At 37.9% G+C, this 128680-nt stretch overlaps 3 protein-coding genes and 2 long non-coding RNA genes across 6 annotated transcripts; 2 read left to right on the top strand and 3 right to left on the bottom strand.

Annotated features, from left to right (window-relative positions):
- Window positions 1–8310: 8310 nt before the first annotated feature.
- Window positions 8311–100366, bottom strand: LOC129726504 (protein tipE). Of its 2 annotated transcripts, none has more exons than XM_055683296.1 (4): window positions 99928–100366; window positions 61728–62430; window positions 44081–45488; window positions 8311–10701 (listed from the first exon to the last, which is right to left on the bottom strand). In XM_055683296.1, the coding sequence occupies exons 3-4, from the start codon at window positions 44851–44853 to the stop codon at window positions 10632–10634; spliced, it is 843 nt and encodes a 280-aa protein (XP_055539271.1). In that variant the 5' UTR covers window positions 44854–45488; window positions 61728–62430; window positions 99928–100366; the 3' UTR covers window positions 8311–10631. The 2 variants fall into 2 exon arrangements, with proteins under 2 accessions (XP_055539271.1, XP_055539272.1); XM_055683297.1 differs by having other exon boundaries at window positions 61902–62430.
- Window positions 72221–75022, bottom strand: LOC129729179 (uncharacterized). Its single transcript, XM_055687670.1, has 3 exons — window positions 74781–75022; window positions 72640–73018; window positions 72221–72571 (listed from the first exon to the last, which is right to left on the bottom strand). Exons 1-3 carry the CDS (start codon window positions 75020–75022, stop codon window positions 72221–72223), a joined length of 972 nt encoding a protein of 323 aa, XP_055543645.1.
- LOC129729178 (uncharacterized) lies at window positions 75056–75580 on the bottom strand. Its single transcript, XM_055687669.1, has one exon. It carries the CDS (start codon window positions 75578–75580, stop codon window positions 75056–75058), a length of 525 nt encoding a protein of 174 aa, XP_055543644.1.
- Window positions 99692–100700, top strand: LOC129726505 (uncharacterized). Its single transcript, XR_008728350.1, has 3 exons — window positions 99692–99821; window positions 99965–100080; window positions 100221–100700. It is a non-coding gene; the product is annotated as an uncharacterized LOC129726505 (long non-coding RNA).
- A 13029-nt stretch (window positions 100701–113729) lies between these two features.
- LOC129730910 (uncharacterized) lies at window positions 113730–115215 on the top strand. Its single transcript, XR_008728940.1, has 3 exons — window positions 113730–114708; window positions 114779–115009; window positions 115075–115215. It is a non-coding gene; the product is annotated as an uncharacterized LOC129730910 (long non-coding RNA).
- The last annotated feature ends 13465 nt before the right edge of the window (window positions 115216–128680 follow it).

Below are 128680 nucleotides of genomic sequence, written 5' to 3'. Positions count from 1 at the left end.
TGAACTTGCAACATTACAATGTCAGCTGATCACACACGTAAACATGAAGTATTTCATTGTTTTGACAAAAATCTTTCGACAGTTATCTCAGAAATCAAAGCAACTGTAAAATTCATCGTGAGGAAACTTGTACGGGAAAAAGTGATCAGAAAATTATCACCTGCCCGAAAAAAACACTTTGTGCCAAATTTCAGCTCAATCGCACTTAAAACGATGTGGCGCAAAGCGATTGATAGTAGTAGTTAAACTCGTGGTTTCACTATTTGTGGATGCATGGGAAGTATTATAATTTTTCGAGACTAATGTAATTTGCATTGTGGGAGAAAGTTGTTAATAAAACATTTTGATAGAATGCCGGTAACCACCAGCTCTACTGTTGCAGAATATCTTGTCGATAGAGACGTACGTTGCAAATTGTTTAAAGGATTTAAAAAGTTTAGATTCTTTTGAAAATTACTGGGTTTTAAGAACGCTTTGTTCAGAATTTGATACAATCCTTCGTATTTATAACGTAGTTATTAATTTGTATCATTCGAGCCTTCACGTTTTTCTCTAAAACAGATTTGTTCAAAATCTTGATCAATAATAATTTGTTACGACCAAATAGTAGTTGATCTCATTCTCGCCTGACGATTCTCAATTGAAAATGACAATGAGCGCTGACGGAGGCAGGGGGATCCCATACAGTACTTCACACATATAAAGGGAAGTGGAAGAAAGGAAAACCATGACGATATGAAACGGAGAACGGGAGAGCTCCGAAGCCGCAAGGTTCAAGAGCGAGTGGTCGTGGGTTCGAATCTTAGTAGAATCAGGTCATTTACAGTACCCCTGTTGACTCTTCTCCTAACAAAAATAAGTCCCTCTTATAATAAAACTTGACTGAGTAACGTAGGATAGTTCTCTTTAGCGAATTGTAATAAGGGGACATTGGTAGGATGGAAAGAGGCTCGATATGGTAACTAAATTAACAGTGGCCATGATAAAATAAAAAAAGCCGAAATATTTATCGGAACTCACGTGACGTATTTATTGGACGCCATTGCCGTTCTAACTGCGGCTTGCGGTATTGGAAAACTATCATCAAACGACCCTATGCGGTGGTAATTTCAATTGACACGCTGAAGGAAAGGAGAGAGTCTCTCTCTCCATCAATTGAAACAGTCATCACTTTCATTTTAAATGATCCGATGAACAGACGGGAAGAAACTCCGTGATCACAGACATCATGGGCGCATCTAAGAAAATCATCAGAGGGGGGGGGGGGGTTTATTAAAGTTGCTATGCTACGTTGCAAATTTTTTATGTTTTTCACTCTGTTACTGCGATTGAAACAACCCGACCTACAGAAAACGTCAAAATGGGCTGCGTGCACTGTCCGCCATTACCGCACGTGGAAAGCTGGATACAATATACTTTAAGAACGGGGACAGTCCGTACCAACCGATCCGTATGTAAGAAGTAATATAATTCGTTGGGAGTCTACAAGATATCGCGGAAATCATGTTCGAAAACCAATAGAAACATGACTTGCAGCAGTTGGCAACACGGCCAAAAGACATTTGACGCAACCCTACAAAATCCGTAATACGCGTTGTATGCGAAAAAGAAGGAAGGAAATATTTTGGCTTTTTTGTGTCTTGTTTTTGCTTTGACCTGTTTTTGTTTTCTCTTCTTTTCAATTACCAAAGCAAATGTCAAACCATATCATCCCACTGCAGTGTGAACACCCGATGAATATCATCCGGCGATATCAGGTAATATGCGGCGTGGCCTGAAAAAGGGATTATACATGTATTTATTTATATATTAGAGACCTGGTGTTTGGGACTCACTATTTCTTAACGCGATGAACGTGAGTCATCAAATAAGGAAAACGCAAACCATTCGCCTCGTTAGCTGCTACTGAATTTCGAGAAATCAGTTCAGCTGATTTTGTTGAAAAAAAAAAACAGATACATTATGCAAAGCGTCAATAGATGGACAAACTGCTCGTATTTGTTTGCTTTGTTGCCGTATGCACAAATCATGATGTGTACAGATAGCGACAAAATAATGCTGTAGTATGTATGTATTTAAATCTGTAGAGGTGAATTTCTTCCATCGCTGTTCGGCAGTTCCATTCTGAACTGACGATTAACGCACCATAACAATGAAGTCCCCCCGCCCGTAGTTGCGCCCATGAAGAACGTAAACAGATTTGTTTGACAGCGAAAATGTTCATCTTGATTCGATTACAGTAGCCGAAAGAAATCAAATGAAAATAAGACTATTCGAAATCGAAACGACTGCACGAAATCTTTGGTTTGTATTGTTATGTTTCGAAAATGTAGAACCCTATTGAGCCATAACAACGTATTGTAACAACAAATAGAGAGAAGTCGCACACTTTCCCAGTGTAATCAATATTTTTAGAGTAACATTTAGAGTAACATATCGTTCAGAGGACTAGTGTGGCTGTCAAACTGCTTACATTTTCCGTCTACCATTCATTGATTCTGGTGCCAGTTTTGTTAGTTCTCTGATGCGTTTATCAAAACGGGCTAACTTAATAAATTTGCAATGCCGTTATCCGTTTTGATGTTGACAGTTACCTTAACGGTGAGTGACTTGTCATTTCTCTAATATTCAGGCTCGATAGCAGCGAATAAAGCATTTCGTTACTTTCATTTACGCGATTTACGCAAACAATTACACCGTTTCCTTGGCGATGGTTAGCAGTTTCAAGATAAAGCGTTCCGCTACCGGATGGAATGGCTCCTTCCAGGAGCTATCATCACTATGCAACTCCACTGGAATATGTCTGGCACAACGTTGACCAGTCTACACTCGTTCATGATTGCTGGCTCCAATAAGAAAAAACCTCTTTAAAGTCTCGTTTTTCCTCACTTGGCACCGGTTTGCAGGTTCTATCCAGAACTGCATAATAATATTCACAACTAAATAGCAAAGTTCTTTCCTGCAGATGCAACTTAACGGTCCAGAAACTGATGAACAAAAAAAATCCACGCACAATAGCGAAAAAAATGGGGATTGGAATTCTCTCCGAGTTCTTAAGCACTTGAGCACGATAAACCCGAAAACATTTGCGAATTTTCCAGAAATATGTACACAAAAAAAATCGTATGCGAAAACTTTTTCACATCCTCTCGTGGTCACAGCTTGCTACGTTCCGTTTTTAGTTGAAAAATATTGTGTGCCAAAACTTATAATAACCATACTTTTAATTACACAAGCTATATTCTTTCGATTTTACTCTGAAGTGTTCGAAGTTTGAATCAAAAGTATTTATGGTGATTTCATATCTAGGCTGACCAGATTTTACGAAATGGAAAATGAATTTCTAAGCTGCTAGGAATTCATAGACATTATTGAGAACCTTTTGTGCACTTCTACCACGTCATGGTAAGTGCATTCTCTATTATGAACGGTATATGGACTGATGAAAAGTCACGAGTTGAGACCATGAGAACCATGATATTTATTATGCAAAATATGGATCTTCTTTGTTCCAAATTTCGCGTCCTTCGTTCCTGACGTTGATCTGACGTTAATCTGACGAGTGTTCCACTATAGGAAAGGGACCCACTATAGTTAAATTTACCTTATGTCAAGAGAATAAACAGGGCACCGCACCACCTCTGCAAAATGTGGCAGATTCAGCTCATTTCGACCGGTTTCTCGCGAGAAACTGTCACGATCGCGATGTTTATTATCATAAAAACAAAAGCGTACAAAATTGGTTGGTAAATGACTGGGCACGTGTCACTTCAGACCCTATTGTGGTCATTCACCTCTGTTTAGCAACTCCTATCCCAACCTCCACGAGGTACCGACCGGGACCTTAGCGGAGATCGGATAACCAACACCCGCCCCGGTGGAAACTTTGGTCGTATGCTGACAGGGAAGGGAGATCGTACGTATCCACATGTTAGGGGCGGCGTACAACAGCGTCTGACTCGGAGCGGGCGGCTGAATCACGAAACGCGATGCCTCGTCATCTGTATCCAAGACGGCAGCCCCGTCGCGGGACTAGGTATCGCAGCCCTAGTAAGGCAGCATACCGAATATAAAATGCTACGAACGATTCAGATATAAATACGGAACGGAATAATCGGCGTGGACCTGGGCGAACGAAAACGGACAACGATTATTGGAAATTCGGTACTTGTAATGTAAAGACTCTACTCGAACCGGCACGTGCAGGTGTCCTTGCTAGAGAGCTGCAGAAGGTGAATGTGGAGGTTGCTGCCATACAGGAGGTAAGGTAAGGTGGTCGAAAACGGGAGAATGCGAATTCCGGGCAGTAGATCCTATTGCGGGCGCTTCATTCAAGTACCACATCTACTACAGTGGCGGCGTGAAAGCAGAAAGGGGAGTCGGTTTCGTGCTCATAGGGAATCAGATGAAGCGTGTAATTAAATGGAGACCGATCAGTGACCGTATATGCGTGTTGAGAATTGAGGGCAAATTTTTCAATTACAGCCTGATAAATGTGTACACACCGACCAACGATAAATCCGATGAAGAGAAGGAGGAGTTCTATGAGCTCCTGGAAAAAACGTATAATGAGTGCCCAGGACACGACATCAAAATCGTCATCAGGGATGCAAAAGCGCAGGTCAGGCAGGAGAACTTCTTCCGCCCCGTGATTGGTAAAGAAAGCCTCCACTCTACTGCGAACAACAACGACCTGAGGCTTGTCAATTTCGCTGCAGCCAGAGGTATGGCTATCTGTAGCACTCATTTTGCATGCCGGAACATACGTGAGCACACTCAGATCGACTATGTTCTGATTGATGGTTGGCACTTTTGAGACGTTACAGACGTGAGGTCGTTTAGAGGACCAAACGTTGACTCGAATCATTATTTCGTGTTGAAATCCAGAACCAAAAGGAGAATACAGTTGAACATCCAGCGGCTATCAACTGGAGAAGTAGCTACAAAGTACCTGCAGAAGGTTGATGTGAACAGTGGAGGCATATCCACAGTGCAATCAGCACCAAAGTGGGAGAAGTGTTGGGTACATCTTCTACAGCCACGTACAATGAGTGATATGGATCATGTCATGCTGAGAGTGTGGTCCGATGAAGAATTACCCTCGGACTGGTTGGAGGGTCTCAGATACCCGAACAAAATTCTCCCCTGTGTCCTGTTCCATAGACTGAGGCCGTTGTCAGAGACCTTTGTTGGCGATTACCAATGCGGTTTTCGAAGGTAACGCTCCACTCCGGACCAAAGGTTCACCTTGCGACAGCTCCTCGATAAATTTCGACAATTCAACTTGCAGACTCACCATCTGTTCGTAGATTTCAGGGCAGCGTACGATACAGTTAAAAGAAATGAGTTATGACGAATTATGGTCGAACATGGTTTCCGAACAAAACTAATTAGGTTGATACGTGCCACCCTTGAAGGCTCTACATCATGCGTCAGGATAGCCGGTGAGATATCGGACTCCTTCGTGACGTTAGATGGTTCGAAACAGGGAGACGGGCTGTCAAATTTCTTGTTCAACATCGCATTGGAGGGTGCTATACGGAGGGCTGGCGTGCAAAGAAGCCATTATAACGATGTCTCACATGCTTCTAGGTTATGCGGACGATACCGACATCATTGGTATCAACCGTAGAGTAGTGAAAGAGGCCTTCGGACCTCTCCAAAGGAAAGCTGCGAGAATAGGGCTCATCATTAACTCTGCCAAAACGACATATATGGTGGTTGGTAGAAAGCGTGGTAGTCCGACGGATGTTAGTGCTGAGGTGTTAGATGGGGAAACTTTTGAAGTAGTCGTCGAATTTATTTACCTGGGTGCATTAGTGACTAGTGACAACGAGGTTAGCCGTGAGATAAAAAGGTAGATAGCAGTTGCAAATCCGTACTAAACTTGCACTCTACAAAACACAAATCCTTCCCGTGGCCCTTTACGGCCATGAAAACACGGCAGGTTGCAGCGGGCTGGGCATGCAGCTAGAATGCCGGAAGAACGACTAGCGAAGACTATATTTAGCAGAAATCCTGATAGAGGCCGTCGTCTTCGAGGCCCCGCACTCGTTGGATCTGTGATGTCTACCCTTACTAACACGCAGAGAATCCTGAGTAAGAATCACCAAGATACCGATTAACACGGTGACGGAATCGTGAAAGGAATCGCAAACACGGTCCGGAGGATTCCCACTCACGATTCTTATTCAAGAATCCTTGAGCCATATGCAGGGAATTCCTGAGGATTCTTTTTTCAGGAATTTTTTTCAAGGATGCTCACGAATCCAATGTGAGGAATCCTAGAGAATCTATGCGAATCGTATGTGTTCGTCCGGGTACGAGGATGCCAGCGAAGTAGGTGTTAGGATTAGGATAGCAGCTCAAGACCGAGTGACATGACGAAGTATCCTGGATTCGGCATTGGATCGATAATCGATCTGTCGCCGTGAAAGTAAGTAAAGTAAGAACATACTTTATATTCTAGTGGTTAACGGCGTGAAAATGTAAACAAAAACAAGATAACAATATCAAGTCGGAAGCGTTTTGAAGATTCAAACTAATTAAAGTAGGTGCTCTGGTGCTGGTTTAACAGTTTGGTAATAAATAATTGCGAGTCGAAAAATTTACGATATTTTATGCGGCATTTCCGAATGGCGGTAGTAGGTATTGAGAAGCCATGGATCCTCCCAAGCTTGAATTCCGTACCGTTTCACCTTGAAACCAGTTCGGTACTAATTTCTGATGATCTGAATCGAAACTATATTTAATAACATAACATTAACTCCAAAAAAGTATCAAATGGCTGTGTAAAATTCCGAAAAGTTCTCCAGATTCAGCAATTTATAAAACTGTGACCTCGTTTTCGAACACATTTAGGTACAACCAGTTGGATTGAGAAAGATAAAATACACCGAAAAGACAAATTCATACAATAACCTCAAATCATTTGTGCCGTAAAAGCACTTAATTACGAACCGTGATGTGAAACTCCTCTTCCTCTGTACAGTTTCGACGCGCTCTGCACGCTTTAGCCGAGGACTGAAGCTCAATTCAAATTACGATTATATTGTTATTTATCTATTCCCACCCCACCTCAGTCCGGTGGGAATCCCGAGTGACTAGGCTAGCACTACCCTCGGGCAGAATGTCGTTTCAGTAGAACATATATCAACTCATATAAAACAAGTTATTTATCGATGCGGAGCCGTACGATTCACAGCTAATGACGGGAGGGAAATCGATTTTTGAATCGATGTTTTCGAGCTGAGAACATGTTATTTCTGGTATTTATCAACTACACAAAGAAAGCATTCGATTTTAGTATGTCCAATTCGGTGTCAGTTATAGAGAAACTATAAACGTTTTTCGTCAAACTATTTTTTTGGCAGCTCTATACTGGGGAGAATACTATTTCAGGAGTCCAAACAATATGAATTATTTCGATAAAGTTTTTGATAAAGCCAAATTGTGCGAAGACAGTCGAATTATGATGCCTATTTCCAGTGGTGGGCACCATTCCGCTAATTCGCTAATTCGCTAATTAGCGACGCTAAAATTCAGTTAGCGATTTAGCGATTTCGCTAATTTTTGAGCTGGTTATCGAAACTATTAGCGTCGCTAAAATTTTGGCATTCGAAACGCTAATCGCTAATTCGCTAAATTTTGTAGAGAAGCGACAATAGAAATATTTAGAAAAACTGTGAATTGCTGATGGCGTACGTAAATTGCTTCGAAAGATGAACATACTTTACTGCGAAAGTTACTTTTGTCAGTTTTTTTTTACTCTAGAATGGAGTTCCAGTTATCGTACAAGCCACAGGAGCATTTTGAAGAACAAGCACAAGGTCTAGATTGAATTTTCGGCACACCAAAACTTTGGTAAATTGCAATGCGCTTGAAATTATGACAACTTTGGTTCTACTTTTTCGATTCAGATAATAATTGAATTTTTATGAAAACATTCCTAAGAGTATCTATTTTCAATGCAAGCTAAATAACTTTTGTTATTCTTGTTTTTACAAAATCAAATATGAATACCGTTTCGTGAACCTCTTAGTGTAAATAGCTTTAAAAAGTAATTGCTTTCGTTTGTTTAACCAAAACAGATCAAAGTGGTCCAAATCTTACAAAACGTGAGCAATAAATATAGCGATATGACTATTTAGTATTTACATATTGAAAAGTTAGCGGTTAGCGATTAGCGAAAGTTCCGCTAATGTGGGTTTAGCGTTTAGCGTTTAGCGATTATCGAGCTAAATTTTCCGGTTAGCGACTTAGCGATTAGCGTCGCTAAATTTTCGGTTAGCGGTGCCCACCACTGCCTATTTCCCAAGGTTAATTTCGATTCACCCATGCAGTGCCTCCACCAGTGCTGTCTCATAAAAAAAAATGATTGACCATGTTCGCGTTTCATGATTAACAATACTCAAACAAGTAGCGATAAATTTAAAATGAAAATAGTACGTCAATTATGAAAAATATATTTCACACAATGAAAAATAAACTGCAAAATACTTACAGCCCAATGCTCAGCTGGCAGTTACAATTCGAAGGCTTCAAACCACAACATCGTTACGAAAGCCGTGTAGCACGTAGTAACAGCTACTTTCGCGGGGGGAGGCCGTTGGTTGGGGGGTGGATTAGGCAGCAAAGAAGCAAATCTAAGGCGCCAAACGTTAACGTCTAAACCCTCTCAACTCAGCAAGCAGCCGCCGCAAAAACGGAAGATACGACTAGCGGAACGGAACAACTCAGCGACTTTTAAAGCTATTTGTATTTAAAACTGTCCAATACTAAGTTAGGATTATTGCTGTTCTTCAGTGTTGATACTCTATACCCTCCAAAACGTCCGCCATTTGCAAGAAATACTTAGCGATTGCTCCTAATTTGCATACTTAGACCAAAGAAAAAACGTTACCTCTTAACTAATGGGGTTTTCATTTGTTCTAAACTTCTTTTCGCGTTTGTTTTTTCTTCTTCTTCAACTTGTGGAACCTTTTTCGCGTACTAAGTACATGGTAGTCATACTCTAGTTCTTAGACCCTAGTTTACCTTGTGTAATCCTACTTATGGCTAGAAGTTTTCCTTACCTATTAGACTGTTTGCTACATTTTGCATCATTCTTAGCTGTTTGACTCGGTGTATATAGATTTTTTTTAAGACGATTCTGTTTTTTTACGAGTTGGATTTCATTCTAGTCAATTAGTTTTAAACCTATTAGATCGATTTGCTGCTTAATTTGACACCCAAAAGAGACAGTTTCTTTAGTTTGTTCGATGACTACACCGAATCTGCTGCTGTTTCCATTGTTTTTCTTGTTTTTTTTTCTCATCTCAACATTAGTCCTCATTATTGTCCAGTGAACGACATCGGACCGGAAAATCCAGTCCGGAGTCCAATCGGAACGGAAACTTAAAAGTTTGCTTTTATTCCAGAACGAAGAGCTTTAAAATAACACGATTCAATTATGATACAAAAAAAAACAAATCATGATACAGCTCGCATTATTGCAGACAGCGGCAATTATTCAGTGAAAATCTATTCGTGAAAATTGATATCAATTTTGTACAAAATTATCGTAGAAAAAATAACCTGTAACATTTACGTTGTGCTAATTGATATATCAGACATTATTTTAATACATCTTAGAAGCGCTGTCAAGGATAACTTTTGTTCGCAAACTCCGAACCGGAATTCGAACCGAAACCAGGACTTAACCTTTCGTTCCGATGTCAATCACCATTATTGTCGTTCAATATAACGTACTAAATGTTACTGTCTGATTAGATATGGGTTGCATCTTTGAAGAAGCATCAGTCACAACAAAGTGTAAAATTAACAGTCGATTGTTATCAAAGATTATAGTTTTGTGCGAAACAAGTAAACCATATAGTCGAGGCTACTGAAGCAGAAAAAAAAATTGTAACCAAAAGTTTAAGTTTGTATCGGTTCTTTCGATTTCGATTATTGTCTATTGGACCGCATGCAAACCCGGGATGGCATCATTGGCCTGCCAATGAATACCAAGCATCCTGGTCCAGTATGAAAACTAAACTGCAATAAAGACAAAGTCCTCCCTATACCTACTGGCATACGCTTCGCTGTTGCTTCGCCAGCTTTTTATTGTGTTGAAATTCATAAGCAGTTGCTGCTTCCATTACCATGGATCGTGGACAGCATATTTGTGACAATTACGTGTGCGTTCATACGGAGTCTGTCTCTCGGTGACATCTCTACGGCAAGCATGCTTGTTGCCGTCCCGAGTGTGTGTGTGTTAATGTACGTGTGAATGTGTGTATATAGTTACAGTAATAGCAAACAACGCACGTTTCCGGGCCAACAAGTGTCTATCGTTTCGCAGTAGTGTGGCCATGAAACAGCAACAGCTTCGATGGTTAGTCACATATCACTTTGGCTGGGGACGCGTACGCGATTATCTCCTATACACTACGCACATACAAAACATCACCGAACCCTAGGCTTAGCTATCCCATTTGACCACTTCACGTCAGATGCGATAGGAGGAAAGCGATGTCCGATGTCTGCTCAGCAGATGAAGCGTACCACCAGCAACGGTGTGCACCTCGTCATAGATCGCTACTAGTCGACGGGTTGCCAAGGTTGCTCTCCAGGGTGTCGTCCTTGTGTCAGAGGGGTGGCTTGTATACTTCAATCGCAGGTGTCAGCATGTCCACCCGCGTCGATATCGATGAATCACTGCCGGAAAAGGAGAAGCAAAAAAAATGTTAGATCAGATTGGATTGTTAAACATAAATGCGATGGAATGCTGAAACGGACAAAGATTTAAACATTTCTTGAAAACTTGAGAACAGTTTATGAAATAAAACAAAACTGTTTCTATGTGTACACTCAAAAGAGAATTAGGTTTTTAAAATGCTTCTTAGCAACATAAAAAACGATAGATGTAAATATTTAAGTAAGATTAACTATATCAATCCAACTAATTATATTGTTAAATTATCATACTGATAAAGACATGTATGAAATTTGATGAATTAAATGTTGCCTTGTGAAATTAAATGCAAGCTGTAAATTTATAATTAAATTCATCCTGGGTTGTTGCTATTTTGAAAAAGAAGTATTGTTTTCTAATACAGTGCTTTTTCGTGTTTATCACGGCCAAAAAAAATTTACCGTGAATTTGGCGAAACCGTGAATTTAGCGAAATGATAAAAATTTAATTTTTTGTGTTGGATTCTTTTGTAATTTATGATATTTTGAGTAAAATGATGCACTTTCATGGTTGAATGGGATATAGGTTCAAGATAGAAATAAATACACAAGAAAAGGTTAGTTTATGATATTTTTCTCCATTGCATTTTTGTGGACTTTCTCCCGGCTATTATACATGCAATATAATAGCCATATGACTTGTACTGCCCATTCTTGATTTTTAAGTCCACGCTCTATGAGGACCAAACTGTAGGGCTATTTGAGTTGTTACCAGAACTTTTTTCTCAACTGCTCTAATAAAACGTAATTTTTGCTTCAATGTCAATGAAATACGTATTCCACGGTTCATTTTTCTCAAAATTATGACACAAATCATTTGCAACAGATATGACACTTGGTTGCTTCAGAAAATTGATCAAATAAATTGAGTTCATAAAACTATATACATGCAAAGACATAAGACACAAGTGAAAATGATGTTTCGAATGCATTTTATACAACTGGAAGTACTTTCTTCTTGATTTAAAGTTTTTTTTTAAAAAGTGTGATAAAAACGAAAAAAACCGTGAGAAAATCGAGCGTGAATTTGGCGAGTAGTGATAAAAACGACTGTTGATAAAAGGGAAAAAGCACTGTACTTGTAATATCATTATGTTAATCTAAATGCTTGCTTCTTGATTCTAGTGAAAAGAATGCATTTTTAGGGTATCTTTTAAAATATAAGAACTAATAGAATAGCGTCTCCATCGAACTTACAGTCGTCTAAGTTTTATTTCATTGATTTAATAATATTTTGGACGGCATTTGAATTTACTTTTCTTTAAGCATTTGAGGAATAATAAAGTTTTTTTTTTTATTTATTGTTTTGCAGTCTCTTAGTCATATGATGACAGCATAATAAATTCATTACTAAGTTAGTGCAATAGCAATTTCGCTAATTTTTGATTAGCCTCGAGATCACAGAGTCCGCTTTAATAAGCGAATGGTCATGGGTTCGAGTCTTAGTAGTAAGAATCAGACTTTTCGGTGTCAGAGGGACTTTTACGGTTTATTCTCAGGCTCCCTCCCATCCCCCTACTTGACCCTACCCTCATGCTAAATCCAAAAAAACTCGAACAGAGTTGAATGAAAAGCTGAATGAATACCTCTCCAGGCAGTGATAATTGCCGATAGTTTGCAGGGTAACTAAATGAGGCTCGGTAAAGAAGAGCAGTAGAATCCATAAAATAGGTGCGCAGAGGGAAAGGTAGCAGCTTAAAATCCGTCACTGACCACGGTGACACAAAGTAACCTTCCTGTCCGTTACTAGTCGTTAGAGATGCAAGGGTAAACTCGGTCTATGGCAACAACGGTTGTGACACTTCCTTCCAGAGTAAGCAGTGCGACTTTGCGTGTCTGTTGCAACCGTTTGTTGCATTGTCCTTTAAAAGCATAAATTCGATACAAAACAAAGGGGCCGTTCCTAAACCACGTGGTCATGAACAGGGAGACGGTGGGGTATGTCAAAAGACCAAGGTGGGGTGGGGGGTGGCGTAAACGGAATGACCACGTGGTCTTTTTTCTTGGCTTATAATTCATTGTTGCCACCAAGTGCATTTCAAAAATATAGATTGTACGGAAAGTTTATTAATAAAAATGTAAAAATATAAGTGAACGTATGGCACTTGACAAATGAAAAGACCACGTGGTTAAAGTTGCCAGGGGGGGAGGGGGTTGACCAAAAGACCACGAAAGACCACGGGGGATATAAAAAGTGATCAAAACATGACCACGTGGTTTAGGAAAAGCCCCGAAACCCATCGCGTCACACCATCGCCTGCATCGTTGAATACATCGTGTACTGCATGAATTGCACGCATTTAAACTCAATCGATCAGAGTGTGTGGTGTAAAAAAAAACTCAAACTATCGAGAGAAAGCAGATCCAAGTTGAATTTAAATCTGGAAAAGTGTTACCCAGTTCAACTTGCACGAATTCATGCCATCACTGCTTCCTTCTTCTCTTCCCTTAAGACCGTAAGGATGTACCCGGCGTCGTAATCGATCTTTACAAAGCGGAAGCTACTGAATTGTCTGAATATGGTAAATTAATTCCAAAAAGCCTATATCTATCTATATGTGGTTCTTTGTGCAATTTCACTGGCTGAGGCCCATCACGGATGAGCAACAACGAAATATGCAGTAGTAGGGGTAAAAGGGTGAATGCATTTTAGCATAGGTTTTATTCGAATTATTCTCGCTTATAAACCTTTGATTGTACGTAAAAGCTGTCTAAAATCGAATTGTAGGAACTGATGATGCTTTGTAAAAAAAATATACACGGAAAACATATTTTGCAACCTAAATAAACAAATAACAAACAAAAAATTTTAAGGTTGAATTACAGAGCTTTTTTTGTAAATCGATTACCTGGTATTTGATGAGAGCGTTCTTTTTTACTATTAATTGGTTATCTTTACGTTGATTGACTTTTAAATTGACCAATATACCCCATACACAAAAAAGCAAGACACACATGTGCGTGGCCTTAATAGCATTATATTGTCTGTTGGTTTGAGCCGATCTCAAATCAGAAAATAAACCAACATTGTGCTTAATTGAAGTAAACCACACAGATTTGTGCGTGGCCCCAACAGCATTCTTACTGTTTGTTGGTCTAAACCGGTACCAAATATAAATAGGCTAATTGTGCTTATCTAACCAGATAGCTGAACAGAAAATGAACCGGAGACGGGCGTTGTGGTATCCGGACGGAGCGCCCTCGCCGCCCTCACCACAATACACCACACAGTGAAAGCCGTTTCAGTATACAGGGTGTTAGGTTGCTCACTTAAAATCCTTCAAGGGGTGATAGAGGACCCTATTTGAATAAAAAAAAAAACAGGAGGGTTGTGTGCAAAGCCACGACCGCAAGGTTGAAGTAGAATACTTTTACAAGAAAGATAACCCGGCTGCTTGCGTGTCAGCCATTTTTTCTAATAAATAAACGTTGACTAATCAGATCAATCGAATTTTGCGCTTCAACAAGGATTGACCATTTTCAATAACATAGTAAGTTGCTTGTCATGGTTGGGGCTTGACAATTTCTAAATTTTAAGATGAAATTTCTTCGGATGTCGTGCTCATGACTGAAGGAAAAGATAATTCAGTACGTTTTGAGACACGGAGATGAAGTAAAATTTATAACTTTTACAAATTTAAAAATAGAATTAACTCATTAGCAAATTTTAACTCTTCAATCAAGTTTTTATTTTATCCTGAAAAGGATAATTTGTTGTTCATTTTAGTATCGGATAAGATGCCGATCCCATCTTTGCGTTATCACTGACAGGGCGAATAAAAAAATAAGTTGTGATAAAGTAAACAATGAAATGCTTATATAACACTCAAAACTAGACGGCTCACGTGTTGTCAAAATGAGTGAACTTTTCATTGAATGCATTTACTAGTGCCCACAGAGACTCGCACAGAGACTGCATTTCACTGAAGTGCCTCACTGCATCAGCCGCTATCGATGCTGAGATCCGCTGCAACTAGTGCGCTATCCATAGCCATGCCACAGTTCCCGATCAGAAAGACAAAACAAAAATGTAACAGAAGCAGTTAGTTTGTTATACAAAAAACCTTTCAGGTTGTGTTTCAAATTAGATCCCGTTAGGTGTTAAAATAACAGAAATTAAAACAATAAATATTCTACTAATATCAAACCCATATCAAGTTTTGTTACTAACGTATCAGCTTTCTAACGAAATGAGATAGCATATGGAACAGTATGATAACAACCATTTTTATAAACTACAGGTTTTGATAGAGACAAAAAAATGTGAGATTTGTCTCAAAACAACTTTGTTTCAGGATTTGTTTTTAAAACTCATTCAGATTATATTTTGATATCAAAAGCATATGGGAAAATACAAAATCGTATCAAATTATGTTATTTGTATCTCGTGTTGATAGAATTTTGTAATTTTTTTGTTATGCTCTTCTGATCGGGTTGTGGCCGCTATACTGCCGCACATGGCAAGTCCGTCCCAATTACATTTTTATCAATTTTGAGTTCATTTATGAAATCAATTTCTTTTTATACCTATCTACTTTCGATAAAACAAACATTTTTGAATACTTCGTTCTGAGGAACTATGAAAAAAATAGCAAGTCGGTTTGTCCCATAGCAAAAGTGATCGCAAGTCGGTCCCATTAAAAAAAATCTTCGCAATTTAATCCCACAGCCAATAATGATTATGTAAAAGTTATTAAGTTATATTTACCACAACTTATGGTCTTCAGGTTTAGAATTGGATGTACCAAGTGATATTCGACAGGTGATTTGATTGAATTTTACGCGTTCTACATCGTGTGGCTCTAGCTGATAGTAAAATGTTTTCTTCAAGACAAAGTTTCCACGCTTTAGGTGTGTCACTGTATTGTTAGTTCGAGCATTCGTTGGTAAATACTACTTTTCGTATTTTATCCGTATTTTATGTTAAGCCGTGGGTAAGAATTGATCAATTATTGTCGTGCATTTCGTTTTGAAAAATTTTGTCAGTCATATAAAATACTTCGGTACGCTACTTAGCTGTTTTTTAACGGAGCAAACATTTTCCTAAGCTATAGGTGTTTTTTCATATTTGCTTGCACTGCTACGTGGAAGCTGTCCGCCGTCACGAACGTGTGACCGCTCTCAGGAAAATTTAGAACAAGTTCCTACTCCTAAACTGGTTTTGAATTTATCAGTAGTATCAAATGCAAAAAGGAAATCTTATTTTATTTTGAGCGGCGCAGTTAGTACATTGTGTTATGCTTCTCACAAAAAGCTTGTTTAATGAAGCACTAGAGAAGGTCATTTATGAATTGATCATCGCTGGATTTATTCCAAACGCAAGCTATAGCACCGCCAACGGTTTGCAGTAGTTTGTTTTTCATCACCGGTCGTAGCTGGGGACTGACTTGCTATCATCCTGGCTACGTACCGTAAAAGTAATCGCATGTGAGTCCCAGCTTATGATTTTCAACAACTTTTAATCAAATTCCGGTGTGTATGCAAGTTTTATGATGCAAAAGTGTTAGATTGTCATTGCAGTACTAAATTCTGTTGATGGTCTGGATTGAAAAAGCGTTTGAGTGCAAAACTCCAACTAAAGCGTTACGATTTTTGATTGCTGTTTTCTCATTAGCACCAAAACGCAAATGGGACGGAATTGCTATGAGCGGCAGTATACGCTGCCATTGGTATCCACTGTCCCTGCATCAGCTGGCCCAGCTGCTATCGTTGCTGGAATCCGCTGCAACTAGTGCGCTATCCATTGCTACGCCACTGCACTGCTAGTGGTGCTGCTAAGGGAGGACGACTGCTGTTGTCGCTGTCTAGAACTATTATGAGCGGCTTCGGCTGAAACAGGTTCTTATATAGGCCAAATAGCATGTTTTAAATTGCAAGGTATATGATTCTGTCGACCGTGCTTGGGAAGCAATCATATAACGTCCAATCAGAGGTCGAATTTTTCGTTGTAACCAGGCTTGACTATTTTCAATAGTACAATAGTGTGAATAATGAAATTACAATTATCTTCTTTTGGGAAGAATCTTAGAAGATTTTCCAATCTATTGTCGCAAGAACGAAGGAAATCCATCGAAAACTAACCGATTTATTAGCATTTGAAATTGGACATATTTTTCACTTTTTTCGGTTTTAGATTTTCATTTCACATCCCTATGTAGCCGAACTTCCTGAGAGAAGTATTCTACTTCAAAATCGGTCATACGGTCGAAATTCAACTACTGCAGAGTTATACACTTTTTCAGTTTTCGGTTATGTTTGCCTTTAACGAGGTCTATCACAAGAAGTGTGATAGCTAGCTCATTTCTATTGATTTCGTTGGAAAGTCGCGAAAATTACGTAATCATGAGTATCTTTAAAACGTCCAACTATAATAAGGAGCACGTAGAAAGGAACATATGTGAAATCAAATGTTTTTTAAGAACTAAACTGCTTTTTTCTCTCTGAAGTGTGTGATAAACATCGATTTTTTTGTTAACTAAATTAAACATTGAAATCCACTCTACAAGTTATTCTTTGACATCAAGCATCTGACTCTATTAGTTTAGCTGCTATTTCACTTTAAAATCAATAAGTTGCGCCTAAACTAATTTTTGAGTTTTCAAGCTTCAAGCGCATTTAATCGAGATGACATATTCTACAAAGTTGTTGACAGCATCAAGATACACAATTTCTCTCAATATTCCAAAATCGTATATTGAATAATTTTGCTTTACAAACTAGTTTTACAGTTTGTGGCAGAAAAAAAATATGCGAAAATGTTCAAACGTTAGTATTGGGTTAGTTTGTGTATCTAATGACCTATTTTGTTAAACAGTGTATTTGTTTACATTTACTTTTAAGTGTTGCAACAGATCATCGAAATCGATTTATTGCAAATAAATTGGCCACAGTTTATCGCATCAAAAAGGCTCTACAGGAAGGCCCTAAATAGCGGAAGCCGGGGAATGGACGTCCTCGGTTTGCACGTACACAAATCGTGATCAAATCGGTCCGTTCAAAGATTGCTTGCAACCCGGTAACCGTTCTGTAAGGAAACTTGACAAGGATGCCGACATTTCTGCGAAATTTATGCGAAGAATCATCGAAGAAGACTTGCACGCTTCTTCCAGAGATAGAGTGAAACGTCACTTAAGTGGATGAAAGAACTACGAGTGACTCGTGCGAAGAAAGTGCTTTCTTTGCTGAAAAAGGAAAAGTGCTTATCCTGAGAAGCCACTTTGGTTTGCCCAGGAATTCTTGATGGGACACAGGTGGGGAACGTTGGGCGAATTCGCCGACTTGGATACCTCTTCGATGTACAGTCGCTCCATCTCCTCCAACGATCGCTTTGAATAGTGGGCCAACGCCTGTTATCTCTCAGGTCAGAAGAATCGGCTCAACTCACCTAGGGTCGTCGTACCTTTTTGATGGCTAGCGCGAGCGTGAGTGACACCAATCGGAAGCCAAAGACGGTTGTTTATTTTATGATTTTATTCTGACTTGTTGATGTGTGAGTGTATGATGTGTGTAGGCCTGTAGGGTACGCTGGGCCGGCCGGCTGATGCTGGATCTGGTTTGGGCTTGGGCTTGAGATTGAGTCTCGGCTTTGCGCGTCCCGGCGCTACGTCGTCGTATGGCTAGGAGTGAATTCTCATGGGCACACTATCCCGAGAACTGAGTTAGCTCAGTCTTTAGCTGATTTTTTGACCTTTGATGTAACAAAAATCCTCAAATGATAAGTCCTGATAATTGGAGGAGGAAAAGGTGGAACTTAACTCTGAACTTCGTGGTTTACTCCCACCTGTTTCGTAAATATTAGCCTTAGCTCAATAATCACTTTGTATTGTTCTCACACCGGACTTATAATTTTTTTATAAATTTTTTTCTAGGTGAATCCGTCACGTTTGAAGGTATATCAAGAAATGACGATGTTGCTCTATTTCTTAGTTTTTCTCTTCTCCCTTTTCCAACCCCCTTTTCACCTGTATCTTTTATCCTTTATCTACCCAAGTAACACACGTTGTTATAGAGCAGTTGAGATAACTCCTCTAATACAACCTTCAGTTATAGATTTCAGTTGACATTACCTTTTCCATGACATCTCTATCACTAGAAAAGCGCAAAACTTGAAAACTACTATAACAAGTACTGGTGCTAAATGAAGTATTATATAACTTCATGAAAGCAAGCCAACTTGTTAGACTGAAGCTGTAAAATACATCTCGAGTACCAATACGGTAGAAATACGTTGAAAATAGGTTATTTTTAAGTTGTAATTGCTAGCTAGAAAACTAATCGTTGACGCAAGCATAAAACGAATAATCAAATAAGAAACAATATTAAATCAACCACTTGATGCTTTTAATATAAAGTTTCACATGCGCGTTTAATTTCATGGTGAAACATTACGTTTTACTTCTGAAAAAAATATGCGCCATTCATTGGATATTGTTTTCTATTTGTCAATCAGTGGAAAATAGATTATACATTACAGGATGTTCACTGATTCATTTAATTGCGAAGAGTCAATTTAACTCACCACCGCATGGGCGTAGTTCGTAAACAACTATCTGGTATCTCTTTCTTACTTGCGTATTAAATCGCAATGTCGTTTCTTTCTTTCAGTGGAATAAAGTAAATCGCGCATTCGCGAGTCAGAACTTGCCAAACAAAGCACATGCGCGAATGTGTTGCTATGACAACACCTACCCAGCGCATGCACAAATGTGTCGTTAAGCGCAGTGCAACCAGTTCGATGACCGCTTCTGTCAGTGGCACTTTTAATCAATAATAAATTGATGATGAAAACCAATCAACCTTTCAAAATTAATTGTTTCTGTCGCTTGAATATTAAAATTCTTTTCGCATAGTTTCAACGTTATCTAGACATAAAATAATTTAAAACTAGAAAACGTTTTTGGAGTGATATTGGTTGCACTGTAAGCGTTTTGTTTACCTTTTCATGGCGCATTTTGACCCTCCTCGAATAGTTTTATTAGAATCGTTTAAATAATTTCATTAACAATTTGATCAAGTAATTTTACGTTGGTTTTCGAATACCAGTCATAGGAAAAGTACTTTACAGGCGTATTAGGCGTATAATATTGAACGCGCGCGCCTGCCCTGGCTGGGCATTTCATACACAGTTTTCTAATACATAATGAAAACATCTGGAAGACAACTTTAAGACAAGTGTCATTTGTGTCATAGTTTCTGTTTGTTCAACTCATGTTATTGAAAAATATCTCCAAAACTGGGAAAAAATGAGTTTGTGTTCGAATGTGGTTGAAATACTGATGAAAAACAACTTCTCACAAAGGTTGTATTTTAATTTGTTTTCTGTACTGTTTTGATAACATCATAAACACAAGTTACAGATAAGCAGTTTATATTCGATAATCTATCAAACACATTTATGCTATGAAACAACATCTCGAGAACAAGAATATAACAACACAAGTTTTGAATTGCACTTATAGTATTCTTAAATGACTACTGTCATTTAAAATTATTTTCTAACATGTTTTGTGTGTTACTTGGGTATATACCCAACAAGCGTTTCCGGTTTTCCAATCCAGCAATGTTTCAGTAGTGTTCTTGTGTCTAGTGTGTTAACAAACATTTATTTTACCTAACATCAATCTTAGACCGTACATAAAAAATTATCATGCCTTTTTTATTACTACCTTCTAACATAAGCAAAGCAAAGCCTTGGTGCTACATTCCGATTCGGAACTTGACCTTCTGTTTATGTATACACAGACTTCGCAGCCGACTATTTAGTGTACAGGACAATTGCGGGGCTAGCGCTACGATCCTACTGACACTAACAGTCTCTCCCGAGACGAGACTCGAACCTATGACGACTGGCTTCCCAAGTAACACACGTTGGTATAGAATAGTTGACGTTACCTATTCTATGACATCAATATCACCAGAAAAGCGCAAAACATGAAGGCTAGTAGAACAAGTACCGATAACTGCATGAAAGCAAGCCAACTTGATATAATTAAGTGGCAAAATACATCTCAAGTACTAATACGGCAATGCGCAAATCTGTTGCTATGACAACTGTTAACCAGCGCATGCGCAAATGTGTTGTGTCTGCGCAGTGCAACTGGATCGGCAGTTTCTTTTATCAGTGGCAGTTTTAATTGATTAAAAATGATGACAAAAAGTAATATTCAACCTTTCAAAAAGAGTTGTTTCTTTCGCTTGAATATTGAAATTGTTTTCGCATAGTTTCAACGTTATCTGGATATAAAATCTAAAACTAGAAAACGTTGTTAGATATACAATAACAAAAATCTGAAGTGATATTGGTTACACTGCAAGCGTTTTGTTTATCTTTTGATGGCGCGTTTTGACCCGCTTCGAATAAATATAGAAATCGTTCGTATAATTTAAAAAATAATTTGATCAAGTAATTTTAAGTTGGGTGTTGAATGCTACGACTATTGTACTTAGGAAAAGCATTTTACAGGTACGTAGTGTTGTTTTTAGATGGTGTAATGTCTTACTAAAAGACCAAGTGATAGTGATTGTCATTCTTGAACTCATGTTATTAAAAACATCTCCAAAACCAGAAGAAACGAGCTTGTTTTCGAAATGCGGTTGTATTACTGATGAAAAACAACTTCAAACACAATATAATAACACAAGTTTTCAATTGCGCTTGTAGTACACTTTTATAACTACTTTTGTTGTTACTTGATTTCTATCATGTTTTGTGTGTTACTTGGGTTGTTAGGCCAGCATCGTACCTCGAGACCATCTGGGAGATCCTTCTAACATAACTAACCTAATAACAGCTAAAACACATATGACGGAAGTTCAGACATTGATGACGTCATTTAATTCTAGTAGGGGTAAACAGGGTAAGACCGGTAACGCGATTCATTTTTGAAAAAAGCAAACTTGTGTAAAAATGGTATAAATGAACGAAAATAGTTTTAGAACCAGGACGGTTTGTTTGATCGGTATGACGTCTCCGGCAGAGTTGAAAATAGTAGTTTTTCACTTCCGAAAAAGTATACACTGTAAAAAAAATTCAAGAAATGATATGAAAAAAGAATTAAAAAAGTTTTTTCTAAATTTATTTCAAAAAATCATGTTTTTGCCTGCAAAATCTACAAAAGGTAAGCTAAAACTTGATGGTTGTTGGATCATGGAGTAATAGAAATATTAATAGGTCAAATTTTGTATAGAATTTTTTTATTGGCGGTTTGTTTGATGTATGGAGTAGTTGGTAATTTTGTTCTTAAAAAAAACAATAAAATTGAAAATATAAATAAAAAAATTAATAATTATTTTTATTACTCTATACATAATAAGTCTTCGAAAAAATCATACAGACAGGTTTAATGAGTTTTTAATCTTAGCTTAAAGACAGGTATATTATAAATTGAATATCTTGAAAACCCCCAATTCTGAAAAATCTATTTATTTTGAAAACTACAAAAAGTTACCTAAAGCTTGATTTGAACTAGGATAATCGAAAAACAAAAAAAGTTAAAACTTAGAAAAAAAAATTTCTGATTTTTCACAGTGTATATTTTATTAAAAAAAAAAAAACCAAAATACAACTTTGTCGAAGACACTATACCGATAAAATCAACCGTTTTGGCCCTAAAAATATTTGTTTTTCTCAAAAAATGGTGGGCGATCTTACCCCGCTGGTGGGCGGGCTTACCTCGCATGAAAAAGAACTGCACATTTTCAATGAATTTTTTAAATTGAAAAACAAAATGGAAAATAAACAAAAACATTTCAGTTCTTATTTTTTAAATGCGGTTATTGAATAGAAGAACCTCTTAGCGAAGAAAAAATGAAATTGCAGCCGCAACTTTTTTTTCTATAAATAGAATTGCTTAAGAGGGCGGTCTTACCCCGCTTACCCCTACAGACAAGCCTATCATACCGAACAGCAGTATGTCTTGTTTCTCGCCCTTGCTCTTATGTAGTATATGGGGCAAAATGCGTAAACGGTAACACGCCAGATCCAGCCAGAGCACTGCGTCTTCGTCCTTATGGTATTTCATGATGAACGACCCAACTTCTGGAAAGCACTTCGTACTATAAATTTTTCCCATTCACGGTCACTTTGGAACGAAAGAACAGCGACTTTGACGTCCCCTCCTGGCAGATTGTCAGCCACATCAGCACGTTCTTGAGAAACTTAGTGTGTAATGAACTTCACCTAGGAGCTCACTTCCTTCGTGAGAGAAGTAAAATACGAAGTGCTTTGCCAGTCGTTGCCATCCAGGGTGAGTCGTCCATCACCACCACCCTCGTCTTGTTATTCGCCGGGTAAATTGACTTGACCATCTTCAGCCGCTGCCGCTGCATCATTGCCTGCAGCTCTGAGACCAGTGGAAGGGAACTGCCGCTTCCTGACAGATATGTCCATGTTCACCAGGTATTTTTTCACTGTTTGGTTGTACCGTTCAAGCGCAGCCAGCGATATAGCCGCTTTTCCCTTTTCCCTTTTTCTTACTTCTTAGGTCTTCCTCTTCAACATCCTTTGGAGCTTCTTGTCGCTCAGGGTCGTCGGCCGCCCGGAACCGAGTTTTCTTTCGATGCTCTGATTGTTGTCCAATAGTGCCAAGATGTTATAGATGCCGGAAGGAAAACCCATGAAAAATCGGCAATTTGCGTCGATTTTTCCAATGCAAACGCTACGCAACAGTCTTTAAGCATAGCATAGCATAGCATAGCATATTTAATCTATAGTGTTAGTGAAAAGGAAATGATCTGGATCCATCGAGGTTGATGGTGCGATCTTTTCTACTCAAATTCCCGCACGATATGAGACTTCTCGGTCTCTGGGCAACCGCCCGCCAGGAGACGATATAAATAGAACCGCGCCACGATAGCTGTATCGGCATACACGAGAATCGAAGTTCCTAGTTATCTTCGGCAACCTACCAATCGTTAATAGTCTGTATCACACCCAACTTCGCGTTTCATCCCGTGAACGTTTTAAATTCACCTAAAAACGAATGGATTTCGTAAAACGCAACAACCGCACACCGAACGCAAACTACGCAAACTACTGGTACCAGTGGCAAATAACATACCGCGTTGTTTTGTGACATGATGGATAATGCACTCAAATAACCGTTAGAGCAAGTGAGAAAAAAAACCGCAAACGAAGTTTTGGACCAGAGAGCCACCACGAGGCACACCCGAGCATTATACGGTGTAATGGTCATTGATGCGTGGTCATTAAACTTCGAAACCGCTGTATTAAGATAGTCACACTGAGCGCAGTCAAAATACCGCTCGCGAAACTGCGCAACGCAACAGTCTTTAAGAATATTCAAATTAGACACTGGCAACTTTGTCACGTTTCACAGCATTCGAGCCTTATTTGATAGAACTGTTCAATGAAGTCTGTCTGAATTCTACGAAGACTATAATTTTTCGCTTTAATGATTTTTTTTCTCCCCTATTATTTTCACTTTTTTACCGCCAAACACAAATTACGCCGAATCACTTCTGATGTTAGATGCTCGTCTTTCATTCGATAAAGCTTGCTTCATTTAGAATCCGGAAATAATGTCAGTTGTAGAGCGGCGCCCCTAGTGGTCGGATTTGAAATATTTTGACAGCTATTTATTTGGAAACTATTCACCTTTAGTGCTGAAAGTTTCATCTCGATACGTGAAATTTGAAGAAAGTTGTGCTAAATGGAAGAAATGGAACTCGACGTGGTCCACATTGAAATTTGCCACATCAGCTCGAAATTTTTCGAGAATGGATGAGCGCTAACCCGGAAGGATCTGAGTAAGCGTCGAAGTGGATCGGAAGCTGACCTGGAAGGTATAAATGGCAATGTTTACATGACTCTCGGATCAAGATAACGCCAAAAGATATGGTGCTAACAATAGTGCTGTCCTCCGTCTATGAGGAGGCTATCGTTCTTTCCATGCTTATAAGCAACCCAACATGACGCTTGAGTGAAACGTGAAGCTTAAAGCCTAAACGTGAAGCCTAGAAGCTAAAACACGCGCTCGAAAGTTGTACGCTTGATGAAGTACAAGGGAAGGGATGCTTGGACGAAACATACGTGAAGATGAACTTTGGACATCACGGAGTAATTTCCCCGTCAAGTTCAAGTTTGTTTTTGCTTATAAATTTAAACGAAAACTATTAATCTGGCAAGGAATTGGCAACTGTGGACGGAAAACCAAGGTTTTTATCACACCAATTGCGAGAGCAAACAAGTCCCAACAATTAAAATTACGAATTTCTAACAGTGTTGGGGAGTCACTAATATTTATCATAAATAACTAAGCTACTACCCCCTTATAGGAAGGTTTTCACCACTAACAGGACGATGGACTCAACGGTATACACGCAAGTGTGCCTCAAAAAACGAATTACACCATTTAGTAAGACAAATAAGTCATTCTTAAAATTACTATACGATCAGGGGGGATCTATCTGTCAAACATCGTGTAACCAACATATTCGGCAACATGGCGTTTGTTTTGGTTTTTGTTCTTTTTGGTCATGAAATTGATCGATGTGAAATATTATAGATTGGAACGTTCTTTTATCAAAACTCGAGAAACTGCGGGAAACCTTCATGAATGTGTTGTGTAGTGATTTTTTTCCCCATTATTGTTCATAGTTACAAACATCATGGACCAACAAACGTAGGGGACCAAAGTTGATCTGCGATAACGCACACATATATGAAATTTGACAGCAGTGAATCCCCTCTGTATACGATAGAGCGAAACTTTTCTTCGGGGACTTGTAATCGATGATACTTCGTTTTTTATTTTGAATCATTAATTCATCAAACCTTATAGCACAGACAAACAGACTTGCCACTCGATGACGATTTCATCGACCAAACAAATGAAAAAAATAACATCATTATTATTCACGAGATATTGAAATCGCATGGATTCGATGCAAAAGTGATGTTTACCATTATAAAGTATATATTTATTTTTTTGTTTCATTTTTGAAGGGCACAAATTTTTAGTTAAGAGAGTTATACCATAGAATGATCGAAAATTTTATAACCAAATATTACACACCGGAGTTGAAATTAACTTTTCTAGGCAATTGAAATACCGGTTCCATGACATTCAGTTATCGCAAGCTCAAGCCTTCTCAGGTGGTGTAGCTTGGATTATTTTTTCCATCCGACAATATCAAAGTGATCAACTTCCCAGCTGGTTTGATTCCGCGGCCGAACAAGTTGATACATTGATTAGACTGTTAGTCTACTAAAGGCCATGAGCCATGAATGATATATGAATTACATGAGTTGTAAAGGGAAACATCGTGATTCCTAAAATCCCACCATTTCATTTTGCTGGCGTTCAACAACCGCTTCGAGCTCGAAAGAATTTCTGATTGTGCATGTACCCGAAATGTAGAATTAAATGTTGTATGTAAAATCGTTTAAAAAACTATCAACAGGTTATTTGCCTTCTTCTTTAAAATTTGGTATAATAATTTAAAACAACACAAGTGTGTAAATTTTCAGCCAAACTGGAATTTTCAACCGAATCACGATGCTTAGAAATTAACTTTTTTTACCACAAGCTCCTCTTATCACAGTTTCCATCCTTTGTGCCTCTCTCTCATGTCTCATTTCTCGCTCGTCAGCAAATCGTCTTCATCAGGATCATAGCCGTTGTTAAATATTTTGCTACCTAACGACCGTCACAATATCGCTTTTTTGCTGCCGGGGGTGCACTTCCTACACGGTTATCAGCATCAGCATGAACAAGATGATGACGTGTACGTGTACTGCGCTGCGGCGGCGGGGATCAGAGGGTAGAACCGTTGAAAACATTTTTCCTGCTATGATAACTCTGTACCGTAAAATTGATAACAGAGCACTTTCAGCATCCCTCGCTCGAGCTCGGGGAAACGACTCGATGCTGGGTACGTTGGGAAACGACGTGGGGGTGCAACTTCCTTCGTACAACCGATTTGGTTGGCCAGCACTTCTGACTCGAGTAGATTCGATAGAATGTGTGGTTTATCCTGGATTTGAGCGCGCATAAATTGCACATCCTGTGTAAGGTTAACGCTTGCAAAGCTATTAAATCGTTTCATAACAAAATATATTTTGATTTTATTTATCGTAATATGTAAAGTTAAACCTGCCACCGTAATTCGAATTGCATGCGTACCAGCCGAAAACAAAAACCTAGCAGCAATACATCGCTGCAAACTTCTCCTTGTAGGCGTTGTTAAATGCTTTGTTTTCCTCGCTAAACCACTACTTAAGCACGGAGTACTCGGCACAACTGAGTTCACCCGCAATCCAATCTTCACACCTGTTCCCTATTCGTGGTTACTTTATCGCAACCTTCAAAAGTTTGCTTACAACACTGACAACGCATAATTTCGGACTGAGTCGCAGGAGCTGGGGAGAGGAGGAGAGATGAAGTGGTTATGGTGAAAATGAAGTGAAATTATGCACTACCACGCCGAGTTTGCTTCCTTGTTCACTTCCCTCTAGCACTCGATTAGATTGTGCTGCCGAGGACCACCCCACAGTGGGGCGACTCCATACAAAGGCTGGCCAAGCAAAAAAAGTGTCGATAAATGCGACAAAAATTTGGTATTTACATAATTTTGGGGCGCTGAACACGAATTTGGCATCCATTTTTTGTTTGGGGCCAAAGCACGAAAGCCAATTTTTATATTTTTTTGGCCCATTTTTCCTTTTTTATAGAATTAATGATCTTTGACCACAAGTAGTGCCACCGGGCGTCCTTTCCATTGAAAAAAAAACGTAATTTATGGACGACCCCTCGAACTAAACAAATTTTGCCTAAATATATATAATTTTAATTTAAGGAGTAAATGTAGTAATGAAGATAGAAAATTAAACTAACTGAAAATATGATTGTAGAAACTACGAAAAATATAGTTCAGCAGGTGGGACTCGAACCCACAACTTCCAATCTCCGGTCAGATGTGTTCCCGTTACACCACCGCAGAACGTTAAAGACGTAGTTCTAGAATCGAGTTTTGTATCGCTTATCCAATTCTCGCACTTCGTACATTTACTCAGTAGAGACTATTATTTATAGCTGGCTATTGTTTCAACACCCTCAGTGGAAGTTGGAATGACTTCTCAGTGTGAGAGATAGAAACGTGCCAGTAAGTTGCCATCTCTACCAGCAGCAACATCGACTTGCGTCACAAACATTTTTACTTTTCTTTTTCCGACTCTAAGCAAAGTCATGCTATTTTTAATTTTAATTTAAGGAATAAATGTAGTAATGAAGATAGAAAATTAAACTAACTGAAAATATGATTGTAGAAACTACGAAAAATATAGTTCAGCAGGTGGGACTCGAACCCACAACTTCCAAACTCCGGTCAGATGTGTTCCCGTTACACCACCGCAGAACGTTAAAGACGTAGTTCTAGAATCGAGTTTTGGATCGCTTATCCAATTCTCGCACTTCGTACATTTACTCAGTAGAGACTATTATTTATAGCTGGCTATTGTTTCAACACCCTCAGTGGAAGTTGGAATGACTTCTCAGTGTGAGAGATAGAAACGTGCCAGTAAGTTGCCATCTCTACCAGCAGCAACATCGACTTGCGTCACAAACATTTTTACTTTTCTTTTTCCGACTCTAAGCAAAGTCATGCTATTTTTAATTTTAATTTAAGGAGTAAATGTAGTAATGAAGATAGAAAATTAAACTAACTGAAAATATGATTGTAGAAACTACGAAAAATATAGTTCAGCAGGTGGGACTCGAACCCACAACTTCCAATCTCCGGTCAGATGTGTTCCCGTTACACCACCGCAGAACGTTAAAGACGTAGTTCTAGAATCGAGTTTTGTATCGCTTATCCAATTCTCGCACTTCGTACATTTACTCAGTAGAGACTATTATTTATAGCTGGCTATTGTTTCAACACCCTCAGTGGAAGCAAGTCGATGTTGCTGCTGGTAGAGATGGCAACTTACTGGCACGTTTCTATCTCTCACACTGAGAAGTCATTCCAACTTCCACTGAGGGTGTTGAAACAATAGCCAGCTATAAATAATAGTCTCTACTGAGTAAATGTACGAAGTGCGAGAATTGGATAAGCGATACAAAACTCGATTCTAGAACTACGTCTTTAACGTTCTGCGGTGGTGTAACGGGAACACATCTGACCGGAGATTGGAAGTTGTGGGTTCGAGTCCCACCTGCTGAACTATATTTTTCGTAGTTTCTACAATCATATTTTCAGTTAGTGTAATTTTCTATCTTCATTACTACATTTACTCCTTAAATTAAAATTAAAAATAGCATAAGTTTGCTTAGAGTCGGAAAAAGAAAAGTATAAATATATATATTTTTTTAATAAACTAAAACAACATAAGTAATACAAACTAATTACAAATTGAAAAAATCATCAACAGCATCATCATCTTTCGCTATGAACGCTTAAATCTCGTGTTGAATTGTTTCCAGAAAATTTGAAGTTCATTATACTTATCAGCAGGAAAAATGTCTTTCGCTGCAATTTTTATTTCTTCTAGTAGTTTTCGATGTTCCATTGTTTCATATATATGTTATCTTCCTAATCCGGTTTCTATGGTTGAAAGAGGACATTTAAATACATGTTTAAAACACCATGAATTGATAACTTACTAGACATTGAATTAGGTGGTGCTGCTGAAGTTGAAGGCTCCATAATAAAATTCAACGAATTTATGAATTTGAAAACTAAGGCACTAGAATGACACAACGTTCTAAATGAATACGAAAAGATGCGGAGGGCGACGACTGTTCTTTGTTTTTTTCTCATAAAGCAAAATGTGTGCTTTACTTTTGTATGCAAACGAGTGCGAAGCAAAAGCAATCTTCAAACGAGCTATTGTTGGCCGGAGTTTGATGGTATGAATTTGCTGCTAATATTTGACACTTCAATCAGTTTAACGAATTTCATGATCATAAGTTGAAAAGGGTTGAATGTTTTTAGTATTGTTTTAAATTTGCAGAAAGTGATAAAGTTTGAGATAATTAACTTTTCAGAATCGTTTACTGTTTGCTTGTTTAACACTTATTTTATAACTTTTCATTGATAAATTTTGTGATTTTTGCCCAAATTTATATTTTATCCTTACGGATTGAGTACGATATCATAAACTTTCATTAATGGGGTATCATGATTATGATTAAAATTAATCCTGGATGAAATTTCAACTTCAAAAATAAAAACTAAAAAAATCTGATATCGCTTTTTCACTAAAGTGACAATTTGCGCAGTTTTGCGCAGCAGCGGGCAGTATGCATTTGAAAGCTTACGTTTTTACCTAAATTTTGAATGTAGTCACAACCGTGGCAAACTGCGGCAACTAATCTTTTAAGCTACTTTTCTACAAAAAATCACGTTTTTTTTAATTTTTTCTAGCGTCAGGCCTACTATGACCAAATTTTTCAATATCTAATGAAAAGGGTTTGTTTTGCACAATATTTACAACAACTTTTCCTCAGACGTCAAAAAAATCCAAGCTATCATTGAAGCTACAGAGCGTTTCAAAGTAAGGTACTTTTTTTCAAGAAAAAGACAAAAACCGTCAGTTCGCCAAGCTTTGAAAAGTCATAAAAAATTCAGATTTTATGATATTGCGCCAAGATTTTGGATTTAGACACTTGAATGTTATAGCAATAAAGGAAAAATATTACTAAAAACAGCTAACGAAAAAAAATTTTTTTTGGCTAATGGCCAGCGATTCCCCACTGTGCACCCCGCAGCACACTGATGGGGGAAAGCGAACAAACGAGCGTCGTCGTCTGCTCTGATGCTATTATAGTCGCGCACGCGAAAACACCAAAGGAGCTACGGCAATCTTGACCCGAAAATCTTTCCCATTCTATCAAAATGAACCGTGGCGTTCTGTTACGTTCCTTTTACGTATACGCACACATACATACACACACACACAAACCGTAACATGGAAAAATGCTTTGAGTGTCCAATTTTTACAAACTTCGTTCGAACTACGCTTCAAATGAAAATGAAACGATTCTCAATACCTACACTTTTTTATTTGATTCCTTGCGGGTGGTTCGAAAGAAGTGAAAGCTCCGTTGAAAAGAAAAGTATCAAAATGTTCAAATTGGCTTCTGTTTGGTGAGAGTAATGCTAACTAATATCCACGATTAGGTCAATAACTTGGGCGTATTTTGTGATAGGAATAGTTCTATCGAACTCACCAAAAGAACTTCTATTACATTTTAATCCAAAAGAATTAACGCCAGATTTTTGCTGTTTCCAGTAGTCCACCACTGGACAAAAAAGTGCGATAATGATAGAAGTTGACTTCTTTCCCGAAAACCTTTGAAATATTATTTCTGGGTAAAGTCCGAAATGTCTGTTCAGCCGTACGGTTTAATTTTCATTTCAAATTGAATGCAGACAGACTAGATCGGGTAATCCAAACGGAATCTTGAAAGCTCCCGTTAAATTTTGGTAACCAAACTGATCATAATGAGCGTCTCAGAATGAGAGTCTCAAAATATGTATGGCTTGCAATAACGTGTGTACGAAAAATGTTGTTATCGTCAAAATTTTCTACCGATACCGATTTTAAAAGGGCGCTCTGGTGATACGAAAACTTCCCGAACGAAATTTACTTAATACTAGCTGACCCGGCAAACTTCGTCCTGCCCTTTTTTTTTTAATTTGAATAATTTCAAACATATTTTAATGATTCCTCATACATTAAAAGATTGACTTTGCGATTTGTCTACAATTGCATGACGAATTGGATCATTACGATTCCGGAAGTTCTCATATTGGGCAGTATTTGGTAACTTCTGGTTGCTTTCCAGAAACCGGAAGTCGCCATCTTGGAATCTGGTTATAATCTGGTGTCGTAAATTGGGTGGTATTCCGCCATTTTCGGCTGTTTTCCAGAAACCTGAAGTTTCCATTTTAGATTAAAAAATTGGCGTCTGGAGTTAATTTTCAACTTTCGTGCATCATTCCATTCATTTAGGCTCTTCTCCGGAAAAATTGGTTGAAATATCTGTTTCAATTGTATGGGAGCTTTTAGAGTATGCAAGAGTCTCAAACCATCATAGAAACATTTCTTGCTCCTAAAACCCTGCACACACCAAATTTTGTTCCATTTACTTGATTATATTTTGAGTTGTGCAGAAATTTGAGTTTCATTTGTAGAGGACCTCCCCTTCAAGAAAAGGAAGGGATGTCGAACTGCCATGAAAAATTTCTTACCCCCAAAAACACATGACATGACCCACCTGACAAATTTGGTTCCATTTGCTTGTTTAGTTCTCGGTTTATGCAAAAACTTGTGTTTTATTTGTATAGGAACCCTCCCTTCCAGAGGAGGGAGTGGTTTCGAACCACCATGGAAATATTCCTTGTTTCCAAAAACCTGCAGATTTTTTTTGTAAGATTTGGACCACCATTGTGTTGATCTTTTGTGGTAAAAAAACCTGCAGATGCCAAATTTGGTTCTATAAGCTTGATTAGTCCTCGATTAATGTAAAAATTTGTATGTACCCCTTCCCCCCCCCCCCTTCAAGAATAGTGAGGGGTGTCATATCATTTAAGAAACATTTCTTGCCCCCAAAAACCTCAAAGTGCTAAATTTGGTTACTTTTGCTTGATTAGTTCCCGAGTTATACAGAAATTTGTGTTTCATTTGTATGGGAGCCCTACCTTTTAGTGGAGGGAGGGATGTCGATCTACCACAAAAATATTTGTTGCTCGGGTTAACCACCACACTCCAAATTTGATTCTTTATGCTTGATTAGCTCTCGAGTTATACAAATTTTCCTGTTCCGTTTGTATAGGAAACCTCCCTTCCAGAGGAGGGAGGGGCATCAAACTGCCATGGAAATATTTTTTGTTCAACAACTCATCCATTGATTCCATTTGCTTGATAAGTTCTTCAGTTTTACAGATGATTTATGTTCGTTAATAGCAAATTTGAATATTTTTTCTGTGATTCTGTGATTTTTCTGTGATTCGATTATATTAACTTTTTTTTGATGTTCCGGATAATCGAGTCCGACCTGTCTTTAACTTTTGTTAGTTGCCTTTGAAAAGCAACCTGGGTTTGGATTGTTGAAACACATAAAATACATCTTCTGCCCAAAACCTCACATCTCCAGGACTTTTCCTTACAAAGTTATAGCATATTTCAGCTTTAGTTTTTTAGCTAGATTCAATAAATTAAAGGGTAAAAAAGAATCATGATGTGAATACTTTACCTTAGAGTTTGGCTTCTTCCAAACAAAATTTTCTAGTAAAATGCGACTTACAAGAATTAAGTACAGAAACTAAATTTGAAGTAATATCCATATTATATACCTAATAACTTTGTGCTCAATGAAGATGGAAACTTAGTTTGTTCAGCAAAGTTTAATATTTTTAAATTTTCTAGAACTTTGCCAAATAAACCATTCCTCTATCTCTTAACATAAAAAAGTAGATTTCTATTTTTAGTATAGTGAACGTTTGACAATTTGAGATTATGTGAGTCATTCATACAAACAATTGCTTCGAAGATACCATTAATCCAGGGCCGGCTGTTGATGTGGGTATTATGGGTAATAGTACGCACTCGGAAAATATCCCTGTGGGTACTTACCCACACGGAATTATCGGACATTTTTCGTGGTTTTACCTTTACACGCACTGACGAAATTTCCCATGCAGCATAAACCATAGTAACCCATGAGTCAGCAGACAAAAATTGGTTCGAACTCTTAAGGCCCAGATACACGCACGGCGTAATGACGCCTTCTCCATACAAAATAGAGGCGTGATCGCCATCACGCCTTCTATTTTGTATGAAGAAGGCATTATTAAGTCGTGTGTGTAACTGGGTCTTTAACGTGATGCCGAAAACAGTGAAGCTACTTCGTTATGAAGTATGCGCGTTTAAGGAACGGTACCCCGCCGCGTCTTATACGAACATCGTACGGCACTTTGTAGACGCCGGAAACACCCGTTCCGGCATCTACAACATAGCACTATTAGACAGCAATCACAGCATCGGAACGAAGTCCGGTTCCGAACTGCTGACGACTCTGAGCGACAAAAAGCTCTGAAGGATGCTGAAGAGAAAGAACGAGGGACAAGTGGCTACATCGCTGCATGCGTTTGGTCGGGAGGTTGATGCAACCGGCCAAACAGTAAAAAAGTACCTGGCGAACATAAAAAAGTACCTGGCGGCAGTCCCACCCACTTTTCTCGGAGCTGCAGGCTATAACGCAACGGCAACGGCTGAATAAGATGGTCGCGTCGATTTTCCCAGCGAATGGCAACGTGGCGGTGGTGATAGACGACGAGACCTATCTTAACCTGGATGGCAACGACTGGCAGGGCACTTCGTATTTTACTTCCCCCACGAAGGAAGTGAAATCCGAGGTGAAAATCATTTCACATTCTACGTTCCCCATAAAGGTGCTGCTGTGGCTCGCAATCAGCGAGAAGAGGATGTCAAAGCCTCCCTTTTTTCGCTCCGGACTGCCTGCCGGAAGTTGCACCGTTCAGCAAGAAATACCATAAGGGCGAAGGCACCGTATTCTGATCTGATCTGCCGTCGGTTCACTTTCCGAAGCGATCGTTAAACGAGATGGAGCGGCTCAATATCGATAGGGTATATTCCAAAACCAAACTTTTCTTATACATTCCATTGACATACTATTGTTGATGTATAGCTTGCCACTCCCTGGCTACGCTTTTGTCACCCATGAACCTTCCCTATTTCTTACTACCCACTCGGGAAAATAGTGTGATGCTGGCCCTGCATTAAGCTAGGGCAAAAGGTAAAAGCCGCTATGATGGAGGTTAGTATTTTTTGTAGAATAGCATTGAAATCTAACAAAAAATAGTAGGAGGGTGGTATTCAAGACACGACCGCATGACGTTGACTACCGTATTCTTATATTCCATTAAAACGAATAGTAGAGGGAATTGCAACGCTTCTATTACAAAACTTCGAGGCTCCAAAAGGTGCCTAGCTATTTTAGTATTTTGCAGTAGCCATGTACTACTAACAGCCACCAGCATTACGGGTGAAACCGGCACGAGATGACACGAGATGGTACTCTTTTGTGTTTCCTCGTTTCAACTGCTAACACCTAGCGTCCGTATGTAATCGGTACGGTTTAGTAATGGAACTGATGGGGTGAAATGTTCGAACGGTACCTTTTATATCAAGGCTTCGTCAGTTAGTTAGAAAGAAGGAGGGGCTAAGTAAGAAATGGAATGACAAGGAACGCAAATAAGCATCGAAAACAGAAAGTGACAACAACAATAACAACAAAGTCAGACTGATTGTATCCGTTAGTGTCGACTGTGCTTGGGAAGAGAGGTAGTGATTGGCTGCGCGGTATGATTTAGACAATCGATATTAATTACCAATTTTTCAATAGTGTATCTCAAATAATAGTTTGTTTTTGTTAATAAATTTAACCGTAAAAGAATTTCTGATCGATTGATGCCAAAACCTCGAAAACCTGATTATAAATGACTGAAAAATAAGCGCTCAGAACCTGACTACTTTTCCCTGGTTGAATTACTAGATTTTCAAATTCAACGTCAGTAATACTGATTTTTATCATTTCACCGAGTCGACAGTTTCGTTGGATTCTCTTGAGGATGTTTTTTTGACCGCGATAAAATCGAAACAGCACTTTTTTATGGTGCTAGTGACTCAACGAAACTAAAAAACTGTCGAGGGCGAACAACCCTGAATTAAAACAATAACATTAAATGTGAACAATTAAGAAACCAGAATGTAACAAATGAGCAATTGTTATAAGGATAGCAGGAAAGATTAAGGCTTCAATGAAAATTAATTTGTTCTTATTTGCCTGGGTACTTAGGCTACCGGCAAAAAAGCTTTCATCGTAATCATATTTGAAAAAATGGTAATTAATTATTGATACTGTCTAAAAGGTGTTTGGAAAAGATATCTCCGAATTTTATTTCAGTATTTTCTAGTTTCAGAGTGGCCATAAGAAATCAGCATAAGATACGTAGGAGATACACTTATCATTTATATCCGTGCTAATGTGTGAGTTTTACCTATTTCAAGCTTACTGCTCTACCATACCGAGCCTCTTCCTATCCTACCAATATCGCCAAATTACAATTACCTGAAGAGAACTATTATACGTTACACAGAGAAGAAAAAATTGAAAACTTAGGCTACCGGCAAACAAGCTTTCATCGTAATCATATTTGAAAAAATGGCAATTAATTATTGATACTGCCTAAAAGGTGTTTGGAAAAGATATTTTCGAATTTTATTTCAGTATTTTCTAGTTTCATAGTGGCCATAAGAAATCAGCATAAGATACGTAGGAGATACGCTTATCATTTATATCCGTGCTTGTGTGTGTTTTACCTATTTCAATCTTACTACTCTACCATACCGAGCCTCTTCCTATCCTACCAATATCGCCAAATTACAATTACCTGAAGAGAACTATCATACGTTACACAGAGAAGAAAAAATTGAAAACATGGTTCAATGATTCGAATTAATAAAAAACATTAAAACAATAAAAATAGATTGATCAGTTTTCGGAAAGAAACTGATAACTAATTTCAATGGCAAACAGCGGGAGCGATGACGGATAGTTTCACGAACAGAAGCATTAGGGTGCATATGAAAATCTACTACTCCCACTTGCTGAACTATATTTTTCGTAGTTTCTACCTTTCATATTTGTCAGTTAATTTAATTTACTATCTTCGTCGCTACAATTACTCCTCAACCGAATCTACTACTCGAATTTCGTATAGTGATAGGACTCTAAAGTTATATCTTTTCGGAAAAAGTTTTCACGCAAAATTTGAGAAAAAACGTCGATGATTAAACATGATATTTTTGAAAGCGATTCTTTTATGCTAAATGTCTTGGAACTGCATGAAACGATCAGATCTTGTTTGCCCTCAAAAAAAAATTTTTTTTAGGAAAGAACCTCAAACTGTGAGACTTTTCCAGTTCGAATTTTTTTTTTTTTCAGTCATAGAAAATCGATTTAATAAATATTGCGGGAATACCAGATCTTAACGTTTTATGTATTTCTAAGACATTTTGCATCAAAAAGCAAGGTTTCGATTCCGAGAATTTAATCTACCTTTCCTGTGCATTTTTTATCACCTCTGATTGTTTTGAAACTTCCCGAAATCCGAGAGAGTCAGAGGTCAAAATTTTTTCATACTTTTCACTGGCACTCTAAGGACCATATTTATAGACAAAGAGTGGAAAAGATGATTCATATCCTACGTTACTCAGACCAGTTTTATTATAAGAGGGACCTACTTTTGTTAGGATTTGGAATCTCTTTGTGGAATTTCAACAAGGATTGAAAGGATTTACCGCTCCTGTGGACTGAAAGACGAAGCCGCACTACACCTACTGTGCAAGTAGGGTAAGGAACGGCTTAAGCAGTAGCGCCTATTTTAATCCGCCGCAGAAAACAGGCCTCAAACTCCTGGGGTGACATTGCGCATTTCGTTTCGAGCAACTCGAACAAAACTAAATGATCGCTGGGGGACGTTATGTTTCGTTTTTCGTATTTTTTTCGACTTTGCGGGTTTGATGAGCCGCAGGAGAAATGACAATGACAGCTCCTTTTAAGCTTGAAGCATAACTGGCAGTATGTGACCTACTCCAGAGCATGAGCATGAGCATGAGCATGATTGACCGCCCGCGGTTGCTACTCCGTTATTGCCAGATCAGCTGTAATTACACAAAGAACCAACAGATGATGTTTGGGACCAACATGCATCCTCAATGTGTAAAAACAGGTGACCTAAATCTTTATATTAGGCAATACCAGCGCCGGCCGCATCCGAATGCAGGTCAAAGAAGGAGTTTGTATAGGAATATGTTGATGTGATACTCGCTTTATTGGAAGCCGAGAACACCTCTGCACTTCCACGAGAAATCACTGGGATGTTGGATAAAGGGGAAGGGATACAGCAGGGTTCGTTTTGGTAAACGATGCGCTAATGTCGGGTTCTTCAGAACAAGTGCCGCGTCTACAAGTTTATTACATCCGCCACGATATTCATAATGTGATTCGAACTTATTTAGTTTGACAATGTAACACCGCAACAATAAAACGTACGCGAGGATACAGGATTTTTGACTAAACCGAGACAACCTCAAATTACCGTATATCTCCTCGTAAGGTGATGCTCTTTATACCTTAAACTATTGCGCGTTGTTGATCCATCTGTAGATAATACTATGATATTGATATTTATCGACTGAACGAAATCTACTTCGATTTCCGATGTAATAATTTAGATGCAACGCGCGAGCAGTCTCCGACTTAACGTTGATGAAGATGAGAAAGATATGATGAAATATCTGGGTTCACTTCGCGAAATCACCACACGCCGGAAGTCCATATATCAGCAAAACTCGCCCGGGCTGAATACGCGTTTACACCGAAGCGTTACGAACAACCGCTTTAATCCCCCCGGCCGACACATACGCGCAGGAACTCGGCGTTTACGTCGATTATCTCCTAACAATGTACGCCTAATACGCCTAATAAATATGAAAATTGGCAATGTTCCATGCATCAAAAGCCTCAACAATTTAATAAAAGCAAATATACATATAAGCCTGAGCAGTATGTGACCTACTCCAGAATAGCGAAAATCGTTCGAATCGAGCTGCGCAATGCCCCCCCAAGATAAGATTAAGATTTTCTTTGAAAATAGACATAAGTTTTAATCAGTTTTTATGTCTCTAGCTGATTTTTAATTGAACTTTGCAAACATGAACTGTGTTTTAATTCATTCAAGTCAATGATATTTTGATGTGAACACTTTTCTTTTAACTGATGACAAATGTGAAATGTTGTTTTCGAAGTCAGTTTGAAGGTCTGGGGATATTACTCCTGGTATGGGATTAGTCCCATTTTCTGACTGTGGACCATTTTTAGACTGTGGACCGGTACATGTCATGTATGCTGAGCCGCCACATGCGTAATGAAAAATGCCGGTAAAATGGCAATATAACCCTAAACATACTGACAAATGGTTTGAAGATGACAAAATTAATGTTATGCGGTTACCGGCTCTATCGCCTAATATCAATTCAGTAGAGAATATAAGGTAGATCGGTATAAAATCCGTGAGTCATATGAAATCGAAATATAAGGGGAAACTGTGAGTTAAAATTCAGGAAGCATGGTGGTAGACTATTCCTCTCAGCACATGCCGCGAAGAGTAGCTAAAGTTTTCCGAAACAATGGTTATACAGTAGAGGTCCCAAAAAAATCGATGTTGAAAAAGTCAAGGTGCTCAGCCCTAAATTGGAAGATAATGTTATTCATAGCATTTTTGTAGAGCATTTCGACTTTCTAAAATATCGTTTTCAGGTTGCCCAAACGTGATTCATGAAAAAAAATGACTTTTTTAAGCTACAAACCCACTCTTTTGCACTTTTTTCAATTCTGTTCGATTCCTACATTTTTCCATATATTTTTTTTATTTTTGTGGATTTTTTTTTGAATATTTTGCATGGTTCAGTTCAGCATTGCATTTAGTTTTCTGACTCCCAGAGCCCTTTAAACATCACAAAAAAATAAATTTTTTTATCAGTTTTAGATAAAACCCTTCAAAACACGAATTAATTTTTTTTTATCAAGCACTGAAATTTTCATTCCAGAGCGGGATTTACGACAAAAATTTACATTAAAAAAGATTGAGATTGATATCTTATCGGGGAGCTGAGATATTGGCATTTTTAAATATGATGGAAACTATGCATTTTAACAAATATGTTTGATACCTGTTTAGTTTTGGGAGATAAAAAACAACAATGTTCAGAAAACAAATGCGTTTTTGGATGGCTGATAACTTAACAGGAGGTTTGAAAATTCGAAAAAATCTGCGAAAAAAGTTAGCACGAAAATTGTGATTTTTAGTGCCTTCTAATGGAAAACTCAATGTTGCTCGTAATATGTAAGAGATAGAAACATGATGTCTTTGGTAAAGTTTCTTGTTTTAAGATTACCTAAAACTTTGTTGAAGACAGCTTGCGTCTATCTTATTCTGATTAAAAAGTAAATTTTTTATCTCACTCATTGGTGGATTGATCACCCATATTTTTACATTCAAAGATGCATTTTTGAATATCCTGAAACTTCTCCAAACATACCTAATAGCTATAATCAACATTTGAATCACTGTTTAGGAAATTATACTCACAAACGGCAAAATAAAACACTGTGCAATGGAGATATTGAGCTTTAGTGGCATTTTTGATAAAATGCATAGTTTTCCATCACATGTATAAACGCCAATATCTCAGCCCCCCGATAAGATATCAAGGATCTTTTTTCATGTAAATTTTCGTCTTGAATCCCGCTTAGCAAGGAGACTTTTTTGTGATGTTCAATGGGCTCTGTGAGCCAAATAATTGAATGCGATGCTGAACCAAACCATGCAAAATATTCAAAAACAATCCCACAAAAATAAAAAAATATATGAAAAATTGTAGGAGTCGAACAGATTCGAAAAAAATGCAAAAGGGTGGTTTTGAAAAAGTCATTTTTCCATAAATCACGTTTGGGCAACCTGAAAACGATTTTTTAGAAAGTCAAAATGTTCTACAGAAATGCTATAAAAAACATTATCTTTTAATTTAGGGCTGAGCACCTTGACTTTTTCAACATCGATTTTTTTGGGGACACCCTATTATACAGTTTCTCTACAAATATGGGTCAGATACAATTATGGGTCACTTTTACGAAAATACATTCTCACGAAAGTGAGCAATTTTCATTAGCTATGGTATTTTTTTAACTCGGTTGTAACCTTATTTATACGATTGAAATGGTTAAAATTGCAAATGTCACAAAAAATATTAATTCCACCCAGTGCATTATACGAAGTAACCCATAGGTAATTGTAATAATGTTACATTTTGCGGTACATAATTGTGGGTCAGTCAATATTTTAACTATTTTCAATACTTTTGCATGAAAATGCATCAAGACTAAATAAAATAACTTATTATCAAGGCTTTACAACAATAAAATAACTTTTGTGATGGATTTTGACGATTTTATAGACTAAATGATCTTGAATGTCAAATGAGACCCATAATTGTGTTTTTGATATGTAAGTAATATTTTTCTTCTCAACCGATTTTCACACATCAGCTGCAGTATTGCCGATTTTATATTAATTTTTGACCATTCAGACAACACGTTGACTGACCCATAGTTGTGAAGGCACTGTACCACCAGTATTAATTATTGGATTAAAAGAAAAAGTTTGCAAAAGAAAATTATGGTTGGTTTTATTGTTTCGTCCGTTGCCGTTCATCGTACGATGATGTCTGTCAAAACCGCGGTACTACTTGCTAATCCTTTCTCTTAGCTATTTTAACAACATAAAATATTTCTAGTTCACTACAATTACACACGCAGCCAAAATAGCAGCCTACTTTTCGCTATGATGACTCACTTACACTGTCACTGTCTCTTTCGCCCGCTTTCGGAAGAAATTTTCGCTTTCAACCAGATTTGCGTGACAATTTCCCATATAGCTTCCCAAAATGAACAGCGGGGGTATAGCCGTTATTTCATTGCGATTAATGAGCCTAGTGTTGGTTCCTGCTACTGTTTCGGTTTTTTGTCATATTTTAGGGTTTAAACTTGGAACTCTAATATTCAATTCACATGTCACGGTCGATTTACTGTCTTCGTGATATTAAGGTAAGTCAACATCTGTTCAGTCTGTGTTCCGTTGCGAGTTCTGTCATCGTCAACTGCTCGAGTATTATACGGCCTGAAAAGTCTTTGGCTTTCTAATTTAAAAAAACTACTATAACTTCAAATCAATTCAAAAAACCCCTTTTTTTAACTCCAAGCACAAATTTGTATTCGAACCAAAAATATAACAATTTATTGAGTAACTGTTCAAAAATGAGCTCTATGATCATTAGAAAACTACACACCAGAATTCGCTCCAGAAATCATCTGGCCAATACCTTTTTTATTGAACATTATAAATTTTAGTGGTCGTAAGCCAAACGCCAAAAAAGTTATAGAAACTAAAATGTTATCCACTAGAACAGCAGATATTTTGTGAGCCCTGAAATTCACTCGACCATTCGTTTGTTTATCGGTAGCAGGGGCAAAAAACGGCACGCTGCACTGCACCCTGGGATGGGCACACATCATGGCCCATCAAAGTCTTTACACACTATAGAGGCATTGCGCTACTGCTACTGTCCGTTGTCCGTGGTGGTCTCACATGCACTCACCACTGGTCATGCATCCGCACATAAAACCCGTTTGATCACCGAGCAATGATAGCATGTCAACGAATCACGAATAAACGGCAAACATGATGATGGCTTCTTCTGTGTACACAGTTCCTTACCGCTGACATGTTGCTGGCCGGAGAACTGTTTGTTGAAATCCGTTTGCCAACAGAACGAGAGCTTTTCCGCAATGATAATAGTGGCTCTAAAAGCTGTAAAAATGTCCCTTTATCTGGCTATAGAGCACATTTTTGTACACATTTGCTTCTAATTTTGATTATATTTTCATCTATATAGTTCTGCTCAGCTGAAAGCTTTTTTTTATTTTCGAATTGTCTCCCTATCGTAAGAAACAGAATAGTGTATCTACATCATTGAGTTTCTCGAAATTAAAACTATTAATACTTTTTTTGGAAAACCTATACCGAGCGTCATAGCCAAGCTTAGGAGAATGACTGGAGAGCGACATTATACTGACGATTTTTCTCTCTTTTCACTCTAAGAGCCTCAAGCATGAGCTGTTCATGAGAGCTCACATACAGCTACAGCTTAAACAAGGCAAAGAAACTGTCTTGTGTTGCGTACGACAGTTCATTCTTGCGCATGTATTTTGTTCTTCCGGACATGACAGCCTAGTTTGCTCAGTGTGACAGTCTGCTGATCGGCTGCGGCTGTCATTGACTCGCATTTTTTCAGAGGGGATTCACTGCTGTAAAATTTCATATATGTGTGCGTTATCGCAGATCAACTCTGGTCCATGACGTTTGTTGGTCCGTGATGTTTGTAACTATGAACAATAATGGGGGAAAAATCACTACACAACACATTCATGAAAGTTTTCCGCGGTTTCTCGAGTTTTGATAAAAAGACGTTCCAATTCTATAATATTTCACATCGATCATTTTCATGACCAAAAGGAACAGAAACCAAAACAAACGCCATGTTGCCGAATATGTCGGTTACACGATGTTTGACAGATAGATCCCCCCTGCATTTTTTCGTTTCTCCTTTTTCACAGGCTGGTGGCATATTGAATACAAAGCAAACCGTTTCCATTGTTGATATTATTCCCCACGTAAGAAAAAACGTGCTTCGCACCATCTCTCTTTCATTCTTTCATCGCCAACACGACAGTATCATAATTACCTGACATCCCGTTCGAATTCGTGCTGAAGGATGTCGGAAGATTATAGGCTGTCATTTACGACAGCTTGGAATAACCAACAGACATAAGGAGATGAAAACTAACAGCCCGTATGCAGTTGCATGTGTGCTGTCGTCAGTTGCTGTCGTCAGTGACTGTTTACCGAACGTATGGGAAACAGAGAGAGCTGTGCAATACAATGAGAGCCGGATCAGTTAAAAATTTGCTGTCATTGTCTTGCAGTTATTTTCATAACACTGGTCTTAGCAGAGTGATTTAAGAAATCAAAAGAAATAATTATCGGTTTCCGTTAGACTCTACTAGAAATTTGGGAAATAAATTGTGAAATTCAGTCAGCGCAAATATATACCTCGACTGTGACATACATGGTCTACCACATAAGCACTGAGGATGACTGTATGTCACAGTCGAAATATATATATTTGCGCGGACTGAATTTCACAATTTATTTCCCAAATTTCTAGTAGAGTCTAACAGAAACCAATAATTATTTCTTTTGATTTCTTACTAACAATACTCTTCTTAATAGTAAGAGAATTAGGCAGCGCAATAAAAATCTCTAACAATTGCATTGGCAGTAACTAAATCTCAATTTCATCTACTTCGAAGTACTCCCCACATACGCCAACATTTTTTCAGTCTCCAATATAGCCTTCAGAGTTTCATCAATGTTGGTAGGATGTCCTTAAGCATGATTTTGCATGCAGTTTTTGAGTGTACTTTTCGTTAATAAATACACACAACTTTTTCTTAACGGAATTCTAATCGACCAAGTTGATTTTTAAGTGACATTTTCCAGCGTTTTTGACTGGAAATGCTCTTTAACCAACAGTTTATAAGAAGTAGATTTGGATCTAAAATGCATATGGATGTGGAAGAACATTTTAATGAGGAAAGAAAAAACCAATTACCTGAGATTCTCTATCCTAGGCCTTCGATGCCGGTGCCGCCGTCGTCGCTCCTTCTTACACCTACAATCACAGTGCATTATGCAGAGAAACACTGACGAGATCACTGTAATGATGAATGGAATCGCGAAAAAATGGATGATCGTCTGGACCTGGTCCTCCCGGCTGTAGGACGTCATGACGACCGTTTTGTTCTGCTTCGAGTAGTAGCACGGAAACACTGCGCCCTCGAAGCCGTACATGTCGGTGAAGTTTTTACACTTGACCGTCGGTGGATAGCCGCAGCCTTTGATGTTCACCAGCAGGATGGCCTCATCCGAACGCTCGATATCGGTCAGATTGAACAGCTCCGAGGGCGTCGCATTGAACGGGAAGGTAAAGTTCAGATCGTCGATAAACGTCACATAAATATGAGTGCACTTGAACACATCCGAGGTGCAACCCTCGCGGCACGAACTCCATGAACAATTGAACAGACCGGTCATATCTTCACGCCTGGTTGTAACACACATTGTGGGCCGTTCGACAAAGTCGCCGACCAGCGTCGAAATTGCCGGATCGACATACAGTGGAACCAGAAACAGCAACGACGCTCCGGCCGTCACCGACAGGAACGCCAGACTGGAAGTGGTGTAGAAACTGGCATTTTCGCGCAATGTACGCTTCGGAGCTGGACCATTCTTTGCCTTCTTGGCAGCCGCTAGTTCTAGCAGCTTCTTCTTTCGTAGCTCTTCTGCTTGTTGCTCGAGCAGAAGTTCTGAGCTACCACTCCTCATTGTTGGTACAGCAGCCGCTCAGAAAATTGCACCTGGTTTCTTCCACTTTGCTGGCGCTGTCTGAGAACTGTTTTGAGACAACGACAACAACAACAACGACGACGACAAAAACGGCTTGGACGGTGGACCGCCTCATCCCCATCCAAGTTTCACCGTATCCATTAACGATCGACTCACACACTATACACAGATTTTCATGCACTTTTGAGCCATTGCTTGCTTTTTTCTAGCTTCGTCGAAATACAATATTTAACACTTTCTTTTTCCAACTTTTCTCACACAAGCCTGTATCGTTTCCAAACTAACTTCTATAGATATATTAACTGTGTCGCAATATGTCTTGTAAAAAGTTAACCTCTGGGCTAGTATTGTATGATTCTTTCCTCACTGTGCACTTTTGTCATTTGCTTGCTTCTCGAACTCTTCGCCGCAGGCAGCGGACTTGTGAGCTTCTCCACACAGAGGATGAGCGGGTGGAACTGGTCACCCACTTTGTCCGATAATGCACTTACACCGAAGACCAGCACGATGGCCGTGCACACAAACAACCCTTCTCCGTGGAGAGCAAAGAAAGAGGGAAAGCTTTCGCAAGACTTTCTCCCGTCTGCTGGCGCTCGCGCTCGGATCGAGATGCTCTGAAATTGCAAATGTGAAAATCTGATTGAAAGCGCTCTCGTTCTCATCTGAACCGGGTGGTGTTGGTGCTGGCTGGTGGGTGACAATTTTCTCTCCCGAGACAGAGCTGGCAATAAAAATTTTCCTGAATGGTACTTATTCAGGCGGCTTGCTGAGGCATGGTGTGATATGTGCGTGTACTTATGTACCCTTTTTTCTCTTTCCTTTAAGTTTGGGGCATCAATCGCTGTAATCTTTTAAATGGGGTTTTCCACAACAGTTGTCCGATAGAATGTCTGTCTATGACTGAAACACAGCCCAAAATCGGATTCTGTTTATTCGACGAAAAAAAAAGAATCAATATTATTATGTAGGTCTGTTGATAGGAAAATTTCACCCACAATCAAACAAACAATACCACAACATTATCTCAGTCAAACAAAGATGAGCTGGTATTAGAAAATTTAAACAAAAATCTTTACCTGTAGAAATTGGTAAAACTTGAACTGACAATACCAATAAGCATTTACAATGAAAGTATTGATGCTGATTCAAATAGTGAAAAAAAAATCTTTATATGAGTTTCTGTCTTTCACAGTTACTCTGCTTCAAATCAAAAAGTTTAGCCTTGGTGTTACGTTTCGGACGGAACTTGGTTTTCTGTTTGTTATACACAGACTTCGCAGCCAACTATTAGGATACGGGATAATTGAGGAGCTATCAACTGTCTACAATAACAAGTCACTCCCGAGCCAGGATTCGTATCAAACCAACATTATACCTCGAAACCATTTGCAAGAAGCTTTGCTTCAAATCAAATGAATTTCTTTTTACCAAAAAGGTAAAACGATAACAATCAAAAAGTTCAAAGAATAAAAAGTCTAAAACTAAATACAGTGCTTTTTCGATTTTATCACGGTCAAACAAAATTTTACCGTGAATTTGGCGAAACCGTGAATTCAACGAAATGATAAAAATTGAATTTTTTGTGTTGGATTCAATTGAAATTTGCGATATTTTGAGTAAAATGATGCACTTTTATAGTTGAATGGAATATAAGCTCAAGATACAAATTAATAAACAAGAAAGGTAAGTTTATGATATTCTTCTCCATTGAATTTTAGCGGACTTTCTCACAGCTATTGTACATGCAATATCAGAATTCTCATTTTTTAGCATAGTCTAATGCAGAGTCTAATGCTTGTTTATGTGAAATTGTGGAACCGCTAGATTTTATAATTTTTAAATCCACGCTGTTTGAGTTGTTAACAGATCTTCTTTCTCAACTACTCGAATAGTACGTAATTTTTGCTTCAAAGTTAATAAAATACGTATTTCACGGTTAATTTTTCTCAATATTATGACACAAATTATTCGTAACAGATATGACACTTGGTAACCTCAGAAAATTGATCCAATAAATTGAGTTCATAAAACTATACACATGCAAGGACACAAGGCACAAGTGAAAATGATGTTTCGAACACATTTTCTGCAACTGGAAGTCCATTATTCTTGATTTAAAGTCTAAAAGCTAAAAAGCGTGATAAAAACGAGAAAAAACCGTGAGAAAATCGAGCGTGAATTTGGCAAGTAGTGATAAAACCGACTGTTGATAAAAGCGAAAAAACACTGTATAATATCATGTCAAAAGATCAAAATGCCAAGAAGTTAGGTAATGAAAAAGTTAAAAAATTTGATACACGTAAAAATGAGACAATGTAAAACCACACAAACCGAACAGACAAACAGTTAGATTCCGTTACCAGACGAAAAAGTTTCAAATAGGGAAAAATATCGAAATTCAAAACCAAAATATTAAAAAAAGCGTCAAAGACAAAATGTTAAAAGAAATTAAAAAGACAAAAAGCGAAAAATTGAAACACAAAAAATTAAAACAATCAAAAAGTCGAGAAACCGGAATGTCAAACATTTAAAAAAATAAAAAACAAATAGCCAAGCAATTCAATAGTCTAAAAATTGAATTCAAAAAGTCAAAAAATCAAAAGGCGAAAAATCAAAACGTCACAAATCAAAATATCAAAAAGGTAACAAAAAACGAAAAATTTAACAAATTAGAAAAAAAGTATGAAATCAAGAAATCAAAAAGTCAAAATTAAAAAAAAAACAGAAATCAACAAGAAAACTGTGAAAAAATGAAAATGCTGAAAAAAGTTTAATAATCGCAAAAGGATAAATGAAAAAAACCAGAAAGTAAAAGAGTAAAAATGTCTCATATAAAAGAGTTAAAATGTCAGATAACAAGACTATAGTTTAAACGTCATTGAATAAAAAATTCGAAATTTAAAAAAAAACAGTCAACAACAACAAAAAATCTAAAAGTAAGGATCATCAAAAGTCAAAATGTGAATGAAATACACTAAAGTCGCTTTTTACGCTGGGGATACGTGCCGCGTAAAAAACCGCGTAAATTCCGGAATTCGCGTAAAAAAACCGCGTAAATTCCGGAATCCGCGTAAAAAAAACCGCGTAAATTCCGGAATCCGCGTAAAAAAAACCATCGTTAATTTTGCATTCCGAGTGAAGGGAAACCAAATCCGGGCAAAAAAAAATACCGCGTGAATTCCGAAATCCGCGTAAAAAAAATCGCGTAAATTCCGGAATCCGCGTGAAAAAAAAACCGCGTAAATTCCGGAATCCGCGTGAAAAAAGCCGCGTAAAAAACCACGTAAAAAGCGACCTTAGTATATAGTCAATAGTGTTTAAATAGTGGAAAAGTCAATACGTGGAAAAATAAAAATGCTGAGAAGGCAAAAAATATTGATTAAAAAGTCCGAAGGTCAATTTAGGTTTACCACATCAAGAAGCTAGAATATCAAAAGTAGAAAAGTAAAGTCAAAAATTCAAAAAAAAACTTCAAGCTAAAAATGCCAAAATGTCAAAAATAAAAACAAAAGGCAGAACTTCAAAAATTCGAGAAGTTGATAAGTCTGAAAGTCAAGCAATAAAAAAATCAAAAAATCGAAAGGTCAAGAATATAAAAAGATAAAAATAAACAATTCAAAGGTTATCAAAAATCAAACCTAAAAGTATCTAAGATTGAAAAACTAATTAAGTGAAAAGTGGAAAAGTAATTAACCTTAATATCAAAACGTTGAAGGGCAAACCGTCAAAAATTAGAAACCCAGAAAGTATAAAATAGATACATCAAAAAGTCGAGTAAAGCTTGAAAGAATAAAAATCATGCATAACATAACTAAAAATTAGACTAAAAAAACAACTAAAACGTAGAAAAATCAAATAAAAAACTAAATTAATGGATAATTCAATTATTCAATTAAAAAAACGAAAACTCAATATGTATATAAAAAAAACAGGTGAAAAGTCGAAAAAAAATTCGAAAAATCCGGAGGTCGAAGTCGAAAGGCCAAAAAAAAAATATTCGAGCTGGCAAAAAACCCAAAATGCAGATTGTTAAAAAGCTCAAATAAAAGATAATCAAAGAATAATTTAGTTTAGTCTAAATCAAAATGTGAAAAAGTTACAGAGAAAGAAAATCAAAAATTTATAAGAGCAAAAAGTCAAGCAGTCAAAACACCAAATAAAAGTCAAATAGTCAAAAATTTAGACAAGTTTTGAAAAGCTGAATTTTTTTTCTGACTTTTAAACCAAAGTAAATCAAAAAATAAACAACCTAGAATGTTAAAAAAAAATTAAAACACTTGAAACCTCAAGAAGTCATAAAATGAAAGGAAGCCAAGAAAATTAAAATATTAATAACTTGAACAGACGAAAAAAATGCTAATACAAAAATTCAAAATGTTGAGACGTTGTAAAAGTTTTGAACAAGTCTAACATACACAAAAAACCTAAATTAATCCACCTAGTGGTGCAGAAACCTTTGTTATACTAACTATTACTTTATACATATTTGGCCAGTCAGTTACAAATCGTATACCATCATAAGTCCAATTTCAATAATGAATGAAATGAATTTGAAAGATAGTTTTCAGAGAGGTTACCAAAGACGATCATTGAATTAAAGCTTGACGTGGTTTTTGCAAATAATATGAATGTTATCACTGGAGTACATGAGTCTTAGTTTTTCGATCACAAACCAATTTTTAAATGCTGGCTAGAAGTGAATGAATTTTTTTTTTAGAGATAATCGAACGTGGGGAAACAGTAATAGATAACAATGATGCTGATTTCACACTAGAACAGCAAACATGTATGTTAGTTTAATGCGGTTCTACTTATTCGCTTTATTTTCAGAAATCACAGGACCTAAATTTATGAATCAGCATCAAGTTTTTTTTTACGAATTGAAGCAAACTTCCACAAACCTGCTCTCTAAATATAGTTTATAATTATACAGGAAAAAAATATAGCTATTGATGAAGTTTTAAATAGTTTATTTGACACGGCACGATACAATTTATGTTTAACTGAGCCAAGTACATTTTTTTTTTTAAATTCTAAATTAGCAGGGAAAAGAGGGAGGCCTTTTCTTTATTCTCGCGGCCGACTACGAGCTAGTGGGGATTTAAGGTGAGAGGAGGGGTGTTACAATTTTGTTTTTAATTATTTTATATTACAGAATGTATTCATTTGTACGTGGCTAACCAGTGATGTTCTGTTTGAGCAGTTTTGGTCTGAGGTGTCTGCGTAAACATAGAGATGCCGAGTCTTCATTTTAGTGTCTCCAGCCGGGTGTATCATTCTCTTTCAGTTTGTGACAGAAATTGTATTCTAGCAAATAGATAAAAGAAATCAAATTTTAATGCCAGCATTTTTTATAAACCCGTATAGTTGTGTCATGTACTGGAGATCACCGCTTCCCAGAATGTCTCTAACGGGTACGTTCGGTTGTTTTCCTCGGGCCCGAAGGGAATCTATAAGCTCAGACCTAACACCACAGTATTCGGTACACGACCAAACAACATGCTCGATGTCATGGTAGCCATCGCCACAAACGCAGTGATTACTGTCTACAAGCCCTATACGAAAGAGATGCGTGTTTAACGTATAGTGATTGGACATAAGTCTGGACATCACGCGAATGAAGTCCCGACCTACATCCAACCCCTTGAACCATGCTTTCGTCGATACCTTAGGAAAAATGGAATGTAGCCACCGTCCCAGTTCATCTGAGTTCCATGATGATTGCCAACTGTTGAGTGTTCTCTGACGCAAAATGCTATAAAATTCATCATAAGCAAATGGTCTTTCATAAATATCGCCGTCAATAGCACCCACCTTAGCTAAAGAGTCAGCCTTTTCGTTACCCGGAATCGAGCAATGAGAAGGGACCCACGCTAAGGTAACCCGGTAATTTTTATCTGTTAAAGCACTTAAAAACCGCCGTATTTTCCCCAGGAAATACGGGGTGTGCTTCACAGGCTTCATTGATCGCAGAGCCTCAATGGCACTGAGACTATCTGTGAAGATGAAGTAGTGGTCTATGGGTAGGGTTTCGATGATTCCAAGAGAGTACTGAATAGCAGCAAGTTCTGCGACGTACACGGAAGCAGGAGCATCGAGTTTGTAGGAGGCGGTAAAATTTTCGTGGAAAACACCGAAGCCAGTGGACTCATCTAGATTAGATCCGTCAGTGTAAAAGCTTTTATCATAACTAACATGTTTAAACTTATTGGAAAAAATCTTAGGGATCTCTTGGGGTCGCAATTGATCCGGGATACCAGAAATGTCTTGTTTCATGGTGGTGTCGAAGAATATAGCATTATTAGAAGTAGCTAAAAGTGCGACATTGGAGGAATCGTATGAAGAAGGATTAATATCTTGAGCCATATAGTCAAAATATAAAGTCATAAATCTGGATTGAGATTGAAGGTCGACCAACCTCTCGAAATTTTCAATTACTAATGGGTTCATAACTGTGCATCGAATTAGCAACCGGTAAGAGAGATTCCAAAAACGATGTTTCAACGGAAGAATACCCGCTAGCACTTCAAGACTCATCGTATGGGTCGACTGCATGCAACCCAAGGCAATACGCAAACAACGATATTGTATTCTCTCTAATTTTATAATGTGCGTGTTCGCGGCGGAGCGAAAGCAGAAACAGCCGTACTCAAGAACTGACAATATCGTTGTTTGGTATAACCTTAGAAGGTCTCCTGGGTGAGCACCCCACCAAGTTCCGGTAATCGTACGAAGAAAATTATTCCTCTGTTGGCATTTTTGTGTCAGATACCTAATATGACAAGCCCAGGTGCATTTGGAGTCGAACCAGACCCCGAGATATTTAGCGACTAAAACCTGAGAGATCGTTTTACCCGTTAGTAGGAGCTGCAGCTGAGCTGGGTTATGCTTCCTAGAAAAAACGACCAGCTCAGTTTTCTCCGGAGAGAATTCGATACCCAGCTTAAGAGCCCATTCAGACAAATTGTCTAAGGTATCTTGCAATGGTCCTTGCAGGTCGCTAGCCTTGCCACCAGTAATGGATACAACGCTATCGTCTGCAAGTTGCCTTAGCGTGCATGAATTTGCAAGACATTCATCGATGTCATTGACGTAAAAATTATATAAGAGAGGACTTAAACATGAGCCCTGGGGGAGGCCCATGTAACTAATTCGGGAAGTTGTCGAATCGCCATGTGAGAAATACATATGCTTTTCTGACAACAAATTGAGCAAAAAGTTATTCAAATTTGGTGAAAGTCCCTGCGAATGAAGTTTCGCGCTTAAAACTTCTACAGAGACAGAGTCAAAAGCCCCCTTAATATCCATGAACGCAGAAACCATTTGCTCTTTTCGAGCAAAGGCAAGTTGAATTTCAGTAGAAAGCAACGCTAGGCAATCGTTCGTCCCTTTGCCCCGGCGAAAGCCAAATTGAGTATCTGAAAGTAACCCGTTTGTTTCGACCCATTTGTCTAACCGTAAGAGGATCATTTTCTCCATTAATTTCCGGAGGCAAGAGAGCATCGCAATCGGCCTATATGAATTGTGATCAGAGGCAGGTTTCCCGGGTTTCCGAATAGCAATGACTTTTACCTCCCTCCAGTCATGCGGAACAATATTTAGCTCAAGAAACTTGTTGAACAAATTCAACAAGCGTCTTTTTGCAGAGTCGGGTAGATTCTTCAACAGGTTGAATTTTATTCTATCTAACCCTGGAGCCTTATTGTTGCACGACAGGAGAGCCATTGAAAATTCCAACATCGAAAATGGAGGCTCTTCCGTAGTTACTAATAACGCGTCGCGAAAGGTTTTCTGTTCCGGTACAGAGTCCGGACAGACCTTTTTGGCAAAATCGAGTATCCAGCGATCTGAATACTCCTCGCTTTCATTCGAAACGTCACGGTTCCGCATGCGCCTGGCGGTATCCCAAAGAGTGCTCATCGCTGTTTCCCTGGACAACGCGTTTACGAACCGCCGCCAGTACCCGCGTTTTTTCGCCTTTACTAAGCTCTTCATCTGCCTGCCCAGTGCCTCGTACTTTCGAAGCAGGTTGACAGTGCCGTACTCCCGGTAGTCCTTATACGCCGTGGACCTTCGCGCGTACAGCTCAGAGCACTCTTTGTCCCACCATTTGTTGGGAGGGCGCTGTCTAATCGTTACCCCGGGTATCGGTTTCGTCTGAGCTTGAGTCGCGGCGTCGATTATCAAGCCAGCTAAGAACGCGTATTCTTTCTCCGGAGGAAGTTCCTCGTGAGTCTCGATAGATTGCGCTATAATAGACTCATAACACTTCCAATCAATATTACGTGTAAGGTCGTAGGAAATATTGATTGGGTTCGGGGAAGTTGAACCATTAGCAATTGATATAACGATTGGAAGATGATCACTACCGTGGGGATCGTTGATTACTTTCCACCGGCAATCTAACGCTAGTGATGTCGAGCAAAGGGATAGGTCAAGCACGCTTTCACGTGCTGGAGGATTAGGTACACGTGTCGCTTCCCCAGTATTCAAAACTGTCATATTGAAGTCGTCGATCAAGTTACAGATTAAAGAAGATCGGTTGTCGTCGTACAGCGACCCCCATAGCGAACAGTGAGAATTAAAATCTCCCAATATCAAAAAAGGCGCGGGAAGCAACTCTGCTATATCAGTGAGATGCTTCTGTTCAATCCGCGCGGATGGAGGCATATATAACGAAACAAGGCATAGGTCTTTTCCATTCATATTCGTTTGAATGGCAACGACTTCAATATTCGAGATCGAGGGGAGGTCGATTCGGAAGAAGGAATAGCACTTTTTAATCCCTAAAAGTACCCCTCCACCGTGTGAGTCTCGATCTCGACGAATAATGTTAAAATCGTGGAAATTGAGTTGATCGTTTGAATTGAGAAAGGTTTCACAGAGCGCAAATGCGTCACAATTGTATGTATTTATTAAATGAGAAAATAGATCGAATTTGGGGATGATACTTCTGCAATTCCACTGTAATACAGTGATAAAATTCCTAACCTCTTTCGCCGTATTAGTCATCGAAAGATATGATAGCTGAAATGAGGGGCCAAGTTGCTGCTAGTTGCATCAAAAAGGTTTTCACTGTAGGAAGAAGGGCAAGAAGAATATTTTGTAGGGGATCTGGTATGTTGAATGTTTTAAATATCCAGTCCACAAAATCAGAAAATTTTATGAACCCTGTTTCTTTTTTATCTTCTGATCGAGAAATGGGTGCACGAGGGGTTTTTGGTGCCCCAGGAAGCGGTGGGTACTCCTGGTTTGATTTAAAATTAAAACTGGTAGGTACTTGCTTCGGTTTTCCTTCACCGCTTCCTTTTTGTGTTGGCTTATTGGTCATTCCGCTAGGGGTTATCTTGCGACCTTTGCGAGAAAGATTAGGAGAGTTGATCATTCTCCTCTTCCTAGATCCTTCTGGCATGGCATAAGAACACCCTTCGAGGGGATCGTCAGATGTACCCTCATCGGTTGGCAAAAAGGAAAAGATGTTTCCTGTCGAGGGTGGCTCAGCACTCTTCAGCATTTCTGCGAAAGAGCGCTTTGATCGTTCCTTGAGGGAACGCTTTATTTTTTCCTCGCGCTGTTTGTACGCGGGACACGCCGAAAGGTCATGCCGAGTTCCCTCGCAGTAAAGACACTTTTCAGTATCCTCACTGCAAGCGGTCTCAGCATGATTGCCTCCGCACTTGCTGCAGCGTGCCTTGTTGCAGCAGTAGGTGGCTGTATGACCTAACTGCTTGCAGTTTTGGCAATGCATGACCCGCGGTACGAACAGGCGTACAGGCAGACGAACCCTGTCCAAAGAGATGTAGTTCGGCAGTGCGGATCCGGCGAATGTTACACGGAAGGAATCTGAAGGGAAGAATTTCTTCTTCCCTTTTTCGATGGATACTGAATGCAATTGCTTGACATCCAGTATCTTTACATCTTGAATCAGGGGGTTCTTGAAGCAGCCAACCCCGTGACGCAAAATGTCATCGACCGTGAGGCTTCCTTCGGTAACCACAACGTCGATCTCCACGTCCTTGGCAGGGATGTACACGCGGTACTCTCTCGTGAAGAGCTCGTAGCTAGCAATTGCGTTTGCTTGCTTCAAGCTACTCACAACAACTCGCAGTTTGTTCGGTCTAACCTTTGTAATTTCGGTTACGTCCGAAAACTGTTTTGCCAGGTCCTTGCCGATTTGAATTATATTTAGAGGCTTCTTTATGGGCCTGAAGTAAACTACGAACGGAACTTTCGAAGCATCTGGGTAAGCTTTCACCCGTGTTGCCGGTACCCTTGGTACGGGGCTAGGTAGCGGGGAAGGTAGAGGGGAATTGATGGGGGAGATCTCAATCTCTTCCCCAGTTGTTTCCACATCCAGGAATAGTTGCACCTGCATGTCGTCCATTTTGCGGGAGCGTTACGCTCTACTGCACACAAACGATAAATATTCGAATGTGAGGGGGGGTCAAGTAGTTGCTATTAAATTTTAAAAACAATTTTTCAAACTACAATGGATCAAAATAAAAAAAAAGGCAGTAATACTAATACTAATAACAATAGTAATAATAATAATAATAATAATAATAATAATAATAATAATAATAATAATAATAATAATAATAATAATAATAATAATGATAATAATAATAATAATAGTAATAATAATTATAATAATAACAATAATAATAATACTATTAATAATAATGATAAAAATTCTAAAGTGAATACTTCACCGAACGTCTAAGTCACGACCTCACGGCTGATAGTAGGATTAATCGAGCGTCTCCGCAGAACAAACAATGACGATCCAGCTTCGTGTTGTGACACAGTGGCCGTATCCTACACGCGACCTTGTAGATGCCACTTGTAGTTGACTTCCACTCGCTCGATCGTATGGTGGTCCGTGCTGCTAGCGGGGTAACAGCGGTGCGGGAGAATTATTCTTGCTGATATATCAGCTGCGTATCGGATCACTGGCGGGGTAGCCTGCCCCTACCAGTGTGCAGAAGATGTTTCTGCCGATATATTGCAGGCTATTGTTATCGCACACAAGAACTAATCGAAAAAAAAACACCCGTACGATAACTCGTGTATTGTTATTTTGCGAATCAAACGGAGATAAACAATTTGCGTCTAATCAAGACGAAAGCAAAACAACGAATGATAGCTATTGATGAAAGTTGTCAATTTATTTCTATCTCAAATGCATTATCTGAAAATGCAGGTTCTCCACAATCTTTGAGAATTTTAGATTTTCAGAGTGTAAGCGAGAACATTATTCTTCTCGAAGGCCTAGGCTGTATGAAAAAATCCGAAATAAAGACTTTTTAAATCTTGCTGCGATAACGAGAAGTGGAATAACATGGATACTCTGTTTGCACTTAGTCTTAAATTAGAAAGCAATATTGATATCTTACATGAGCATAGTGTATCATATCATAGAGATAAGTAACTTTTCACCTGCGCACACTAGTAAACGTGTATGGCCATGTAGAGTTGCTTAAACACTTTTTCCTAATTTTGCCGATTACGTTCACCAGCTACTTTAGATTCCTGGTTACAAATTTAATACATTAAATAAGTATTCAACTGAAAAATTTTCCAGCTGTTCAAAACGTAGCATTGCAAACAAAACAGCGATTTATTTGTGTTTTTCTCAATGGGTGGCACTAACACATTCGTACGTAAATAGGTGTATACATCTTTGGTAAAGCTTTTCAAAAAATCTGCATTTCATTTGAGCATGCGAACTGTGGGATCAGATTTTGCTACAATGCTTGGCTCCCGAAAGCTGTAAATGTTTCTTACTCTTCGCAAATCTAGGTTCAACGTACAATTTAGTATATATTTTATAAGAAGTGAGACGGGAGCTTTGGATGAAAAGGAGCTAAGTAAGCATTGCAGTTTCTTCTAAAATCTGGTTCAAATTTCCAAGAAAAAGCTTAAGGGTAATTTATTTACACCAGTTAAGACGTACTACGAAGAGTGTAAAGATTATGAAAAGTTGTCCATGATTGTTGATTTCCTTTGAGAAATAAATAGCGATACGAAAAAAAAGGGATAGAGAAGAGGAAAGAGCAGTGAGAGAGAAAAATTATCCAGAAAGTAAAATATCCCATGTCTTAAATATACTTTGGTCAAAACTCTACAGTTTAAGCAACCAATAGAAGATCGCACTCAGTATGATTTTCAAAGATCTCTGGGGCTTTCATTCATGCGAACATCAAATTCGGAATAAGCGTTCTGTAAAGAGAGTTTTTTTTGTTATTTTTCTTTTTTGGGTCGATTTTGATATACTACACATATAAACAACATATTTACACATACATACGTTCAGGTACACATACACAAACATACATAAATTGTTCAATTCGTCGATCTGAGAAAATTGGTATACAACACATAGCTCTCCGTGCCATTAATTTTGCCTTAAAAGTTGAATTTCTTATATAAAAATACTCTTTGATCAATATTTTAAAATCTAAGCCACTTATCGAAAATCCACTCGGTAGCATTCTGAGGGAGCACAGTAGCTTTCGTTTGCGTATAAGATCATTAAAATCGGATATTGCGTTGTGTAAGAAAGGTGCGTTAGTATTTTGCGGCACATACATACAGACAACATACATACACACACACACACACACACACACACACACACATACACACACATACACACGAACAGACATTGCTCAGTTCGTCGAGCTGAGTCGAATGGTATATACGATTCGACCCTCCGGATCATGGATCTATTTTGCGTTTTTCGACCGATTTTTTAACCTTTGTTTAGAATAACAAAGGTAAAACGAAAATGTTGGAAAATCATAAGCTTTGGAAGTTGAAAAGCTCATGGATTCAAATAAAAAAAGGCATAAAGTAAAAATCAGAAATAAAAAAGTTAGAAAATCACGCATGTATTCAGAAATTGTCAAAACATATTATTAGAACAAATGAAAAAAATATAAAGAGAAATAAAAGAAAAAACATAAATGAAAAGTTTCAGCCAAAAAAACAAAATAAAAGGGGAGATGATTAAAACTCAAAACTTTAAGATGCTTAAATGTAACCAATACATTTGAAAAAGTTGAAAATCAATAGAATAAAACTAAATAGACTGAAAAGTCAACAAAATAAAAATCTAAAAGTCCCAAGGTCAAAATCAGTTTACAAAATCATGAAACTAATATATAAAAAGTAGAAAAGGTGAGTCAAAAATTCAAACAAGTGAAATAAGTCCAAGAAGTAGAATCAATGACAATATAAGTTTTTAGTCGAAATGTAAAAAAAAGCTACAGAGACAGAAAAACGAAAAAAATTAAAAGTTGAAAAGTCCGAAAGTCAAACAGTCTAAAATTTAGAAGATTAAAAAATCAAGTAGTTACAATATCAAAAAATTCAAATAATCATGATGTCAAAAAGTTCAGAATGTTGGGACGTACTAAAAAGTTCTGAAGAAGACTAATCACTAAATAAAGAAAATGAAAATGCTTAGAAGTTTAAAATTTTGATTGTAAAAAAAATTCAGAGATTAAGATACATAAGTTGAACATTGAATAAAAAAAAATTCGAAAAAATTAAAATTAGAAAATCACGTGAATTTGCCGTGAATTTGAAAATCTAGAATTTGCCGAAACATTTAAATGGAGAAAATAACTAAAGAGGAATAAAGCCAAAATATCTATGGAAAGTTTCAGCAAAAAAATACAAGTAAAAATGATTAAGGGTCTTTCAACATTCTAAAGTTTTTACTAATCAACAGTTTTGAAATAGTAAAAATACAAAACGTAAAATAATGAAACTGCTGAAAAGTGAAAAGAAAATTAAAATCAAAAAGTCCGAAGGTCATATAAATTTACAAAATCAAGAAGCTGAAACATTAAATGTCGAAAAAGTGAGTCGAAAATTCAAACGAGCGAAACAAGTCAAAAAAGCCAAATAAATAAAAAACTGGAATAAAATGCTTCAAGTAAGAAAAAAACAAAAAAAAACTACAAAGTTAGAAAATTAAAAATTTAAAAAGTTGATAAATCTGAGGGTCAAATAATTAAAAAATCAAAAAGTTGGAAAGTCAAAAAACCAAAAAGTCAAGAAAAATTGGAAAAATTGGTGAAAAGTGTAAAAATTATTTATCATTAAAAACAAAAAGGAACAACAAAAATTGATTAACCAAAAACTTAAAATATTCAAAGAATAGAGAAATTAAAAAGTAAAAACGCCAGAGAATACAAATCGAGCACCAAAAATGTAATGTAATTCGAATAATCAGAATACCACAGCCAAAAATCAATAACTTAAAAAGAAGAAAACATAGAAATTTAAAAATTCAGAATGTTGAGACGTAGTTTAAAATTAGAGAAAAGTCAGACAGTCAATGAGTAAAAAAATAAGGAAGTTGGAAAATCATCAGTTTTGAGTCCTAATAGAGCAGTTTCGTGCTAAAAGGTCTTATCTGATTTTTTTTTTGCTGCGATCATATCGCTGTAATTGTGCTCTATCGAAAATTTTTAGACTCGTTTTTTTTGGTAAGGAAAAACTCTGTCATACGGTTACTAAAAAACCGGCTTAAAAAAACTCCACTTTTCAAAAATGTGTAACTTTTGAGCTGTTTAACCGACTTTAAACCATTTGGCATTAAACTAATGGTAATTAATGGACCTTTAATGGAAAAATATTGAGCTGTACTTCAAATAACAATAACCATGCGAAAATTATTGTACTATCCGTTTTTTGGCCGTTCTTGAGGATTTTAGAAGACCGTGTCGTTTGATTTATTTTTGGACTCTAGGAAATTGTACTTTAAATGTAAAATTGTCACGGCGGTATATTTTTTAACCACCATGACCACGATGCGTCTCCATTGAAAAAAGCTAATGCAACAAACGGTAGCGTCTTCTGTCCTGTGTCATGAACCTTTCAAACGGCAAAATACGGTTTGTATAGTAATACTGCATTGTAGTAGCTTTTCTCAATGGAGACGCATGGTGGTTATGTTGAACAATAACGGTTAAATAAATTATGTGTGTGTGTTTACAATTCATCTCCCTTTGGCCGGCAGTGCTTTTATGTAAAAAAAACCTATCTGCATCTTTTTCTATTTGAAGCTGATTCATACTTTATTTTTTTAATATATTACATAATATAAAGATGTATATATTTTTAGCCTTGGAGATGAAATGTGACAGCTCTAGTGTTCATCCAACGACCCATTTCAAGAATGCCTGGTAATACACGTTCATTCCGAGATCGCCTTCATGAACACTAAGCCCCGCATGAATGCGTTGTTATATCTATTAGACATAACATTGTATTCACACTTCCAGACTAATCTACATTAGTGGCTCGTAAAATAACGGTTAAATAAATTTTTCTCTAAAATAGAAAATTCACTCCCGTGAAAATTTTTTATTTTATGTAAAATTTTCTGTAGAGTCTAAAAAATATATCAAACTATAGGGTCACCTGGGTCCTAAACCTTCCAAAGTTGGCCCACAACTGTTTGTAGCATAATTTCCGCATGGTTATTGTTATGTAAAGTACAGTATAAGATTTTTTCTTGAAAGGTACATTAATTATTTATGATGCCAAAAGTTACAAATTTTTAAAAGTTGAAATTTAGATTTCTAAAAATCGGTTTCTTGTCCAACTGAATGATTTCACTAGGGCCAAACAAAAAAAGGGGTCTATAGTCGAAAAGTTATAAGGTTAAAATATCTGGCAAGTTATAAAGTCAAACAGTCGAAAAATCAGAGAAGGAGAAATGAAATGACAAAAAGTCAAAAGAGAAAGTCTTAAAATTATTAAATAAATGAAAAAAGTTGGAAAAAGTCATAAATGTACGAGCTAAAAGTCCAAAAAATCAACAAAATCAATAAGGACAAACAGTCAGAATATCCAACGATTGAAGATCGCAGAGATTATAATTCAAAACACAAAGCTCAAATGTCAAAAAACTCAGTGTCAAAACACGAAAACCGAGTTCAAAAATCAAGAGGCCAACACAAAATCATAGTACTCTACAATTAATATTGAATTATAATAATCCTTTTATTATTGCAAACCAATTGCCTTTTGTGAAATTGATAATTCCTCATTTATCATCGCGCCAAAGTACACAGCTGATGTCTTTGAACGCTTCAAAATGGCAAGAAATGGTGGGAGAATAATCCAAACCACCGTTTCGAACGAAAAATTTAAACGCACCAAGGCAACGAGGTAAAATCTAACCCCTTTCTCACCTAATTAGTGCAATAAGCGTTTGATTTTATTACGACTAGGATCTTTTTCTTGCCCCTCTAGCTCTAGCGCGCTTCGTGTTGTGTTGAGCTGCCGAGCTACTTTATGTTGTCCTACCCATTCATTGTTCCAACAACGGCAGTCGTGTCGTAGAGCACGGCAAACGGTGGCGGCATTCTGTATTTTTGCTGTCTGTTTCCGTATTCCGCACACACTACACCACACCTCATTCAGAAGCAAATCCCACTACTAGAGGGAAAGTGTTAGGAGCAGCTCAGTCTCAGGCCAGAACGCTCTACAACCCTAGAGGAAGTTTTTAATTCAATTCTTATTAACGTGAACTCTATAGGTCTCTACGGAGCTATCTAGCACGGGACGGCCAGCTGTGGCGATTCTCAAGCCGATGGCCAGTTAGAATAATCTAGCCAGCATAATCAAATCGATCTCGTTATCCCGGCTGTCAAACAATACTGCCTTGTTTGCGGTGATTTTGGAATGAACGTCCTGACAAAATTGTTATTTTTTGCGACTGTCGTCGGTTTGCCATTCCCCGCTTGAAGGATAGAGCGGCGAACACACATTGATTCACAACGCCACCGCCGAAAGATCACCTTTTTTCCGTATTGTTTTATTATTCTCACCATTCAGCAGAATAGAACCCTTGCCTTATACAATACACTCTCGGTCGGTTGGTCACTTCGCCAGCTTCGTATCTATAGTTGAAGAGAAGCAAAAAGGACTTCTGCCTGCCGCCCCCAACTTATGCTGTTTTTTTTTCTTCTCGCACACACAAAAGCAGCTGTATATAGCCTTACTTTTATGATTATTTTATTGATTTTATGATACTCGCTCGACTCTGGTCAGAGCACAAGCCTCACTTTATCACTGTACACTTTTATGACGCGACTAGTGGAAGCCACATGATCCACACCGTTGTTGTCTTGTGCGATATTTTCTTCCTTCTTGCCGTTACTTTAACTGCCAAATAACACACTAGTATGAGTACGAGTACACCAATAGTAGCGAGAAAAAAAGGGGCTCTTCGAAACCGTTTAGAATGGCAAACAACAATGGGTGAAAGAATACTTTTATCTCGTCTCACAATTCGCAAGGCACGGAGCCATCGAAGTCATCGTAAAGCTCCCCAGGCAGGACACTGAGACTTTTTTGTTTGTTTCGACCCTGGCATAGATATAGTCCTTCGCGGTGGCTGTTACTGCTCTTTCCCATTGTCACCACACTAATCGGATTTGCCGAGCTGCGGTCAATGGTAATACAACGGGACGCACATATTTTCCGTGTCGCTGGTCACCCGTTAGACGAAATACCCGAGCGGGGGTGTGCCTGTAAATAAATAATAAGATTTGTTCTCATTAGGTGGACATATGATGCGAAAACAGGACGACAGCGAGTTAAGCATTCTCTCCCGCGCCCTGTGGGTGGCTAGGCTAGTGCCTCAACACATACGTAAGTACGGTATTTGGATTAATCGTCAATCGACAAACAGCTGGTAGAATGACCAATTAGGTGTCTATACATACGAAACTATGACCCCATGACGGTGGAAGGGAAGCGAACCAAACCATGGGTCTTTAAAAATTTACAGTTTCATTTTTCTACGACGTGCGATTTGTACAATGGGTTCTTGTCCTAGAATGGTATTTTCTTACGAGGGGTGAATTGTTTGCAATTTTATGTAGTTATTACGGTTATTAATAGAATGTACTGTGCGACCAACTACAAGTGGCGACTTCCACTATACTTGTGAATTGCTTTTTTTTTAAATATTGACAATTTATTCTCTTGTGCAGTTTGAGGTGTTTACAAGGTAGGAATGCAAGCCTCATTAAAGCAAATTGAGAGAACAGAATTTCGTATCGCTAGGACTAGGCGTCATATAGTGTCGTCACTTATAAATAATTGCTACAAGCGGAAAGGAAAAACAATCCGGGTATCTACGAACCTTAGATCTTCAGCGTTGAATGTTTCAAAATGGCTTTCATTATATTTCTCTAAAGGTTATTATGATTTAGCGTATTTGCTATTTTATTGGACAGTGTTTGCAATTTTTGACTGTTTTGATGTTTTCAAGATATTTTTTATATTTTTCGCTTGTAACACTCTGGAAATATCGGATTTGTATTTTCTCAGTACCACGACATTTTTCAAGATTTTTAACTGTGTGTGATCTAATGTTTTGTAATTTTGTTTTTCTTTTATTGTCATAGCTGCGAGGTATATGACAAACATTAATTTCGATGTACTCTAAATTTCTGGTGGAGCATCTGAACTGCACAGTGAAGCCCATGCGACTATAACCAACAACCTTCTTATAAAATGGTGCAAACGTCAGCTAGAAAATCATTTTACCGATAATTAAGTTGTGGTATGTAGATGTTAACTGAAGTTTTTTGGTTCGATGAACTAAAGTTTCGAAACATAAAGCTTTAACAATTATTTTACTAATGTGTTCACACAGTATAATTACACGAAAAATAAGTAAAGTGTCACAGACGGATGTTCATACTCATAAGGTTATTCAAGTTTTTAAGTGTGAAATAACTGTTTTGGATGACTTACACTCCATAATTTAAAGCAATTCGTGTATGTCATCAGTAATGTGGTGCCGCTTCTTTTCTACCTCAATGTACTATGTCTTGAGAAGATTTTCCTAAATTTTCAGAGAAATTTGAGAAGTAAGCTAGAGTCAGCGGTTCTCAACCTTTTTGTGTCCGCGTCCTCGTAATAGTTGTAAGATTCCATTTAAAAAATCATGAAACCATAATATTCCTCAGTTTCAGAGCACATCCGCATATCACTAGTTATTTTTGAGTAATTTCTGTACAAAAACATCATTATTAAATACATTTTTCATTACGGTTAATGGCACTTAGTGTGTACTTTTACCCCGCGGTTTATGCGTACTTTTGCCCTACAACTGGTTTGAGTTTTAGGACAAACATCCAAATATTTCCGGCAAAACAAATTCACCCTACAAACCACAATTATACAAGAGTTTTTTTAGCTCTGTTGTTTTCGAGTTTCTGTAGTTTCCGAATAGGTCAATCATAGTTCTCAAAACTGAAAAAAATAGATCAAAACAGCTCAAAACACAACTTTCCTCATAGCTTCGCCCCATTTAAACGGAATCTTATGTGTTTACATGTGTGATTAACTGACGTTATAATACTGAAAATTCATACAATGTTGCCAGTTTATTTCGCCCGTATGCTCCGAAAAGGCCAATGCGTACTTTTACCCCGTGCGTACTTTTGCCCTTCACTACTCTACATGAAAACAAGTATTGTCTTTTAATCTTGATAAAAAGGTAATATTGATGAAAAATCCTTCATTTTCATAACCTCATAGCTCAGCCGTTATCTCAAAATTAACAACAAATGAAAAATTGAAAAAAAAATTCTTGAGCGTCTTAGTAAAATGATATACGAAATCAGAAAAAAAAGTATTATATGTTTCCATTGGTATTAGAAAAATAAGTTTTTTAAATTTTTTTTGCATTTGAAATTTCCCTTTGGGAGCATGTATAAATGACGTAGGTTTTTTTGGGTTTTTTTGACTCCCCCTCCCCCATCGTAGCTTTTCGTCACGAAGTTGCAGACCCCCTCCAGATAATGACGTAGCTTTATAACAACCCCCCCCCCCCCCCGTGAAAATTTGTATCAATAATGAACAAGAGAAGGCAATAAAGTATTGAAAATGAACCGTAACAGACAACACGGTAATAAAAAAGAACAACTAGAACGAATCTAATTTTTTTCCTGATTCCATATTTGCTACGTAGCTTGACTTGACCCCCCCACCCTACCCATCGTCTCATTTCGTCACAAAACTGCAAATTCCCCTATCCCCCCTCGAATGCTACGTCATTTATAGATGTTCCCTTTATTGAAAAGGATATTGGCATTTTGGATTAACGGTATGCTCGTTGTAAACATAAAACAAACAGTTGAAACTTTTCCAAGCACTTGTATCGATAATCGTATCTCATGATAAATTTTTCTAAATGAATTAGGTAGAAACAAACAGACAAAAAATCTGCAGAGAAACTTCAGAATTAATTCTTGTAAGTCGGTTGGAAACTTTATTCATTAATTGCATTTTTATTTAGCATTTCAAAACATGAATCTGGGTGTCAAGTTAAGTTCGAAGAGGGAATTCTTTGATTTTCAGGCTTAATTGAAATGGTATTTATTCGAGTAGATACATACTCTTCTCAGAGGAGCCCAAATGATAAACGTGAAAAGAGTGTAATTAAAAGATGATAACAGTAGTCTAGCAACTTCAAATCACAAAGAAGACCTGTTTCGATATTTTCTTCACAACAACAATCCGGTATGTCATACTTTTTGATATTTCTTTGAAAAGTTATTTGAAAAAAAAAAACTAACAAAAAATTATTAAAGAAAAAATCGTTATCTTACAGTTGATTTCAAGTCTCCAAGTTGCCATATGCAAGCCATATGCTCGAATCTCGACTGAAATAGTCATTGAGATACGAAACCTATAAACGTTGGTTACGAGAGCCTTGTGGAATAATTTTAGCTGTAACAACAATGATATAAATCCTCATGCATAGAGTTTTCTTTGATAGACTTCAATGGTGTTAAAGGTGAGTTTATTTTACTAACAATTTGGTTTAAATCTCTGCGCTATATGGGTTTTGGACATGGTAACTGTTTTAGCTAAAATTAGACGATAATGAATTTCAAATATGTTTCTACTTCAACATAACACTGGTAGAAAAATGCGAAAAAAGTTGCCCTAAAGCTCGAACAAGTTGTCCTTAAAAAATATAGGTTTTTAACCAATCCTGTGAATTTGGAGCCTTTAGTAAACCCAGAAGTACATCAAAAAGTCGCTGAGTAATTGCTCGCCGGATTTGTCGCTTCTTCGTTTCCTTACGAGAAAACTTTATTAGTTAAGTCTCAGAAAAAGTTATCTTTGCTAGTGGCATTCAAGTTCACAGAAATGGATAAAAAGCTATAATCTTTCATTTTTTTATCAATCTAAGCTCTACGGTAAAACCTGTGTTTACCAGTGTAATCATTTCCGATGTTGTAGTTACTTTTCTTCTCAGCTTTGGTAATATTAGAGAGTAACATACCTCGCGTGAATTATTGGTCCTCATATCTACAAACATTGTGCAATGCAGTCTCTCCCCCTTTGCACATTCCTTCTTTCCATCACTTACGCGACGGTGCCTATCTGTGATGTTAGTCCTCTCCGTAGGTATTTAAGACAATCACACGGGTTTTTCATCATACAGGTAGGGTAATCGCTCCTATATTCATCTCAGTACCTATATTCATCTCATCACGTCTTTTTGATCAATTTATCGTCAAATTTTACCATATTTTCAACGTAAAACTTTAAACCACTTGACAAAATCGAGAAGCAAGTAGATGTACTTTCAAAATTTATAGAAATTTTACGTAAATTGGACAAATGAGAGAAATAAGATGAATACAGGTGCACCTAGCTGTTGAGATGAATAATGGAGCGATTACCCTAGCAGTTTTGTTCATTGCTATTTCGTTCAATCGAATTTGCAAGTTCAAATGTCTGGTCGTGGCCAAGTCGAGGGATATTCATCTCGTGGTGGGCTTCAACCATCGGTACATTGTCTGCTGCGTAATGAAAATAATGCGCGTGGGTGCTGGAGAACCTGTTGATCTTGCGGTTTTGATTAGGTACCTTCCAGCAGAGTTGTTGACATTGATGAAAACGACGCTGGGACCGTTCCTTAACCACGTGGTCATATTTTGATCAGTTTTCATACCCCCGGTGGTCTTTTGGTCCCCCCCTTGCGACTTCAACCACGTGGTCTTTTCATTTGTCAAGTGCCAAAAACTCACTTTAATTCTTACTTTTTTATTATTATCACGTGGTCATTTCGTTAACCCCCCACCCCCGTGCGTGGCCTTTCGTGGTCTTTTGACAAACCCCCGGTACCCCTCTTTATGATCACGTGGTTTAGGAACGGCCCCCATGAGGACGCTTGTAGTATACCATTGGACTAACAATAAAACGAGAATCATCTCGTGCCGTATGCAGTCGGCAATCCGCAATGTCCAGTTAGCGGATCGACGGGATTCCACATTATTTGACATGCTCCGAGTGCGATTCCACTAGCTATGTTTTGTCTGGAAAGCGCATTCTATAACAGTTTAAGGCAGTTCCTATCTAGCAACAGATCAGTGCAGTTAGTTCAATTAGGTTAGTTTATTAAATGATTTTTTTAATTATTTTTAGATGACAAATTTTTTGCTAACGAAAATGAACAAGCATTCATCCGGCTCTACTATTGCCCAGGGAGGTGTTCAACCGACTAGAACCAACTAAAACCAATCGTTCTTTTAAGAACGACCACATATATTCAATTCAAGCATTAAAAGTGAGTTTCACCCACGTTGTTTTGTTTTGATGTTGGAGTGGTACTCTATAAATAACCTTCAACATTATCGAAAGACTTCAAGTCAATTAATCAACGCTTTTCTTAATTATCAGAATTATTACTGAACTTAACAGCTTTACACCATCAAATTGATTAACCGCAATCGAGTGTATTCCTAAACCAATTGCTGGCTAAACCAGACTGTCAAAATTTAAACGTTGACTTTGCAGTCGTGTCTTGTAAACAAGCTCCTCTCCTCCCTTCTGATGCAAAATGATTCACTTTGTCGGTAAAGTTTTGAATGCAATTTTTTGGATTTAGGGGAAAAGCGTTGGAACGATGAGTTTTATGAATTAAGTTGACCTACTGATCCTCCATCGTAAACACCACAAGCTTCTTATGAAAAACAGTTTCGGGGAATAGATCATAACTTCAACAACAACCGATTATTTTTATAAACACATGCTTTTTTGTTGTTTAAAATTGTAATATTAGAATTATTGTAATAAAAAAAATTGTTACACTCCTAAAAAAAAATAAACTTTCTTCATTTTTCTCGAGCAAAAAGGTATATAACCCCTTGAGTAAATTTTTCATTAGCATCTCGAAGGTCAAATCTTCAGTGACGCTAATCATTTCGCCAGCCAACTAAAAATTAAGCAAAATCACTTATCCATTGATCGTTAAAAAAGAAATTATGACTTGAAAGACATACAATGTCTCGAACAATAGAAAAAGCTCGAAAATAAACCCTCCTAGTGCTATACGAATCACTTGGATTTGGCTTAACAATGCAATGGTTGCAAACGCCTCGAAACCATCGGAATGCTACAGAAGCTAACAAACTACACGTTCACAAACTGTTATAAAATTCTAAAAGGGGGGCTGCCACCATCTGGTCAAGTTGGTGCGAAATCCGTCAATAGTCAATACCACCGCACAGTGGGGAATCGCTGGCCATCAGCCAAAAAATTTTTTTTTTCGTTTGCCGTTTCATAATATTTTTCCTTTATTGCTATAACATTCAAGTGTCTAAATCCAAAATTTGGCAATATCATGAAATCTGAATTTTTTATGACTTTTCAAAGCTTGGCGAACTGACGTTTTTGTCTTTTTTTTTTTTTTTTGAAAAAAGTACATTCCTTTGAAACGCTCTGTAGCTTCAATGATAGTTTAGATTTTTTTGACGTCAAAGAAAAAGTTGTTGTAATTATTGTGCAAAACAAACCCTTTTCATTAGATATTGTGAAATTAGATCATAGTAGGCCTGACACTAGAAAACAATTTAAAACAACGTGATTTTTTTGTAGAAAAGTAGCTTGAAAGTTTAGTTGCCGCAGTTTGCCACGGTTGGGACTAAATTCAAAATTTAGATAAAAACGTAAGCTTTCAAATGCATATTGTCCGCTGTAGCGCAAAACTGCGCGAATTGTCATTTTAGTGAAGAAAGCGATGGCAGATTTTTTTAGTTTTCATTTTTGAAGTTGAAATTTCATCCAGGATAAATTTTAATCATAACCATGATACCCCATTAATGAAAATTTATGATATCGTACTCAATTCGTAAGGATAAAATATAAATTTGGGCAAAAATCACAAAATTTATCAATGAAAAGTTATAAAATAAGTGTTAAACAAGAAAACAGTAAACAAATCTTTATGAAATTTTAATTATGTCAAACTTTATCACTTTCTGCAAATTTGAAACAATATTAAAAATATTCAGCCCTTTTCAATTTATGATCAAGAACTTCGCTAAACTGATTGAAGTGTCAAATACTAGCAGCAAATTCATAGCATCAAACTCCGGCTAACAATAGCCCGTTTGAAAATTGCTTTTGCTTCGCACTCGTTTGCATACAAAAGTAAAGCACATATTTTGCTTTATGAGAAAAAAACAAAGAACAGTCGTCGCCCTCCGCATCTTTTCGTATTCATTTAGAACGTTAGGTCATGCCAGTGTCTTGGTTTTCGAATTCATAAATTCGTTGAATTTTATTATGGAGCCTTCAACTTCAGCGGCACCACCTAATACAATGTCTAATAAGTTGTCAATTCATGGTGTTATACATGTATTTAAATGTTCTCTTTCAACCATAGAAACCGGATTAGATAGATAACATATATAAGAAACAATGAAACGTCGAAAATTACTAGAAGAAATGAAAATTACAGCGAAAGACATTTTTGATGAACTTCAAATTTTCTGGAAACAATTCAACACGAGGTTTAAGCGATCACAGCGAAAAATGATGATGCTGATGATGATTTTTTCAATTTGTAATTAGTTTGTATGTTGTTGTTTTAGTTTATTAAAAAAATATATATATATTTAGGCAAAATTTGTTCAGTTCGAGAGGTCGTCCATAAATTACGTATTTTTTTTTCAATGGGGAGGATGCCCGATGGCACTACTTGTGGTCAAAGATCATATAATTCTATAATAAAGGAAAAAAGTGCCAAAAAATATTAAAAATTGGATTTCGCGCTTCATGGACGGCCCCAAACAAAAAAATGGATGCCAAACTCGTGTTCAGCGCCCCAAAATTATGTAAATACCAAGTTTTTGTCGTATTTATCGACACTTTTTTGCCAGCCTTTGTATGGAGCGCCCCACTGTGCACCGCTAAAATATAAAAAAAATACGGTGTACAGCTTATGAGTTAAAAAGCGCCTCCATTGAAATGTTGCAGTAGCTTTTTCTATGGAGGCGCTTGGTCACTGCAATTAGAGGGTTTAAAAAATTTCTGTCCAAAATAAACATGTATGGCTCCGTCAAAATTTGTGAAATTGACTGGAAGATCCAAACAAAAATATCAAACGCTAGGGTCTTCTTGGTCTTAAAACTTTCAAAATGGCAAAATACAGTTTGTGTTACAATCATACAGTCTTTATTTTTATTTTCGTTACGTTATGTCGAGTTACCTTATATCGAAGCAAAACATCTATTTTTTTATAATTTATGCAAGATTGTTAATGATTCATCAAAGATGCGCGAAAACCTATTTCCCATCACCTATCAGTGTTTTTAAACCTTTCATATGTCCATGTAGGAAAATTTTCAACAAGCAAAAATTTTTTTTTGAATTGATACAAGACTCAAAGATGCGTGAAAAGCTATTTCCCATCACCTATCAGTATTTTTAAACCATTCTTATGCCCATTTGGGATAATTTTCGCATTGGTTTTTTTGGTTTCAAAACTAACTACAAACATTTTTTGAAGCAATGTAAAAACAATTACTGCATCATTCATTTTGAATTTCAATACATCTTGAAAATCTACGTTATATCGAGTTACGTTATATCGAGATAGCCTTATATCGAGTTTTCCTTATATGGGAGTATGACTATATTAGTTCGGTATAGTTATTGTTATTGAAAATACTGTTTTCCACTAATTACCTTCAATTTGACGGCAAAAAATTTCAAATCAATCAAACGGTTCGAAAGTAACAACTTTTTGAAAATTGAAAACTGTGAAAAATGTCGACTTCTTGGAGCGCTCTATTTCAGAAAGTGTTACCTTAAGGGAACAACCGTTGCTCAAGCATTATCGAAGAAAAAAAATCCGTGGATAACGGATCACAGACCTCTTCAAACGTCAATTGATGCATTTGAGTCAGGCGTTAATGGAAAAACGTCAGCAATTCAAGGATCGAAACCACGACAATATTAGGCTTCATGTTACAAAATTAGTGAAAATTTATTTAGAAGCGCTAAAATTCCTGTCATCGTTAGAAAGTCCTAGACATTGCTCCTTCTGATTCATTTCATTTGTTCCGGTCTATGAAGCATCGTTTTTTAGAGTGAAACTTCGACACTTTGTTCTTTATTTAAAAGATGAGTAAAAATAGCACGAAACGATAGATTATACTTTGAGTAATTTCAGTGTAATAAGATTTAATCCATTAAACATTCTCTTATTCAATCTATTCCGGAAGGTGCATTTTCAGGGCAGATTACTAAAACACCCAAAACAATAAAAACCAACAATTGTAAAGTTCTTTTCCAATATTCATAAAATCTTTCAATTTCGAAACATATCCCCAGAAAACCGGAATAAAAAATATATTCCGAGGCACCGCTGTAACGCTTTGAGTTTTTTTTTCCAAAAAGTGAAATTCTCATGCTACGAACAAAATTCGAAAACCTCTGGTACTACGTTTTAAAGACAATAGGTTCATGTACCGCTTGGAATCAAAACCGAACTTTATAATAGTTTTTTGAACTAGTTTTGTTGTAAAAACAATTAAGTGCGTACTTTTGCCCTCACTACTCTTGTTGCCTTTGCAACGTAAAGAAAGCGAATTCCGAAACTTTACAACTGGTTTATTATCCAAGTTAAAGTTTCCTGCAAATTATCAGGATATAGTATAGGATATAATATTAAGTTTTAATTAAGCTTACGTTTTGTAACTTTCTGGCTCGCTTTACTCGGAATACAATGGTTTAATTTAATAACTAATTTTACCTACAAACAAATTTCCAATTTAATTTAAATTTAGATCAAGTTTCAGTTCAGCTTACTCTACGATTTCAAGGTTAACAAATGCACAATTAACACGTTTGGCTTAAAGTCGTACAGATATATAATTTCACGCGTGCGCACTCCTCGGCGATCTCCAAGCAAAAGGAAGTTTTTATCGTTAGGTTCGATCTGCTTCCCTCAATTCAGCAACAAATGACAGATCTGTCGTTATCAGTCGGCATGTAGGTTTCAAGGTGCGCTCACTGACGAGGGGCGTTCACAACAGTCCCCCCCAGTAGTTGGACCCTGGTCCAGCATACTCCTGTTTGCCCCGATGTCCAGCACCGCCGATTTCACCGCAGGTCTCTCGTAGATGCCAGCCGCGGTCTGAACCGTTGCTGAGCGTACTTGACCGTCTTTCGAAACCTTCACTGCAACAATACTTCCTTTGGGCCAGCAGTTCCTCGGAAAGTTGGGGTCGACGACGATGACAATGTCCCCAACAGCAATAGCTTTCACCGCGCTAAACCACTTTTCCCGGCGTGTAATTATGGGAGTATACTCGTTCACCCAGCGCTTCCAAAAATAGTTTGCCAGTACCTGCGATGTTTTCCACGAGTGCTACAAAGCCAAACCGCTATCGTCGTACGGCACCAAAGGTTTAGAACCGTTCGATGATCCAACCAAAAAATGGTTCGGTGTTGCGGTGGAGCGAGAGATGATTCACCGTCAACGGGAACATGGGTCAAGGGCCTGCTATTCACGATGTTTTCGATTTCTGCCATAAGATTCCTAAGGACTTCATCGGATAGCAAGCGTTTCGGTTTAATTTCTTCTAGGATCTTTTTAACCGTCTGTATCATCCTTTCCCATATGCCGCCCATATGCGGGGATGCCGGGGGATTGAAGATCCATGAAGTAGACGTCGTAGTGAACTCACGAACAACTTTGTCGCTGTCGACTTGATCCAAAGCTGTTTTGAGTTCCTTCGACGCTCCCACCAAATTGGTACCTCGATCGCTTATTATTTGCAATGGTGTTCCTCGTCTAGAAAAACAGTTACGAAGAGCCATTATGCACGAATCTGTGGAGAGGGCTATCTCGATGTGAATTCCACGTGTTGTTAAGCAAGTAACCAGTACACCATAACGCTTCTCAGTACGTCGCCCAATGACGACTTGGTACGGGCCGAAATAGTCTACCCCTATGTAAGAAAACGGCCTCACAAAGGCCGCTAACCGCTCTTTCGGTAGGTTTGCCATTTTGGGAGGGTCAGGTTTAGCACGACGGATTTTACAACGGATACACTCTCTACGAACTCTATCGCATTCCACACGCACTCTTGGAATTTCGAATTTCCTCCGAGCCTCATTTACAAATGTTTCATTGCATTGATGGTGATACCTCTCATGGAGATCTTGAAGCACTAGTTTTGTAAGAGGATGACGTCTCGGTAGCACAATCGGAAATTGTGTTTGCTCGTCAGCAAAATCACAAATATCAATGCGGCCTTGTATACGCATTACTCCAGCGTCGTCGAGAAACGGGCTAAGTTTTCGTAAGTAGCTGGTTTTCGGAAAATTTAGCTTACCCGCAGAAAGCAATGACATTTCCTCTTGGTAGCATTCCCATTGAGCGCGCTTATATAGAAAATTACTCGCTGCAAGCAGTTCTTGGCTTGTTAGCGGTCCTCGCAGCAAGAACTCACCTTTCCGTTTTCGTTTGATATTGGCAGGGAAACGTTGCGTCAAAGCGGTAAGTCGTTGTAAATGGCCCCAATCGGAGTAGTTCTGTGGACACAAGATTCCTCCGGGCACCTGGGCGTGATGATGCAGCACGCTTGGTCTTTTTTTTTTTTCCTGTATGGGCTTCCTCACTGCGACCAGAATCGTAGATCTATTGTGAGATATGCCCGGGTGTCTGCTGTATCCCGCACTTCTGTTAATAGCAATACCTCTATTGAGAAGTGGCATGCTTATTATTATTGTTCATCAGTGCTTGTGTGTAATGTGCTACTCTTCCTTACACGCTTACTGTTCTACTATACCGATACTCGTTCCTCTTGCCAAATATCACCAATTATAATTCCCTGTAGAAGTTTCGTCGTGCGTCCTTCTGGCCAGTTTTATTGATAAGAGGGACTTATTTTTTGTTAAGAGGGAGTCACGCAAAGGTATTTTTGTAGATTTCAGCGTAAAGGAAGGGTAACTGGTGGTGGGGAGCCTGAGAATAAACCCATGCTTAAGTCCTTTTTGACATCGGATGGCCTGGTTCTACTAAGATTCGAACCCACGACCATCCGCTTGACAAAGCAGACTCTGTAACCTTGCGGCTACGCAGCTCCCCTACGCTTGGTCTGAGTTCTTCGTTTGTGTCTTCTTTGATCGATGCCTCTGGCCATTCCGATCTCGGTTTCGATAAGAAAGGAGGTCCCGCAAACCATCGGCAGTTAATTTCAAAGCTTGGTAGGCCATCCCATTTTGTGCCTTCATCGGCAACATTTAGTTTCCCACGAATCCATTTCCACTCTTCAACATCTGTGATTTCTAAAATCTCCCCAACACGAAAGGCAACGAACTGGGAATATTTCCGGTGATCTGGTTTTAGCCAGCACATTACGTCACGAGCATCTGTCCAAAAAAACCGTCTAACAATCTTAATCGTATGTCCATCCATAACGGTTTTTGCTAAACGGGCACCAATTTTCGCCGCTTCGAGTTCAAGCCGAGAGATGGATACAAATTTAATAGGTGCTACTTTGCATTTCAAACCGACTAACGAACAACGAATTTTATCTCCCTCGACGAACCGCAAATAACAAACTGCTGCGTAACTGAGTTCGCTGGCATCCACAAACGTATGCAACTCGATTGTACGTTGCTCATTAACCGAAGGAGACACATGGTAGCAACGAGGAATTCGCACGGATTCAACCTTCACCAAAAGCTGCAGCCAATTCCGCCATTTTACTAACTGTTTGTCGCCAATCTCGTCATCCCATGAAGTTCCCGCCCTCCATATTTCCTGGAACAGCAGTTTCAGATAAATCATGTAGTGTGCTATCAGTCCGAGGGGGTCGTAGATTTACATTAGCACGCGCAATACATCGCGTTTGGTGGGGTTTTTGTTAGCAGACGAAATGTTTTGATTACGCTCAGTGGAGAGCTTGAAGCGGAATGTATCCGTCTTAGTGTCCCACCACATTCCGAGGACTTTTTCAAGTACCGTTTCATCGTTTATACTCAAGCTTTTCTCGACCTTTCCAGTTTCACCCAGTGCTTGCATGACGGATGTTGAATTTGAGATCCAGTTTCTCATTGTGAAGCCGCCCTGTAGGTGGATGTACTGGATATCCTTCGCTAGCTTTATTGCCTCTTCTTCTGTGTCGACGTTGACTAACATATCGTCAACGTAATGACCGTTCTTGATGACTTCAACTGCTTTGGGAAGGCGTTCTGCAAAACGTGCCGCATTCTCGTTGATTATAAATTGGGCGCAGCTCGGTGAACATTTGGCGCCAGACGTCATTACCGTTACCACGTATTCGGCAGGCATACCCTCCTCATCGCACCAGATAATTCGCTGGCAGTGTTGATCTCGTTCATTCATCGCTACACGTTAAAACATCTCAGCGATATCTCCAGATGAGGACGGCATTGAGTGAGACTCCTGCCACAGCTGCCGCCGCATCCCAGACGATCCTGACCTTATTCGGCTTGTTCGGATTGAACACGGGAAAAATTGGCAAGTACCATATGCGATCCCTAGACTGTCGCAGTTCCATTTGTGAAAGCTTGCGAACGTAGCCTTTTTGAATATATTCGTCCATCTTTGCTTTGAGTGTATCAGCTAAGCTTGAATCGCGTCCCATCCTCTGCATCAAACATTTATGTCGGCGTAGTGCCATCGGTCTGCTGTCGATAAATCGAATATCGTCGAATTTCCACAGTAGCCCTGTTCGATACCTTCCATTCTCGAATCTTGTCACTGATCGCATAAGCTCGGTTGAACGTGCATCTTCTGTAGACAGTAACATCTTTCCTGGTTTGCAAATTCCCAAATTTTCAAGAGCGAAATGAGCCTTAACCATAGAATTTAATTCGGCATCATTTTCGGTTGAATGATGACACATATGAAAACTGTGTGGTGCAATGTTTGAAGACGATTTATTTCCCGTGGGGCACATTCCGGACACCATCCATCCTAATCGCGTCTTGGCTGCTACAGGCTCGTGTACTGCACCTTTACGACATTTCAATGGATTCACTACGCGTATATTGTTCATGCCGATAAGGATACGTGGTTGAATGTTTTCATACGATTCAACAGGTATTCCTCGCAGATGTGCATGCTGCGAGGCTAACGTTGTAAACGATAGAGACTGGGAAGGAAGCTTCAACTCCTTCACGGTGTAAACATCAGTCAGTCGATGCTTTATGTTACCGTTTCCTATTTTCGAAATATCGAGCGAGACTCTCTTGGCCGAATTTTCATAACGGCAGGTGTCTGCGGTCCAACGTAAGCAAAGCGGACGCTTTTCTCCCTCTAGATACAACTCTGAAGCCAGTCCTTCCTCTAGTAGCGTCAACGATGATCCACAATCGAGAAAGGCGAACGTATCGATATGTATGTCTTTATTATAAAGCGTCACCGGAACGTACTGGAACAGGACCGAATTGCAGTTGCTTCTGTGAGTGTTGCAAACATATTCGGTGGCGTCATGCTTACTGCCACCACTAGATTGCTCCCTTCGACCCGATTCAGTGGAAGGGGGGTTGGAGGAGTGCTTATCCTTTGCATCGTTGTGCAGCAACCGATGATGCTTAAACGTACATCCTTTTTTACCGCATACTTAAGCGGATTTACACGGGCCCTGGTGCGTAGGCAGCAGCGGCACAACTTATGTTCGCGGATCGCATTCCATCGAGATGAATGATCGAGTATCAGAAACTGCTTGGAATTTTCCACGGCATCGCATTTTCCTCGACAAACGGAACATCCACTGGAACTGGGACCTCCCGTAAATGTATTTCGCTGGTAAGTCGACTCAGTGTGTGCGTTCAAAAAACCGTCTTCCTTTCGCGTCTTTCTAGATTTGTCAGCAACATTTTGACCTTGTGGAATAGTTACCGTACTTGCTGCCTCAGCAAGCGTGTAGAGCCATGCACTAAATTCGGCGAGGGAAGCTTGGCGTAAACTTTGGCGATGTGTTACCCAGTTAAGCCGAATCATGGGTGGTAATCGGTCTACAAGACTTTGCATGAGAGAAATGAGAGAAAGAGTTTATCTGCTCTCGGTGCAGGCAATAACTGGACCTTCTGGATAAGAGAATGAACTACAACCTCTGGTCGACCGAAAAGCATTTTTAGCGTCGCTAACACACTTTCCAGATTTCTCGGATACAACAACTGACATCTGACTGCGTCCAATGCCTTGCCCTTGAGGCATTTTTGCAGCCGCATCATATTCTCTTCTATCGTATAGCCACAGAGACGCGTCGTACTTTCGGAATCAGCAATAAATAACGGCCACTGTTCTGGGTCACCGTTATATTCCGGAAGGTCCTTCGAGACGGCTTGACGAGCAGCTATCTGGCTTCTATTGAGTAAAGTGGATTCATTCCCAACATTAGTAGCAAGCGACGGGTCAAGCGGACGCGTGTATGGAACGTTTGCACGAGACGACACTAGCGAAGGAAAACACTGTGTGCCAGCACTGGATCCAACCGGCCTGCTTGAATTTCGAAAATCACACACCGGCGAAGATTGTGACTGCGGGTTACAAAACACTGGGGCGGTTGGTAAACTGGTCGGAGGCCATTGTTGAGAACCTGAAGATGTGCAAGGTCGAATAATTGGCTCTGAGCTACAAGGAAATCTAGGCACTGGGATTGTCGAGTTTGGAGGTAACACTGTAGGCGTATCTATTAGTAGACGGTATCGTTGCATCAAATGTTTCCTCTCGAGGATTTGTTCCTCTTCAAGATAGCGGAGCTTCAGTTCCATAGGCAATTGAGAAATGAGATTCGATCGCGCTGGTACTGACGGTGCAGTTGTCATAATAGGCACAGTTTGCGGAAGAATTCACAAAGCTTTGATTGGCCGCTACGGAATATTCTACGCTAATTGTTGACGCCAGAGCGAGCGGCGAAACACCAGATTGGCTTATAGGGAACTTATTACCAGACATGGTTTGTTCTCCTGGAGCTGGAGGTAAAACCGAGGCAACTGATCGTGCGAATGAATTAACGAGAGACAAATGTTCTGGTGATTGCGTGACGGCTTGCGACACTGAAGCAGGAATTCTGGCATGTAGGCAATCCTGGCAGCTCCAGTCGGGGTCGCGATAGCTTCGGTCACACCAACACAGGAGAAATTGTACCACTGTCGGCACTCGTCACAGCTGACCATCTGGCTATTGTCTGGAAACCTACAGAGCGGGCAGCTTTGTTCGATGCTATCATCTTCGGCATCCGACAGCCGCGGCATTGTAGGCGCTTCACTTGATCCGGGTAAAAACGAAACTTTAAGATGTTGCCTTTGCAACGTAAAGAAAGCGAATTCCGAAATTTTACAACTGGTTTATTATCCAAGTTAAAGTTTCCTGCAAATTATCAGGATATAGTATAGGATATAATATTAAGTTTTAATTAAGCTTACGTTTTGTAACCTTCTGGCTCGCTTTACTCGGAATACAATGGAATAATTTAATAACTAATTTTACCTACAAACAAATTTCCAATTTAATTTAAATTTAGATCAAGTTTTAGTTTATCTTACTCTACGATTTCAAGGTTAACAAATGCACAATCAACACGTTTGGCTTAAAGTCGTACAGATATATAATTTCACGCGTGCGCACTCCTCGGCGATCTCCAAGCAAAAGGAAGTTTTTATCGTTAGGTTCGATCTGCTTCCCTCAATTCAGCAACCAATGACAGATCTGTCGTTATCAGTCGGCATGTAGGTTTCAAGGTGCGCTCACTGACGAGGGGCGTTCACAACAACTCTATTTCTAACATTTATTTTAGTATAACAAAGGCTAAATGGTGAGGTGACTATTAATCCAAATAAACGTAGGGGAATTGTGGGTAAAATGAACAGGGGTGGTAAAATGGACACCCGTTTACATCTCGACTATTACGTTGAAAAATAGTACAAACTTCTTTGGCACCTTATTTTAGAGGCACTAGAAGTTATTTGAGACAAAATATGCGACATGAAACAGTTAAACAGTCAAAATAATAAACAAAAACAAAAAACACGTGTACATTCGTGGTGGTGATGTTATTTTTTGCCTACAAAAAATAAGGATTTTTCTAGTGTAAAACAGTTTTTTATAACGGTTTTTCTGCAAATATCTGCACTCAGACTACTAACCAGAAGAAATCATCAAAGGTTAGTAATTGTTTAAATGATTTTCTCGATATTTTTAGGCATTTTCAATAATATGTATGTGCGGGTAAAATGGACAGCCCATGGTGATGGGGAAATTTTTTTTGCTAATTTCTATTGAAAAATCTAGATGCTTCGTGTTTATATCAGAAAAACGCAAAGGTAAACTCGGACCGATGATCAGATGACCGCGGCTAAACGTACCGTTGAATGCGGACTGTCCGTAAAAAAAACTTCCGCCATTTCCCAGTTTCTTGCAGATAAGGTCATACATTGTTATTAATTCCACCGCAAACGGTGAAAATTGAACTGTTGGTTAATGCATAAGTGTGTCACGTGCTATGAAACAACATTTTTCTATCTGTAAAAGGATAATTAATGTTCACGCCCAACGTGTTCATAATACCACCTCCCTATGTTCATTTTACCCACACGTGTTCATTTTACCCCCAAAAAACTGCTTCGGAAAATGCTCATGAAAACTACGAAAAATACTATGTTTAAGTACTACTTCTTATTTTTGGTATCAACCGTTAGTGGCTCAGTTAATGTGCGCTATCGACTCATAGTTGTAGTATTAAACTGTGGAGGAAATTGGGAAATGGCTTAGGGTGTCCATTTTATCACCCCTTCTCCTATGTCATGTTTCATCGAGAAACAATAGTCCTGTCATCTCCTAAGTGGATACAAGAGTAATTAAAAATACTTTGCTCATAACTCACGTGGATCATTATCTTACGGACACGTAACTGCACACAACAGCCTCTCCTTCCCTCCCTTTGTACATCCTGAATTCCCACCGGTGCACGTTTCGTGTTTACGTTGCCGGTTACTGTTAGGCAAAATGCCTGCCTCCATTACACGATGGTTAAATTGGTTATGGATGAATCCATTATGAAAAACAATGAAATCAAACTCCCCGAGGGACAATTGTTGGACCGTTGTTGTGCGGTTGCCTACTCTGGGTATAACACACGTAGGTACATTCGTACCGAATGTTCTACCAAAACATGCTGAACTGCAAGTCCGAACCCACGCAGCGCGCCGCTAGAGGATTTGTGACGAGCAAAAATCAAGTAGTGATTTATAGGTTTATAGAAGAACGTCTCTTATTTTTTGAAACAACAACTACTGGTAATGTTTGGTAACTAAGAACCGACTGAATAGATTTATCACTAAAAATAGTTGACAATAATTAGTTTGACGTTTAAGTTTGATACACCCTATGAACAATATGAGTTTGAATCCATGTTATTTCTCTCCATAATTTTCCCTGGGCAAAGAACAACAAATCTGGTAAGCACCAGGATCTATTGTACTGCTGCCGGAAGCCAAGCTAGAGATCATCAATAATCAATTAGAAACACTTTTTTGGACAGCGTGACACCCACTGGGGAGAGGTCAAATCATCCACTAATTGAAAAATGAATTATGAAAAACATACGGTCAATCAATCTGAAAGCGCTGGCATGACAGCAAATTTGAATGACAGCCCGCGCTCTCTCTCTCTCCCACTCTGTACATATTTGGAATGCACTTTAATTTCCCAAATGGTAGGTCGTGCCAGCACAGTGTGTGGGTAGCAAGCAATTAAAACACAATCCAATTATTTTCCGATGTTTGGTGATGCGCTGCAGTGTCACGTGCCAAATGTTTATTATCACATAATTGATCAATAAAACACTACAATTTGTTCGCATTGCTGGTAAGTCAGAATGCTTCGTTCACAATTCCGAAGTTGCACTACTAGAGGGCCTGGATGCAGGGTTCAACTTTTAAATCCAGAACGTAAAAATTGAGAGCTTCATCCACGAGGCCAACGACGCTTGGCTGGATTATGCAAAGCCGGCAGAGTGATTACCATAAACCAATTCTGGTGCCCGTGGCACCATTGTACTGGACCAGCTGCCAAAGTGCAAATACTTTAAACGCTTGCCAGTGGCACTTGTAAGTTCATCGATCGAGTCGCAAGTTCCTTTCAGTAGTAAAAGTTACAGTTAGTTTATGTACCGATCACTAAATTTTAATTGTTAGTTTTTTAGGGGATTTTTCACACGCCATGGGTTTGATAGTCCCTCTAAATAAAACCTTTTTCCAAATTCAAATTCAATGTTTTTAATATTGTATACTTAAACAATTTTCTAAAAACCAAATCTTGACAACTTTTCTCCAACTTTGGTATGTATTACAGTAACCAAGCACCTCCATTAAGGGGTTGCCTTAGCCTTTTCTATGGAGGCGCTTGGTTACTGTAATGTTTTCTGGACACGCATCTGATATATTTAGTAAACACTAAGGAATAAAAAGATTTTATCTCCAAAAGAAAAAAATATAACTCCACCAAAATTTGATAAAATATTAAATAAGCTGAGGAATCCAAAAAAATGATAAGGTCTTCTGGTTCCTAAACCCTCCAGAATAACAAAAAATAGCTTGTATCATTATTTTGGCATACCCAATTATTGTTTGTTTAAAATACAGTTTGGCATTTGTCCTTGAAAAACACACAGTGAAAAAATCAGGAAGCAAATCTGAAAAGACGGAGCCAGCGGCGATTCTCTAACAGTAGTTTGAAAGTATCCTTTTATATACGACTATCAAGAGACGAATCATTCCACAGTAAATTGCCACGATAAATGTCAGTCACAAAACCACGAAACCATGGTCTTCATAATGCCACTTTGTATTTTTTTTTTTGCACTGTTTAAAAGAGAATAATTTCTTTCCAGCCGAAGTGCATGGAATATTTACCTTCCCGCATTGCGTCACGGTAAAGGCACGGGAGAGTCTTTTCAAAGTTAAGTCTTGAAATGTTTCCGCAGTACCGAAAGATGAAATACGAATATTTTATTCAGCACTTGATATACCACGCAAGATTTTCGCCCTGTGGCGGGAGAGTGGGTCGGATTGGTGTAGGTGAAATCAGCAGTAGTATTTCATATGACCAGTTTTTTGCTAAGACGATGGTTGCCGTCAGTGTTCGAAATTGCTTCGTTTCCTTTTTTCCTAAATATACCCACAAACACACACACACACCAGCTTTTCCGACCAGGGGCTCTAAATCTGCCGGCCGTACGTCTGGCTTGCGTGCATGTTCATCGTCGTACATAAGGAGTCAATTTCGGCTCCCATTTCGGCAAGGGATGGTGCTTGGCATGGGAAATGCTGCGTTTGGCCTCTTGTTAGCCGGCAATAGCTGTCGTTTTATGGAATAAATAATTAAAAGATTATTTTGCGGAAGTAAGCCGCCGAGCTGAGTTGGGTTTTTCCTTTTTGCCGAAAATGACATCCGCCCGATTGCAGGACTTTTGCCAACTGGGAGGAAATATAAATGCAAGTGAGATTATTTCAGCTATCTAAAGAACGCGAAAAAATGGAAACACCCACATTTGCGAGTAAACTGAAGTTTTAGGAAGTGGAAAAACATACTTCTCCAATCGCCGCTATGAGAAAAACCGAAGGACTGCTTTATTGTACTCGACAGAACGATGGAGGAGATTTGTGCAATAAAAAAAGGATCAAGCAGTGCTTTCCTGCAAACTGTGGGCTACCATCAGAAGGGAAAAAAACATGTTGCAATCCAGCTCGCTGCTTTTTTACCCTCATTTTTACTTTCATTTGCACAGTTGATATTTAACATATTTTTCACATTAAATCTTGCCAGCAAAAAAAAATCAAAGGTTTGTAAGGTATTTAAAGTCATAGCCGTGCGCAGGTTTCCCATTTGAGGAGAGTTGACAGACAAATGATTTTTTTTAAAGTAGATGTAGAAATTGTTTCATTTTGACGACATTTTCTGAAGTTACTAAATATGATACTCATCATATCTCTTTTAATTCTTCGGGAATCATTTCAGGATTTTTTGAAGTAGAATACTTCTCTCAGGAAGTTCGGCTACATAGGGATGTGAAATGAAAATCTAAAACCGAAAAAAGTGAAAAATATGTCCAATTTCAAATGCTAATAAATCGGTTAGTATTCGATGGATTTTCTTCGTTCTTCTAGCAATAGATTGGAAAATCTTCTAAGATTCTACCCGAAATAAGATAATTGTAATTTTATTATTCACACTATTGTACTATTGAAAATAGTCAAGCCTTGTCAAAACGAAAAGTTCGACCTCTGATTGGTCGTTATATGCTTGCTTCCCAAGCACGGTCGACAGGATCATATACCTTGCAATTGAAAACATGCTATTTGGCCTATATAAGAGCTTGTTTCAGCCGGAGCCGCTCATAATAGTTCTAGACAGCGACAACAGCAGTCGTCCTTCCTTAGCAGCAGCAGTAGCCCTGTGGTTGGTTACCACGTCTCAGGAGCAGCGCGGTTTTTCTCAGCATGTGTCGCCAGACAGCCATTATTCCCCTCGTGTTGGGGCAGCATGAAGATTGCCACCAGGAAATCCAATTTTTAACATCAAAATGCCTTTTTTCAAGGCAAATAAACAAGTCATTGAAAGTTAATAATTTTTGTCAACGCAAGCAAGCATTCTGTGTTGCATCCTAGCAATTTGAATTCGTCGCACCCGTCTAATTTACTGAATGTGAAATAGCTTCCACAGTGCATGTTGTCCGTGTATCTTAATTCCCCCAATGTTAGGGCAGCTCAAAGGTTGTAATTAGCAACCGATTTTGAACCGCAAAATGCTTTTTTCAAGGCAAATAAAAAAATAATTGAAGGGTAATAATTTTCTGGCATCAACACAAGCAGACATTCTGAGCGGGATGCAATCAAATTCTGTTGTAGTTGTCTAATTTTTACTTTATTTAGTAAACCCCCCACTGTAGGGGCAGCGCAAAGGCTGCGATCAGCATAAACGACATTGAATAATAAACTGCCCTGTTAGAACGCATTCACAAAAGCAGTTAGTTCGACTGTGCAGAGCTAATATGAAGTCGATTCAATCAATCAGCAGTAACAGAATTTCGTCGTCTCCCAGTTGCCAAGTTGCAACATGATGCAACACGCAACAGCGAGCAAACGAAATCGCTTGATGTTACAAACCGCAATAAGATACGGGTTAAAACGTTGCGTGTGTGAAAGCACCATCGGTGTTTATTCGCTGGATACAAAAATCAAATGCGAATTCTCGCCAAACATGTGAAAAGGGCCCATGTGCCTTATGTATACAAGCCAAATTTTCTCGTTTTTTGATTAATACAAGCGAAATCTGCCCTTAATACTATGATTTATTGATAAAAGGATTTATTCTCAATCAAACAATCTTATTTGTACGGGTAGATTAAGCTTGTATTAATCGAAAAACGTAAAATTGTGGCTTGTTTACATATGGCACATGGGCCTTTTTCACATGTTTAGCGAGAATTGTGGAATAATTCGTCTAAAGAACATAAGGAAATGGTAAACCTCAACTGAAAGGCGTGACCTATTACGCAGCACCCTTCGGCTATAAAAGAGTGTTTCTGGGAAAACTAGCTACATTTATCAGTCGGATGGTGAGCTGGATGGACCGTCCACAACGTTGACAGCAGATATCAGCACTCAGCAGTAACAGAGGATAGCAGCGGGTTGCGCCTGTGGCTGCCTTCAAATTAAACAAATCACTTGCCCTGTGGATTATCACCACGTCTCAGGCCTCTGCCTGGCCTCTGGTATTAGCGGTTGATGCATTTGCCAACACTTACTCCAGTACAGCCGTGTCTAATTTTCAATGTGAAAACACCTTTCTATTGTGTTGGCCGTGCGCATTAGGCCTCTGCCAGGCTAAACGCGAAAAGCGGCGCGAACCGATTCGCTCGGCCGTAGGTTAATGTACAGTCGTAAGTAGAGCTGTGTAAAAGTATTCTACTTCAACCTTGCGGTCGTGGCTTTGCACACAACCCTCCTGTGATTTTTTTATAATGAAAAATAGGATTTCTATTGATTTGTCTCCAAATCTTTAAAATTGTATTTTTATTAATCTATTTAATTACGTTTTAAGTACTCATAACTCGAATACTCGATAAATGGCATCAGTCCACAAGCTTCAAGTCGACGATTGATAGAGTTTTCAGAGCCTGGAATAAAACATCAAAACCAAACAACTATTGCAAAACTTCTTCGCTATACACAGGCCAAATGCAGTCAGCAGCTCAGCCTCAGACAAAACATAAACCCCAAGCCACTCGATGCAGTGAACCACAGCGCTCTAGAGCTGGGTGTGGGCGTTTACTGGTGCAGTCAATGCGGTAGGTATGCAGTTTTGCTGTATTTTCCGTCTACCAACCCAAGGCTGGAAGTTTCTGCTTATGCAGAAAAGTCTTCTCTGTGCGGCAAAATATCGAATAGGGAAACTTGTTGATTAAAGCTGGCATTGAGATGATTGAAGCTATCGCCATGTAAACGTATTGATTTTCGTTATATGGTTGTATAGTCTATGTTTAATCCGTTTATTCTTCCAGACTGCTATTCAGTGCTGAATTCTTCGGGGAATCTTGCACCAACAGGCCGACACAACTTTATGGTTACGATTTGGACCCACAGGCTTTTTTTTCGTGTTGAGTATTTTCGTCCTACAGGCTTAGTTATATATAACAGTCTGCTTGACCTATACGAAATATTTGGTAATATCCTTTCCCTCGAGTAGTACAGTCAATATGAAAGAGTTAATATATATCTGCAGCAAATCATTGGCAGCGGAAGCCATATTTCAAACTTAACCATCTTACTGCCACACTAGCACCATAAACAAGGGTGCATACTACAACCACCTTCGCAGATCAACGGCAACATCTCTTGCTCTCTGTCTCTATATATCTCTCTCTCTCTATAGCCTCTAGTCGGACTAGCGGCAGCAAGGGGAGGCCAAAGCAGCCGCAAGCTATTCATTTTCCTCTAGCATTCAACATCGACATTAAAATCGATGATGCAGTGAAAACCGTCTGCTAACACATCAGCTCAGGGCTCGATTGGGGGGAAGGCCGAAGTTTTCGTGGGCCAGCTGGTCCGGGTTCATGCTGGTGAATATATGTCCAGCTGGCAAAAAAAAAGAATTTTACAGGTTGACTAAATTAATTTAAAGTTACACAGCCCTTGTCGGTTTCCGGAAAGCCAAATAAGGTTTTTACCAATTCCTACCATTCAGTACAAATCTTAAAAGTATGTAGTTAGCAATAAATCTAATTATGTCTGAAAAACTTTTTTCGAATCAACAATTTTTCTGAGTTTACGGTTAGTTTGACCAATATATAAGTTGTTTAGTGGTCTTCACAACTAAACAAAATTTATGCCTCCTTCGTCTTTTCGGAATAAAAGTATATACTTCATGTTTTAGAAATATAACCAACAAATCTTTCCTGTAGTATTTTTTCGGCATCACATAGAAAAAATTTTACAATGGTTTTTTTAGGTTATTTTTTTTTTCTTTAAAAACCACTTTCGAATTTGCTTTTACAAGAGTCATATATTCTTTTGAAAATTGTACTATGTTGTGTTGTGTTTGTTTTACGGCTAATTTTTACAAAAAAGCAAAGTTTATTATACACAAACTTCGCAGCCAACTGTTAAGTATACAGGACAATTGCGGGGCTAGCGCCACGATACTACTGACACTAACAATCTCTCCCGAGCCGAGGTTCGAACCTATGACGACTGGCTTCCCAGGTAACCAGAAATCGTATAATAATGGCAATACAAAATCGTATAAACATCCAGTTTCAGGTTTCATCGCAGTAGAGTTGTCTACAGTGCTAAACTTAATTGCAGTGCAAAATTGTAGGATTTCTAATTTATGTGATCCACGTTGATATTCATATTCCTTGAAAACTCCTATAACAGTTGTAAGAGGATTGCATAATGAATTTTATACAATTTACTATCTCATGACAGTTAATATCGTCTATTATGAAACACGAAATCGTTGAATGGTATAAAATGATACCATTTTTACGTCAAATTTAATTTAAATTAAAATGTCCCTTTCAGCAATTCTGGTTTTAAAAATCTAGTTCCTAAAAGATTTGAAGAACAGGGTATAAATCATGAACGCAGTTTTGACTAAAAGTAAAATCACCCAAAAACAATGGCTTCACATAAACATGGGCAACGCCTTGAAAGATTTTTAATTTTTGTTGATTGCATTTGCTTGAATCGCCTAACAGTTGAAAAGAAGGTCAATGCAGATCGCATGTTATTATTCCTTCGTATATGAGTAATATTGAGTTACATATTGACATCAGAGTCTTTAAATAGATTCGGGTCAACATTGAAGACAATAAGTGACATTTTTTTTTTTAAGGGGGGATTTGTTAGTAGCTTAAGTATTTATGATAAATATTAGTAAATAATGAGTATGTGTGTCCAATCACAAATGGTGACTTCTCAACACTGTTAGAAGTTTGTAATTTTAATTGTTAGGATTTGTTTGCTTTCGCAATTAGGACTTATCATTCGTAAGGATTTAAACCTACTTGTCAGAAAAGGGGAAGTAAACTTACAACTAACTTAATTGCTAACTTATTGGCTATAAAGAGAGCTTATCGTAGCAATTGAGGATTGCAACGATTTTTGACGAAAATTATTAATAATTTTATTTGACATAGCTTCTAATGGTTCAACACCAGTAAGTCTATGTAATTCGAGTGTACCAAACCAAGGAGGACGCTTCAAAATCATTTTCAGAATTTTATTCTGAATCCTTTGGAGCGTTTTCTTCCTTGTTGAACAGCAACTTGACCAGATCGGTACAGCATAAAGCATTGCTGGTCTAAAAATTTGTTTGTAAATCAAAAGTTTGTTCTTTAAACAAAGTTTAGAAGAAAGAATATTTGATGCACTTGGCTTGTATACTCTTAATGTGCTCTTTGGAAATAAGTTTTTATAAGTGACATTATATACGATTTACAGGTTCATACGATTTGAAGCATTCAACAGTACTAGATAAAATTCAATGACATGCAGCATCGTAAAATGACTCTAAGGATAGGGAATAAGAGCAGTGATCGGAACGTTGGGGGTTCGAGGCTGAACACAGCCTTGTAAAATATAATAAAGATAAATGCCGCATCCAACCTCAATAATTAATACATACCAAAGAATTTAATGGTACGCGCACTTCTCATTAAAAAAAAAAAATATAAATGAAATTGTTGCTACTCAATTTTATGTGTTTTTTATTATTTGGAAAATTTAGGTTGTATATAATGCAAAATTTATTCGCAGTACAGGTTACAAACTGTTGCGTTTTAGTTCGTAGAGCATCGTGGTAGAATCATAATACAGGTGAAACGGAATTGTATGTATGCTTGAATTATAGCAATAGAAATGGAATAAAAAATCACAGGAGGGTTGTGTGCAAAGCCACGACCGCAAGGTTGAAGTAGAATACTTTTACACAGCTCTTCTTACGACTGTACATTAACCTACGACCGAGCGAATCGGTTCGCGCCGCTTTTCGCGTTTAGCCTGGCAGAGGCCTAATGCGCACGGCCAACACAATAGAAAGGTGTTTTCACATTGAAAATTAGACACGGCTGTACTGGAGTAAGTGTTGGCAAATGCATCAACCGCTAATACCGCCGCTATCGTACGAAAGTCAGCCTGGCAGAGGCCTGAGACGTGGTGACCAACCACAGGGCAAGTGATTTGTTTAATTTGAAGGCAGCCACAGGCGCAACCCGCTGCTATCCTCTGTTACTGCTGAGTGCTGATATCTGCTGTCAACGTTGTGGACGGTCCATCCAGCTCACCATCCGACTGATAAATGTAGCTAGTTTTCCCAGAAACACTCTTTTATAGCCGAAGGGTGCTGCGTAATAGGTCACGCCTTTCAGTTGAGGTTTACCATTTCCTTATGTTCTTTAGACGAATTATTCCACAATTCTCGCTAAACATGTGAAAAAGGCCCATGTGCCATATGTAAACAAGCCACAATTTTACGTTTTTCGATTAATACAAGCTTAATCTACCCGTACAAATAAGATTGTTTGATTGAGAATAAATCCTTTTATCAATAAATCATAGTATTAAGGGCAGATTTCGCTTGTATTAATCAAAAAACGAGAAAATTTGGCTTGTATACATAAGGCACATGGGCCCTTTTCACATGTTTGGCGAGAATTCGCATTTGATTTTTGTATCCAGCGAATAAACACCGATGGTGCTTTCACACACGCAACGTTTTAACCCGTATCTTATTGCGGTTTGTAACATCAAGCGATTTCGTTTGCTCGCTGTTGCGTGTTGCATCATGTTGCAACTTGGCAACTGGGAGACGACGAAATTCTGTTACTGCTGATTGACTGAATCGACTTCATATTAGCTCTGCATAGTCGAACTAACTGCTTTTGTGGATGCGTTCTAACAGGGGAGTTTATTATTCAATGTCGTTTATGCTGATCGCAGCCTTTGCGCTGCCCCTACAGTGGGGGGTTTACTAAATAAAGTAAAAATTAGACAACTACAACAGAATTTGATTGCATCCCGCTCAGAATGTCTGCTTGTGTTGATGCCAGAAAATTATTAACCTTCAATTATTTTTTTATTTGCCTTCAAAAAAGCATTTTGCGGTTCAAAATCGGTTGCTAATTACAACCTTTGAGCTGCCCTAACATTGGGGGAATTAAGATACACGGACAACATGCACTGTGGAAGCTATTTCACATTCAGTAAATTAGACGGGTGCGACGAATTTAAATTGCTAGGATGCAACACAGAATGCTTGCTTGCGTTGACAAAAATTATTAACTTTCAATGACTTGTTTATTTGCCTTGAAAAAAAAAATTTTGATGTTAAAAATTAAATTTCCTGGTGGCAATCTTCATGCTGCCCCAACACGAGGGGAATAATGGCTGTCTGGCGACACATGCTGAGAAAAACCGCGCTGCTCCTGAGACGTGGTGACCAACCACAGGGCTAGTGCTGCTGCTAAGGAAGGACGACTGCTGTTGTCGCTGTCTAGAACTATTATGAGCGGCCCCGGCTGAAACAGGCTTTTATATAGGCCAAATAGCATATTTTCAATTGCAAGGTATATGATCCTGTCGACCGTGCTTGGGAAGCAAGCATATAACGACCAATCAGAGATCGAACTTTTCGTTTTGACAAGGCTTGACTATTTTCAATAGTACAATAGTGTGAATAATAAAAATACAATTATCTTATTTCGGGTAGAATCTTAGAAGATTTTCCAATCTATTGCTAGAAGAACGAAGAAAATCCATCGAATACTAACCGATTTATTAGCATTTGAAATTGGACATATTTTTCACTTTTTTCGGTTTTAGATTTTCATTTCACATCCCTATGTAGCCGAACTTCCTGAGAGAAGTATTCTACTTCAAAAAGTTGTATATCTTTAACTGCGCCAACCATTTTGGTACGTATATTGCCTCCACTTTGGTACCTATAAGCTCATATAGAACGTTATATACAACTTTATGAGATTGTACAAGGGTGCTTATATCTCAACAACAACTGAAATATACGGACCAAATTGTTGACTGGGTTGTTAGGCCAGCATCGTACCTCGAGACCAGATGGGAGGGTTAATTTTTACAATATTTTCCAAATAACTCGCTTCATGTTGATTTTCTTCGAAACTTCTTTGAATTTAAACAAGTACTGGTATGGGGTCAGGAAAACTTCCGCAGTTTGGATGGAATGTCTATCGTTTACTTTATGAAATAAATCACAGAATTCTCCAAGAGCCTGTGAGAAATATCGGGGTGGAATAGATCACCAATGAAATCCTTGCATTCTATAGGAAATGTGTTATTATTCGATATAAACATGGGAAATTATTATTTTTCAACTGAAAAATGTCAATTACAACTACTTTGGGAATAAAAATAACGATATTCCAGGTTGAATGCTTCCGAGATTAAATTTATATTTCTTATAAACTCCTCGAAAACCATCAGTATCATATAATCGGTATGGTACAATTATCCTTTAAAATTACATACTTCGGGTCATCAAAGCAATGAATAATTGATGTATGGTTTACTGTGGTAAATAAAAATTTGCAATTCTCAAGTATCCCGTTTTTCGAAACAATTTAGCCCGTTTCCTCCCGAAAAAAATTGGTCAGCCTTTTTTTAGAGGGTTCATGCATTATTAGTTGAACGTTACCCGGTCTTAAAGATTTAAAAATTTAGAATCAAAGCCCAGGTGCGCTCCGGTTTGGTATTTCTCCTTCTATTAATTCGATACAGACTTCGTAACCAATTGTTAGTGTACACGAACAATTACGCGGCTAGCGCTACGATCCTATTGACCCTAACAGTCGCTCCAGAGCCGGGATTCAAACATACGTCAACTGGCTTGTTGAACCAGCAGTACACCTCGTATATTCCACTGTTCATTTAACAATCTTGGATTTCAAAATGGCCTTTGTAAATCATCCAGGTTCTGGAAACAACCAATTTAAGTAGTATTTGGCCATTTTAGGCCATTTAATTTTTATATTTTTTAGCAAACCAAATTTCTTATTGGCGTCTAGGCATCATCTTGATTTTGTAAAAAGCTATATTAAGTGGTATTTAACCATTTTAGGCTGCTTTACAGAAATCAAAAGTCGAATTTCAATACGACGCACGTCTGGGGTCGTTTCCGATCTCTGAACATCATTCCGGTTTCCGGAAATACCCAAATTGACCATTTACTATAAGTCAAAAAAATGGCTTCCGGCTAAAGTTTTCCAGCTCCGCAAATACATATATATTCAATGGTGCCTGGATAATTTTTCAGCTCTGATTAATCGAAATTTGCGTTCCAGCTAGTCAGCCTATACACCAGAGAGACGCCGAGACACACACACCGTTAACGCAACTGTCAACATCAAAACGGGCGAGCTGTATGATTTTGCATTTCCGTTATCCGTTTTGATGTTGACAGTTGCCTTAACGGTGAGTGTCTCGGCGTCTCTCTGGTGTATAGGCTGACTAGTTCCAGCATAGCTTGACATTTCTGAATAGTACAACAGTAATCATCATAAAACCATAATTTACTGCATTTGGACGAACGAAATGAAAGAGCCTATAACTCGATCAATTCAGTTTTGGAAAAGAACATGCAAAAATTTACTTTTATGATGTTCCCAAATTTCCAGAGAACATCCCTCTACCAGAGAGAGTTTGAATAGATTATTCGGATTTATATTTGCTAACGATTTTTTGCACAGTAGAGTGGGTTCTTCCGAAAACCGCTGTTATTTTCCTCAACAACTTCCACATCTACATACTTATTATCAGTGTTTTGTTGTTTTGTTATATTTGCAACTCAAAAAAGTCGTTTTTACGCGGGCCCATACAAATTTGGAACGCATCCCTCGCGAAAAAAAGACCTTACTGTATCAACAAGGTAAATCCACTGAAACCGCGCTGCATTGCCTAGTGACGATGATCGAGAAGTCGCTAAAATGTAAAGAACCAGCGGTCTGGGCTTTTCTTGATATAGAGGGATCTTACGATAACTGTCGTTAGCTCCACAAAATAAAGAAGTCGACAATACTACAATGGGCTGGATCCAAGCCATGCTTACGAATAGGAAGATAACAGCTACATTGGGAGTTACAGTAAAGGCAATCAAATTGTGTCCATAAGAAAAAGTTCTCTCTCCCCTCTCCGCTCTTCTAAAAAGTTATCGCAGCTTGGTAACAAAGTCATTAACCCCACCAAAAGTCATTATATCCTTTACCACGCGAAGGACACTACTGAATAGGATAGGACCAAAAACATCACATCGAGAAGACTGGCATCTCTGGATCGATCCCATACAAATGACAAGCGTCAAATCAAACAGCGCATCAAAAGCTTGCTATGAAAGTGCTGGAAATCACATCGCTGCGAAGACAGAGTATGCGTATGTGGTGGTCCAGCCTGTGCGTTCGGCTTGCATTCGCATCGCCAGCACGCAAATTAGCATGCGTCAATTCCACTTTCACTAAAAAGACTGCGCTGCCAAAACTGTCGCTTAACCTCAGGCAGAGTTCCCAGTCTTCTTGATATGATGTTTTTGGTAGGACAAAAACCAAATACCTTCGAAATATTCTGTATACAAAGCTGAACCGGACTGCTTAGATAGAAGGCATAGAAGCCATACTCTGTTTGTTGCCTTTACATCTTCTCGAAGGTGACCTAACGGGTCACCTTAGCATCCTAAGGAACCTTAGCATCCTAACAACTCTAACATCGTCCAGACTTCGACTGGATCTAAGTAAACCCATGATGAACGATTCATACAGTGATTAACATTCATCGCTCAAAGTGGAACAAAGGAGGGCCAAGTCATCCATCGAGCACCATCCGTCTGCCAGATGCAGCGATGTCAACCTTTTTTTTATAAAAAGCTGGAAGAATTCAAAATAAAAAACTGGATGAAACTAGCTATATAAATCTGAAGCTTTCACAGAAATTTATTTGATTTTCGGTTCTAAAAATGCTGTACCGTATTATTGCATGTAACCAAAAAGGCTGAAAGAAAATTTTTTACTGATGGAGATTATAGTCATTGGCGTACTTGAAATCGAGTGGATTTCGATTAAAATCTCACAACCGAGGGGCATGAATGCACAAATAACTGAAAAGACCATACATGTAATGGAAATGAGTTCAAAAATGTGTTGATGACAGAAAACTGGATAAAACTGGAACAATTTTCGAAAAACTGGAAATATTTAACCTTCAGCTGTTTCGCTGGCGATCTTCAAAAAACTGGAGATATCCAGAAAAAACTGGAGGGTTGGCAACGCTAGCCAGATGTGCTTCCAGACTAGTCTGGGAGAGCAGTGCAACACTCAGGGAGATTTTCCTTCTAAACAAAGTTATGCTACTTTGGGTACCCACTCACAGCGGAATCGAGGAGAATCAATATACAAGACAAGGATTTGCTCAATAATTTATTTGACCTGGGCCATTTCTGGATACCTCAATATCCGCCATTAAAGGCAAACTAAGCACATGGGAAACTTAACTCGTAGTGAGCTACGAACTACGTAAGGACACTGCACAGTGAGGCGACTCCATACAAATGCTGGGCAAGCAAAAAACTGTCTTCAAATCATGGAAAATACATGGTTTTTATATAATTTTGGGACACTGAGTCCGAATTTGATATTATTTTTGCATAAAAAAGCATATTTTTGACGCCAGGGGAATTTTCAAATTTTTTATAAATATTATGTGAGGAAAATTTTACGACGAATTCATTTTTTTGAAAAATAAAATGCATGATGCTTGAAAGACTTTCATATGCCATAAAAAACATAAAAATATTATTTAGTTATTGAGAAAACAAAAAAATATATCAATAGAAAAATATGCTTCTTGTTGAAAATCACTTATGAATTGTTTTTTTCAAAGTGACTATATTACATTGCTTCTTTTTATCGCATTCTTCTTTTTATTCACTTCCACCTTCACCTTCATTTTTGTGTTTATTTTCAATACAGCTTTAAAATCTTCAACGAAAGTTTTCAAAATGCAGTTTCTAACGTCAAAATAATAATTCACTATTTGCTCTGTAGAGATTAGTAGGCGATTTATTATATCATGGTTTGTGTTTACACGATTGTTTTTACTTGTGACTGGTACGATACAAAGTTAAAATATGATTTTGGTACTCAGTGCTGGTGATCCAAAACATAAACAATGATTAGTTTTTGATACTGCGTTAAATATAGGAATATTGATGAGTTAAACTTGTAAGTATGAAAATAGTGTGATTAATCATACTGAAACATGTTTAAAAACATCGTTATTATCAGACAAATACGAGCCATTTGTTATTCTGTTGACGATTTGCAGTGTGCCGAACACTCGTTGTTTCTCTTCGAAAGAAGAGTACACGCAAAACTTTTCCTTATTACTTTAGAAGCAATAGCGCAAAATTGCCTTTTGGGTAACAAACCTATTACTTAAAAGGCAATAAAATTCTTCCCCAGTCAAGTAACAACACATACTGCCATATATTTAGCACGTGTTACGGGAGTACGACTATCTAATAATGGTCGTTTCAACCACATGCAATATTTTTTCTGGCGAAAACTGCTCCCTTTCCATCTCAAGCAAAAAAAAATCACACACCGTCGCATATGTTGCACATGTTACAAGTTTCTTCAATCTCCAATTCATTCGGTGTGCGTGAACTATACACGCATACGGAGAATACGGAGAAGAGAAAAAATATGACATCAGGATCTGTAAACTGCGTTAGAGAAAAACAAAAACATTCGCTTTCCTGCAAGATATCTAAAACACATACTCATTGGTTCATGGAAACTTATTTGCACCTGTTTGAAAATACAATACTCGTGCCTATCCAGACAATATTCGCAGCTTCGGCAACTCTGGTCAGACAGTATTACATATTTCCATTTCAAGTAAACACTGGGGGACGAAACGAAAGTGTTTCTAATTAGACATTTGAGGTTGACGGTTGAGATTTTGATTATGTGTGGATGAAGGGGACAAAAATGAACCTGATCGTTGCATCAATACAAATGCAGCGAGTGAAGTCTTGCTAACACATGCATTGCGGTGCTTGGCTGTATGTCCTCCTCCAGAAACACATACAAGCGTGTGGCCGTCATAATTTTTATTACTTTTTGTTTGTTACTCTTTGTGTATAATGCGCAGTCATAAGACACAATAAGTAATAAAAAAATGCCCTAAAGTAATAAAATGTTCCCCGTTTGCGTTGGGTGTACTCTGCGCAACTCTGCGCAAGATCGGACTAGATGCATTTGAAAGGATTTTTTCCAAGCTATCTTTTAAAACTAGTGCCAATAGTGCCAAACCCTGCCGTCTAAACTTCAAACGCTGTTTTATGCAAAAAAATACGTAATTTTCTGATACCGCCTAATTTTTTTGAGTAATACAATGAAATTAGACATTATCCAATGATGAGGATTTATTCTCCACTGTATTACAGACAACTTTTCCTAAGACGTCATCAAGATTCAAGTTACCCTTGAGGCTCCAGCAAATTTCGCAACATTGCATTTTTTTAAGAAAAACGCCAAAAAACGCTGACTCAGTACACTTTGAAAAATAATAGAAAATTTGAATTTTGTCGTAAGGCACTAAAAATTAATCTAAACATATAAAAATACAGCTCTGTCTGTCTGTCTGTCTGATCCATATAGGCTTGGAAACTACTGAGCCGATCGGCGTGAAATTTTGTATATAGTGGTTTTAGGGGCCAAGAAAGACTAAGATAGACTTAGATAGTTCGAGACCCCTCCCTCTTCTGGAAAGGAGGGGTCCCATACAAATGAAACACAAATTCATGCACATCTCGAAAACTAACCAAGCAAATGGAACCAAATTTGGCAGGTGGATGTTTTTAGGGGTGTCAAATATATCCATAACAGTTTGACATCCCTCCCTCTTTTAAAAGGGAGGGATCCCATACAAAAGAAACACATATTTCGCACAGCTCGAGAACCAATCCACCAGATAGAACCAAATTTGGCATGTAAATGTTTTTAGAGGTAACAAATATGTCTATAATGGTTCGACACCCCTCCCTCTTATGTAAGGGAGGGGTTCCAAACAAATGAAACACAAATTTCTGCACATCTCGAGAACTAACCAAATAAAAGGAACAAAATTCGGCAGGTGAATATTTTCAGGGGTAACAAAGATGTCTATAATGTTTCGACACCCCTCCTTCTTCTGAAAGGAGGGGTTCCACACAAATTTCTGCACATCTCGAGAAATAATCAAGCAAAAGGAACAAAATTTGATATGTTGAGGTTTTTGAGAGCAAGAAAAAATTTTGACTCCAGACGCCATTGTTAAATTTAAGATGGAAACTTTCGGTTTCTATCCGGAAAATGTTTCCAAATATCATCCTATAATCCAAGATGTCGACTTCCGGTTTCTGAAAAACAGCAGGATATGACCAAATACCACCCAATATGGGTATTTCCGGGATTGTTATGATGCACTGAAGCCACAAATCGGCCTCAGACAACATTATGAATTGTAAGATGGCGACTTCCGGTGACTGGAAAAAAGACGAAAATGACCACCATAATATGGGTGTTTCTTCGACCCAAATACCAAATACCATTCTCCAAATACCTTCCGCTTTCTGAAAAACAGCCAAAAATGACCGATTTCCACCCAATATGAGATGCTTCGATACCAGAATGATACACAGGAGCTAGAATCGACCACAGAAACCATTTTGAATTCTAAGATGGTGACTTCCGGTTTCTGGAAAACAGCCGAAAATGACTGAATAACACCTATTATGGGTGTTTCTGGAACCAGAAAGACGCTCAGGGGCCAGAAATTGCCTCCAAATGCCATTTTAAAATCCAGGATGATGACTTACGGTTTCTGAAAAATAGCCTGAAGTGACCAAATACCACCCAATATGAGTGTTTCTTTAACCAGAATGATGCATGAAGCTAAAAATTGACCTCAGACACTATTTTGAATTGTAAGATGGCAACTTCTGGGAAACAGCCGAATACTACTACATATGAATATTTCCGTAATCGAAACAATGTATAAAAGCCAAGCATTGGTCCTGGACACCATCCTGAATTCGAAGATGACCACCTTCAGTTTCTGGAAAACAACGAAAATAATTGAATACCACCCAATATGAGTATTTCCGAAATAGGGGTGATGTACTAAAGGCAAAAATCGAGAATGTTGTCATTCCGATAAAACCAATAATTTCAAACGATATAAACAAATCGCAAGAAATCATTGAATTTGGAATGTTGAAAATTATTAAATTATACACAAAAATATGCGGGACGAAGTTTGCCGGGTCAGCTAGTAAGTTATAATATGTCAGTGAAAATCTCTTTACTTCCGTGTTATTCTTCACTTTTCAGAATTTTAATTTCTCCATAATTTCCGGACAGTGTTCAAGACTTTAAAACTGTTTAATGCAAATGATTATCATTTTGTATTGAATGTCATGTCAATTTCCACCGTGGGTTTCTTCCATTGAATTCAAATTGTTTAAGGTTCACAAATGTCAAAATAGATTTTGCGGCTATCAGAACCAGAGCCCAATAAATTTAATGGTAAACTTGGTGGAAATCTGATCAAAATCAATTGATGAAATTATTTCAATTATTGTTCATTTAGTGTATTTTCACTTCGCAATTTAGAATTATTACTCAGTTTAAAATGTCAAATTAAACAGAACTCAAAAGGTTTTTTATAGTTGTAATTTCATCTGTCTGTCCATTGCTTACGATTTTATTAATACTTTTTTTTTCTTCATCTTATTAGAACTTTTGTTTCATGTCGCAGACTGCAGGACAAAATATAATGTTGTAAATATATTCAATTAAACAGTTGTGTTTATTAAAAAAAAAATACCAAAAAACATTTTCAAAAATTAGTAACAACACACCTGTTTCAGGTGGAAAAATCAATTCCACACATATTCACGGCAGGTGACGGGGAGAAAACAAATGAAACCGACATGCAAGCCCCGGTAGCATCCGTGATACGACCGATCCGCACAAACCGTTTCGAGAAACTGGAGCAAACCTGCGGCCGGGTCGAAAATAGCATGGGAGGTCAGAGGAAATTGTACTAATAATTTTTGGCAACGCTTTCATGAATCCCACCAGCACCGCCCGCGAGCGGCCCTGACGGAAGCCGACGTGGACTGAACTGGAAAAGTCTATATATCTCGATGACACGATAAATAATCACGAATTTCGCTACAATCTAAGCGGCACATTTGTGTCGACCGGAAAATTGGGTTGCTTTTTTTATTTATTTATTTTAAAAGTGTGGGAAGTTTCAATCAATGTCGCTGGTTTGGGGGTCACTTTCGCAAATTGCAGCTGCCACCATGATCGTGGTTGGTTTCACCTGCTATCCATCAACATCACGACGAATAGGACGCGAAAACTTTCGAGCGTCGTGATTCAGCCACATTTCGGGACATTTGTGAAAAAGGCAATTGATATCAACGGCATTGAAAATGTCGAAATTCGTAGTATGGTGCAAAATAAAAGCTAGCTCCAAGTTGGGGCAAAAAATGATTGTGTAACATAAAACGCTCCTTCTCGTTAGTCTGGAGAAAATTGGCAGGCGAGCCTTTCACCACTCCTGCTGGTTATAGAATTCTCTTTCTCGCTCTCTTTCTCACTGGAGTTTCTCCTAGTCGGAATGGCCATCGTTCAAACCACCCACCCGTTCATTCATTCGACCATGAATCTCATTGCAAACCGTCCAACAAATCCGTGAGGATGTGTTGCCTCTCTACAGAGGTCTTATTATTATTCTTCAGCACATTTTCACCCTTCGAAGTCCGTACCATTCATTCCACCCATTACTTTTTATATCCCACTCAATTGGAATTCTCCAATATTGCTGGAAATTTTTTTACATATCACTGAGTTCAAACGGTTCTAGAGTATAGCAATCGAGCTTCTTCTTCTGTTGTATGAAACAAGATGTCCTCACTTCATTATTGAATCAACGTGTATAATCAGAAGGATTTTTATTTTCTTCAGTATCCATGCAATGTAAGCAATAGATCCCACATATTCCAAAAGTAACCGTTTCCTAATTACTTTGCTATCAATCCGACATTTCTCCATAACATAAAAAATATTGAGCTTTTTTGCTAACCTCTTCAGTTTCCTTTTGCTTTTTTTCCTATTCCTAGACCAGAAACAACCCGGATTATGCAGGGAGTGGAAATCTCATCCTTGGACGTTCTTATTTTTCGAATTTTTCTTCGGCTCGGAAAAATCACATTATGCTCACTCACCACCCAGACAGGTACAACGCCCGAACAACAGAATAATTGATTCTAAGTATGTTTTTTTTCTCAATTCTTCTTCTCTCGTTTCCACCGAAATCACGGATTTTCTGAATGTTTCAAAAAACAACTTCTCTAATCTAACACCATTTGCGAACAGACAACCCGACGGTTAGTTTTCTTACTAGCTGTGGGGATCCACACTTCATCATCGTCTGGAGACGGTTTCCGGCAGCACTTGGAACAGACTTTACGAGCTTCGGGCTAGAATCGCATCGACAGACTGACGACAGGGAACGAATTTGCTCCAGCCGAGGCCATTCCATCGTCGGTTTCCACAGTCTGTCGATTTCCATTGTGTGGCTGTTGGCCGCTCCCAAAACTACGTATACACTACCACCCAAAACCAGAGCAGCCAGCAGGGAGCACAAACCGTAATCATTTGCATGCTGAGAGAATGTCGGGGAGCTTTTTCTCACGATGTCCGATGGGAAAACGGATATCATCCGATAAACGCTCTTGTTTGTTAAGGAAATATCACTCGGAGGAAAATACAAAATACTCCTTCCGATGTGGGGTGTTATTGATAGTTGGAGACACTCTGGTTTCGATAGATTATTCTGGTTGGGTATAGGTTATTCGTAATATTCATTAAAGTTTGGATTAATAATGAAGCAGTTCATAATTACATTTACACTGGTAACAAAACGATTTGTTTTTATTGGTGCAAAGTTACAAATACACGTTTTTGTAGAAGCTTTTGCTCCCGTATTCCAAAAATGATGTAATTTTTTCTTGAGCCTAGTTTTTTAATCTCCTATTATAATACAAAAATTTAAACTATGATCAAAAATTTTAATTTTTTCATGATTTGAGAAAAAACAAATGACATGAAAAGTTTTTTACGAACATCTTCTGGAGCGAATTGAAACAGTTCGGTATGAAACTTTTAACAAACTATATTTTAGCGGAATATAGTTAAATACATTAGTTGAAACTATAAATCCATGTTTCACTATTTTTTAAATTTCAGACAAAAAATTTAAACTGCAGCTAGCTGAGCAAAACCAGGCCCAATGACATATGATATAAAAGATTAGAGACTCAAGATTTATTTTAATTTTTATTCATAATATTTAGAAACCACAAAATTTTCCTTCCACGAAAAATACTTAGTTTACTGAATATGAAACTCATCACAATATTTGGTCAAAGTTTTGCGTATTTTCAGATCATCCTGCGCGGTGTTACTCAGGTTTTGTTAAGTTTGTAGGATTTTTTCCCAGTGTGGACCTGCTGTATTCCGTATTTCTTTCAAAGGCTAACAAACATAACACTTTGAACAAATTTTTGATAGAATCATCGTTCGAGTTATACCAGAGCTGGATTCCAGTGTTACGTCTGTTAGTCTGCGCTTCTATCTTTACCTATATTTGTTTATTATGTATATTTTTTTTTGTTTCAGGTGAAGGGAAAACCCCAACCTCAGGGAGTGTGGGGTTGGTTTGAATCAGTGACCGGACCCACTAAAACCCCTCCAGTCTCCAGCCCATAATACTCCCCGGGACCACCGCTAGGTATTGCTTCGGGGAGCGGCTTTTGTGCTCTGTGCACCCTCCTGGTTCTTTAGGTCTCTTTCAGAGGCGACGCGTGACCAAGTGGGCCACCTGTTCAATCGACATTTGCAACATTAAAACAACAGTATTGCGATAGCAGATTTTAAAAGTTTTATTTAACAACATTTATTTATATAACAAAGGAATCCTTCGGTTTACTTTTAACGCAAACTTGTCGATAATATCGTCGTAAAATAATGGCGTCAGCATCATCTCATGGAGTAAATCTTTCTCCACAGCCATCATCATAATACCAAATAATCGATTTTGGCCCGATTTAGACCGCAAATAATTTTTGATCCGTCGGAGAACCGAAAACGTTCGTTCGATGGACGCCGTTGTATTAGGCAATGTCAGTATCATTCTGGCCAGCCGAAGCGTTTCGGAGAAAGTTTGATGCAGGTTTTGTCCAAGGATAAACGAAATTATATACAATATATTTATGGGACGATAATTGATACCGTTGCTATCAGTGACCGTTTCGCCAGAAACATCAATTGCATCATTAAGCGTTCTGTAGAAATGATGCTCTGCTTTGAGCTCTTCGATAGAAGCGAGGCAAGCCTTGACGTTACGTAAACATTCTACTACCTCCAATTCTTTTGTTTGCAAAATTTGATACAGAACATCTGTATGTGCAAAAATATTAGCAAAAAGTTTGAGCAAGAATACGGTATTGAATTCAAGCATGAATGCGTGAAGACCTCTGGCTGTAGTACAAGTTTCAGCATCAAAGACACTGTCGCCAAGATAAATCTCACCTAAACATTCATTAATCGCTGCATAATTCGAATCAATTATTTTGATCATACGCGAATTATACGACCATTTGGTCTTGCAAACATTTGGTATGTGGGTCTCCATAAATTGCTTCAATGTCTCGCTGCGTTTAGGTGACTGCGAAAAAAATGCCGCGAGTGATGAGATCGTGTTGAAAAACCTTGCTGATTTCTTGTTATTTGTGCACGAGTGAAGTAGCACCAAATTAAGCACATGTGCGCGGCAGTGGATATATCCAGCTTTTGGAAACCGTTGTTTCACCAATGTTTGCACTCCAGATTTGTCCCCGGACATTACAGCAGCTCCATCATAGCTCTGAGCTACAACTTTGTCACCATCAAGACCAAAATACGCTGCTATTTCATCAACGTGTCCGGCCAACGCAGCGGCGGTTTTGTCACTGCTAACGTCTGCCAATCTAACGAGCCTTTCAACTGGTGTTCCTAAAATTTTAATGAACAAAAAAATGTTTGAGCCTCGTTGAATTGAAAAAAAAATCAACTATTTGTTAACATATTTGCAAAATATATTTTATGAATATTTCTTACCATCGGGCCGTAAGTAGCGCAGAGTACAAGATAGTTGCGGTAACCGAGCCGAATCTGTTGATTCATCCATCATAATGGACACGAACTCAGCATCAAGAACTTCTCTTTTAATTGTTTGAAGCATGTAGCTTTCAATGCATTCTATAAGCTCGTTCTGGATTCCTCCCGACGTTCCGCTGAAAACTTTATTATTTATAAAGTCCTGGAATGCTGGATCCCTGGCGGCGATCAACGTGCAGAGGTCTTTATAATTTCCTCTGTTCGTGGAATCGGAACATTCATAATGTCCGCGAAAGGCGAGACCGTGAGTGCCAAGGAAACAGGTGATCTCAATTAAAGTTCGCATACCCTTCCGGTTTTTCGTTACTTCTTCGTTATGCTTATTGCGGGTGATCTGCCGGCTATGGTCAAGTGCTTCGTCTATCCTCATTTGCCCGAACATCGATAAGGCAAGTGAATTATTTATGTGATCTTTAGAGCTCGAATGCGTTTTAATTGACGCAGAAAGGTGATTCAGATCACTATATCCTTCCTTGCTCCAAACATTTTTTTCATTGGCGCTACGGAAAAGCAAACATGGCCAGCAGAAAAGTTTATTTAATTTCGCCGATCCACACAGCCATTGCTGGTCACATTAAAGTTGCGGGACATAATTTTCCCCTTCAACTTATACGTGGATTTTAATTGTTCCATAGGTGGACGAGGAACCGGACGTCCAATAACTTTAACTTTTTCTTCCATGGTTCTGGCGGCAAACGGGCGCTTTAGCATTTGCTCAATAATGCAATGATCCATAACGTTGTCCATCTGGAAATCCACGCAAACAATCTCCAGTAGGTATATGGTAGTTTGTGATGATTTATTGAAATATATGAAGTAATTAAACTTTACTCACCACGTATCGTTCCTTAAACGAGATTGAAATTTCACACAAGAAAGCAACAGAAATTTGAAAGATGGAGCAATGGTAGTCTTAGCCGTCACAAACAAATCAAAAGCAACCGTAACGTGAGCAGTCAAACATGTACTATACCATTCTAGTTACCATACTATGGTTCAAGTTATCGAATGAACAACATCGAGAAAAATGGCTTGAATCGAAACCACACATCAACGAAAAAACACCACTACATCTACAATAACCATGAATGAATTTGTTCGATTTTTCATTTGTATCGCACTCAGCGCTGCGCGACACTTTTTTTCTCACGTGAAGAATAATGTCATCAATGAGGAAATACATGAAAACCCTTCGCTGCACTCTCGGCTTTGCATCGACCTCCCAGTCAGAATTTCATGGAACGCGATTCGGACCATCGGACCCATCTCTCTCAAAATTCATGCGGGTTGAACGAAATTCGCTCGAATTATGTGTTGGACGCTCTTTCTTTCGGTTTTTTCTGTCTTTCTCGCTTTGGCGCAGACCTTATTCTCACCGATAGCAAACGTCGCGCAAACAGATGCACGATTTATTGTATTGGTGTGTGTATTGAACTCTTGTTTATTCTCATCGAAAGCAAACGTAGCGCAAACATTTTTTTATTTTCAATCGAGTTGTGATTGAAGTTTAATTATTTCGTGTTGCGTTAAAAATTCGCGTGTTTAAAGTAAGAAAATACTGTCGCGGCGGGTTAAAAAGTGTCGAAAGTGTTTTTTCGGCTTCTGGGTGTAATTCGGTGCTATGTTTTCTGTAATGGGGAGTGCAGTAGTGAAAAATTTATAATTTTCATGTGAAAAAAAAAAGTAAAACCCATGGAAGTTAAGTGCGGTGCATATCATTCGTGAGTGAAACGGAAAATCTAGCGAATTTAAAACGGATTTAATCCGCGCTAGATGATAAAAGAATGCTGGTTGGTAACCAGCAAGTGTGTTGTTTTGGTGTTTGGTGCTTGTGTTTATTCTTCTGCATCTTTAATAAGTGCAATTGCACTCGCCAGGTTAGTGTTTCAGCAAAAAAAAAAATTAAACCACAGCAATAATTCCGGCCGGCTGTTTTAGTTGTTTTTTTTTTAGACCGCTTATCGAGTCAATTAAAATATGCATTTAATTGTTAAATGTTGAAGATTTAAAGTTGTTTATTTTCTAGCTCATTTGCGTTAGCTTGACGGAGCAGTGTTTACAATACATATTATTTTCGCAGGGTTAAAACAAACTTGTTAGAGGGAGTCATCGCTACACCCGATTTACTGGGGTTAGTATGGTTTGACGATTTTCTGGTTGGGGGTTGTTGGGTTGGGAGCTTGAGTTTGTTTGTATTATTAAGTAATTATTAACTATATTTTTTTCTAAGATAAATCTAAACTAATTTCTAATTACTAGTGACTGAGTTTTCGCATATGTATTACACTGCATTTCACATTGCACCGAGTTATAATTGTTCAATGTGTAGGGCGAAAATTGTCAGTATTTTTGCAAGCGTTTAATAAAAATGAATCATTAAGTCTTATATGAAACAGGTTGATCAAATTGATTCAATGCAAAATAAGTTTTGTTGTGAAATTTTACTGCACTTCTTTAAATATCTTTTTTTTTTGTCAAAATTAGAGTGACACATTGTTTCTTAGCCACTGTTAAGTGGACTTTTGTTAAATTTCATTTTGAAACATTGATTACAGATCAATGGCAAATTCGTTTTTGCAAACACATAAAAAAAATTAAAACAAAAATGAACTCGCTTTGAAATATCAAAGAGTGCATTTTCTAAAACCAGTGCACTTTATAAGAATTGCAAACATGCATAAATCGTTGTAATTTTGAAAAACTTCGTTGTATAATAAAAAACATTTCATTAGTTAATCGAATATGCTATTATTTATTTTCACGTAGTTGACGAATAGTCTTGATTCTCAAAAGGATCCTCGATTTTAAAAACTTCACGAAACTTAAACTTGATCGACTGGGCTGGGAATTTTTTGGCTCAGTTTTTGTGTCAATCACATTTGTTTCCTGTAATATTAAAAACTTTTACCCCAATAGCAGTGCATGTTTGTACACAGAAGTTTCCAAGCATGATGCGTGTTTCCGTACCATTGACTTTGCCGCATCTCATAATCGTGGTTAAGAGAGACGGTTTAGAACTTGATTATTTTTTACTGCTGAACTGATCTAGCGAGTATCGAGTGTTTCAAGGTTTTCAATATAAGTTTTACACAATAGCAGTTGAGAAAAACGGCAATTTGTCCAGACCACGCCAAGTTTCAATGATGTTCAAAATTGGCTATAGGTAATATCATGCCAGTATAAGCTTGATGTTTTTTTCTAATTGTCGGCGTTCTAAAAGCAAGATTTCTGTTTTGATTGCTTAGTTTTTAAAATAAATATTACATATTTTGTCTTTCCACCCACAATATGATGATTATTGAAAAAAAAAATAAAATAAAATAAAAAGACCCGAATAAAAACATAATTTACTTTGAATAAAAAGCCCGTATTAATGCTAATATGTACAAATAATTGAAAGAGGAACAGATATGTTTAGTAAACTTTAATCAGTTAGCTTTTTAAACTCTAGCAAAGTCTATGGGAAACATTGTAAGTTTTATTTTTCTTTTCCATTAAATTCAGTTCCCGAGTTTACTATGATGTTTTTCGCCATTTTCAATTTTCCAAAAATATTTGATTAGCTTAAAATGGGAAACAATCAAAATTACTTTCAGTGTGCTAATCCGATTGGTTCCATTTTTTTTAATTAGCAAAATCTTAAAATATATATTTATTTTTGGATGATCAAGGGAATTTTAAATTTGTTTCTTGAAATCTTTGAAATTATTTACTCGATCATCGGTTATTTTTGTATGCGAAAGTTGCTTGAAATTGAGAATTGAAATTGTTGTCTAACTGTTTCAAGAAAATCATTTTTACGTTTCAGTCGCCTTTTACACGGCGGATACGCGGCGCGTAGAACAAAATGGGAAATCTTTTCTTCTAAACATTCCAAAAGTGGGCAAGCAACAAACGCGTTTTTCACTTGAATTTCCCAGAAAAATTTAAATGGTTTTTGGTAATTTTCTCTGATATTCGTGTTCATTCGCAGAATGAAATAACACTGCTTTTTAATTTTCAAACATGATTAAAAACTTTTTACAAGTAAATTTTTTTTACGTGGATTTCAGAATTCACTCGGTATTTTCACGTGGATTTTGAACTTAACGCGTTTTTTGGAAGCTAGCTTTTCATGGCAAACGACTTTAGGATATTAGAATTTTTAAGAGCGGTTTTCTTGAAACAGCATTTTTACAGTCGACTGGAATATTGATTCCAGTTTTTGTTTTTTAGGGCTATTACATACCAAAAACGCGTATGTGGGACTTTTGCCAAATTTTTCAAAAAACAAATTAAATGTTCGTTGTTTTTTAAAAACAAAAACGGAAGTGTTTAGGAAACTCTGTCGTAAAAGCGTAGAATACTCTTTTAGAAAAAAAATGTTCTTGGCCCAGGTGAGCTCAGGTTATGTTGTTCGCTGTTTGACTCGTCATTTTTAAACAATAGTTAGTTAATCTAAAGAGTTCTTAATCTAAAAGACTTCTACAAAAAATGTCCCAGTTTCAAACTTTGCATAGATGTTTCTATGGGCAAAAGACGCATTGGTTTAATTTTTTAAAACACGACTCTTTTTTGAGAAGCTTTTGAAAAATGCTATATCGAAAAAGTATTGATGGTTATGAATACAGTGATCACCCGATTATATCTCACCCTGTTGATTTTTGGCGTGATAAAATAGGGAAAGTGATAAAATCGGGAAATTTTTAAAATTTATTTCTTTTATTGAAGGTGTTAAATCAATAACTAAATACGTGAAATCAGCGATTATAATTTTTTTTGGAAAATTTATCTGTACAAACATATGAAAAAAGCTACAGTTGTTTTTTCATAAATCGATATATCTGAATAATGACTAAAGATAGAGAAAAGTTATCAAGGGATGAATTTGAGAAAACTGTTTAAGCTTTAAAAAAAAATATTTAAAAAATTCAATTTGAGATCCTGTACTGGAAAAAAAAATTCAAAAACAAAAAGTGACAATAAAAAATCGATCATCACTATTTTTTTTAAACATTTTTTTAGATAGATAATTCAGTTGCCTGAAACTTTTCTGAACAAACCTTAAAAAATAAAAAACCTAAAAAAATTGATGTAGAGGTGCAAATATATTACAATTAAGTTTTTTTATTGTTCATGTTTCTGTTTGAATTGGTAAAATCAATTGCTTGCTTTTTTGTAGCGCAGTACCATAAGCAAAATATTAGATGTTCTCACAACACTAAGCTTTGCCGAAGACAGCATGCTGATATCTCTCACATATTGCAACCAGAAAAATCTTAAAATGTAAATAACGATTTTCAATGCCTTCTCATAGAAAACTTTATGTTGCTTGCAATTTGTAAGAGATAGAGAAATGATGTCTTCCGCAAAGTTTCTTGTTTTGAGATCACCTAATACTTTGCCTAAGACACCAAGCGTCTATCTTTATCTAATGAAAAAGTAAATATTCCATCTCACTTTTAGGAGGATTGATCTTCCAGCTTTCTACATCAAAAGATGCGTTTTCAAATATTTTGAAACTTCTCCGAACATATTATACGGTTAAAATAAACATTTGTATCACTATTCAATTATTCGCACGATAACAGCAAAATGTAACATTGTGCATCGGTTGAATTTTTAATGTAAACTGCATCCAGAATGATACACAGAGTTATGAAAAATATCTTAAATATTGAAGCGTGATAGAAAATCAGTTCACCCTGACATTTTTTTAAAGAAATGTTTTATGATGATAAAATCGGGTGAAAAATGTGATAAAATCGGGGGTAGATAAAATCGGTGGCAGATAAAATCGGGTACAGATAAAATCGGGTGATTACTGTATTTTAGAAACAAAATGGTTTGTTTGATTGGTGTGACGTCTTCGGCATACTTGTTGATAATAATTTTGTCTTTCAAAAAAAATATACTCTGGAATTTAAACATTAAAAGAACAATTCAAAATTAATTATGTGAAAAAACTCTTTTTTTAATAATCTGATTTTTTTTAATAAAAAATAAAAAAAGATTCCCTAAACACTGCGGACTGTCCGGTCATGGAGGAATCAAGAGAAAAGAGTTGTACTGTTAAAAAAAACAATTTATTTTGTATTTTTTTTAAAGTTGCGTCCTTGAAAGATAGTCTGCGTCATTTTGGCTGCTCGCTTTCTGCATGTTGTCCATTTTTTTTGCTAACAGTGCGTTGGTCTTTTCTCATTATTTCTAAAACAATATAGAAATATTAAAACTTGAATTCTGGGGTGACATTGCGCATTTCGTTTCGAGCAACTCGAATAAAACTAAATGATCGCTGGGGGCGTAATGTTTCGTGTTTCGTATTTTTCCGACTTTGCGGGTTAGATGGGCCGCAGGACAAATGACAATGACAGCTTATTTTAAGCTTAAAGCATAACTGGCAGTATGCGACCTACTCGAAAATAGCGAAAATCGTTCGAATCGAGCTGCGCAATGCCACCCCTGGTTTCTGTTATTTATCGGTGAGGTGACACTGTAATGACCATTCAATGATAATTTAAAGAAAAAAAACCTATTCAATTATTTAGAATTCAGGAGTCATTTCGACGTATGATTATCCTTTTTTTAAAAGTTAAATGAATGTATCAAAGATTAGTTTTCTACGCATATCAAAATATGTTAATAAAATCCAGTAAAAATGATGAACACGAAATAGAGAAAAAACTAGAGTATCGGTAAGGAATTGCATCACATCGACAGAGGTCGCTCTTCGGCAGGTTTTGAATTAGAATGCTGAAAAAAACCGCTGCTGAAGTGTGAAATAGAGAAAAAACTAGAGTATCGGTAAGAAATTGCATCACATCGACAGAGGTCGCTCTTCGGCAGGTTTTGAATTAGAATGCTGAAAAAAACCGCTGCTGAAGTGTGAAAATCGGGAATTCGCCATGTGATGGAATGTTTACCTTTAAAAAAAAAGTCTAATAGTTTGCAGATAACAATTTTAAACTTGAAAAAAATCGTAATCATAATTGTTTTCGATACGTTTGGCATGTCCAAGTTCTGATCGACACCATTTTCAGGCTCTTGGTACCGCAGTGCCAATTCGTTGAATTAACCCCAATAGTAAACTCGTTTTGCATCGTTTCAAAATTAATTTGAAATCTTTCAAAAGAGTGTCTGAAAACAGTGCTTCAAAACTTTTTGCTTTGTACTTTTTATCGTTAGTAAACCGGTGATACACCAATGTTACATAATACCTATTCGAAATTGCTGGGTGCATCGAAGTAACTTGCACTTGGGCAACCTGAAATGATTATTTGAATTACCGCTTTTTGCATTTTTTAAAATAGATACAGGCCAATATCAGTGGAAGTAAAGTATGCGCTCACTATACATATGGCTTTTTACGGTACTAAATACATCTGCATTTATACACTTGTGTTATTTAAAAAAATCGAAAAACTTTTTATTGCATTTTATGAAAGGATATGTACCTTCAGATAAAGCAATAAATATATTCGGATTTTTTCGACTAGAGTATCTTTTCTCAAAATATCATAAACCTCTGAGCAGTAGCACCGATTTGGCTGCTGCGCGCCACACGCCACGAACGATTATCTCGATACTATTTTTTCCAATGTGGCTGTGATAAGCCTGAATTTTAGACAGGCTTGTTTTTAACATTAATAGCGTGCTCGGAACGAAGGAATTTAAATTTAAAGCCACATTTTTTTCCTACCGAAAATTTTTACTAACATAACGAAACTTTTAAGAAAAACAATCACCATTTTTGTGAAAAAAATAAAGCATGCAAAATCCTCCATTCATGTACATCCAGGGGCGGATTAAGACGAAAGCGAAGCAGGCGGTCGCCTCCTCGTCAATCATATAAGGGCGCTTAATGTGGGAGCGAAAAGATTAAAAAAAATCTAAATTCAAACCACAATAATAATTTGAATGTTCGGAAAGTTTAGTTGGTTGGGTGGTTTTCCAGGCTTGCTCATCAAGTCAATAAAAATATGAATTTGTACATTTGATTTTTTATTTTGAAACATCGATTATAAATCAAATTAAAATTCTAGTTTTTTGGAATACTTAAGAAATGGAAACATGCAAAAACCGTTGTATATTTGCTAAACTTGTTCCGTTTTAGAATAAACACCATGTCAATAGTAATGCTGTTTTTACTCTCACGTAGTTGACGGGAAGTCGTGATATTTAAAATGGATGATCTCCTGATCATGAGGGCTTCACGAAACTTAGACTTAATCGACTGAACTGGAAACTATGTTATAAAGTTTCTTTGTGTCAACTGAGTTTGTTCATAATTCAAATATATAATTTTTTTTCATTATTTTTAACTGCTGAACTGATCTAGAAAGTAAAGAGTGGTTGGAGATTTTTTATATAAGTTTTACAAATAGCACTTGGGCAAAGCGACAATTGTCAACAGGACATACTAAGTTTTAGTAAAGTTCAAAATTTATTACTGTTATTATCATGTTGGCATAAGCTTGTCGGTGTTCCAAGAACATTCCCAAAATTTTAGACTGTCGTGATTCATCATTATTGGATTTCTGTTTTGCTTGCTTATAAAGACTTGGTTTTTTTTTTTAAACAAATATTACATATTTTATATTTCCAGCCACAATATAATTGACAAAGTTAGAAAGACTTATTTAAAAAAGAAATTTACTGTGTTAATGCTAATATAAGTTATGAGGACTTATACAGTCAGGTTTTTTTACGCGGTGTTTTTATACGCGAACTTTTTTACCAGTTTTTTACGCAGGTTTTTGAATTAACGCAGTTTTTTAGCCGGATTTTTTAATTAACGCGGTTTTTTTACGCGGATTTTCGAATTAACGCGGTTTTTCTTACGCGGTTTTTTTACGAGGTTCGTATCTTTCGCGTAAAAAAATCTGACTGCATAAATTATATAAATTAAAGGACAAAAGATATATTGATAAAAGTTTTATTTATTAGCTTTCTAAACTGTAGCAAAGCTAAAAAATGGGGAAAAATCTATGTTTTGTTTTTCTTTCCCATGAAATTTATTGGATATCAGCTACCGAATTTATTCTGACGGTTTCTTCCACAATTGCAAACGTTCATAAAAATTAAAAAGAGTTTAAAATTAGAAAAATTAAAATTACTTTGGTTACATATTTATTTTGGTTGAATGAAAAAATGTTAATTTGTTTTGGACATCTTTGAAACTTTTTACTTGACCATCACTCATTTTTGTATGAAAATGTTTTTTTTTTTGCTTGGAATTGAGAATTAGTTTTGTTGTCTAACATATTGTGTTTGGAGATCTTATTTTTTCTAGTTCAAAACCACTTTTTGCGCGAGGGATACGTGGCGCATGGAACAAACATGAAAACTCCAGAATCAATGTTAATGTTAATTTCGATACTGTTCTAAGTACTTGAAAAAGCAACTCAATAGCAGAGTCAATTTCACCTGTGAAATAAACGAAACGAAACAAAATTTAGGACAAAAAAGGTCAAATAAAATAAGTTATTTTCCAGAAATTTAATTTGGGAAATTACGCCGCCGTTCTCATCATCAAAACAATTTTTGGAATGGCCGACTTATTAAGAATTTTTTGTAGAAAAAATCACGCAAAAATTTGCGTGAAAAGCAATTTCAGTGTATTTCTGAACGAAAAACCAAGACAGTTTCAAACGGATTTTGTAAATATGAGCTCCTATTTTAAAACAGTTTATTAAATTGTTTAATGAATAGATAAAGGAAGAAAAATTAAATTGGACATATATATTTTTTTTTTTGAAATTTATGACAAAACAAAATTTCATTGTTCAAAAATTTCCCTACATTTACAAACTTTAATAAAAGCGGATGCCAAATAAAACAAAAATCATTTAACACTTCTGAATTCTTTAGAGAGATTACTACCGTTTCAATTTCAAAAACTCGATTGTTCTAGGACTAGGTGAGGTTAGGTTAAGATGCCCCGTCGATTTCAATCGTTATTTTTAAAACATCAACTTTGACACCATCTAAAGATAAACCACTTGCAAATAATCCTCAAAGGATGCATTTAACTGAATGACAATATAACTTGAGTACTGGTAGAAAATTGCATTACGTCAGCAGCGGTCGCTTTCCAGCAGGTTTTGCATTCGAATGCTGTTGAAAAGGAGCCGAAGAAAACCGCTGCTGAAGTATTCCAAAACCCTACATATTTTTTTACATTTTCACAAAGAGCTGAATGTGACGTTTAAACTAACAGAGTTGTGATTGTTTATATTACAGCAGAAATTATTTTGGTTCAGAATAAAAGCATAGAAAAACAAACACATTTTTTAGGAATGGTTCATACATGGATCGAAATTATTCACATTCATAGAAATGCAAATGTATAAACCTGCAAATCTGCTGCTTGTGATTTAAATCAAGTTGAATTTGATCGCTTTTCGAAATTTTTTGGATCGCGAAAGTTCAGATAGCTATGTTCTCTCTTCGGACCGCACCCTTTGGAATCCAGGTCCGATGTCAAATACAACTATTGATATAAATTGAAAAATGAAGGGAGGTTTAGAAAATCTGAATCTGATGAAGGGAGGCGTTAAAAACAGTTTTCGCCTGTAGCTCAAATCACTCTTCGTCCGCCTCTGTGTACAGCGTAAAGGTACAACCTACAGGGTTTGTTTGTTTGTTTTTTTTTTTATTTTATGTTTTGTTTTTGTGTTTCTGATAAGTAGTTCTTTCTGTAACATGCTCACCGCGAGAGACGTTGGAATCATGTTTTTGGTACAATGACTGCTGTGACTAGTTTTTTTTCCGAAAGTTTTTGATCAAATGATATGCGTAAATAAATATGCATTTACTTTTCTAAAATATAATGTTTGTCTACACCAACAGAAATAATTTTTATCTATCGCGAGAACAAGTGCATAACCTTCTGAGACAGGAGCTGCGTGGCCGCAAGGTTTTAGAGTCTGCTTTATCAAGCTTTGTCGGTCGATATCAAAAATGAATAAACATGGGTTTATTCTCAGGTTCCCCCATCACTTACTTTTTCTTTACGTTCAATTCTATAATACCTTTGTGTGAATTTCTCTTAACGAAAATATAACTTGATTTTAGTTGAAAAGTATTGCAGTTTTAGAAATATCTTGCATTCATTCCTAGGGTCCAATGAAAAACAATAAGAAAGGTGAGTACGATCAGCCAATCTACTTGTTTCGGGAAAAAACACGTTTAAAAGTACGTGGTCCCATAAGCTTTTTTACTGGTTAGTGGAACAAAATGCTTTGTGAGATGATAGTTTACGACATCAAATGCTCAAAATTTTGAGTTGTGTCATTAACCGACGATATAGTGGTATATTCACTTCTTCACAATGCACTTCGTTTGGAGATAAACACTCTGGCGATACGCTACAGTTTTCAAGGAATCATTTGAATTCTTGGAAAGCTGTGAATTGACTTTTACTCTTATCCAGCAAACTATTTTACTACCGGAAACACCCGACTTTGCAGTGTAAGTAAATAAGAAAATAATTGCAAGTGATGAATAAAATTTATTTTTTTGTCATTATGAATAGCTTCATGTTAATTACGAGCGAGATCTGTACGCGGCCGTAGTCACAGGAAGCTGAGGTCTATACCGGGTGCGCTTGAAGCTTCCGATGCCGAACTTGAGTGAAACATACCAGCACGAGAGCATGAAAGAGGTTTGTTTTACTTTTTGGTGTGTGTGTTTTTTTTTTTGTTTTTTTTTGACCAGAGTAAATCCTAATCCAGAGACTGCTGCTGCTGGACTACTGCTGCTGTTGGGACCACTGTTGCTGCTGGGACTATTGCTTCTGCTGCTGGGACTATTGCTACTGCTGCTGGGACTGCTGCCGAATTGTTGCCTCCAAGCAGTTCTGTGGAAACTCTAGGTACAACTATTACTACATGGTCCAACGATCAACTGTAAAGCTCAGAAATATTCAAAGGGATCGGTAAACTTGCTTCAGCGGGAGAACCTGGGTAAAAATTCAATGTTTCCGTTATGAGAACAATTGCTTATTTTTTCCCTTTATTCTACTTCTTAGACTGATTCGAAAAATTAAGCGATTGCGACATCGATCGGGCAAGCAAGCCTACACAATCGGAACGCTGCATTCATACACATATCCTGTTGTTACCAGGAAATGATTTATTTAAAGAACAAACAAAATAAAATTCAATGTAATCTAATGTACGCTTTTCCAAATGATAGAATGATCAAAATAAACAAAAAGAATAAAAAATCAAATTATTGTAAACTTTTTTTTTAAATGATTACAATACCCTTGCTAACAAGTCTAGCGTAGTAGTCAAGTTTATTCACTTTGCTCGTGTACCGTCAGTGTTTGACGGTAGGTTTGGTTTCTCTTGCTCCAGTCATATATATAAAGTTTATGTACGAATTAGAATAACAGAGTTCAGCTATTCTCACTGCTTTCGGGCAGTGTCCAAGCTGTGACGCGAATGCAAAAAAAAACGAAAATATTTCACTGCCACATAGTCACATCTTCGCAAGTTGCTGCCATGCACTCTCCGGAAAGCACAAAATATCGTCGGCAAGGATATTTTTCATTCGCACGGCGACAACACGGCACTGTCCCGGACATTGCACAGCGGCTTGGTGTGAATTCGTTCGAAATAGCACTGTATTAATAATTAGAGCAGAGGCGACTCGTCCATAGGTGCAACCTGTGCATTGCACATGGGAACGCCTTGCAAAAAATATATCTAAATCGCAAATTTATATTAATATTTTATTGGTTTTTAGTTTCACTTTCAAATAGTAACAAATAGAATGACTTGCGTAATTATGCGAACATGATTGTGATTACTTCCTCAAACTGCGATTTTCAAAATTTGTAGTTGAACAGGTAGGTTCAAAAGCCATGAGTCGCCCCTGAATTAGAGACACCTCACCACTTCGGCTGTCGCACCTGAATATTAGACTGGGACATGGTAATATGGGAAAAAAGCGATGGTGTTATTTTTTCGCTCCCATGCACTTTTCGTGTTCCTTATGGGTCCTACAATAACTGTGTAACTTTTCAGATCGATCGGTGAAACGCCCGATTTGCGCCGGATTTTCAAAGCTTCCATACGATTTTATATGGGAAAAACCACAGCCCTACAGAAACTGCTTTTGACAGTATTGAAATTATTGGCCAAATACCACTTTAGGCTATATTCCTGATACCGGAGTCGTCATTTTGGAGTTCGAAATTACTATTGGGAATGATTTCTGGCCTCTGGGCATAATCTTGTTTCTGAAAATACTAAGATTGGATTGTATTTGACCACCATGGGATGTTCGCCAGAAGCCGGAAAATACCGTCACATAATTAAATATGGCAGCTGGAGTTGATATGGGATGACCAGTTGGGGTTGTTTTTTATAATTCTTAAGTTTAGGTCTAATAATCTGCAAGATCAATCACGATTGCTACAATGTTTGTAGTTACGTATTTGATGGACATAGCATCATGTGTCTGAGATGTGAGGCACACATTTATTTGTCATATGTTATACCGTTCTAGCTGAAAATCAAAAACAATGACTTGCGACGTTAGATTTTTTTTACCTTATGCACAATGCGCATAATGTCGTATATAATGCACCGTTAAGCGTAAAAAGCGTGTAAAAACTGCATTTATTCAAAAATCCGCGTGAAAAAAATCGTGAAAAATGCGAAAAAAAACTGACTAGTGTGTAAAATATGGATATTTAAAAACATCACATTTGAATCAAACAATTTGATGCGATTAATATTTATCAATTTTGGGGCTACTAATTTTACATGTCTACGTAGTTTTATGAACAATTTCTCATTTTCTATTCATCAGAATAAATTATTTGCAATATATTTCCATATTTTCATCATTTGTCAGATATCCTCAAATTCCATTCCCAAGCATTACCGAACCTCTTAATTCAAAAAAGCACTTATCATCGCTTTGAATTTCATGTTTGAGCCGAATTACGCATTAAATATCATGATTATGAATGTTATATGTAGTGAATAATATCTAAGTTTTAGTAATCAGCTACCTGATGTTTCTTCTCAAATGTCTTTTCTAAACAAGCACAATCATGTTTCACGTAGTTTTGTAAATAATATCTCAAGTTTTAATAGTCAGATACCTACTATTTCTCTTCAAGAATCTTTCAGAACATTGTAATGTAGAAAAAATCACATGTCATTGTGAATTATATCTTTAGTAATCAGATACCTATTATTTCTCCTCAAATGTCTCGTCTGAAAATCGATATACAAAAACACATCCCATTGCTTTGAATTCCGAATTATAGCTGAAAGCTAAAGGTTGAATGGAAAAAAGTCAGGTTTTATGTATGTTTTACGTTATGTGAATGATATCACAATTTTTATTATTAGAAAACCCTAACTGTTTCACAAATTTATTGCTTCGACCTCTACGAATATTTCTTGCGATGAAACTTACATGTCATCGCTTACTTTTTTGATTTAGAACGATGTAAAATCTTGGTACTTATTGTGTACCTTAGAAACGGCGGGAACAGTATGAATAAGATCTGCGTTACGTAATTCTATTTTTATATAGTAGATAAAAATAATTAATCATGGACCATCCTAAAAATGAAGCGCTCTAGTTCAATACTGCGCTATCAAAATAATCAAACCAAAGCAACCTGCACATCGCCGTTGCTGCGTCGCACACAATGAGGTTTGAATCGCACAGCCCCGCCTCCACGTTTTACGTTATGTGAATAATATCCCCAGTTTTATTATTAAGAAACCCTAAATGTTTCACGAATATATTGCTTTAAACACTACGAATATTTTCTTGCAATAAAACGTACATGTAACCGCTTACTTTCTTTATTTAAAATGTTGGTTCTTATTGTGCACCTTAGTAACGGCGGGAATAATATCAATAAAATCTGCGTTACGTACATCCATTTTTATACAGTGGATAAAAATAATTAATCATGAACCATCCTATAAATGAAGCGCTCTAATCCAATACTGCGCTATCAAAATAATCAAAACAAAGCAACCTGCACATCGTTGTTGCTGCATCGCACACAATGAGGTTTGAATCGCACAGCCCCGCCACCACGTTTTACGTTATGTGAATGATATTAGTATTTTTATTATTAGGAAACCCTATATGTTTTACAAATATATTGCTTCGAACTCTACGAACATTTTTTGCAATAAAACGTACATGTCACAGCTTACTTTTATGGTTTAGAACGATTTAAAATAATTACCATTACCATTGCACCTCAGAAATGGCGGGAATGATATCAATGAGATCTGCGTTACGGAATTCTATTTCAACATAGTAGATAAAAATAATTAATCATGAATCATCGTATGAATGAAGCCCTCTAATTCAATACTGCGCTATCAAAATAATCAAAACAAAGCAATATGTATACACCGCCCTTGCTGTTTCGCACACTACGCCACGTTTTACATTATGTGAGTGATATCAGAATTTTTATTATTAAGAAACTCTAAATGTTTCGAAAATATATTGCTTAGAACTCTATGAATATTTACTTGCAATAAAACGTACATGTCACCGCTTACTTTCTTGATTTAGAACGATTTAAAACGACGGTGCTTATTGTGCACCTCAGAAACGGCGAAAATAACATCAATAAAATCTGCGTTACGTAAATCCATTTCTATATAGTGGATAAAAATAATTTATCATGAACCATCCTATAAATGAAGCGCTCTAATCCAATACTGCGCTATCAAAATAATCAAAATACAGCAACCTGTACATCGCCGTTGTTGCACACAATGAGGTTTGAATCGCACAGCCCCGCCACCACGTTTTACGTTATGAGAATGATATCACAATTTGTATTATTAAGAAACCCTAAATGTTTTGCAAATACATTGTTTCGAACTCTACGAATATTTTCTTGCAATAGAACGTACATGTCACAGCTTACTTTTATGATTTAGAACGATTTAAAATAATTACCATTACCATTGCACCTCAAAAATGGCGGGAATGATATCAGTAAGATCTGCGTTACGTAATTCCATTTTAATCTAGTAGATAAAAAAATTAATCATGAATCATCGTATGAATGAAGCCCTCTAATTCAATAGTGCGCTATCAAAATAATCAAAACAAAGCTACCTGTACAAGTACCGCCGCTGCTGCGTCGCACCCAACTAGGCATAAATTGCACAGCCCCGTCTCCACGTTTTACGTTATTTGAATGATATCACAATTTTAAGTATTTAAAAGCCCTAACTGTTTCACAAATATATTGCTTCGAACTCTACGAATATTTTCTTGTAATAAAATGTACATGTCACCGCTTACCTTCTTGATTTAAAACGATTTAAAATGATGGTGCTTATTGTGCACTTCAGTGACGGCGGGAATAATATCAATAAAATCTTCGTTACGTAAATCCATTTTTATTTAGTGGATAAAAATAATTAATCATGCTCCATCCTATAAATGAAGCGCTCTAATCCAATACTGCGCTATCGAAATAATCAAAATAAAGCAACCTGCACATCGCCGTTGTTGCATCGCACACAATGAGGTTTGAATCGCACAGCCCCGCCACCACGTTTTACGTTATGTGAATGATATCACAATTTTTATTATTAAGAAAACCCCAAATGTTTCACAAATATATTGCTTCGAACTCTACGAATATTTTCTTGCAATAAAATGTACATGTCACCGCTTACTTTCTTGATTTAAAACGATTTAAAATAATGGTGCTTATTGTGCACCTCAGTAACGGCGGGAATAATATCAATGAAATCTGCGTTACGTAAATCCATTTTTATATAGTGGATAAAAATAATTAATCATGCACCATCCTTAAATAAATGAAGCGCTCTAATCCAATACCGCGCTATCAAAATAATCAAAACAGAACAACCTGCACACCGCCGCTGCTGCGTCGCATACAATGAGGTTTGAATCGCACACCCCGCCATCGTGATCTCGTTGCGGCAGGAGAAGTTTGGTTGTGTTTGTTTTGACCAAGTCCGCATGCCAGCCGCACCGGACTTGCTTCAAAACAAACACAACTAAACTTCCCTCTCGCCCGCGACGCACGAAGACGAATGAACCCCTAGGAGCGAATGAACCCTGGTCCGACATTTTTGTTGCATTTGAGCACGACATCGGACCGATGTTGAGCTAAATGTCGACCCGTTGTTGGACCGATCTATCGGAGAATCGGACGCGAATTGGTCCGACATCGGCCCGACAATTCTTACTGGGCTGACGCTCGCTTGAGCGTTGAGAGCTGTGTACTCTCGCGGCCTCTCTCAAATTTCAATGAACGAACATCAAAGAATGGTGGGCGTGGGGGTCGGCGTCGGCGGTATCGTTTCCATCGGCTTGGTTCAACATAATTTTTGAACCGCAAATGTCATTTTTACGCAAGGCTGCGCATTAGTAGTGGTGCACGCTTTATGTACATAACTGGCTGCGTACGCTATAGTACTTGAAAATGCAGAGAAGTGTTTGAATGAATGCTAGTTCAGATAAATGATTTGAACAAACGGTAGTCATTACTGCTTATCTCGTTGTGTTGTGTTGTATTACGGGTGAGCTGTGTTGCGGGTGGGTTGAGTAGTGTAGAGTGAGTTTAGCCAGGTTATATTCTTCACGGTGGAGAAATAAATAGAAATTGAAATTGGTGGAAATAAATTGAAAATCAAAAAAATGTTCGAATGTTCGAAATAACATTAAGGTTACAAGAAAACTTAATGATGTCAGATCCATGCTACAAATGAGAAATAATTCGAGTAATTGTTCTGAAATTGTCTACCTGTCCTATGAACAGGTTGAACAGGTGGACGAGACGCCTCTGGTCTCTTTGCTAACTTAGCTAACTAACCCGGAGACTGGCCGTTAGCTAACACTGGCGTGTCGATGGTCAACCTGTCGCTTGTTTTGCAATTCTAAAACTATTTGAGAGGCGGCTGTACGTACATACCGCCCTCCAAATGTTTGGGTCTTTACACATCCTCCGAACTAGGTTGTCCGGAGTGGTGTCTGGCCCGCTCACTACCATCATGTCACTCCGCGCATGCACAAAACGAGGGCACACGAAGAAAACATGCTCAGCAGTCTCTTCCGCATCCCTCAGGCACATGAGCCTGTAGGGGTAGTGGGGGTAAGCCCGGCCCCCTAAGGAAGATGATTCTTTGGTAGCACTTGATGGCGAATATTGTTATATTTCTTTCACAGAATCATTGCCCAGATTGTTTTCTACAAGATATTAAGGTTTTCAGTACTTTCAAACTGTTATTTTACAAAGAATAGTGAAGTTTTGAAACTAAGATAAAAACGACAATTAGCACCGGCACCCAAGTTTGTTCATGAATTTACTCGAAGTAACTGAACCAATTTGAATTCGGAAACCGCCGAATGAGAGATCTTACATTTCTGTATGTCACTGTTGAATTTGGTTGTTGTCGGTTAGCTGGTTCTGGGCAGATTGCCGGAACTAGTTCCGGTGAACATTATGTATAAACAATGAAAGAATTTGATACTCGGCAAGCCTATCATGTGGCACTTTAAATCATATTATCAACTAGTTTCATTGAAGCCAGGTTCAGATTGACCACACCGGAGCATATTTCAAATACCACCGGGAAAGCCGTCAGTTTTGTGACATGATTCAGTACATTTGGCACCTTTAATAACCCTTGGAATCATTCATAAATCACAGAAGAGCTTGAGTGCATGGTTCTAAGTCGAATAATTAATTAATTTATCAACGAGACATCGGTAATGGATGAGAAATATGTGTCAGTAACATCCAACTAGCCTCAGACCATATCGGGCTTACCCCACTCACTGGGTGACGGTGTTACCCCGACAGCACACATTTTTTTAAAAAGAGTATTTCTACAAATTTATCGCTTCAATTTTCCTCAGATCGAATTCCTATGACTGCTAACAATACAGGCAATAAATTGTAGAGCAACGAAAAACTATTTTAGTCTTTTCAAATGAATAAAAGCTTAAGCTCCACTCACGAAAAATTACATCAGTTACGCATCAGCTGCAGTTGCGTATGTTTTGTCTATTATTTTGACGTTTGACGTTTCACGGTGGCTTCGATGTGTCTTAAAATGTCTAAAATATTGAATTGCAACACTTCACGTATTCCAAAACACAGTTAATAAGCGTTTTCTAGTAAAATCCTAGGGGTGACGGTCTTACCCTCTGTGCAGGGCTTACCCCCAGTACCCCTAGTTACTTTCCAGTTGACGACGATGACTGTTGGTACCTAACGCTTTGGACCACGCTGGTCCACCATACCTAAGTATGGACGAAACCACGCTGGCAAGAAGTTTACGCTTGCTGACATATACCGCTGAGCTATTCGACATCATTCGAGATAGTCCTGCAACGGCCGTTGAAGCCCTCTTACAGGCATAGTCGACGTGACTCTTAAATGTGAGCTTATCGTCAACCATAACCCCTAGGAGCTTAAAGGAACGCCTTGAGGTAATGGTGCAGTCACCGACTCTGACCACCGCCTGTTGCTCTAATTTGCGGTTGTTCACAACGACGATTCACACCCCCTGCAGGGAACTTTAGTTTCAACACCCCGTCATACATGACATTCCACAACACCGGGCCCAGGATGGAACCTTGCGGTACCCCTGCGGTGATTGGGACGCACTTCTGATCCTCCTCCGTGTTGTAAACTAGTACCCGATTCTGGAAATAATTTCCAAAATCTTGTACAACGACACCGGTACGTGGATGCTCCTAAGCGCGAGCGCTATGAAGTCCCAACTGGCGCTATTGAATGCATTCTTCACGTCAAGCGTGACGATTGCGCAATAGCGAATGCCCCAACTCTTACGCTGGAGTGCTACCTCTGCCGTCTTGGTGACAGAGAGAATAGCATCCAGCGTGGATCTACCTTTCCGGAAGCCGAACTGGTTACTTGCCAGACCGTTTACACCCTCTGTGTACTTCACCAGTCTGTTGAGAATAATCCTCTCAAGCACCTTGCCCGTAGTGTCCAGCAGACAGACAGGTCTGTATGCCGATGGGTCCCCTGGCGGTTTCCCAGCCTTCGGCAACAGCACCAATCTCTGTCGCTTCCACCTGTCCGGAAAGAGGCAGTCATCCAGGCACTTCTGCATGACTGCTCGAAATAGATCGGGGTCACTTTCATGGCCGTCCTGATGGCCAAGTTCGGGATTCCATCCGGTCCCGGTGCCTTGCTCACCTTTAGGGAGTTGGCGATCACGATGAGTTCCTCATTCGTAACCCTTACCTCCTCCACAACCTCGGCACGGCTGCCGTCTCTCACGGATTGGATGCCCGGCAGGTTGGCCGACCATCCCTGGTCTGTGTCTGAGATACTGGAACGTCGGACATGAGACTCAGCAACCGGAGGCCAAGGATTTGGCTCGTGTCGTGGAAAGAGTCCCTCGATGATACGCTCCAGCATCGCTGGTGATCGCTCTGCAGGCGCCAACACGCCTTTGGTCTTCGCCATTACGACTCTGTAGGCGTTGCCCCACGGATTCGTATTGGCACTCACGCATAGCCTATCGAAGCAGGCCCTCTTGCTCGCCTTTATTGCACTTTTAAGCGCCGATCTTGCAGATCCAAATGCTACACGGCGCTCTAGTCTCTGTGCATCGGTACGTGCACGTTGCAACATCCGTCTTGCACGGAGGCACGCGCTACGGAGGTCCGCTATCGCGTCGGTCCACCAGTATACCGGTGACTTACCATTCCTAGGTTGGCGGGTCCTAGGCATGGTGGCGTCGCACGCCCGCGATAATGTGGCAACTAATTGGTCAGCACTCGGGCGGAGCCAACTGCCCCCCTCCCGCTCTCTTTTCATTGCTTCTGCAAATACCTCGGCATCGAAATGCGATGTCTTCCACCCGCGGACGGTCGGAGTATTGGCTCTACCCGTTGCCTGCCGCCTCACGTTATGGACTACGCTATAGCAGACCAACTGGTGGTCACTATAGGTGTAGCCATCGTCTACCCTCCAGTTCACGATCAGTCCTGGGCTGGAGAACGTCACGTCGATGATCGACTCCGCACCATTTCTGCTGAATGTACACTTGGTTCCAACGTTGGCCAGATCTAGGTTGAGCTTTACCAAAGCTTCCAACAAGATCTGACCCCTCCGGTTCGTGCGGCGGCTTCCCCACTCAACAGCCCAAGCGTTGAAGTCGGTGAAGACTACTAAGGGTGTTAGTCCCGTCAGCTCCATAGATAACAAATCGACCATCTGGGTGAACCTTTCGCGATAGACCAACGCGGCGGAGCATACCAACTGACTGCAGTAGAACACTCCGTCCACCTTGGCAACCGCGTATCCTTCATTTGAGGTTGACACAACCTCCTGAACCGGGAACTTGCTGGTCGTGCATATATATATATATATATATATATATATATATATATATATATATATATATATATATATATATATATATATATATATATATATATATATATATATATATATATATATATATATATATATATATATATATATATATATATATATATATATATATATATATATATATATATATATATATATATATATATATATATATATATATATATATATATATATATATATATATATATATATATATATATATATATATATAAGTTAAAGACGGAACATCCTCAACACCAGTTGTCGCTGAATCTAAGCGACCAGAAACCAAGCCACGCGCAAACAACCAGACAGCACAGTCAGCAGGATTGGAGCCCGGAGCCACCAAAGTATTCAACGTGGAACTCGGATTGACGTCGCCAAGTGCTGCATCGTCGTTAGGTCTTAGGTCAGCAGATTTTAGGACAGCAGGTAGGGCAGTCAGGCCTCTGTAAAATAGTCTTTAATCAGTCTCAAGTGAAGTGTGACCGATTACGGTCAAATAAAAGTTTTTAAAAACTAAATTAAACTAAATGATCTTTTAAGTGGCGCAGTCGACGCGGATTGTGGTTCGATTTAGAAACCGCAGTTAGTGCATCCACGAGGGAATATCGTGAGATTCGCGTTTTTAATCACAATCAAAATCCGCGAACCTAAATAAGTTCCCCGCGAACGAATATCGTGGACCAAACATAGAAAACCGTAAGTACTTTAGTCTATATTAACACTAATAGGACGAATAATAGCTTTCTGGAAAAATAAAAGCATTATTTCGATCCGACACAAAATAAACACTACTAATTTAGAGAGACAAGCCCGCACCCGCCGTAAGCGAGTCTCTGAATATCACAAAAAGCAATCAAACTAACATAAAAAATACAAGCAAATAAATAAAAATATAGTGAACCAATAATTTTAAATAACCTAGTGAAGTTTAGTGAAGTTTAGTTTATTAAGAAGTGAATATCAATTATCATCCTCAGAAAGTGTTAAAAAAATTTTAAATCTTCGAATAATCTAATCAAATCGTATAATTTTAAACAAAATGGCTCAATACGACGGCAACAGAGATCTCGTCGCTGCCGAGAATGAAATGCTAAAAGCTCAAATAACAGAGCAAACCATGCAGCTTTTGTTGCAGCTTTTGTTGCAGCTTAGCGAAAAAGAAGAACAGATCTCCGATCTGCAACATCACACTAGAGAACACCCTAGAGATCCGAGCGAAAGTTCTACTTCTCGTATCGATCTGATTTTAAAGTCGATGCAAACACCACAGATACTCAGAGACATTCCCTGCTTCACAGGTGATGTTGTGAAACTAAATAGTTTTATTAAAGCAATCGACAATATTATACCGGCGTTCAGACAAGTGGAGAATACACCCACTTATGATGTCTGGATGCAAGCAGTTCGTGGAAAAATAACTGGAGATGCCGATGCAGTTTTGGAACTGTATGGCACCGAAATAAACTGGGAGGAGATTAAAAGCACTCTCATCACACATTTTGGCGATTAGAGAGATGAATCGTCTCTCACAAAAGATCTTCTAAAAATAAAACAAGTTGGCACTGCTGAAGAATTATACGGAAATATATCTTACTATTTATCCTTATTAATTAACCTTTTCAATTTAAACGAGCAAAACCCGGGTGTTAGAAAAGCTAAGAAAACGTTCTATCAAGAATTGGGGTTGAAAGTTTTTCTGGGAGAACTGATGGATCCTCCAGGCCACATAATTCGGGCACAATCGCCGAAAAATCTAAAAGACGCATTAAGAATCTGTCTAGATGAAAATAATATTACGTACGGGAGGAATACACACCGTCCACCACCTATACCAATAAAACCCCCTCAAAACAAGTACCCACTTTTACCACCAAAACCATTTGTGCAACCAATGCCATTCCCAAAATTTCCACAACAACCCTATCAAAAAAAACCCCCTCACCAATTATATCAGCCGAGATACCAACAACCACCATACCAACAAAAATTCCTACAACAACCAAAATTCCCACAACAAAGATTTCCACAACAACCAAAATTTCCCCAACAGCCATACCAACAGAAATTCCAAAATCCATATCAATCAAATTTTCCGCAACAACAAAATCCTTACCAACCGAAACCCTACTTCCAAAACTACCAGTTTAGGCAGCAACCCACAAACGCTCAAAATGTTTTCGCCCCAAGGCCGGCTTTCCAGCCAAAACCCGTGCCAATGGAAGTCGATCAATCTATAAGATCGAGAAGAATCAATTACATGAATAGACCCAATTTCCATATAGAACACGAACCATTCGATTATAACAATTATCCACAGTACCCTTTTGATAACAATTACTATTACCATCCCGAACAATATTTCGAAAACGATCTCGCAGTACAGCCAACAGAATACGTTCAAATTGATCAGACAAACGAGACACATGAGTCAACAGCAGAAAACGAGGAACGCGAGACGCAAGAAAATGACCAACAAAACGTCGACGACCTAAATTTTCAACTGGCGGACGGATCAGCGGGAACGACATAAATAATTTCATCCCATATATTACATTGAAAACGAACAAAGGCGATTTAAATCTCTTAATCGACGCAGGAAGTAATCGAAATTACCCATCTGAAAAACATGTTAATTTAGAAAATTGTAGACACACCACTCCCACTACGGTGAGAAATGTCAGAGGTTCACACATAATCAATAGGTTTGTAGAATTTAACCCTTCCCCAAAAATACCAAACACCACTAAGCAAACATTTCTGATTTTTGACTTCCATCCGTTCTTCGACGGGCTTATAGGGTATGAATCACTTAAGAACCTAAAAGCAGACATAATCACCTCGAGCAACAAATTGAAATTTCCCTACGGTACAAGTGTACCTAAATGCACATGAGACAAAATTTATAAATCTCCCAACTAATGTAACCGGAGATTTTTACGTCGAGAATAATGTTAGTATCACTTCAGATGTTTTTATCCTCTCCGGACTATACACAGCCGAGAATGGATACGTTAAAGCATTAATTTCAAATTATTCGAACGAATCGTGCAAAATAAATTTAAATTCTGGTATGCTTGAACCAGAAATAAATAATTTCGAAATTGGAACACCCGACATGTCCATGCATGGTTTACCCTTGAATAATAAATTGAGAGAGCAACTCAGAATTGACCATCTGAATGCTGAAGAAAAATCAAAACTTCTAAAAATCATATCACAGCACGAAGAAATATTTTTCATGGAAGGCAATAAACTTTCATTTACCAATGCTATAAAGCATTCAATTAAAACAAAAGATGACTTGCCAGTACATACGAAGTCATATCGCTACCCTTTCTGCCATAGAGAGGAGGTTAAACGTCAAATTACCAAACTTTTAGAACAAGGGATTATTCGACATTCGAGTAGCCCTTGGACATCACCCGTATGGATAGTACCCAAGAAATTGGATGCTTCCGGCAAGCGGAAATGGCGGTTAGTAATCGACTACCGCAAACTGAATGAGAAAACGATTGACGATCGTTATCCCATTCCGAATATTACAGACATCCTAGACAAGTTAGGACGCTGTATGTACTTCACCACTCTAGGTCTTGCATCTGGAATTCACCAGGTTGAAGTAGACGAAAGAGACATTCAGAAAACAGCCTTTAGTGTGGAAAACGGACACTATGAATTTCTAAGAATGCCTTTCGGTTTAAAAAATGCTCCTTCAACGTTTCAACGTGTGATGGACAACGTTCTTCGGGAGCATATTGGTGTCAGCTGCCTAGTATACATGGATGACATCATTGTTTTTTCAACAAGTTTGACAGAGCACATGGATAATTTGTCAAAAATATTTGCTACATTACAAAAGCACAACCTCAAAGTGCAACTAGATGAAAGCGAATTTTTACAAAGAGAAGTTGCTTTCTTAAGTCATATCGTGACTCAAGATGGAGTAAAACCCAACCCAGATAAAATCCAAATTATACAACAATGGCCTCTCCCTTCAAATGAAAAGGAGCTACGCGGTTTTTTAGGAATACTGGGATACTACCGAAAATTTATCAGAGATTTTGCTAAAATTGCAAAACCTCTTACAAATGCGTTGAGAAAAGGCGAAGAGATTTCCCACTCGAAAGAATTCATCGACGCTTTTGAAAGATGCAAACATATTCTCACTAGTAGCAATATTCTCCAATACACCGATTTTGATAAAACATTTATTTTAACTACGGAC

Source organism: Wyeomyia smithii, chromosome 3, assembly GCF_029784165.1.
Source record: "Wyeomyia smithii strain HCP4-BCI-WySm-NY-G18 chromosome 3, ASM2978416v1, whole genome shotgun sequence".
Taxonomy (NCBI): domain Eukaryota; kingdom Metazoa; phylum Arthropoda; class Insecta; order Diptera; family Culicidae; genus Wyeomyia; species Wyeomyia smithii.
The sequence above is the reverse complement of the archived record's forward strand: the minus strand, read 5'-3'. Positions and strand labels throughout refer to the sequence as shown.

Excerpts from the sequence above, each read along its gene's own strand:
- LOC129726504 (XM_055683296.1), bottom strand. The coding sequence starts at position 44,853 with ATGAGGAGTGGTAGCTCAGAACTTCTGCTCGAGCAACAAGCAGAAGAG. Across the intron at positions 10,702-44,080 it reads CCTAGGATAGAGAATCTCAG|TGATTCATCGATATCGACGC; the intron begins GTAATTGGTTTT and ends CTTTTCCGGCAG.
- LOC129729178 (XM_055687669.1), bottom strand. The coding sequence starts at position 75,580 with ATGAATGAACGAGATCAACACTGCCAGCGAATTATCTGGTGCGATGAG.
- LOC129729179 (XM_055687670.1), bottom strand. The coding sequence starts at position 75,022 with ATGATTTATCTGAAACTGCTGTTCCAGGAAATATGGAGGGCGGGAACT. Across the intron at positions 73,019-74,780 it reads GCAGCAGTTTGTTATTTGCG|ACGAGGAACACCATTGCAAA; the intron begins GTTCGTCGAGGG and ends CTGTTTTTCTAG. Across the intron at positions 72,572-72,639 it reads TTTGGTTGGATCATCGAACG|GTACTGGCAAACTATTTTTG; the intron begins GTTCTAAACCTT and ends AAAACATCGCAG.